Source organism: Urocitellus parryii, chromosome 8 (genome assembly GCF_045843805.1).
Source record: "Urocitellus parryii isolate mUroPar1 chromosome 8, mUroPar1.hap1, whole genome shotgun sequence".
NCBI classification, from domain to species: domain Eukaryota; kingdom Metazoa; phylum Chordata; class Mammalia; order Rodentia; family Sciuridae; genus Urocitellus; species Urocitellus parryii.
In genome coordinates, this window is record NC_135538.1 from 140,976,469 (window position 1) to 141,113,200 (window position 136,732).

Here is a 136,732-nt window from a genome sequence, read left to right on the forward strand (position 1 = left end):
TGCGTGCGGCCCGGGTTCGATTCTCAGCACCACATACAAACAAAGATGTTGTGTCTGCCAATAACTAAAAAATAAAATATTAAAATTCTCTCTCTCTCTTTCTCTCTCTTCCTCTCTCACTCTCTCTTTAAAAAAAAAAAAAGAATATTTTGGACAGATCCTATTTGCCCTTTACTTGGGTTCCCTCAACACTAAAATTTTTCAAGGCAATATCATAACCAGGATACTGACTTGATACAATCCAGATACAAAATAATTGTTGCTATGTGAATCCTCTTTTCACACTTCAACAAACACAAAAACTTTCTTCCTCACCCTTAAACCCTGACAACTACAACTCATTTTTTTTCCATTTTTACTCCCCTGATATTTCAAGAGTGTTATGAAAGTGTAGTCATACATTATGCAACATTGTAGATGAGTTTTATTCACTCAGCATGAGGCTATGGGGATGCATCTAAGTTGCTACATATATCAATAAATTTTCCTCCATTAAAAAAAAAAGAGAGAGAGAGAGAAATACATTTAGAACCTGAGTTAAAATCATCTACTCATTCACCTCTTAGGTCTCTTCTGAAGAACAAGACCTCTTTCAGCAAACGTGGGTCTGGCAGCATTAACTCATTCTCCCAAGCTTCTTTTATGCCTCCGGAGGATTTGAATCAATTTGAGGGATCTTTTTAAGCAATGTATTTTGTGAGAGTCATGAAACTGGTGGACTCTTGAGGGCCCACACACCTTTACAAAGGTTATTCCCCTTGTCTCAGAAACCCACTGGCCCAACTCTAATTGCTGTCAGAACTACTGGTACCAATGAGCTACCAAGGATGTTATTTCTATTATTATTTATGTATGTGTGTGGGGGGGTGCATGCATGTGTGGTGCTGGGGACTGAACCCAGGACCTCACACACGAGGATTCTTCATCGACACTCCAGCGGTGTCCCCCAGTGCAAGCCATTATCAGAGATGCCAAATTCATTTGGAGCACATCAGTTGTCCTCTCCGAACATTTCTTTGGTTATTGCTGAGCCCTTCTGGGACACCCCCCAGAAGTCCCTTTCTTATCTTCTTGTCCCTTCTTTGTCACCGTCTGCTCTCAGTCTCTCTACTCTCCATGCACAACTGTCATCCCAGCAACTTGGGAGGCTGAGGCAGGAGGATTGCAAGTTTGAGACTAGCCTCAGCAATTTAACAGAGGCCCTAAGCAACTTAGTGAGACCCTGTCTCAAAATAAAATTCCAAAGGGCTGGGGATGTGGCTCAGTGGCAAGACACCCCTGGGTTCAATACTCAGTGCAAACAAGCAAACAAAGCTCTTCATTTAGAGGTCTTCTGATCTACTTTACTTTATTTTTTAATTTTTATTTATGTACTTATTCACTTTTGGTACAGGGGCACTTCCCCATGGAGAATATCCCTATAAACATTTTTAAATGTTTTTTAAATTCTGAGATAGTGTCTTCCTAAATTGAAAAGCTGGTCTTGAACTTGTGATTCTCCTGCCTCAGGCTCCTGAGTCGATGCTTTAGAGGCCTGTATCCCAGCACTTAGCTTAGTAGGTATGTTAGATGAGTAAAGTTTTGCTGTCTGTATGGGGTTGTAGGTGCTCATTTTATCCACAGAGCTGCAGATCTTGGGCCACAATGGAATAGAAATAGGCCTGTCTAACTAGCTGTGATATGATTTGCCTGCAAAAGTGCCCCAAGTCACCACAGGGTTTCATTTCTGAGCCACTACCAATGGTTTCCAGCCTATTCAGGAAGAAAAATAGGACTCTCTATGGCAGAGGCTTCAGCATGCAAACCAGTGGCCTGCACATCACCAGGAGCCTGTTAGAAATACTGAATCTTGCCGGGCGCAGTGGCACACATCGGAATTCCAGCTACTCCGGAGGCTGAGGCTGGAAGATAGCAAGTTCGAGGTCAGCCTTGGCGATAATAGCAAGACCTTGTCTCAAAATAAAAAAATAAAAAGGGCTGAGAATGTAGCTTAGTGATAAAGCACCCCTGAGTTCCATCTTCAGTACCAAAAATAAGAAAGGAAAAGGGGAAAAAATAAAGATTTACAGAATCTCCAACTCTGCCCCAATCTACTAAATCAGGATCGGCCAAGTTAACCTCATCTTCAAAGGATTTTTATGCACTAAATATTGATCTCTTAATCTGTGTGTGACCATTAACGATCATTAATCATTAGTGATCCTGTGTACAGTTTCAGGGCAGGACATCTGTGTGCCTGCCTGCCTGCCATCTCGACTATTCTACTCTCTGAGCTCCAAATCTCTCTCCTTGAACTCTGTGTTCCTCTTCCATTTCCATTTGGGAAACAGCTACAAGGTTTAAGATTTAGCCAGGTGGCCCTCCCAGTCTATGGGCCAAGATGTCCCTTCCAGGATAGAAGCTCTGTGTCTTCCCACGAGATGACTTATCCTCCTCCCTCTCCCCCTTCTCCCCCTCCTCTTCCTCCTCGGTCTCCTCCTCCTTCTGCTTCGACAACCTAAAATCTTACCACTTTGGCCATTTTACATGTTCAGTTCCGTGGTATTAAGTACATTCATGTCGTGTGATTGTCACCACTGTCTGTCTCTAGCTCCTACATCACCTGTCCTTCAGCTAGAATGTGACATAAAGGGATATACCTAGAAACACTACATCTACACAAAGGTTCCTTTTTTTTTTTTTTTGACAACTTTTGACACCTCTGCAGAAATCTCTAAGGGGAATATGAAGCACAGCCAACAACCATGCTCAAGAGATATTTCCAGAAGGATTCCCTCTATGCGTGAGCTCTCCTCAGAGTCAACAATTGCTTGAAAACCAAGAGCAAGTCTGTCTCTCGGGAAATGTGCCGTAATCAAACTCCGGAGATCAGAGCTCCATTTGCATACACAATGAGAACTACAGATGCCTCCTGGTCAGGACCCTGCTCTCTGAAACCATGCCCAGGGGAAAGGAAATGTCATCAGCCAGCTTTTTGACAAGATTGGAAACAGAACAAGAGGCATCATTGGATTTGAATATTTGATGTCGGAGCCCAGCCCTCCATCTCTACACAATAAGCCAAGTCCAAGGTCAACAGTTCTCAGGTGGACACAGCACAGAGCATGCAGCAGGGCCAGTGGCTCTTCCTGCACATTTACCTAATGTGCTTGAGTCTTCAGCACGTGTGGTTGGTCCCTGTACATCTCGCATTTGCTGCAAAATCTTCTGCGCTGCGGAAATCCTCACTGCAGTGTGTTTTTATCCTTTGGATATGAGGTGTCCCCCCAAAGCCTCATGTGTCGGTGTAGGAATGTTTAGAGAGGAAATTGATTAGATGACCAGAGCTGTCACTTCATCAGGGGATCCATCCATTGGGTAGATTTTAGATCAACAACAAAATTCACAGATGGGGTGACTGCAACAACAGAAGTTGGAGCTGGGAGTCCAGGCTCAGTGTGCCACAGAGCAGGGCTCTGGTGAAGACCCTTCCTCACTTGTGGACCACCACGTTCTCACTGATTGAGACATGGCCTGTTCCCTGTGCACATGCACCTGGTGTCTCTCCCTCTTCATATAAGGACACCCATCCTGTGGGATGGTGGCCATGCCCTTATGATCTCATTTAACTCTGGTTCCTTCTTTAAAGACCCTGTCTTCCAAATGCAGTCACATTCAGAGCTCCTGAGGTGAGGACTTCAGTATAGGAATTGGTGGGGATCAGTATTTAGAGTCTTGGGATGATGAAGCTAAGATGGGGACAGGGGATGCACGTTGCCCAAGGTCACAATCAAAACAGACTGGATTTGAAGCCATATCTGCTCTCGACACCCATGCTCTTAGCCACCATCCATCCCACATTGCCAGAGGAGTCAGAGCAGAGGGCAGGAATGTGGGAATGTGGGGGCACCATTTTCTGTACCTGTGTCCCTCACACCCTAAGTCTGTGATTCAGGAAGGATGCTCTCCCCGTACCTGCTGACCGGCTAACGGCAGACGCAGGGCGTTGATGGCTGTTAACCTGTGGACAGGGGTCAGGATGAGAGGCGATAGATCCCAAGTGTCCCAGGGTTGATTTTAACCTCACAGCATTCCTCAAAATGGTCCTGAGATTATCAGGAGAGTAGGACATTTGTGTAAGTCAGTGTTTTCCACTCAAATCTTTCTGGGTTCAATAGCCCAACACTTGATTATTTGAGTGATTAATTGATTGATTGGAACTTCACAACCCTTTGGGACCCTACGGCTTTGAGTTCTTTTAAGGGCCTTCTGTCCATATCCTTAAGATATAAGATAGAAGAACTTCATGAAATACTTCAGAGACCACTTGACAGTACAGGGCCAAGGATGACTCCCTAATTTCTCATCACCCACCTACAAGAGTTGACCAGAGGTGGACCGTGTGGAACAGAGACACCCCGTTTACTGTGCATTATTTTACCTGATATTCAGAACCACTCCACAGGGGAGGAGCTAGCCGCATCCGGCAAGCCGCGAAGGTCCTTTGGGAGGGATGCCCTCCTCAGGCCAGGAGGAGACAACAGCCTTCATCATGGGATGATAATCGGGGCTGGAATAAACCTGAACATAGGCTCACTAGAGTAGCCCTTCCCTTCCCCTCGCTCCTCTACCTTCCATTTCTCTACCTTCTAGAAGCCAAGTGAAGTTTTCAAAGGTTTTTCCACTAATTTAGGGAATCTCACACCTGTGCCACTGTGGAAGTCAGAGCCCCTGATGGGGGTGTCTCAGGCACCGTGGTCCCTGGGCTGAGGTCCTTTGGGACATTCACAGTGGTCGGGTGGAATCTTCCCGCATGGTCAATGAACCACACAGGGCTCTGTGCCTGGGTAGACCCAGGCTCCGAGCAGACATGTCACGCTGTGATTTGGGGTGAGGGAGAAGGAGAGAGCTCTTCTATCATCCCTTGACTTTCATGGGGGCTGTTTGGCTGTGTCTAGGAACTCAACACAAAGCTGGTTAACAAGAGAAAAGAAAATTTTTATTCATCTTACACATACACGGGGATCCTCACACCACAGTGAAGTCCAAAGCACGGAACAAAGCAGCATGCTGTTGTACTCTGCAAACAATGACAATCCTGTGAAGGGATGACACATAAGTGGATCTCGGGACCAGGGTAGTAGATTCCAGGAGCGTCTTGAAGAGATAAATGGAAGGTAGAGGAGCGAGGGGAAGGGAAGGGCTACTCTAGTGAGCCTGTGTTCAGGCTTATTCCAGCCCCAATTACTAGTTTCCCATGATGAAGGCTGTTGTCTCATCCTGGCTCGAGGAGGACATCTCTCCCAAAGGACCTGGGTGGCTTGCTGCAGCAGGAAGACAGGCCACACAGCCTTCCTGCAGTTACAGTTCCCGGGGGACTTGGGCTTGAAGTAATCATTATACCAGTTCAGCATGTTAACTCCTTCCGGGGTCAGTTATCTCAGCTCACATACCTCACTTTCCTTAGTTGTCAAAAAAGATGCTAAGGGGCTGTGGTTGTGGCTCAGTGGCAGAGCGCTTGCCTAGCATGTGTGAAGCACTGGGTTCAATCCTCAGCACCCCATAAAAATAAAATAAAATAAAGGTATTATGTCCATCTACAACTAAAAATAAAATTTAAAAAAAGATAATAATACCCCCTTCATGGAACTGTGGTGAAGACATGTCTAAGATGGTTTACTTACCAGTACACACCCATCTCCTCTGGACTGGTGTCCCTACTGCCATTTAATCATTTTTAGATACTTTTGTAATGAATGAGGAATCATATAAATGACTAAGAACAAGACTAACAGTGAGGAAAAAGGGGGAAAAATTAAATGTAGAGTTCTAAAATTCAAATGGACAATTTATCAACTTTATCTATTGGCTTTACATCACTGGGATTCTTTGGGATTGAATGAAAAACCAAAACCATGATTCATCAAAGCAGAGAGACAAGGCTGCCGTCTCGATCTCAGGTTCCTCCAGCCTGGGAGAGCTAATCCCACGGAGCAGCTCCAGTCAGCCAACTGAACAGGTTCGTGGCATCCGCGTGGATCGTTAAGTGTCATGAGCCATGTCATTAACGCAGACCAAACATGTTTGTGTCTTTCCACAGTGTCATCAATTTATGGAATGACAATAAATTCACAGGCTCTGCCACTTGCAGCCGTGACAGTTCACCGAGTACCTGTGGATCACCTGGTCATCATAAGCCAGGCTATCACAGGTTCTTTATTCTGCAATTTCTAATATCTATAATACTCAAGTCACATATCACACTTCACATAATTTATGTGGGAGTGGGGGCAATTTTCCTGGGAAAGGCTAATAACAAGTAACCAGAAGACAGTATCAGGGCCTGTAGTGATGGGGTTGCTTCATTTGGAGGTGTGGTCACCGTTTGATAAACTCGTGGGCCTGATTTTTTTCAATATAAGTTTGATACAACCATGCACCCTTGTGCTTCTGATTAATTCAAAGAGTTTTTAGCCCAATTTTTATTATTTTTATTAGCACAATTAATTTATCCATTTGTGCCTTGTGCTTGTGCCAGGTAGATGGTAGTTGTTGGCTTGTACAAATAAGGCATAGAGTCATTTCACCTCATCACTGAAACTCAGAATGGAATAGCTTATGGCAAACGATTGTTTTACAAAATGGAGTCACTCAGGTTTAGACCTGGCATGAAAACTGCTGTTCTGTACACACAGTAACTCAGATCAGGGCACAGCCCGATGATCCAAGACCTTGGTTTCCTTCCAATGTGTGGATGGAGGTGAACCCTTCTGCTATCTGAGAACTCTGAAGAGAAGTGAAAAGAAGGTTCACTTTTTTTCTTTCTTTCTTTTTTCTTTTTTTTTTTTTTGGTACCAGGGATTAAACCCAAGGGTGCTTAACCACTGAGCCTCATCCCTAGCCCATTTTTTTTTTTTGGTGTGTGTGTGTGTGTGTTTTATTTAAAGACAGGGCCTTGCTAAGTTGCTGAGGCTGGCTTTGAACCCACAGTCCTCCTGCCTCAGCCTCCTGAGCTTCTGGGATTACAGGCAAAAGTCCACTCTTAAATCTGAAGAGACACCTATGTCAGCGCCCAGATATCAACAATCATTTCTTTGGAGTACAAATAAAATTGCTGGGCAGGGTAGGCTCGAGTTTGAACTTGCCCCAAGTTAAACCCTGCCTAGAGAAAAATGTGGCTGTTTACATTTCTCGTTCTTAAAATGACCGACAGTCCATCTTCCGCCTCCTAGGTCTGGCAGCTGCCGCAGAAACTTGCTGGAATCAAAATCAGGATTTGAGAACATCTCACGAAAACTTGCTGAAGGTTCCCAGGCCATTTCTCCATGACCATCACTTGTGAAAACGTCTATCTGAACATAAATATGAAGTCAAAAAGAAGCCGCAGGAAAGCAAATGAACTGGCCTGGCTCTGGATTGAACCCGACTCCTCTGGTTCTGAGTCCCTAAGAACTGGAAGGATTTGGAGCTGCTTTGCCAATTTTTTGACTTCCTGAAAGTCAAGTTGGAAGAAATGTGCAGCCAGAAGGCACAGCCCATTTCTGCAAGGAGGTAGCAACCAGGTTTCACGTTATCCTGGCAGCCAGATGATTTCTGATAAAAAGCCACAGTGGAGATGTGGCAGCTGTCAATCACGGTGGGTGATTGGTCTTTTGGTTTTGGTTTTGCGGAGGTTTTAAAAAAGATAAGTCTGGCTCTTTGCGTGAAAACCTTAGTGATGGGACAGAAAAAGGTAAATAGAGTCAAAGGCTCACAATTCATCATTGTTCCTCCTGGGAGCATCTTAATGATCATTAAGGTCTCTTGCTGCAGCAGCAGTCACCAGTTTTTGAAAGCATGTGGTCCTGGCATCCAATGACCTGGCAGGGCCTCACTTCTGTCTTTCTCTTGGCAGTTTTGGAATCTGGCCGCACCTTGCAAAAGCAGCACGAGGCTAAGGTCCTGTGCGTTCCCTGTCTGAGCTTGTCATTGCAGTTTGTACCCAAGGCTGTGTCCTGGCGCAGATAGGCAGCTGTTCTCCGAGATCATCTCCACTTCCCAGGCGGAGAAAGCCGGAAACATCTGAAATAATTAGTTTATGTTAGGATGTGAGCCTGGTAGGAGAGATGGGGAGTTCTGGAAGATTCTGAGGCTGCACTAGTGAGTCAGGGGGTACGGTGGGTGCCTGTAAGGTCGGTCTGTCTGCCTGTCTATCTGTCTATCTATCTATTATTATTGCTGTAACAAATACTGGAGAAAAAAATCAAGTTAATGGAGGAAAGGCTTCTTTGGGTTCCATCTCAGTCCCTGGTAGACTGGGCTCTGCTCTTTGGGTTGCGGTGGTCGTGAATGTGTGATGAAGCAAAGCTGCTTATGTCATGGGAGCCCAGAGAGAAAACCTGGATCCCAACACCTCTTCAAGGATGTAGCTGCTGTGACCTTACTTCCTCCCACAGGGCCCCACATCCTAAAAGTGCCACCATCTCCCAGCAGCCCTGCAGGCTGGCAACCAAGCCTTCAACACGTAGCCTTGGGGGACATTTAAGATCCAAACCACAACACTGTCTGCCTGCCTGTCTGTCTGTCATCTAGGCCCCTCTAGTTCACACGGTTCAGTGAAAGAACCAGAATTCTATATTTCTCACCAGACCAGCAACTCAATAAGCAGATTTATTTTTGCTCTTTATCTCCAACTTTTTGTAATGTCTCCAAATCAAATTATGCAAGACCAGCACAATTAAAGCCCACTTACCTTTCTTCTCCGTATGAAGTTAATTTTCTACTGAGAGCTATCAATGCTTAAGCTTCTCTAACTTAAGCCTAAGCTCATCCATCTCTCTGGATTCAGGGTTTGTGTCGGTGACCTGACAACAGGGTCAGAGGCTCCCTCAGGGGAACCTGGGGGGTCTGGACCAGGTGCACCTGCAGTGCCCCTAAATGTCTCTTACTGGGGCCACAACAGGAAGGTTCTGCTTTTGCCTGAATAAAGTGGCTAATTAGATTTTTAAAAAAATAAATTTGATGTTGGGATGATGTTTTACGTGTATAGGGCTAGTACAGAGTTCCCGTGTATCCATCACACGATTTTAGTTTCCCCTAATTTTTTCTCATATGGCACCTGTGGTACATTTGTCAAAACCAGGAAGTGAATGAATCCATTACTACTAACCCATGGCTCCATACTGCCTTTAGGTGTCCTTAGTCTCTTCTGGTCTATGACACCTTCTATTTTGACTCCTTGCCAATTTTGAGAATACTGGCCAGGTACTTTCTAGAACAGTCCTCAAACTGGGTTCAGCTGAAGTATTTTCTCATGATTACACTGCAGTTCTGAGTTTTGGAGAAAGGAGGCCACAGAGGCGAGACTCCTTCCCGTCACACTGAATCTGGGTGTGGGGATGTCCACAGGAAGTCCTTGAGATCCAAGCACAGTCCCGTGGTCAAGTTCATGTTTGCTAAGTTTCTCCACCAGGGCGGTTACATTTTTTTTTTTTTCTCTTTCTTTGCTCCATTATTTGAAAGTGAGTCACCAAGTCAACCTGCCCTCAGGAAAAAGGGGATTAGCCTCTTCGCCCAGCATAGAAGTGTTAGGAGTTGTCCTGCTCTGCTTTACCCTGTTCGTCACTTGCTCTTCCTCCGTGTGACTTGTCAATCTTTTTCCCTCTGACTTAGAAGTTAAATGGTGTTCTAGGCACTGGGGATGCAGGACAGAGAGAAACGGGACACAGACTAGGGGACCAGACATGGAGGCTGGCAAAATGAGATTCAAACCCGGCTTGGGCATAAAAGCACAGTGGGACTAATGTGGCTTTAAGCTGTTTTATCTAAAAAGTTGGAATAGTAAAAGCTTCCTCTTAAGTAACCATGAGAAGTTAAGTTGCATATGAATGCAGAAGTGCTGCATGCAATGTTTGGTATGCAGTAGGTTCTCAATAAATGTTAACTGTCTTTGTTCAAGAAGAAAATGATGGCACAGAGCTACCAAGAGCATGGATCCTGGCACCAAACTGCCTGCTTTTAAGATCTTCTTCTCATGCTCCAAAGCTGTGTGACCTAGGCAAGTTACTTCACCTCTCAGTACCTCAGCCTTTTCTTAGGTAAATGGGGCTAATAACGGCATCCCTCTCATGAGGTTGCTATGAATATAATTTGTGGTATGTAAAGGGCACAGACAGTGCCTGGAACACAGTATGTTACAAGTGTTTGCAAATATTCTTTATCCTTCAACACAATTGTGTTTTAGGCAATAAAGCATGCATTGATTTAATATTTAACCATCTTACATAATTCAATAGATTAAAATTCAATCTTTCCATGCACTAGAATTCAATAGACTAGGAATCCATTGAGTAGTTTAGTATTTAACCATTTTATAGAGTTCAAAACATGTAGAGATTAACACCAATTTGATATTTTTTCTTTCTTTCAGATCCTACTCCCTGGCATTATCAAGATACCAGACGTAATAAACTGCACCTAAGTATACAATATATGAGTTTTAGAATATTATTATGTTTCAGGGCTGGGGTTGTGGCTCAGTGGTAGAGTGCTCGCCCAGTATGCATGAGGCACTGTGTTCAATCCTCAGCACTACATAAATGTCCACCTAAAACTAACTAAATAAATATTTTTTAAAAGAATATTATTATGTTTCTATTCATAGAGAAACTACAACCACAGTAAAACACTGTGCATGTGCAAAGAGTGTATATTCTGATGTGATTGGGAAACATGTTCTTTCAAGGTCAAATAGGTCAAGTCTTCTATGGCCTTCCATCGGTCCAGTTTTGACTTTGCTGTATTAGTGACAGGTCTCCTTCTGAGGACCGGCCTGCTGTGCTTTTCTGCTGACTGGCAGAACACAGTGACTGCCTGTCCCATCTGAGCTTTGGGATTCTTCTCTCTGATCCCTCACGTCTTCTTTCTCAGGCATGGGGTCGTTCTCCTACCCCTATTTCCTGACCAGAACTCAGCTAAGGACAAGAAGGACCCTCTGCTGTGTTCTGTGCTCCTGCTCTCTGTTGTCTGTACTGGGAACCACAGGGGTCTTGACCTCCTCCCATTTCCGGATCTGCCTGCTCCACTTGGCAGCCAGCCACCTCTACCTGGGCATCCTCACCACCCTGAGACGAGGACTCGCCACCCAGTAAGTACAGGGCAGGTGGAGAGTTCACGCCATTCGCTTCTCCTCTTTGGGGATGTCTTGGGCCCTGTGATGTCCTGGGTTTGAAACCTTGGAAATAGTAACTTTGAAGTATAAACTTGTCCTAGCTACTACTGAATTGCTATCTAATTGAGCTGTTGTTTTTGTTTAATAATTTGTTTGAATTCTCAGTGATAATTAACGCTACGATGTTCCTTAATTCTGAACCTAAACATTCCAGTGATGTGAAAGGAGAAGGATACTACTGTAGTTTCAGCCTAATTTGTCCTCTTTTTTTGGGGGGGGGGTGAGAGGTACCAGGGATTGAGCCCAGGGGTGCTCAACCACTGAGCCACATCTCAGCACTTTTTATATTTTATTTTGAGACAGGATCTCACTGAGTTGCTTAGGGACTTGCTAAATTACTGAGGCTAGTTTTGGACTGGTGATCTTCCCGCCTCAGCCTCCTGAGCTGTGAGGATTACAATTGTGCACCATTGTGCCCCGCAATCTGTCCCTTTTGAAACACACGTTGAAATTTAATTCTCCATTGTGAGATGATATTAAGAGATGGAACCAAGTAGGACCTTTCAGAGGTAATTAGGGCTCTGCTCTTAGAATGGATTAATCCATTCATGCAGGTAATGAATTAATGAGTTAGTGGGTTATCTTGAGTGTAGATTGGCTATAAACTTCAGTTTGGCTGGGTCTCTTGCCCACACCCTGTCTCTCACCACGACATACCCTGTGCTGCCTTGGAACTCTGCCAACAAGAAGGACATCTCTATGTGCAGCTCCTTGACCTTGAACCAGGACCATGAGCCAAAACAAACATGCTTTCTTTTTCTTTTTCTCTTTTTTTTTGCAGGGAGAGGGGCTGAACTCAGGAGCATTCAACCACTGAGCCACATCCCCAGCCCTATTTTGTATTTGATTTAGAGACAGGGTCTCACTGAGTTGCTTAGCACCTCACTTTTGCTGAGGCTGGCTTTGAACTCAACATACTCCTGTCTCAGCCTCTCAAGCCTCTGGGATTACAAGCATGTGCCACCACACCTGGCCAAACCCGCTTTCTTTATAACTGACCCAGTATTGTGCTATTAGCTACAGAAAACAGACTAGGATAGCTACCAAGAATTGTCACCTCTGTAGAACTCCATGCTGTGGGGGACAATTTCTCTCCAAAGAATGTGGGAGCTGTTATCAGAGCAGATCCAGAGCTGCAGATGTTTCCTCCAGGAGATTCTGTAAATGACTTAGAATCTCCTTCAAGGACAGGGGCCTTTCTACTTACCTGAATTGTTTGAGTTCAGCCACTTCTGATTACTCACTTCACCTTCCAGGTATGGACCAACTACTAACTCTAAATTTCTCCTCTAGAAAGTAAAATTCTCTAACATTTGGGCCCCATATCGCTTCTTCTGCATTGTAGTTGAATTTGATAGAGCAGAGATCTTTCTCTTCTAACCAAAGACCATCCTTTGCTGTCCTACCTAGACCACTTTTTACAGAGAACGGGTTCTTTCCACAGTTCTCACGCCACATGACCTAAAACTGTGCCTTCTGCCCTCCTGCAGCCTTTCCAGCATCCCAGTCACAGCTGTTGGGGCTTAAGAAGAATGTCTGACCCACATCAGGCTGATCTGGAACATTCCTATGAGCTCCTCTTTAAGTCAGAGTTGTCTTTGTGCTTTAGCTGGTTGGCTGGGGACGCTGAGCTGGAGCTGTGTAGGCTTGCTGGGGGGTGCCGATGGTCTGGGGCAGTCAGGAGACCAGGTGTGAGTGAGCGGAGAAGACGGTCTGTCTGTCCTGCTGAGGGGGAGCCCAGGAGACAGGGAGAGAGAATGGCGGTCCATGAACCCAGCTATACTTCTTGAGCTACTTCCCAGGATGGTGTGACCCATTCCACTTGGGAATGAATGTGACTCCTAACACCCTCCCAATGGAGCTGGGAGCTGGCTTGGACCCCAGGAATCCTTTATCCTTGGCCTTGCTCTTGCTCATAAAGTACCCTGCATAGGTGAATCCTCTTTCTGCTTTACTCACTACTGCATCGGGCTCTCCTCCCATCCTCTCTTCTGAGGCCCAAATGCACCATTACCAGACTCTTTTTATTACTCTTAGGGCATCTATCTATCTATTTATTTATACCAGTGATGGAACCCAGGGGTGCTTAACCACTGAGCCCCATCCCCCGTCCTTTTTATATTTTATTTTGAGACAGAGTCTCACTACGTTGCCTAGAGTCTTGCTAAGTTGCTGAGGCTGGCTTTGAACTCACGATCCTCCTGCCTCAGCCTCCCAAGCCACTGGGATTACAGGCGTGCGCCACCACAGCCAGCCTGTATTTCCGTTTTCTAATTGCAATAGAAGCTTGATCCTGGAGACCCAAATTTGACAGGGCTCGTTGTTGCCTGTTTTTTTTCCCTGTCTCCCCACCTAGACCCCATTATCTGCCTTGCACTTCTATTCACACAGCTGTGTTTTAACAGCATCTTCTCTCTGTCGAAAACTTCTTGGTATTTCAAAGACTACTTCTCATCATAACAAATTCAAAGGATACAGAAGCGTATACATTAAAATTCAACCTTTTTCCAAAATTAATGGGTGGCTCCTTGGTCTAGCTGGAATGCCTGACTTTTTAAAAAGTGTATTTTTTGGTTCCTGTGAAGGGAAAGGAGGGCCGTGTGTGTGCATAGAACACGTGTGTACCTGGGTGCATAGAGCGCATGTGCAAGCCTGCACACACCTACGTGCACTTGTACGTTTTTGCCCCTGACTGGCCTCTACTGTGAGCATGCTCTGGCATGAGAGGAGAGGCTGGCCTCTAACATTTTTTTTTTTTTAATCCTGACTCCTCAGGAGGCTGAGGCAGGACTGTGGCTCAGTGGTTATGAGCCCTTGGTTCAATTCCTGGTACCAAGAAAAAAAAAAGTGGTGGCAGTCTCTGCAAGAGGTGGGAATTAAGGACAGGGCAGAGGGAGGGACTGGATGGATGTAGTTGTCTCTGCCCCATGACCAGGCTTCCGGAGTTCTAGAAGGATATGCTGTACCCAAGAAAGGCAGGATTTTAGTTTCTTCCTGACTCATCTCTTAATTTCGTTAAACCAAATCAAATTTTCCTGGACAAAGAAAATAACTTAATAAACATATCAAATACTCTTTTTGTTTTCATTAATGTTGTTTCTCAAGAGATTTCCGATCTCCTACCATAGTTTAGAAACATGGCACTTTCTCAGGATGCCTGAATCTAGCATCCTGTGATATCCCCGGAGCATTCTTGACATTTCTGGATTTCGATGTTTTGGCCTTCAAAATGAGACTGAGCCAAACATCTTCCCCATTTATAAAGGTAAGCATGCTCAGGGATAGAATGAAAATAACACAAAGAATTCCTAGTGCTACAACTCAGAGATACCACTATTAGCCTTCTGATGTGCACCTCCGTGTGTGTGTGTGTGTGTGTGTGTGTGTGTGTGTGTGAAGACACATCTCTCTCTGCCCTGTATCTCAAGCACTTAACACATTTCTAGTTCAGTACCAGGTAATGGGGAAAATATTAATAAGTAAAACTAAATATTCTTACATGGATAAATATTTAAAAATTGGGTCACTATAGGTCTATTTGGGGGAGGGGGTTGAACACCCGGGAGCATTTTACTAGTGAGCTACATCCCTAGTCCTTTTATTTATTTATATATTTTCTGAGACAGTTTCACTAAACTGCTGAGGGACTTGCTAAGTTACTGAGGCTGGCCTCAAACTTGTGATCCTCCTGACTCAGCCTCCCAAATCGCTGGGATTACAGATGTGTGCCACTGCACCTGGATACTATAGGTCTATTCTTAACTAAGCATTAGTCTAGGTTAGTCTTCTTTGAAGACTTTCACAATTATTATAGGAGATCAGAGTCCTATTTACTCCATCTGAGCTGCCCAGTGTCCATCCAGTAATGAACTAATGCCAAAAGTCAACAATTTCAGAAGCCTTTCTTTCTTTCCCAAACTAGCTGAGAATAAATGGGTCATCTAGGGGGTCATAGGATAAGAGCAAGAAGGAAAATTTAAAACAAAGAAGAGAGCCCTTACTGGTGGTAGGGATTGCTTCAGATGATAACTGTTTCACAGGTCTTTTCTACCTTGACATCTGCTTCAAAGGTAGTTTGACAAACTTGTGTTGAGCAACATGGCAAACTTTCAGAACACATACTGCATTCCTGAGCGATTTCTATGCTTCAAACGTTGTTAAAATATTCTTGGTAAAAGGAACACTGCTGCTTACTGTATTGATTATAAAATATTTTATTTATTACAAAATAAAAACTGAAACTAAAAATACCTCACACCTTCCAAAAAGGATGAGATGACTCGGACTGTTACCAAACTGTGACCATTGACAGGTGTAGTGGCACATGCCTGTGGTCTCATCTGCTGTGGAGGCTGAGGCAGGAGGATCACAAGGTCAAGGCCAGCCTCAGAAACTTAGTAAGATCCTGTCTAAAAAGAAAAAGAAAAAGAGTCTGGGTATAGCTTAGTAGTAGAGCACTTGCCTAGCCTGGGTAAGGGCCTGGCTTCAATCCCCAGGAACACACACACACACACACACACACAAATTATACACATTAAAATGTATACTACATTCCATTTATTGAAATGTCCAGAATGGGCAAGTCTATAGAATCATAAGATAGGTTAATGGTTACCTGGGACCAGAAGTTTGAGGTCAGGGACTGCTGATGACTAAATGGTTTTGGGCGGGGGAATAATAAAATATTATGGAATTAGATAGTGGCCATGATTGTACGACCTTGTGAATACACTAAAAGGCACTGATTGGACATTTCAGGTGAGTGAATCATATGGTATATGAGTTAAATCTCAATATAGTTGTTACAAAAAAATTTCAGAATAACTATGGCTTGTATTTGTAATGATTTCACATTTTCAGAGTACTTTCCTTTTGTTACATAAGTTCTATCTCATTATAACCTTAAAAAGTACACAGAGCAAGTTTATGTAGTTCTCCTTCACCGTTAGTGAAATTGAGAACCAGAGAGATTTGGTAATTTGGCTGACATCACACAGCTCTTTAGAGGCGGAGCCAGATTTACAATAAAAATATACAGTTCCTCTCCAGTGAACTGAAGCGCACTGTCCAACGTCACATCAATGAGTCATCATTAATCTCATGTCTTTTGGGCTGGGGCTGCAGCTCAGTGGTAGAGCACCTGCCTTGCACATATGAGGCACTGGGTTTGATCCTCAGCATCACATAAAAATAAATAAAGATATTGTGTCCAACTACAACTAAAAACATTTTTTGATCACATGTCTTTTATATGTTATTAGTGTTAAATAATAAAATGCCTGCTAAGCGCTAGGAAACGTTGTTTACCAGACATTATACAAATCTTATAGACTACATTTTGTTGGTTTTATTTCACTGCTTTTGGAAGCTAGCATATGGATCTAGGTTGCCCCAGGGGACATTTGACAAAACCTGGGGATATTTTTTGCTGTCAACACCTATGGGGAGGGGCAGGAAATGAAGCTCAGTTGGTACAGTGTTTGCCTGCTTGCACAGGGCCCTGCACCACACCAAGGGAAAAAAAAAAAAAAAAAAAAAACATGGGCAGAGACCAAGGATATTATAAACCACCCACAAAGAATGATCTGGTCTAAAATGCCAATAGTGCCAAGGCTGCTTTCATTGATAATGACATCATCTCTATGAAAATTCTGTATAGATCCAAACTGCAACATTTACCATTTTGCAAGTAGATGTTTCTAGTGTGACAACCATTCCTGGCAGAGTTAGCCAGTACCAGACCCTCATCTCAGGTTCACCGGATGGATCAGTACCTGTGGAAGATTCTTTAGCAAACGTTCTGCCAAGCCAATGAGCCCCTCACAAAAACACAAATACTGCATGATTTCACTGACGTGAGCTATCCAAATCAATCAGACACATAGAAACAAAAAGGCAGAAGATGATCTAGAAGATGACTAGGGTGGGGAAATGGGAATTGTTCTTTGATGGGTGTAGAATTTCAGTTATGCAACGATGAGAAAGTTCTAGAAACCTGTTGCACACTATACATACAGTTATACACTATATACTACCGTACAATGAAATGGGGTCACAGTGGTAAATTTTAGGTTGTATGTTTTTCAACACAATGTTTTTTTTTTTTTTTTTAAAGTCTTAGCACATCTTCAACCTGAGTGACTAGGAGTAGAATCTGAAGTTTCCATCTTCTAAACCCCAGTATTAGGGGTTAGAAAAGGATTCCTTGTTGGATTTTCCAGGGGCAGTCAGGGGACCTGATCAAAAGCTACTCTGACATTGTAGCTGTTACGGTTGGGGGTCCAGTTGGGGTCCAGCTCCTTTGTGTCCCAAACAAAGAATTGAGCAAGACATGCAGAAGTCACAAAGTACAGGTTTATGGAAGGTGAAGGTGAAAGTTGTCTTAAGATAGATTGGACTGAGCCAAGAGAGAGGCTCAAGGTCCCATGTCTGGAAATTCCTGTCTTACGGGCTGAGCTGGGAGACATTCTCCTCCCTGTATGGATCTGATTGAAGACCTGATCTCATTTGCTCCCAGTGGTTATTTTAGAATACCAAACCTGTGGTGGGAGTTATCTTGGACAATTTAAGTCTTCAGTAGATGGAGTTGTTTTGACAATGGGACTTCTTAAACAGGGAAAGGATGACTCAGCCCCCTGTCTTGTCCTCCAAGAGCATTTTTCTTGTACTCAGCCTCCGCCATCTTGGTGTCCCTGAACTCCTACCCAACACGCTAATTTAACTGAAATGCAAGAATATGTTCAACACTGGAGACTGGGCTGGGGGTGACAGGGGAGGGAAGGGGAGTGGAAATCTGCAAAGCAAATCCAGGCTAGAGACACCAAGTCAGTGCTTGGAAACAGGCCAGTGTCTTGGGCTAACTCTGGGATTTATAACAATTTATTTACAGAAGATAAATAAAGAGTTAGAGGTCACTCATAAAATGTAAATGTTATTAGAACTCGGTGTCCTTCAAAGGAGGTTTGTGTATACTTGTTGGCTTTGCTCACAAAGTTTTCAAAATCTTTTTTTTTTTGTTTAACTTTGGAGATATTTGCCTTTTTCCTGATAAGGTTGGCCTGCATGGAGTATTATCACTCTGTGTCTCAAAGTGCAAATATTTCGCAGCCTCTTTGAAAAGTACAAATAATACCTTGGGCTCAGATTGGTATCTGAGGGTTGAAACTACATATAAGAACAAATCGCCCGAAGTTAATTAACCCATGGTTTAATTTGTCCTTCAATTGAATATTGAGTTGGACCCAGACGATGTGTTTTCAGAAGTTTTTTTTTTTCCACGGGACAGAAGGAAGGAAACATTTTGAGAAGTAGCTTATTGCATCGGACCAACAGTGACCACTGGCCACGCTCAGGAGTTACTTTCCTTCTCTCAAGGTCTTAAAAAAAAAAAGTGATAATTTAAAATTTGGCTTTAGTGAAATTACATGAAGGTCATTAAAATGAAACTATTTCATTTTTATTTGATCATGCCCAGGACATTGGGGGACCTTTGATTTTTAAGGCTTGTCTTAATTCTAAAAATAACCTGAGCCCATCTGGTAGGCCCCCACCAGCCCCCACACCCCTGCCTGTTAACCCCATCTCAACTTTTTAGAACCTCTGTTAAGAGTCATCAGTTGATAACAGCTTGATGAAGAGTATAGAAGCCATCACTTCTTTGAAACCTCTTAAGTGTCATTGTGCATACCTTGGTTGGCTGGGGAGCTGAGAACCTGGGGCAGGCAGGTCTTTTAGTGCCCCTCAAAAGTCACATTAAGCTGTTCCCCGTGGCACATGCCTGTAATATCTGCTGCTCAGGAGGCTGAGGCAGGAGGATCACAACTGCAAAGCCAGCCTCAGCAACTTAGCAAGGCTCTAAGCAACTTAGCAAGACCTTGACTCAAACTATAAAAAGGGCTGGGGATGAAGCACCTCTGGGTTCAACCCCTGGTACCAAAAAAAAAAAATAAAGGTCACATTGCACCAATCCTCCTTATGTTTTTGAAGACACATTCTTTTCTTCAAGCTGCTCACAGTCTGATGAGGAATGAAGTGCTGTGATGCATTAAAAAATTCTCCCTTCTTATCCAGGGTTTCAGCCCCTTAAAGGAAAGGAAGGCCACGCCGAGCTTCCCCCTATGGGGCCACTAGGTGACAGCACCACACCTTCTCCAAGCTCGAAGTCAGGCAGATGGCAGAGCACAGGATGGCCAATTCTCCAGCCATACACCTAGACCCTAAAAGTGACCCTGCGTCGGAAACAGGAAGATCTAGCATTTGAGAGCTTTTACCATGGGTCCAAGTGCACTGCAAGTATGTTCCACTTAATAACTCCTGGATCTGCAGGATGATTCTGCTAGTTTTATCTTTATTTTATAAAACACGGAAAGGTACAGTAATTGCCCAAGGACCTCATGGTAGGGAAGTGCTCTACCACGGTGCCACCACCCAGCCCCACACACGCCTCTCCTTGAAGCCCATGCTCTATGCTCTATCAAATGCAGCACCATTCTATCATTCCCAGGGAAACCTGGAAAACAAAGCAAGGAGTCAAACAGTACCAAGCCTCCAACCGACATCTCCATGTCATGAAAACATGGGATCCACTGGGCATCAGGAAATAGAGGCAGGCTCAGGGAGCCTTTTCTGATAAAGGTCAGATGATGAATATTTTAGGCTTCGCTGGTCACCTGATCTCTGAAGCTGTAAGTCTCTGTTGCAAAAACTCAGCTCGGACACTGTCATGTGGAAGCAGCCACAGACAGTGAGCTAACTAATGAGCATGGCCTGGTTCTAATAAAATAGTTACACACCCTGAAAGGTGAATTTCGTATTCTTTTCACATGTCACAAAATATTTTTATTCTTGGGATTCTTTGCCAGCCACCAGACAATGCAAAGTCATTTTTCATTTGCAGGCTACATAAAGACACATGGGGAGCCCGACTGGACATCCCTGCCCCCATCCCCAGCTGTAGTTTGCTGAACTATGCTACAGAGGAAAAGAAGAATGACGAGTGCCTACCATAAGTGAGATGCTAAAAATACAATGATTGGTGGAGAGCAAGAGGGCTCCTTGTGTTAATGGAAGAAGGAACAGATCTGTCATCATGGAAAGGTGGAAGGGCTCCCAACCCAGACTTGGGAGGGTCACCAGGGAAGCCATGTCACACCAGGACGTGAAAGATAAAAAAAAAAAAAAAAAAAAAAAAAAAAAAAAAAGATCTCATCAAGAAAAGGGAGAGGGAGGGAATATTCCAGGTAGAAGTTCTGTGAGATCAGAGAGGTTAAACTTGAGTCATCAGCATATCTCAGGCAAGTTGGCGTATCTTTGAGCTTCAATGTCCTTGCATGCAAAGTGAGTATAAAGTTGCTCCTGATCTCAAAGGTCGTCAATCAGAATTGGAGGAGGCGTGATAGCATATCAGCTGTGGTTCATTTCCAGTCTTCCTGGTTTGGGAAGGGAATGAGTTAGTACGGATAATCTGCAGGTTCCCTCCAGCCTGGACATGCTACCGATCGATCCTTGATCTTGATTTTTCAGGTGAAGAGAGCCTGCTAGGGAGCGCTGCTGGGAGCCCATCAGTGGCAATGGTCACCTGCCTCAGGACAACGGTGACTGCCTGAAACTGAAGAATGACCTCGGTGACTGGGATGGTGGCCCTCTCCAGGGGCAAAGGACAGCAGGGTCGGCACACATTCCACCCTAAGTCCCTGTGGAAAGCCCACCTTGGTGGCAGCGGTGTCCTCTCTGATGTGAAGGTGACCTAGACGCAAGAGCCCAAAGGTGCTCGGTTGTCGGTTGGTTAGTCAGTTGGTCCCAGGGGCCCATGTTCTCAGATTTACCCATTTCCTTCAAATTCAGGGAAAAGCTACGGACTGAGAGTTGATCCCCTTCTCCTAAATGAGTAGTCCCATTTCTCTTCCTGCTGAAAATCCCAAGTCAGAGCCAATTCCCCACAGCCTGGGCAGTGACCTGCAGACCAACCTCAGCCACAGTTGGATGAGTAACAGAACAAGGAACAGGACTTGGAAGGCTGTTGGGTGTGTCACGGGGTTTATCACGGCTCTGTCAGTAATTTCTTATTCCTCTCAACCAGGAATGTCGTCCCACAAAAATAGACTGCAAGTAAGGGAAATCTCAAGTGCTTCCGTCCTTGCTGAATTTGGTGACGTGTGACAGGAAAAAGATTTTTTTCTTGGGTGAAAATATACCAGTGACATCATTGAGAAATACCAGTTGCCAGCACTATTTGATCCCAAACCACTACACAATGGAACCCCCATCCAAAGACAAGGCCCAGTTCCTTTTGGTGCCTGCCATGGTGGTTCACAAAGACTCTGACACATTTGAAAAGACTCTTCAGGGTGATTTCTGCTCCTCAAAATGTCTTCTGGGTCCTCATGGATGACAAGTCCCCAGCTGTCTTCAGAGACGCAGTGGGAAAGCTACTGAGCTGTTCCCAAATGCCTTTATGGCTTCTAAGCAGTCGTCTGTGGTTTTTGGTGGGATTTCCAGGCTCCAGGCGGATCTCAACTGCATGAAGGACCTGGTGGCCTCAAGGTGCCCTGGAAGTCTGTCCTCAACACCTGTGGCCAGATTTCCCCCTGAAAACCAACAAAGGAAATAGTTCAGTATCTGAAAGGTTTAAAAGGAAGAGCATCACCCCAGGGTGCTGCCTCCTCCCCATATCATCAGAAGAACCCGGAGCAGCGGTACCCTTTGTTTTCCTTCATGCTGTGAACTTGGAGGAGAAAAACCCCTCTCCCACGTGACGTGACCGTTTTCTTTGGCACCACCTATGTGGCCCTTACAAGGGAATTTGCTCATTTTGTTCTTAAAGACCAGAGGCCCATTGATTTACTCGAGTGGTCAAGGGGGACATCTATTCTCCTGCTGAACATTTCTGGGTGACACTAAACCGGATTCCAAGTATGTGAAATTTGAATTTTCTTCTTGATAAATTTAGCATCTTTTGGCAGGGTGGGGTGGAGGGGCTGCAGGCGTGTGTGTGTTTTGCACAATGAAAATACCTTTGACAGCATTATGTGTGTTCACTGTAATTCCAGATTTTATGCACACCCTGGAGATTTCAATGAAGTAATATAAAATAAATTCTACTTTTCACATATCCCTAAATATGCTGTTTGCTTAGAGAACATGCTGATTAAATTTCTCCTAATATTGTATGTGCCATATCTTTGATATGACACCCCAAAGTGTTTTCTTTCTTTTTGCGGGTAGGGAAGAACAGGGAAGCCTGGGGATCAAACCCAGGGCCTCATGCATGCTAGGCAAGTATTTCCACCACTGCGTCACAGCCCCAGAAGCAACAATAGTGTGTTGTTTAGGAGATCAGCATCTTTGGTGTGGAGTATTCCTTATGGTCTCATTTTGTGTGAATTTGAGTTATTCGAAATTATTTGAAAAATTCGAGATCTAAAAATGTCCACAAAAATTTATAAGAATAATGGAAATAAGGCAAATCTCTCTAAATTTAAAAAAAATGTAAATGCCATCAAGAATTCAAGCCAGGAGCAGTGGTGGACACCTGTAATCCCAGCAGCACAGGAGGCTGAGGCAAGAGGAGCAAGAGTTCAAAGTCAGCCTCAGCAAAACAGGTGCTAAGCAACTCAGTGAAACCCCATCTCTAAATAAAATACAAAATAGGGCTGGGGATGTGGCTCAGTGGTCGAGTGCCCCTGAGTTCAATCCCTGATACTCCCCCCAACCCCCCCAAAAAAGAATTTCAAGAATTCAGGGCTGGAGATGTAGGTCAGTAGCAGTACTTGCCTGGTAGAAGGCCCTGGGTCCTTACACACACACACACACACACACACACACACACACACACACACACACAAAAGTGTCCAAAGCTTCCAAACTGTCAGCCAAGTGAATGGTCTGCTAGGTGGGCTATGGCCACATGGTCACCTCACTTTGCTTGGTAAATGGAAACCCTCTGAGTCCAAGCTGACAAGAATATTTAAGGCCTGGGGTAAATATTTAAGGCCTTCATACAAAATTTGAAAACCCTGTAGGAACTATTGGTGGACATAAATTTTTAAGTTAGTTTTTCTTAGTATAAAATTCAATCTTGTTGCAGGAAATGTGGAAAGAGAGAAAGACCTAAACAATAAAGTAAAACCTGCACATTATGCAAACTGAGAAGTGATGGCTGTTAACATGTTTGCATTATCTCACATCCTCCTTTCATTGCCTGATGTAGTTTGGTTACACTGTAGATGAGGTAACTTTATGGCCTGTTACTTTCACTGAGCAAGGTATCATAATAAGTTCCCTACATGACTGAAAAATACAAAACGCCTGCATTCTTGTTCTTGGTATGGATGTATCAGCATTTGCTGACCAGCGATTGAAGATTCCTTCCTGGTTCTGCACTGGCTACAATGCTATTGTAGTCAAGGCTAAATAACATCCAAAATAAACATCTTTTCACATAAAGGTTTCCTACACTTTCATGTTATTTCCTTTGAATCAAAACCTCCGGATGGAACGATACAAACATTTTAAGTTCTTTATACATAGGACCCAACTGCTTTCTAAAATATGTTCTAATTTTCCATAGTCCAACAGCGTACCAAATGTTCATGTCTGCTAACATCAGGTTTTCTTTTTAAGAGCTGCTTGAACTAAACAGAGAAGTAACTACACTCGTGTTTTCATGTATAATTTATTGAGGGCGAATACTTTTTTAAGTGCGTATTAGCCCATTTTTGCTATTTTTTTCTTTTTCTTTTTCTCTTTTTTTTGTTTTTGTTTTTGTTTTTGTGAATTGCCAGATTCCTGCATGGTGGGCATGGGATTGAAATGTTCTATTTTGACTGATAGAGCAAAGCAGTCCGGTCAGCTACTGGAAGAAAGCACCGGGGTATGGAGAGAAAAGAATGGTCTAGAAAAGAATGCCAAAAGTTGGGAAGAACTGAAGTCATTTAAGTGAGTGTGACAAAATTATGAGATAATTAGGTAATTGCCAAGGGAAAACCAGCTTCTGCTTGGCTGATTTAACTGGCTGTTTGCATGGGCTCAACCCTGAATCTTCTCAATGGCTTCCCTCCCCTCTCCAGCTCCAACTCCAAACTCTGGGTTTGTGAAACGCTGATATATACAACCATGGATATTAGATGATTTTATTCCTTAGTTAGTAAGAGGTCTAGAATAATACGAAGCTTTTTATTTACCTCTCCAACAAAATTCCTAGAGTATGGTCTATTTTTCATACTTTTGTGAAAGGCACAGAATGCCAAGCCATAAAGAAATTTCGAGGCTTGCTAATGGGGAAGTTGAATTGTCTGTGCTTAACAAACGCAATGCAGTATAAAGATTGTTTTTCTTTCCTTCTTTTCTTGTTTTCTTTTCTTTTCTTTTCTCTCTCTGTCTCTCTGTCTCTCTGTCTCTCTCTCTGTCTCTGTGTGTGTGTGTGTGTGTGTGTGTGTGTGTATTGTCAACTTGATTTGATTAAGTGATGCCTAAGATTGAATGGTTTCTGGGCATGTCTATGAGGGTGTTTCTAGAAATGATTCACTTGTGGGACAACAAACGAAGGGGGAGACCCACCCTAAATATGGGCAGCACAGTCCAATAGGTTGGGGTCCTGGGTAGAACAAGGAGGTGGAAGGAAGAGGCAGCCACAGAAGCAAACTCAATTCTTCTTGAGCGGGTGCTGGGATTGCTGCTGTGATCTCCCGAGGACGTCAGACTCCAGCTCCTTCACTGTCCCAAAGCAGACAGGAGACTCTGCTGGGAGTTTCCAGGCCTTTGGTCCTGAACTGGGGTTGCATCCTTGGTCCCTCCTGTTCTGAGGCTCAAGCATCTTGGACTGAGCAGCTACTTGTACCTCCAACTCTGCAACCTGTAGACAGCCACTGGAGACTATCCAGCTTCTGGTTGTCTGAGCCAGTCTTATCAATCCCCTGTTTATAATCATACCTCCATATATATGCTGTTGGTTCTGTTCTTTTGGAAAACTCTGACTAATACAGAGTGCAATTCCTTGCAACAGGTTTATCTAAAAACCAACTCCTATTTTGTTTTTTGACAGATGGCTAAGAATAAGCAAGTTTTTTTATTTCTATTATACTACTATGGTTGTTTAAGAAAATAATTTGTGACTATTTTAGAAAATATGGAAAATTTAAAAAAGAATTATAGAAGAAAATAATTTATCATAATCTCAACATTCCTCTGTTAAGACAATTGAGTCTCTTTCAGTATTTCAAGTGAATTGCTGATTTGCAGCTGGAAACATTGGCGCACACCTGAAATCCCAGCTGCTCAGGAGACTGAGGAAGAAGATTACAAGTTCAAGATCAGCCTAAGCAATTGAGTGATACTGTTTCCCCAAAAAATATGATTTAATAAGGTCTAAGAATATAGTGATAGAGTGCTTGTCTAGCATGTGCAAGGCGCTGCGTTCAGTCCTTAATAGATAGAAGATGGGGTAGAGGGAGGAGAGAGAGAGAGAACTGATTTTGCTATACCTTTGGTTTATATTGGCCCTGGACTGTCTGCAAAAATATTTTATCCCATTGAATTTCATTAGCTGCTTCAAACTCCAGCCTTTCTGGGGAAAGTGAGTGACATGGATCAATTCACAATTGCATATAGCTTTTTGTTCCCTAAATTCAGGACCGGTTTCATCCCTAGAAGGGCAGGTAAAAAGCCTGTTTGCCTTGCTTAGGGAGAAACCAAGGTTTAGAAAGAGGAAGCAACTTGCTCAAGGTGTATATATAATTTGCAGTACTGACATGAAAACCTGCCTCCCAACTCCTAGCCCAGGGCATTTTCTACTCAATTCTGCTGCCACCTTGGGATTTTTCCCTTCCCCAGGGGGGAAGCATTTGAGTGAAACACACTAATGAGTCACTCTGGATCTCAATCCAGATGCAATAGGATTTCCTGTTAGGAACTAAATTTATGGGCAGAACCTTAAGTGTGAGGGATCTATAAAGCAGAACTTTTGGATTCCCTTTCTGGAAAAGACATCCTCTGAGCAGGTAAATGTTTAGTCCCAAGAAAAGAGAATAATTCTCCTGAGCCCTATTTTGGAGGGTCCCAAAGGAGCTACAGGCACTCCCAGGCCAATAATCTCCCCGAGCAGTTTCTTCCTGTCCTATTTCTGAGGCTGCCCTCAAAACCCTCCAGGATTCTGTAGGGAAGGTTCTGTAGGGTGTTGGAGGAATCTGACTCTGAGCAGGTTCCCCAGGACAGAGACTATTTTGGACTCAGGGCAGATCTTTGAAGGCAAAAAGACCTTTGCCCTTCCACATTCCAGCTTGTATTGTTCTACTTATAAACATTGAGTTTCAACAGACTTCGCCTTAAAGAGGCCTAGATTGTTCCTGTGAAAATGCTTCTGGGCAATTTTATCCTCCTGGGAACCAGAGAGCTCTGTGGGAGACCAACTTACTGGAAAGCTACTTAGAGGGAGGAAATGGAGTCTTCCTCGGGTCACCTGGGTTTAATCCTGTTAAGATCCAATTGGCTACACTTAAGTTTCATATTCCCCAAACCTAGCACAGTGCCTGGCACGAAGTGAGTACTCAGAAAAAAAAAAAAAAAAGGTGAAAGAATAAATGAATCACTTGGTTGCGACAGGGACATTCTGTTTCTAAAAGTTCTTAAAGAAGAGCATGTGTGAAAGCCAAAAGCAGATCAAAGTGGTGGGACTCGCTGTCCAACAAGGAGCGCAACCTGCTCTTGGTGGCCTACAAGAACGTGGTCGGGGGCTGCAGGTCTGCCTGGAGGGTCATCTCAAGCAGAAGACTGACACGTCCGACAAGAAGTTGCAGCTGATTAAGGACTATCGGGAGAAAGTGGAGTCGAGCTGAGGTCCATCTGCACCACGGTCCTGGAATTGTTGGATAAGTATTTAATAGGCAATGCAACTAATCGCAACTAATCCAGAGATTAGTTGCATCTATCTGAAAATGAAAGGAGGTTACTTCTGGTACCTTGCTGAAGTTGCATGTAGGAGCTTACCAAGAGGCATTTGATAGAAGCAAGAAAGAGATGCAACCCACACATCCAATCCGCCTGGGGCTGGCTCTTAACTTTTCTGTATTTTACTATGAGATCCTTAATCACCCAGAGCTTGCCTGCACACTGGCTAAAACAGCTTTTGATGAGGCCATTGCAGGACTTGATGCACTGCATGAAGATGCACACAAGGACAGCACCCTCATCATGCAGTTGCTTAGAGACAACTTAACATTATGGATGTCAGACGGTGCAGGAGAAGAATGTGATGCAGCAGAAGGGGCTGAAAACTAAATGCAAACAGGGTGTCATCCTTCTTCCCTCAAGAAACCTTTTTACACATCTCCATTCCTTATTCCACTTGGATTTCCTATAGCAAAGAAACCCATTCATGCTTATGGAATCAACTGTTTATATTCTTTTCACACTGCAGCTTTGGGAAAACTCCATTCCTTGATTTGTGTTTGTCTTGGCCTTCCTGGTGTGCAGTTACTGCTGTAGAAAAGTATTAATGGCTTCATTTCATATAAACATAAGAAATTCCAAACACTTAGTAGAGGACTAAAAATGTATCTGGTGTTTAAGTAATCTGAACCAGTTCTACCAGTGACTGTGTTTTGTATTACTGTGAAGATAAGAAAATGTAGTTCATTGCAATTTAAAGAGTGTTCTACATGACTTCTTACTTTCTACATTCCCTTCTTTATTCTTCTTTCAGGGTTTCCTTTCACTAAGCAACTTTTCTTTCTTTTTTTTTTTTTTTTTAAGAGAGAGTGAGAGAGAGAGAGAGAGAGAGAGAATTTTAATATTTATTTTTTAGTTATTGGTGGACACAACATCTTTGTTGGTATGTGGTGCTGAGGATCGAACCCGGGCCGCACGCATGCCAGGCGAGCGTGCTACCGCTTGAGCCACATCCCCAGCCCTAAGCAACTTTTCTATACTCTTACTGTATTCTTTTTTAGTGGGAATCCAGAAGTATTAGATGGAATGGGAGAGCACTTGATATTTCCTGGCTTGCGGGGGCGGGGGGGGGTGTGTCAGAAATTGAAATGCCTCCTATATCCCATGTTGTGGAGGTCATGTCCATCTGTGATCACAAGGAGTTTTCTTATTCACTCATCATTTGCTGCTGTTTAAGGTGACAACTTCCCTTCCCAATACAAATTCACGTACACCTCCTGCCTTTGTAGTTCTGGTATTCAGTTTACTATGTAATAGAAGTAGCATGTTGCTGCCAGAATACAAGCATTGCTTTTGGCAAATTAAAAGTGCATGTCATTTCTTAATACACTAGAAAGGGGAAATAAAAGTACACAAGTCCAAGTCCAAAACTTTAGTACTTTTCCATGCAGACTTGTGCACATGTGAGAGGGTATCCAGTTTGTCGAGGGATTGTTCTTTAGAGAGTTGGACCACAATTGTGTGTTGCTAATCATTGACTGTAGTCCCAAAATAGCCTTGTGAAAATATTATGCCCTATGTAACAGCAGAGTAACATAAAATAAAATTACATTTTATAAAAAAAAAAAGAAGAGCATGTGTATATGTTGCTTTATGATGTGATGTGCCTGTGATTTTTTCATCTATTTTGTTAAGTCATTAGTCCCCATATTTATCTTAGTTATGCTCATCTCTAACTTACTGGGTTATGTTATATTTCTTGGTTCTCTTCAGGCAAAGGAAAATGTTTCTAGAATCTAATAAGATGTTGGTACTGTTTGGACTTTAAAATGTACTTTACTTAATTAGTCACCAAAATATTCCAGTGAATGAGGTATGAACTTCATTTGGTAATAGGAAAAACCTAAAATGAAGCCTTGGACCATGTAGAAAAGTAGTTGAGTAGTATTGCAAGTCTATGGAAATCCATTCTTCTGATATTAAAGACAGATCCACTATGTAAATTCAGGTTTTATCAGAATTAAGCTTTTTTTTTTTTTTCCTTTCCTTATTTTTTGCCTGGGACCTTTGGACAATTATCACTTATAAGGAAGATCTCTCCCCCTGCTGACTCATGGGCCAGATTGCAGACAAGAGTCGGTTCCTTGTAGACTGTGGCCTTGAGGAAGAAATGGGGAGACTGCAATCCCAGGGCCTGGGGACCCTACAGCAGGAGGATTCATGTTTTTGTACTCGGTTCTGATGGAACCATGTACTGTGATTGGAAGAAGGGGGCTACACTCTTTCTTAATGATATTGCTAATGGTCAGAAGCTCACCATCCTCCCTGGAGGAGAAAGCTACCTGTCTCTGTGCTCTTTTACTCCTGTAACTTCACAATCACGTTAAGGAGTTTCTGGGATGTAAAAAGAAAGAAGGAAGCCGGGACACGGTGGTGTATACCTGTAAACCCAGCAACTTGGGAGGCTGAGGCAGGAGTATCACAAGTTTGAGGTCAGTCTCAGCAATTTAGCAAGGCCTTAAGCAAAATCTTGTCTTAAAATAAGATAAGAAAGGCTGGGGATGTAGCTCAGTGGGGGGAAAAAGGAGGGAGGGAGAAAGACAGAGAAAGAAAGAAAAGAGAAAGAAGGAAAGAACAGAAATCTATTATAAAGGGAGGGAATCAACTTTGCACTGGGGTTGGGCCCTTGTTCTCCCTATAATACCCAACCTGTAAAATATACTCAAATCAAACTTGAGGATGACTTTCTGCAGAGAAAAATCTACACTGTGTTTCTTTGGCTTAGACACTTCCCTTTGCACTTGGTATTAAAAGCCTTGGTGGCCAGGTACCTTTTTATGTGCAAACACAGCTGTGGAGAGCCTTGGAGACGGGACTCTAACTAGCCCTGCAGTTCCCTTAGTCTTTCAGCTTCTGACCTCAACCTCAGGTTGCCTCAGAGATATTTAATTGAGCTTGAAAAGACCAGCTTTCTCATCCACTTCCTTATTAACCGGCTTCCGGACTGTTTTCAGTTAAGCTATTGCAACCTCCACACCTTTTCCTTCCCCATGGCTTCTCTCAGGGTCTGAAATTAGCTGTGACATCACTGAGCTTAGTGTTGTAAGTTTATTACCTCCAGAATCTTCTCAACACCTCCAGGAGACTGATTTTTGTCTTGACTTCAGAGTTGCAAAACTAAGACTCTGGGGTTGCAGATGTAGCTCGGTAGAGCACTTGCCTGGCATGCAGAAGGCCCTGGCTTTCTAAAGGAGAAAAAAAAAAAACCCTCAGATGCCAAGATATGGATGACCAGCTACCGAGGAGGCCAAAATTGGGTGCTGGAGGTTTTCAATTAACTGTAGAGTCCTCACCTGTCTGTGAGACCCATGGGGATGGTTTCCTTAAATGCAGCCGAAAGGAAACCAAGAGGTATGGGTCAGATGGATCTTCAAAGGCTCCAAGTCTCTCAAGAGTTCTCTTGGTTATCCCAGAGACTTTCTGACACATAACCCAGGGATTTTTTTTTTTTTAAACTGGGATTGAGCCCAGGGGTGCTTAATCACTGAGCCACATCCCCAGCCCTTTATGTATTTTATTTAGACTCAGGGTCTCACTGAGTTGCTCAGGGCCTTGCTAAATTGCTGAGGCCTGGCTCTGAATTCTCAAATTTCAGCCTCAGCTTCCCCAGAGATCTTTTTAACCATGCTACCTGGCTATTTTAAACCCTGTACCCTCAGGCCATGTTCTGTGGTTGAAAAGAAACATCCATGAGGGTAAATCGGGGTACTGAATTTCACATTCATCCATATGTAAGTAGAAAAAGAGGAGAGAGAGAGAGAGAAGAGTAGGAAAACAACTGGGGGTCATGAAAAAAATCAAAATATCAACACTCTTGAGATTTAAAAAAGCAATTTAATCCAAGCTGTCCTCTGTTTGGGATGTCACCAGATCTTCCCAGTCACTGAGAAAGTTTCCATTAGCTTCTTTGGCTTCTAACTTGGGCACAAAGATGGTGTCATGATAAAATGAACATGTGAAAACTACTTTGGGCATCTTTCGGCTCATGAATAAGTATAAGAAGTAGGGTGCAATGAAGCTCTTTTCTAAAAACATCGATTGACATTATCTTAGTTATCTTAGTGCAAGAAAAATTGGTTTACATTCTAGAATGAGAACTTATGAGCATGCCTTCTTGGAGATATAACCAATTGCAGACTTACCTCTGGGATATAAATGCATACCCTGCAGGTTGATCCTGGTTCCCATTTTCTTTTTTTTTTTTAACTTTTTTTTTAATTTTAATATTTATTTTTTAGTTTTTGGCGGATACAACATCTTTTTTTTTTTTTTTTTGTATGTGGTCCTGAGGATTGAACCCAGCCCGCACGCATGTCACGCGCTACCGCTTGAGCCACATCCCCAGCCCGGTTCCCATTTTCTTTAAACTCTACATCTTATCTGATCACTGCCTCCAACTTGGAATTTAAGGAATTAATTTTGATCTAATATTCAAATCAAGATGAGCCATCTCTCTTCTTTTTGGTCCTTCACTGCCATCCCCTCCTGTCATTTTACCCAAATGCAAGAACATAGAGTCCAGAATTTAGAAGGATAGTAGTGGTAGATTACAAAAGGGCATCAGGAAAGAAGGAGGGTCAGGAGAACCAGCCTCTCCCATGCGACGGGCAAGAGAAAGAACATCAGAGAGCACCAAGCTGACAAAAAAGAAAACAGGTTCACACGTGTGCTTTTGAAAAGATCTAGCATTGTCAAAGATGCTATTTTAAATAAATGTAAATGTTTCTAAAGCTGGAAGTCAGAGGACCCTTGCAGTTTTTCAGGGGAGGTACAAGAATCTACTGCAGCAAAGCATGAAATCCAAGCATCCATAGGTCTAAATTCAAGAAGCCTGCGGTATCTGGAGAGCTAGAACTGGGCCAAGAACAAGATGACAGCCAAAATAAACAAAGGGAGAGCTGATGTCATTGTCTGGATAAATTAGGAGAAAGACTAAAAATGACTTGACTCGTTCAGACAGGCATAATTAGGCACTGACATCTTCATTTAAGCATCCCGACAGCCAAATGCATTTGATGTGGACAGTGCCTACCTACAGGGATATTAAAAATTAAATACAAATTAGATAATTTTAGCCATTTCCAAAAAGAAATGGCTTTTGTGTGGAAGAAGTGATTCATTCTAAAGGATTTTTGACCGAAGGAGAGAAATTCAGGTTGATTGAATCCTGTTTGGACTGTGTAGACAAGATTGTGAACCGCTGAATCATGCTGTAGAATGTGACTCCTAAAACAGCTGAAGACTGAGTTCTGGAGAATTCTCCCTGCATCCTTTCTTGGCATCATTTCCTGCGCTCCTGATGCATGTGAAATACACTTGGCAACTGTCTCATTAATGCGTTAGCTTTCATCTGGGAGTGAAGAAATAAACAATCATTCAACTCTTAGGTTCAAAAGTAATCGTTGTGAAGACAATGTCTAATGAAGGCCCAACAGGTCTAGGGACAATGTTAGGCTATAATCTCAGATTTTAAAAGCAGCTTATAAACTTGCATCTCCTTCTATGTTGTAGGTGCGTGTCAGAATTAAACTCAGGGCCTTGCACATGCTAAACAAGTGCTCTACCCAGCCACCCCCCCACACACACACCCTGCTATTCTTCTTCCTTTTTTTTTTTTTTTTTCTCTCTTTCTAGTGTTGGTGACTGAACAAACACAGGGGCACTTCAGCACTGACCTCTATCTCCAGGCTTCCTTTTTTGAGACAGGGTTACATTAAGTTGCCCAAGCTGGCCTTGAACTTGTCATGTTCCTGCCTCAACCTCTTGAATCACTGGGATTCCAGGCTTGCACCTCTATGCCTGGTCCCTGTGTTCTATGGTGCTGGGAATTGAACCCAGGGCTTTGTGCATGCGAGGCAAGCACTCTGACAACTGAGCTCTATCCCCAGGACCCGCTGTGTTCTTAATAAAATCAAAATGTGTTGTCTATGGCAAGGGGTAAGTGAAAGTACAGGATGTGAAAACATTTGCAAACTATAATTTTATATTATCTTCCTAATTAAGAAGAAGAATTAGAAAAAAATAGGTACATTGTGACTCATTTCTTAGAAATTATTATCAGGAGTCTTACCCTAATGTGATCAAGGAAATGGAGAAATGAAAACTTGAGGATAAAAATCGATAAATATTTGATGGTTTACTCTGTACAACAACGCTAGGAGCTAGGAACAGATGAGGAATACTCTTATTCACAGCTGGCTACCAACTAATACAGAACTCCTCAGTGGATCCTAAATGTGCAGTCTGATTGTCATGGGCTCACAGAGGAAGGTGCAAGGGAGGGGCAAGATGATTTCAAAGGCAGAAGCAGTCATTGTGTCATTTTCTTGAAGTAGAAGTGTGGAGCAGGCTGTGTGTGTGTGTGTATGTGTGCGCGCTCGCGTGTGTGTGTCGAATGACTGTGTGTAAATGGGTTTCTTGCCAGCTCTTATACTATTATGCCTCTTTCCCAGCCTCATCTGTTTTCCGACACTGTGAGGAACTCTTTTTGTATGTTATCTGTGTTTATTCTCATGATCGATCTAGAGTGGTAAAAATATCCTTATCTTTTATATGTAAGGAAATGCTTTTTAAAGTGTTTATAAATCTGAGTCGGGTGTGGTGTCACAGCCCTGAAATTCTAGTGACTCAGAAGGCTGAGACAGCAAGAATCACAAGTTCAAGGTCGGTTTCAGCAACTTAGTGAAGCCTTGTCTCAAAATTTAAAAAGAAAAAAAAATTTTAAAAAAAGAGCTATAAGTGTAACTCAGTGGTAAAAGCGCTCTTGGGTTTAATCCCCAGTACCAATAAATAAATAAATAAATAAATAAATAAATAAATAAAGGGCTTATAAATCTAAACCTGAGAGCCTCTCTTCTTAAGTTCTGGAAAGTATAGGAGTCTACCTCTCTCCTACTTCTCCCAGCATCAGGCTGTTCTGCATTCTACTGAGGCAACGGTGAATTGAACTTCCCATTTGCCTAACTTTAACCTCTGTGCAATTTTGCTAGTACTTTACTTTTGGTATTTTTATGTTTGAGACAAATTAGCCTTTATTCAACAGAATGCCCCCAGTCACTTTGGGTGGTAAGCGAGATGTGAGGTCATCTTGCAAGTTAATATATCTTTTTAAGGACCTTTCCTAGTGGGAGAGAAAACTAAACCCTGGAAAGAATTTGCCTCCACAGCCCCATCATATGTATGCTTTACAGCCTACCCAGCCAGGTGGATGGGTGGGAGGGGGCATGCGTGGAAAAAAGAAGGGGTTAAGCAATTTATTTTCAAGCACGGTTGTTTTTTATTGACAGAATCTCTCTCCAGGCGGTGTTCACATGCTCCCAACTGTGGCTTTTAACTTGGCAGTGCTGTTTAAGCAAACAAACCCAGTCAGTTGAATGCAATGATTAACAGGAAGCTGGGGAGCTGACACAGTTACCAGCCTTGGGCTAGGACAAGAAGCGGGTCTGAAGTCCTAGAGCGATGACTTGCAGAACAGCCACCTCACCCATGAGTGAGCTCACTGTGGGAACAGGTACTCTCAACTGGCCACAGCAGCTCCGGGGCAGGGGGCGGAGGTTTGGGAGGAGGGTTTTGCAGAGGAAGGGACCGGCAGGCAAGGCAGATGCAAAACAGCTACTTCAGAAATGTGTCAAAGAAAAGTGAAAACGCGACAGAGCTGTAAATGAAGAGAGAAGGAAGAGGGAAAAAGAAGAAGAAGAAAGCAAGAAAGAAAAGAAAAAGAACGGCTGGCTGCTGATGAGAAGTGTGTCTACCAGGAGGATGAGGTTGGAGCCCGCAGCAGATGTGAGTTAACTGGATCGAGGCTCTGATCTCATTTTCCAAAGACGTTTTGCTCATTTCCTGCTTCTGAACGATGGGCTCTTGGAAGTACTCTCTCTTTAGTGTGTCTCTTATCACTGCTCTGGTTTTTGTATGTGTTTACAACAATAAGTTATGGGAGAACATGCACTTTCTGAAGGCTGCCCCCATCAACAACTCGCTGCTGGCTGAAGTCTGTCTCCAGATGTTGAAGGAGGAGGTGTTTTACCCAGTAGAGAATGTATTGAAAACTACCTTCCGAGAATCTACCTGCTACGAGTACAGAGTTCAGAGTCATTATATAACAGAAACACTCTCTCAGGAAGAAGCTGACTTCCCTCTGGCGTTCACCCTGACCATCCACAAAGACTTTGACACTTTTGAGAGGCTCTTCAGGGCCATTTACATGCCCCAAAACGTCTACTGTGTGCACGTGGACCAGAAGGCAACAGTTGCATTTAAGGATGCGGTGAAACAATTACTGAGCTGCTTCCCAAATGCTTTTCTGGCTTCTAAGATGGAACCTGTGGTCTATGGTGGGATTTCCAGGCTCCAGGCGGATATCAACTGCATGAAGGACCTGGTGGCCTCGGCCGTGCCCTGGAAGTATGTCCTCAACACCTGTGGGCAAGATTTTCCCCTGAAAACCAACAAGGAAATAATTCAGTATCTGAAAGGATTTATAGGGAAGAACCTTACCCCAGGGGTGCTGCCGCCAGCTCACGCAATTGGACGGACTAAGTATGTCCACCAAGAATTACTGAACAGCAAAAACTCCTACGTGCACAAAACAGGGAAATTAAAATCTCCTCCTCCTCACAATATGACCATCTACTTTGGCACTGCCTATGTGGCCCTCACAAGGGAATTTGCTAACTTTGTTCTCCAAGACCAGCAAGCACTGGACTTGCTCTCCTGGTCCAGGGACACCTACAGTCCTGATGAACATTTCTGGGTGACTCTCAATAGGATTCCTGGTATGTATGTCTTTTTGGTTGTGGTTTAAGAGACAGGGGTCTTCTTCTGTTGCCCAGGTTAGACTTGAACTCCTGATGATCCTCCCATCTCAGCTTCCTGGGTAGCTGGGACTATAGGCACATGCCACCACACATAATTCCTTTTTTAAAAAAAAAAATAAATATGTCAGTACTGAATAAGCTGCTTAAGAGATGGTAAAAGAATTGACATTCACACTTCTTCACAGTTTCAAATGTTAATTTTTAAAATGGGGAATATTTATTTATTTGTCAATGATATTTTAAAATTAATTCTAGTTTATATTCAGAAATTATAATTATATGCACTGATGGCGTCTGTGATATTTTGATAAGTGTATACAATGTGGAATGATTGAATCAAGCCTATTAACATATCCATCACCTGCCTTACCTATCATATTTTATGGTGCCATGTTTAAGGTTTGGTCTCTTAGTTATTTGAAATATATAGTACATTATCATTGATTATAATCACCCTGCTGTGCAATATTTCTCAAAACTATTCCTCTTGTCTATCTGAAATTTCATAGCTTTGATCAACTACCCTTCATTCTCTCCTGTACTCCATTCTAACCGCTGTCAGTGAGTTCAACATCTTTAGATTCCACACTTCAACTCTATTTGGCAGCTGAGAAACAGAAGCATAGATTAGCAAAGCCAAGTTGAAAAAATTGACTGTCTGATTAGATTCTGCTGATATACCAAGCTGCGTCACTGGGCCCAGAGACCCATAGGCTCACCTATACACTTAGCCTACATACAGGGAGCAAGACATACAACTTTTAAATTTTTTATTTGCAAGTTCTTTCCTGGAATTGAATCAGAAAATTAGAGCACCTTAAGGATTTCTGGACCAACACCTTCATTTTACAAGAAAAAGGATTTCAGTGTGGTTGGACCATATACTCAAATATAAACACCAAAAGCATCTATTATAAGCCAGCTCTCCTTAAGTCTGATGTTCTTTTAAAGCTGACTTTCGCTGGGCTCAGTGGCACACACCTGTAATCCCAGTGGCTTTGGGAGGCCGAGGTAGGAAGATTGCAAGTTCAAAGCCAGCCTCAGCAACTTAAAGAGGCCCTAAGCAACTTAGTGAGACTCTGTCTCAAAATAAAAGCTAAAAAGGGTTGAGGATGTGGCTCAGTGATGAAGAAACCCTGGGTTTAATCCCTGATAGCAAAATTAAATAAACAAAATAAGGGTGACTTTCAATTGGGTCTCTGTTGTTGCTAAGTCAAGTCCACCTTTTCCTTTGTCTAATCTCCAAGTCATTTGATAACCTTAAGTTGTTTGCAGTGAACCTCTCAGTTGAACTAGTCCAGCTGAAAAAAAAAAAATTAAAAATTCTCAGACTCAAGGAGAAAAGTCAGTGGAATCAATGTGAGGATCAAGTTTATGGTTTCTTTTCATTGGTGGTTGCTTATAATGATCGGCTGTATTAAAGCTTTTAGACACATCGAAGGCCAGGTCCACTCCCCAGAGGGTCTAGTGTAACTTCCAGGTGATTCTCAGGTCCAGCCTCTGCGGAGGCATGTTTGAGATGTTAGCACACAACTTCCTAGACTTAGAAGGCTTTGAAAATCTGCTCTTCTAGAGCAGGAAGGAGTCATGGAATGAAAAAGGGAAGCTCAGGCAGTCTCGAGGAGAGACAGGCCCCTACAGCTGTGCAGGAAGAACAGTAGTCTGCGAAATACGGAAGGTGAAAGCCCTACTTCTCTCTTACGTATGACTTAACCCATGATGTAGACCATCCAGGCCTGTCACCAGACCGTAGGCGAGCTGCTGACAAAGCAGTCTCCCAAGAAGGTTAAAAGGCCAAACCCCATTTTTGGGGGGAAAGGATCCAGACAAATAAAAAAGATATTTAATCTAAAGAAAAAGACTTAAGAGACATTTATTTGTTTTGTAGGATTGGGGATTCAATGCCCTAGGGGTACTCTACCACTGAACTACATCCCCAGTCTTTTATTTTTATTTTTTATTTGGAGATGGTCTTGCTATGTGGCCCAGGCTGGTCTTGCACTCGTGATCCTTCTGCCTTGGCCTCCCAAGCCCCTGGGATTACAGGTTTGCACCACCAGGCCTGGCTTAAAGTGTCTTAACAAAAGATATCTCATGAAAGAAAAGTAGGACCAAGTCTGTCATTGTGGAAGATGAATCTAGGGTTACGGGGTGAGAGACAGAAGAACCCAAGGAGCTTCAAGGGCAGTGAGCAAAACCAAGGATGCAGAGGTCAGGGAGATGCTGCCAAGGGAGTCCCGAGTGCTGAAAAGAAGTCCCCTTAGTCTCTTCCCACCCTGAAAGTCCACAATTGTAATCATTGATGGAGACAAAAGTTCACCTGGCCGCTCAGCATGATTTATGGATTGCAACTAGATTTTCACATTTCTGGTAAGCAGCAACACCAGCAAAACCATAGAAAACAAATCCACTGACTCATGCATTCCAAAAACTTTCATATATATATATATTTGAAAGACCTTTATTTTATGTATTTATATGCAGTGCTAAGAAAGGAACCCAGTGCCTCACACATACTAGGCAAGTGCTCTACCACTGAGCCACACCCACAGCCATTTCTTTCTTTCTTAATGAGGTGCTGGGGATACCCCAGGCCTTGCACACCCTGGGCAAGTGCTCCACCTCTAGGCCCTTGTTATTTGCAACCCTTGCCTGGGCTGCAGAGCTTCTGCTGGCTAATGGGTCCCCTCCCCTGTGGCTCCTACCTGCTCCTCCTCCCCTTGCCTCTGCTTGATTCTATGCTGCCCTATTGTCAGCAGCCTTACTCAGACATTCCCAGGGAGTCTTGCTTTGGGTCACATAGTCACTGTGCTGTGGCAAGATCCCGCTGTCATGAGACACCACCTCAGAGCCTGATGTCAGCCTCTCTGCGGACAGCTGCCCTTCCCCTAATCCCCAAGTTGTTCGGTTAACAGTGGCTGGTGTGGAAAGGTCATGTGGTTTAATAAAAATTAAATATGATCGCTTGCACATAATATGTCCCTTAAGAGGTGGCTGGTCCGCTGGTGGATTCCCAGAAGATAAGACTCTGTGTGAGGCCTACTCAGGCTCTAAAGATGTTGCCAGGGAGCTTCAGCAGCCCCTGCCGTCCCTTCTCCCCAGCCCTCCTGCCATCTCTCTTATCCCTGCTGGTGCCCACCTCATTCCTCCCCCTCTCTGTGGCAAGGTGATGTTTTTCTTTTAGTTTATTTTCTGACTCTGTCGTGGATGATGTACAATCAGGAGGAGGAACCACGTGTAGGCCGAGGTTCAGGTTCAGCCACCTCCTGCCTTCCTTCCTAGCTATCCATCAGCTGGGTTGGAGAGTTCAGCCTGTGACGGGAATCAGATGTGCTTCGTTGGTCTCAGATTGGAGGATTTCAATGATTGAACGAGTGATTTAAGTAGGACCCCATGGGAGTTTATTTCAAATTCATTTAAAAATGCAAATGAATGAAAAAAAAAAGAGCCTTTCGTAAGATAAGGTTTGGTTAGAGACGGGAGGAAGAAGAAATGTCAAGGTGCTTGAAAGGGAAGGAAAAGAGGAAGGAGCAAAGTTGGGGACGACAAGTCTGGACAACAGAGCCTGGGCTTCCATCTGCTTTTGTGCACCAGCCCTGCCGGGGCAGGCATCCCCCCACCCTGGCCCTTGATGTGGGAGGTTGGTTGCATCTCCGTCTGTGGTAGGCTTCACAGTGGCCCGATTCTTTGTCACTCCTTCAGATTGGCATATCCCTTTAGCCCCTCCCTAGGAATGGGGCATGGAATGCCGAGGTGCAAGGAGCTGCGATCTGAGAGATGTGACTGTGGGAGCCAGGAAAAGTGGATGCAAACCAAGGAGGTCTCTGGAATGCCACGCAAGGTCCTGTGGTGTGCCCGGGCTCTTGGGTCCAGAGGGAACTGGCATTTCCCAAACCAATCAGGCTTATAGGGCTCTTGAGATCACTGCTTCTCTAGACCGACCTGGAAGGGAGAAAAGTTGGAGAGAGAAGTTTTACCATTGGCTTGGTTTGAACCATCTCTATTTTATATCCCTTGGGATAGGGCTCAGCGAGTGCTTAAGGAGCCAGTCTCTTAGGAAGGTGATAAATGGACCCGGAGACTCCTGCCTTTTATGGTAGGTTATCAAGGAGAACAGTGGCGTTGGTTTTGTAGTTTCTTTAGAAGAAGTCTGGGAAGGGGGTCAACGCGTGAGTGATCTTTGCTGTCTTTGTCTCCTCTCCTTCAGTGGTCACTGGGCTTCTCCTCGGATCTTCTGTGGCTCATTTCCTATCCTTACTTACTTTTCCTCCTTCCCTAGATAAGTTATACCATTCCTGGTTCTTTTCTCTCAAGAGGACACTTTGTACTTCTGTTACCTTGACGGTAAACCCTGACAGGATTCGGTATACAGAAATTCAGGTGCTGTGGTATATGCCTGTAATCCCAGCTCGGGAGACGGAGGCAAGAGGATCTCAAGTTCAAAGCCAGTAGCAACTTAGTGAGTCCCTAAGCAACTCGGTGAGACCCTGTCTCAAAATGAAATGTACAAAAGGGCTGGGTGTGTGGTTCAGTGGTTGGAGACCCTCGGTTCAATCCCCTGCACCAAAAAAAAAAAAGAAAAGAAAAGAAAGAAAACAATTCAGTCTGTTTCCTAAATCAGATATTTCACTCATAGTTGATTTATATGCACTTTACACATCCATATATATTAGCATGAAAAATGGGTTGAGTAATAGTAATGGTATCTGTCAACACTTTGCTTTGTTAATTTGTTAATTATACCATCTTCTAGGACAGCCAGAGACAGGAACCTGTTTCAATATCCCACTGTCCCTCTGAGCAGCAATTCTTTTTTAGAAAACCCCAAGCAGAATTTCTTCTTATGATCTGTCTCAATTTTATACTGATGAAGCTAAAAGTGTATTAAAGAGAAAAACGAAAGATTTGGGTCCAACTGAATTAGAACCATTGGGTGGAATGCATTGTCATTGGGTGGAATGCATCTTAGATTTGAGTGGACTCTCGAGTGTGCTGGACAAATATCTCCAGGTCAGCTCCTTCTGTGGAGTCACAGAGGAGCTCACTAGTGGGATTTGGAAACCAATAGACCTGAGCTAGGAGCCTGGATCCACCATCAGAGTCTGTTTAGCTTTGGACAAGATGCCAAATGTCTCTGACTGAGCCTGATACCTCTTCTAGATCCCAGGGATAAAATGTCTCTTTGTAGGACTGATGGAAGGATTAGAGAATTGTACCTGGCACCTTGTAGGAATGCATCTGATACTAAAAGAAAGTGGGAACAAACAGATTAACTTCTTGGATGTTGATTCTTGAGGTTTTATTTTAGCATTACTATTTTAAAGCTTTAATGTATAGCAGGTATAATTTTTGTTTGAGAAATCGAGTATGTGGCCCCGGGGTGATGGCACATGCCTGTAATCCCAGGGACTTGGGAGGCTGAAAGAGGAGGATGGCAAGTTTGAGGTCAGTATCAACAACTTAATGAGACCCTGTCTCAAAATAGAAGATAAAAAAGGGCTGGGGATGTGGCTCAGTGATAGAGCATCCCTGGGTTCAATCCCCAGTAGTACCACCACCATGAAGAAGGAGGAGGAGAAGGAGAAGAAGAAGAAGGAAGGAAATGAGGGGGGAGGAGAGGGAAAGGATAGGAGGAAAGAAGGAAGAGAAGAAGTCGGGTATGTGGCTGCAGGTGTTAATGTCCCTTCTTGTATCTAACTCTGGGTGCCTCTCTGGACCCTCTACTCCTTGTACCTAGTCCTGCTTCCCAACAGATGTGAGAATGTGAAATGAGCTGTTGGAGCCAGAACCTAGACTTTGGCCTAATGTTCTCATTCAGTGGGGTTCAAACATCATGTGGAGCCAGGAACAAATGAATAAGAGGGAGAAGAGTATGGTCATCCTTCTGTAGCCACAGGTTCTGCACCCAATGATTCACCCAAGCTCAGATAGAAAATATTCTGGAAAAAAAATATCATCCGATGACAGCCCCGTGTGACCGTGATCTCAGCGGCTCCAGAGGCTGAGATGGGAGGAACTCATGTTCAAAGCCAGCCTCAGCAACAGCGAGGTTCTAAGCAACTCAGTGAGACCCTGTCTCTAAATAAAATAAAAAATAGGGCTGGGGATGCAGCTCAGTAGTCAAGTGCCCCTGAATTCAATCCCTGGTACCAAAAAAAAAAAAAAAAAATCATCTGTAACAGAACCTTTGCAGACTTTTTTTCCTTGTTGTTTACACTGTACCAGGTATTATACGTCATCTAGAGATGCTTTAAAGTATACAGGAGGATTGCACAGGGCCCATGCGAACACTATGCATCTGCAGACTTCCGTCTCCATGGGAGGTTCTGGAGGCCATCATCCAAGGGATAACTGTACTATGGGGCTTGTCTCAGAACATGTTTTCTACGAATAGAAAATTCCCCTGTTTTGCAGAAAGTTTATTTTAGGAATTTTTAACTCTGGCTCAGCTTTTAAGCAGTTCCCAGGCCAGGAATTCTAACCCTCCCGTGTCCCCACCCTGCGCTGTCTATTCCAAAGGGCAGACACCCTTTGCCACTTAGGCCCAAACCCATTGGAAAGCGCCCTGGGGGAGCGTGGTTGGGCTGTGGGAGTCATTAGACCTGGGGCTGCTGAGGGCAGCGTAAATTACCCTCTTGCTGCATCTTGAGGACTGAAGTGTGTGTTTTAGTTCAGGTCTAGGAAAGTGAAATCAGGCCTTAAGGGAATCTGTCAGAGCCATTTTGACCTTGAGAGGCTTTTATTTAAAATGTCCAAAAAATGTAGTTAAAATTGTTTATCTGGCTCTGACTTGAATTCCCTGTACAACTGCTGTTCCCCAAATAGACCTTTTTGCTTTTATGCCAGCTTTTCTTCTAGGCCCTTCTTTGCCTGGAAAATTAGAGTTATCTTTTTTTTTTTTTTTTTTTTGGTGCTGGGAATGGAAGGGCCTGGCACATGCTAAACATGGAGTCCTACTGCTGAGCTACACCCCAGCCCCCTGGTTCCTTTGTGAGCCCAGCCCAGCCCAGTTGCCCTGTGCCTAGGATCCTCTGTCTCCTGGGTAGCTCCAGGCAGTGCGTGTGTGGCTCCCTGCCTGCACCAGGTACTTCTTCTTTTCACTTTACCTGGAGCTTCTGGTCACTTCTCCATAAGGCTTGTGGTTTAAGCATCTGCAGAGCTACGAAGGGGAGGGAGCTTCATACCTTTATGAACCTCCTTGGACACAGCGCCCGACTGATTTTCACGTTGCTAAAATAAACACAGTGTTGCTTCCATATAACTGGTCTTCTGCTACCGAGTCACTGAGAACTCGTAATAAATAGGGCTGAGGGTGCAGGTCAGGGGTAGTGCGCTTGTCTGGCCTTCGTGAGGCCCTGGGTTTGATACCCAGCACCACCAAACAACAAAAACTTGGCGTGGTTTTTGAGCCTCTGTTTTACTAGAAAGCCTTTCTAGAAGGCATGGAAGTGGCCATCACCACATCACAAATCTTTTCAGTGACGGGGGACTAAGGGAATTCAGCCCCCACTCAAGTTAACAGCTTTATTGAGGTAGGATTTACATTTCACAAAGTTTATGGAGGTATAGTTTACATATCGTAAAGTCACTCATTTTACAAGTGAAAAGATCAGTGATTTTTTTTTTTAGTAGATTTAGAGTCTTGCAACCATGACCTCAATCTAATTCGGAGCATTTTTGTCACCATAAAAACAAACAAACAAAAAAATTTACACCTGTTTTCTATTTCCCATTCCACACCCAGCCCTACCTTTCTGGCTGTGTGGATTTGCTTTTTTCTGGACATTTCATTCTTTTCTTCTTTTTTCCTTTTATTTCCAGTACTGGGGGTTGAACCCATGGCCTCTCACATTTGAGGCAAGCTTTCTTCCCCTGAGCTATAACTCGAGCCCTTTTTGTATTTTTAATTTTGAGACAGGGTCTTCTAAGTTATTGAGGCTAGCCTCAAATATAGCCATCCTCTTGCCTCAGCCTCCCAAGTAGCTAGGATTACAGGTGCCCACCACTGCCTCCAGCATTTCTGGAAATCTTTGTATAAATAGAGTCATACAATAGTGATCTGTGGTGCCTAGTCCCTTTCAGTTACCATCAGGATTTTTGAGGTCCATGCCTCTTGCTGTATGAACAGTTCCTCACATCTCCATGCCGATGAATCTCGTTCCAACCTACGGCTACACCACACTTGCTTATTCATTCATTTGCTGATGGACATTTGGGTTGTTTCTCCTCTGGGGCCATGATGAACAGTGCTACTAGGTGCGCTCCTGAATGACTCTTTGTGGAGGCACATGTCTTCATTTCTTCTTGGTTAGAGACCCGAGGTAAAATTGCTGGTCCAAATGAAAAGTCTCTGCTTGGGCTGAGGCTGTGACTCAGTGATAGAGCGCTTGCCTAGCATGTGTGAGGCACTGGGTTCAATTCTCAGCTCCACATATAAATTAATAAATAAATAAATAGAGGTCCATCAACAACTAAAAATTTTTTAAAAAAAGTCTCTGCTTACCATTTTGAGGAACTGACAGGCTGATTTCTGAGAGATCACAATGTTTCACAAGCAGCAGTTTGTGGGAGTTTCTGTTCCTCTGCGTCTTATCAACACTTGCTTTCAGCTTTTCCATTTTAGCCATTCTAGTGGGTGTGAAACAGTACCTTCTAGTAGTTTCCATTTGCACGCCCCTAATGAATAGCAATGCTGAACATCTTTCCATGGGCATATTGGCCTTTGGTGTATCTGAGAAGAGAACGTCAGTGCCTTTTGGACATTTCTTTGAGCCTAGGTACTGTTGCAATCCCTATTTCACAGATGAGGAAACCGAGGCATGGAGAGTTTGTATTACTTGCCCCAAGCCAATTGTTTATTCATGTCAGAATGATTGCCTTTGTGGTGAAGATGGGATCCACTAAGAGGTGAAATCGTCAAGCCAGCCGGCACGGCACATGTCTGTAATCTTGGTTACTCAGGAGACAGAGGCAGGAGGCTTGTGAGTTCCAGGCCAGAGCAGACAACAGAGCTAGACCCCAGGTCAGAAGAGGGAGAGAGATGAGATGGTCCAACGCTGAATTAAAGATTGAGGACATGCTGCATGGGCACAAGCTGAATTCAAGTTGCTACCCCCTGGATCCTTTAACCAGGAGCTAAGATTCATTTCATAAAAATAAAGAAAGCCGTCTGTTTGATTCTATCCTGTGCAGTTACTGTGATCAGAGCCCTTTCTGAAGTTGCACGGGAATCCAGTGGCCCTGCCTCTCTCTTCCTAACTGCAGCCGGCTCTCTTTTCCTTCCAGCTCATTAGCCGTGAGCTGATGGAATGTCCTAGAGTCCTAGATTGTGATTTTTGTGGACTTTGCTTCTTGGTTCCTTTTGTTTCCCGGGGTTTGCCCCTCGGCTGGAGTCTTCATTTTAGAATGCGCTCCTGGGTCTATGCTGTCTACACGCGACCACCTAGAAACTGAAGAAGAGGTGGTTTAGATCCACCTTCAGGCATCTCTCTTGATTTCTGCTGTTTAAATCCTACTCAGGAGCTGGGGTGGAGCTCAATGGTGGAGCACTTATCTTGCTTGCATGAGGCCTGGTTCCATTCCCCCAGGACCACACACACCAAAAAAAGAAAAAGAAAGGAAAACAAGAAAACTTGTATTCTTGTGTTACTGAGCTTGTCAAATTTAGGACAGTGTCCGACAGGATTCCACAGCCATTTGTTTTTACCTCAGATATTCATAAATGTGTCTCTTCCTAGTTTTCTCCTTATTAGGAATGAAGTCAACTTCAAATTCCTATAACCATTGCAATTCTAACTTCCTTCCAGCCTTGGTGGAAAAAAAAAAAAGTCATAACCATGCTTATTTCACCCTTGTAGAATTTTCCATTCAAATACGGAGCCGGCGGAGCTGTTTTTAGCTGCACTTGTGATTCCAGGGAGCTCAGTCCCATTCTGTGAGACTCCAGCATCTTCAGTCTCTGGAATCAGACAAAAGCCGGGTGGGTGGTGGCTCAGGCACAAGTTTCCCCTTGCTTTCAGAGTAACCAAAGGAAGGTTAAGACAGAAGGTCAAAGGAAATCAAGGAAAAGGCAGAGTTAGGAATGAAACCCCAATTGCAATGATAGGTCAGGCTTCTCTCTTGATTTCTGCTGTTTAAATCCTACTCAGGAGCTGGGGTGGAGCTCAATGGTGGAGCACTTATCTTGCATGCATGAGTGGGGATCTGAAGACAGAAACCTGAAGTATTTGCAGGTTGTAGGGCCCAGCATGGCCTGAGGCAGGGGCAGCTGTACATTGATTGCAGTGTCTTTCCGGTGTGCAAGGAATATTTTTAGCTTATTCCTTTCCTCTTTCCAGAATGGAAGCTTCTTTCCTTGCTCTACTCCATGTTCTATTGCTGAGCTCCCCAGCCCATGTTCTGCAGGCTGATGTGCTGGGCACGAGTTACAGATCAGCCACACACGGACCCCTGCAGCACAGAAGGTGGGCAAAGCCCCAGGCAGTGTGAGCCCCTTGACCAGACACTTCTGGGTGAGGGCAGTGCTGTCCTTTTCTTTCATTGTTGTTGTTTTTAAACAGGTACTAGACAAGTAATTGTTTTCAGTATGTGTCACCGTCTGAAAATCATTAAAAGGTACTTCCTTAATAATCCACCCCATATTAAAAACTAGATCTCAAGCTGGGCTCCGTGGTGCACGCCTGTAATCCCAGCGGCTTGGGAGGCTGAGACAAGAGGATTGTGAGTTCAAAGCCAGCCTCAGCAATTTAGCAAGGCACAAGCAACACAGTGAGGCCCTGTCTCTAACTAAAAATACAAAATAGGGCTGGGGATGTGGCTCAGTGGTTGAGTGCCCTGAGTTCGATCCACAGTAAACCCCCCTGCAAACCACCCCCCCACAAAAAAGTAAAAACTAGATTTAAAAATCTCAGAGAGGCAAAGTTTCTATTGGCTCATAAAAAGGAGGAAGAGCTGAATCTATAACAGAGCATAGATCTTTATGTTAAATCATATTTTAAGAAGTGTCCTGGGCTAGGGTTGTGGCTCAGTGGTAGAGCGTTTGCCTGGCATGTGTGAGTCACTGGGTTCGATCCTTAGCACCACATATAAATAAAATAAAGGTATTGTGTCCACCTACAACTAAAAATAAATGTTAAAATAAATAAGTGTTCCATGTTATTTTCACAAAACAGAGCAATTTCTACATCTAAAAAGCTCTAACAGTAACATTGTTCTGTTGATACCATGATTTTTTTTTTTCTGGTACTGGGAATTAACTTCAGGGGCACTCAGTCTCTGAACTACACCCCCCAGTCCTTTTATTTATTTATTTTTAAAATTTTGGTATAAAGTCTCACTAAGTTGCTGAGGCTGGCCTCAAACTTGAAATCTTCCAACCTTACCTCCCTGAGTCACTGGGATAAAATGCATATAGCACTTGCACCTGCTAGAACAAAAAGAAAATTTTTTTTCAAGAAAAGAACAGAAAAACTAACATCGAAGCTTTATTTAATTAAATCATTGGACCTCCATAGAAGACTTCTGAGGGAGGTTGTTATTATCACCTTCCACTTGCAGATGAGGAGACTGCAATTTCAGAAGGTAAAATTTCTTACTTTGGGTTTGTTTAAACCTTAATGCCTGCTCATTCTAACCCTACATATGGCCTTTCAGAAGTTCCTGTAGCTCAATCGGCTCATTAACACTACTCTTTGAATACCTGGAAAATATTTGAAGATCTTGTGTTTTCAATTTTTTTCATTTCAAACTATTTCAAAAGAAGTAAACTTACAAGAATCTTAATGAGACATGCGTATTGCTGCGTGGGTATTACTTTGGTGCCCCTTCAAGGGCCAGAACTAGAGAAAATATATAGTCATCCCTCGATTTCCTTGGGGGATGGATTCCAAGACCTGCCTCCGTTACCAAAATCTGTGGCTGCTCAAGTGCGTTATATAAAATGGCTTAATATTTGCATATAACCTGTATATATCTTGTATGTTAAAAAAGAGAGAAAAAACCCCACAAATTTATTACTTGCACAGGAATATCACAAGAATGAAAAGTGAGTACCCCATAATCCCGAGACTCTTACACATTGATATACTCTCTTCCTAGGGGACAGGGAAGTGGGAGACATAGAATATTTCAGAGGAAGAATAAATAAATTTAAGAATGATGAATGGGCTTAAAGGACAGATAACAGTTGGGACAAAGTTCATATGGGTGCCACCAACTCTAGTTATCTTTCCTGTAAATTAATCTTCCCTGTTTGATGACATTATAGAGGAGACTCGTGTTAACTGCAGTCCTTAGGGAAGAAGTTCCTTTTGTCACAGAAGGGAACTTCAGACCAAACCCCTCGGGCTTCAGCAGAAATGGGGTGGGGAGATATTGACTCCTCTTATATATGTTAAATCATCTTCAGATTTATAGCACTTAATTCGATGTAAATGCTATTAAATAGTTGTTAATATGGTATCCCTTAGGGAATAATGACAAGAAATAGAAGTCTGTGCACGTTTAGTCCAGATGGATTTTTTTTTTCTGTATATTTCCCATCCAAGGTTGGTGGAGTCCGTGGCCGTGGAACCTACAGACACAGAAGGCCAATGGTCTATGCGTGTGTCCCCAGAATGTTGGTATATACGCCCGACACCATGCTGTGTACACACCAGCATGCATTCTCAAACACTCCATCTTGAGTTTTCTCATGCCCACCCACGCACATGCACAGACATCTCTGGGTTTTAATTTTTGAAGTATATATTTAAACCCACCAGAACACACTGACATCTCCAGTTCTAACACGACAGCAGGAAGTTTATTCTTCCCTGTAATCCCATTTCCTGTAATCCCATTTCCTGGGGAGGCTAAGGCAGGCAGATCTCAAGTTCAAGGCCAGCCTTAGCAATTTATCCAAATCCTGTCTCGAAAAGAAAAGGGGAAAAATAAAAATAAAAAAATCCGGGATGTAGCTCAGTGGTACAGGACTTGCCTAGTGTGCCCAAGATCCTGGCTTCAATCCCTAGCACCACACACACACACACACACACACACACACACACACACACAAGGCGGGGGGCACTTAGGGCTGGGGTGTGTAACTCAGTGGTAAAGCACTTGCCTAGCACACATGAGGCCCTGAGTTTGGTCCTCAGTATGACCAAAAAAAAATGCAGCGGAGGCAGGGATGCTTAATAAAGAAACTGTTTTTGAAGGTGTGGGCAGAGTAGAGAGAAATTATAAGGGATCTTGCAATATCCAGGGCAGTCATAGTGAAACTGCCACCAGGTTTGAAAGTAGGGATGGGGCGGAAACCATCCTGTGGACAGAACCCCTGGGGAACTGTGACTTTCAGCCTTTGGTGGAGGGATGCAGCTATCTCCATATGACTAACAAGAAAGGAGAGCCTGGCAGGGCAGCTGGGCTGCGTTGACAGGCAGAGGGGGCGTGTCATTGGGGACTAGGGAGCACCAGCAATAAAGAGGGTGTGTCCAGGCTGGCTTCTGGAGAGATACAGAAGCTGCTTACAAACTTCTTGGAGGGAAAGGAAAGGAAAGCCTGGAGCATTTCTGTTAGGTGCAGGGTCCATGATGATCCTGATGGGTGGACAGTGAGAGAAGGGAGGGGCCAGCTGGAAAGGGAGTGCCTGTGCCTTATTGGAAGCAAGGCATTCCCGGGCCTCCCCAAAGGGGTACAGGATGGTAGAGGGACAGGACAGAGCCAGAGCTGGAGCAAAGCTGCTCACGTTCAAGTCCAAGGCAGGCCCTTCCTAGCTGTGTGAGCCAGGCAAAGACCAGAGACTGAGCTTCCTCTTTAGAAAGTGGGGGGTTGTCACAGCCCAGGATGCCAGCTGTTGCCACTAATGCTTCCGGGTGGGTTCCCGGTTCTGCCACCCATTCTGCTCCTCAGTGCAGCCCCCTCCCCCTATAGAGTCCAAGTGCCTTAAAGGGCCAGCACCTAATTCAACGTTCATACTCAGAGCCAGCTTTTTGAATTGAGTTTCAGCTTCCTGTTTTCAGTGGCCCTGTTTCTGCTAGACACTGCTCACTGGTAGGAAGGAGAGATGGTTATGTTGTGGCTGACAGGGGCTGGTTTCAGAGGAACCAGGGTAGTAGGACACCTTGAGCAGTCAAAGGGACCCTGGAATGTGGCACTGCAGAGTGCAGGGCCATAAGTGACATCAATAAATGTTAGCTATGCAAAAGGGGCTTCTGATCCCCACTCACCTTGGAAACCCTCTTGGAGCCAGTCTCAGTGGTGCACGCCTGTAATCCCAGCAGCTCAGGAGGCTGAGGCAGGAGGATCAGGAGTTCAGTCAAGGCCAGGCTCAGCAATAGCAAGGTGCTAAGCAACTCAGTGAGAAACCCTGTCTCTAAATAAAATTCAAAATAGGGCTGGGGATATGGCTCAGTGGTTGAGTGCCCCTGAGTTTAATCCCCAGTACTCATCCCCTCCCTCAAAAAAAAAAAAAAAAAAAAAAGAAAAGAAAGAAAGAAAGAAAGAAAGAAAGAAAGAAAGAAAACCCTCTTGGAGTAGTTTTTTCTGGGAGAAGAGATGATGCATTCACTCATCCATCATTTTTTGAGTAAAATATTGTATAACACAGAAAGGTTCATGCACAATAGATGTTCAGCACATCCATGTAACGGCATTCCCGTTAACACTCTAATCTTTAACAGCATAAGTTACTTGTACCTGTTTTTGTCCTTTTTATATGAGTAGAAATACACACCATGTACTCTTTTTTTTCTGACTCTTTGGTTAATATTAAGTTTGTGAGATTTATCTTTTTCTGTCGTATCTCATTCATTCATTCTTATTACTGTGTAGAGAGGAAGTTGAATGTCTGGAGATATTTTTGGTTGTCACAGCTGGTTTGGGGAGGAAGCAGAGGGTGCTACTGGCCTTTTGTGGGTAGAGGCTGGGGATGCCCCAAATTTCCTACCATGCATTAATGCATAGGATAGGCCCTCACAACAAGGATTTTTTTTTTTTTTTTAACCCAGGGATGCTTTTCCACTGAATCACACCTTCAGCCCCTTTTATTTTTTATTTTGAGACAGGGTCTCATTAAGTTGCTTAGGGCCTCACTAAGTTGCTGAGACTAGCTTTGAACAGGAGCACACCACCATGCCTTGCTCAAACAAGGGTGAACAAACCTGATATATAATTAACTGTTAATGGACATTTGGGCCAATAATGAATATGACTGCAGTGAATATGGAAGTACATTTCCTTTGATAGATATATATGTATATCCATTTCTGTTAAGCCAATGCCTGGGGATGGACTTGCTGAGCCATAATTACAGATACACTCAATTTGGCTAAATCGTGTCAGTTTTTCAAAGTTGTACCAATTCCTACTTCCCCAGCCGTGTCTGAGCTGGTTGCTCTGCAACTTCATCAATACTTTCTGTCTCTCCCTCTTTCTCAGTCCTATGCCTACATGTTTCTATAGCCCAGGCTTAGGAAAGACTAGCTAGTCAATTCAGCAGTGTTGTCGTTATGTTATCCTGTCCCATAGTTTGTGAAAGATGGATTATGCACAGGTGTGGCTGCTGTGTACAGTCACTAGAGATGGCATTTGAGGAAAAATAAACTAGGATTCCTCTCATTTAAATAACAGCACCAGCGCTTTTCTCTATACCCATTTGATCCCATTCTTCCCAGTGCAGTTGGGCCAACACATCCATGATCTGAATCCATCGATTCAACCAACCTTAGATCGAAAGTACCTCTCCCCTCAAATATGTACTAAACATGTACAGACTTTGTTCTTCTCACTAGTCCCTAAATAATACAGTATAACAGATATTTGAGTAGCATTTATACTGTATCAACTATCATAAGTCATCTAGAGATGATTTAAAGCACACAGGAAGATGTGCATAGGTTATGCACATATGATACAGCATTTTGTAGAAAGGACTGGAGCATCCAGGAATTTAGTATCCTGGTAGGTTAGGGGGTGGTACCTGGAACCAATCCCTGTGACTACTGAAGGACAATTCTACCACATATTTGTTTTCCATAGCAAATTGTGCTCTAGGAATTTGAGTTCATGTTTTTAATTACTTGCAAATTGTACTGTGCTGTTTTCCCCAAAACATTGCTTTTTAAATTTTATTTTTTTTTCCCTTTGGTATTTTGCTTAGTTGTACAAAAGTAGATCAATTGGGACCATGGTAGAGGGGGAATCAAGGACTTTTGGTCTCTGGTCCACTGATTCTCAAGCTTTACTCCAGGGATCCACAGAATCAGCATTATCTAGGACCAAAATGTCAATCAGCAAGCTGACCTGAAACCTACTGAATTCTTGGGGTGAGACTTTGCAGTTTTTATTTTAATATCCCTTCCAGACAGGAGATATTACGCTAAAGTTTGAAACTACTAATGTGGATTATCCTCACCCCAAGCTACAGACATGCCCAATTAGACAGAATTCGTATAGAAACAAATGTTTTGGAAACACAATTAATGAGTCATTTACCCTCTCAAGGTTAAACAATTAATTTCCACAAATGAGTTCAGTGAGAAGTTTCATCTTAAGATGTGATTTGATCTGATAGTGACTTATTTTTGGTAACATTTTTTATTTTTCTAAACCCCTAAAAGTCAGGATCTTTTTATTTCTAGTTGTTAAATGCATGCTAGCAGAAGCCTGCTGCCTGCCTGTGTGTGCTTTTAACATTTGCCTATTTGAATACTTTGTGTTCTGTGTTTTGCAAGTGTTTGCTTAAACTCATTCAGTATCCAGGTTTCCACCATATCTTGGCTGCATCTAAAGCTGGTGCAGATCATTCCAGCTCATAGTGTAATGACATGGTCTATGGTGATCCACTGGACTTGCCACTTGGGTTTTTAAAACACTGTGTGTTGACCAGCCTGGGCACAGTAGCCTGTAATCCCAGTAACTCAGGAGGTGAGGCAGGAGGATTGAAAGTTCAAGGCCAGCCTCAGCAACTTAATAAGACCCTGTGCCAAAATAAAAAAGCCTTTTTGGGGGGATGTTGCTTGGTGGTAAAGCACCCAGAGTTCAATCCCTAGTACTGCAAATAAATAAATAAGATAATAAAACAAAATGAAATACAGCATGTTAAGCATCCCCCCCCCCCCCGTGAGATAATTTAAAGCAATGCTTAGGGTTCTGCAATCTAGATAACAACTTCTTCTGTTGCTAATTAGATGAAAGATATAGAAAGTAAAATGATTGGGCCCCAGGAGGAGGATTTTCCCCAGTGAACCCTCTTGGAGGACACCTCAGTTATGGGAGACTTGTTGTTTAATTAAAGAGGTGCTTTGGAAATGACTTCTTTCTTCTTCTAAAGAGCACCATAATCTTTACCATTAAAAAAATAATAAAATAAAAGCAGTATTTGCCAACCATTTTTCTGTCTACCTGGAATGAAATTTCTTAATTGGCTGTCCAAAGTGAATGGGACCACCACCAATATCCTTGACTTTCCCACCTCTGACTTAGTTCAAAGGAAAAGACAGGTTCCTGTGTGTTATAATTACAAATCCCTGAGTCATTTGATCTGCTTCAATAACAAGTAAACCAAAGCCCTTCCACAGAAAAGCCATCAACACGCCCAAGAATCAACAAGACCTCCCTCATCTCATGTAGCTAGCTAGCCTTTGTTGCCAATTGAACTCAGCCCCTCCACAAATCCAAGCCAAACCTTTTTGCTGTGCCCTATTTGCTATAAATTTAACTTTACTGATCTAGTGTTTTTGCTCAAACCTGGGTCCTCTCAAGTTCTTTCCTAAGTAAAGAACAGTAGGAGACTGGGAATGGAAAAAGAAGCCCCAGGACAATTATAGCAACATAATGAAGTGTGTGTTGGTATTAAGCAGAGACTGGTGCAGAAGGCCTGTGTGTCCGTAAATCTTTCAACAGTTGTCTTTTGTGTGATTCTCTAGCAACAAGATTATGTACAAGATTGTTGTTTGTTTATTTTTATTTTTTAACCTAACAACTAGAAGTCTTTTTTTGTCTTTGTGTGATTCTCTAGCAACAAGATTAAGTACAAGATTGTTGTTTGTTTATTTTTATTTTTTAACCTAACAACGAAGTCTTTTTTGCCTCTTAGCTAATTAGCTTAGTGGCAAGCAGCAACTCTCAGGTTGTGTGCGTGAGACTTGGTTTCTCTAGGTCTCACAGGGCTACCTCCTGCTCCTTGCTGCGGGAAAGCCAAGAGGCTAGAGCACACGGGCAATCCTACCCTTCCTTCCTCCTTTGATTATTTTTCTTATTCACTGAGATTCCAAGTCCTCCCTCATTTCAAATAATGGATACCCTGTTTATGTTGGAGTTGTGTTCTACATATTTTCATAACTGGGAAAAAGTCTTAAATAACGAACAGAATATAAAAACTTCTGAATGTTAAAAAAAAAAAAAAAAAAAAAGGCTTTCTTATGGCCCCAGAGCAGGGTAAATGTGTCTAGCCTGATTAATTGGCTGGTTCAGGCATAATTGCTTCCAAAGTGAGGAACAGGCTTGGTTGCTAGGCCTGCAAGCACCAACTTTGTCCTTGGCTGCAGTAAAAGGCAGGTAGGGAAAGCTGAGCCATCCGGTCTCAGTAGCACAAAAGCTCTGAGTGTTCTTTCTGCATAAGAAGGTTGTGCAGCCTATCAAGAAGGAAAGAGAACAGGTAGCAGACATTCTTTAATACACAAGTAGTTTTTAAAAAAATTCTCCTGTAGTGGTTTTTAGTACTGTGTAGTGCCACATCCCAGGGCCCCTTTGATGGCTCATGGTGTCACTACCCTGGTTCCTGTGACACCAGCCACTGCCAGCCACAACATAACCACCTAAGGCTGGGGGAATTTGGCCCAAGCATAGGCAGGATTGCTGAGGGGAGAAAACGGCTATATTTTTTCATACATAAAGAATGCCATTTGAAGTACTGGTTTGAATCCTGAAGTATTATGGAAGTTCCTATTTTGGCCAGGGTCTGTACTTTTTTTATATGCATAGTGACCTTATTAATTGTCTACTCTTAAAGCCTGTATAAATCTGAACCCCTATGTTACCGACTAGTTGGAAATAGTAATATAAACAGAGTTATGTAATTAAGTTATGTAGTATCTCTATGCTGAATGTTTTGTCAAGCTGTAAGAGTTTTAATATTTATTCTAAGCCACAGGCTTTGCCAAACAAGATAATGAGATTACTCACTCTTGCTTAGAAATAGCAGATGTAATAACCTAATATTTAAAAGCATTATTTGGAAAAAGAGAAGTTTGAGATTGAATTTTCCTTTATCGGGAACGTTAGGTAATTTTTTTTTTTTTTTTTTTTTTGCTCTACTCTACAAGACATTAAAAATTAAACGGATCTACTTTTCCCACATAATGGCTATATTTTCTTTTTCTAACTGGCCTAAAAATCCAGAGGTGGGTTATAAATCGTTTATTTGTGGTGGGTGTAAGGAGAAAAAAAAATGTATAGACTGGAAAATATAAAACATATACAATGAACAAAGAATGAAAACTAGAGTCATAGGCATCTAGGCTGATTCCATAACTTGACTATTGTGAATATTGCTGCAATGAACATGGGTATGCAGGTGAATACTGCATAGAAAGAAAAGAAAACTGCAGTGAGTTCAGGATATAGTATATCATTCAGCTTGAGTCTGGGGTGCCTTGAATCATGGGCAGTAGCAATGGTTTTCTTACCCCCAGGAGTGAAAGCCGGAAATCAGTAGGTGGTCCTACCAATGCCATCAACTGCGGGGTGGAGACTTTTCAAATGGAAGAAGCAGATGTACATTCAAGGACATTCTTTGGGGGAGGGGGTAGAGGACCCAGTTTCCAATATGAGTTAATGCTGTGGGCTTAGAGGTTCTGAGTCAAGTTCAGACTAGTCAGGAACATGGGAAAAGCGGTCAGTAATTTGTTGTTTTAAAAGTCGTTTATTTGAAGAGGATATTAAATAAGATGCATTCATCTAACTTTCATGACAACGCAAGTCATGGGAAAGTGTGAAACCCCCAAGATCCCTTACTCCTTAGCCAAAACACAACTGACCTATGGGAAAAGACATGCATTTCCTACCTTCAGTGAAAAACACTCTAGACTATAGACGCTTCTCTGCGCATCCTGGGTGCGTAAAACCTGACTGCCCTGTGATCCCCTGTGTGAACGACTTTGGTGGCCAGGAGTCAGGTTCCTGTCTGCGAAGCCTTCCGGTCTCATCCACATCAGGGGATGTAGCTCAGGATTTGTTCATCTGACCCCGAGTTGCACAGCAAACACCAGGGGGGGCGGATGCTAGAAGCCAGAGGAGAGGGGCTGCCTCCGGGTCGCGGGCGCAGCTGCCCCGGGACAGGCTCTCCTCCCCCCGGGAAGCTCTTGTTTTGGAAAAGAGCGGGGCGGGGCCGGCGGTGGAGCGTGGGTTGGAGGAGGTTCCCTTTTATTTCGGGTTTTGACACTTGAGTCGTGTTTCGTAAAAGAGCGTTCAGGGGAGCGGAGGCTCCGTGGTGCCCCGCGGGCTGCGCAGGAACCGCCGCGAGGACCGGGCTGCGCGTCTGGGCCCTGAGTAAGAGGGGGCGAGCCCGGCAGCCCGCGGGATGAGCTGCAGGAAGCTGTCGCCTGCCCGAGCTCGTCGCCACTGGTAAGGACGAGAGGGGGGTCGTGGGGAGAAACTCGGGCCATGCAAGAAAAGAGATCCGAGAAACTCAATCCCGGAGGTGGCGGGGGAGAGTGGCCAGAGTTTCGGCAGAACCGGCAGCAGACGCCAACAGCGAGGCAGAGGGAGGAGGAAAAGGCTGGGCTTAGGCAACCTGCTACTGGGGTTGAGACAAAGGAGGTTTGAAAGAGGCGGGATCGGTTTCTAATATCAGCTCCCGGGGGGGGGGGGGGGGGGGGAGACCCAGCACCTGGATGGAACAGAGTTAATCCTCAGCGTGTCCTTCCCGGCAGGAATGACTGGACTATGTGCCACCATAAGAACTCGGGGGGACAAGTAAGTCTGGGAAAGGAGTCACAGATTCTGGCTGCACGGTGACATCTCTCCCCCTCTTTGAGGTATGCCTCCATCCCTGCGGTACCTCTTTATCGTTTCTGTCTCTACCGTGGTCGTTTTTATCGTGTTCTATGTGTTCAGTTTTGGGGGAGAGCAAAGCTACCAGAAGCTGAATAGCTCAGACACTTTGATGCTGACCCAAGTTTGCACGTCCTTTATTAATGGGAAAACTCCGTTCCTGTGGAGAAACAAACTGACCATCTACGCGAAGTCTTCTTGCAAGGAGTATCTGACCCAGAGCCACTACATCACGACCCCTTTATCTCAAGAAGAAGTTGAATTTCCCCTGGCCTATATAATGGTCATCCATCACAATTTTGACACCTTCGCCAGGCTCTTCAGGTCTCTCTTCATGCCCCAAAACATCTACTGCGTTCACGTGGATGAAAAGGCAACCGTTGAATTTAAAGATGCGGTGGAACAATTACTGAGCTGCTTCCCAAATGCTTTTCTGGCTTCTAAGATGGAACCCGTGGTCTATGGTGGGATTTCCAGACTCCAGGCCGATGTGAACTGTATCAAAGATCTGTCAACCTCCCAGGTCCCCTGGAAGTACGTCCTCAACACCTGCGGGCAAGATTTCCCCCTGAAAACCAACAAGGAAATAGTTCAGTATCTGAAAGGATTTAAAGGGAAGAACATTACCCCAGGGGTGCTGCCCCCAGCTCATGCTGTGGGTCGGACCAAGTATGTCCACCGAGAACATCTGGGCAAAGAGCTTTCCTACGTGATTAGAACGACAGCACTGAAACCACCCCCTCCCCACAATCTCACCATTTACTTTGGCTCTGCCTATGTTGCTCTATCAAGAGAATTTGCCAACTTTGTTCTCCACGACCCAAGGGCTGTTGATTTGCTCCAGTGGTCCAAAGACACTTTCAGTCCTGATGAACATTACTGGGTGACGCTCAATAGGATCCCAGGTATGTGCGATTCTGTATTTCACATAGAGGAGATGTACAGGCCGTCCTCTTTATCCACAGGTTCACATCTCTGGATTCAACCAATGTTGCAAGGAAAATAATCAGAAAAAAAAAATGTGTCTCTACTGAACATGTACAGACTTTTTCTTATGATTCCCTAAATGATATGGTATAACAACACTTTGCATGGCATTTACATTGTATAGGTATTTAAGACATGTAGAGATGATTTAGATTACATGGGAGGATGTGCATAGGTTACATGCAAATACTCCGCCATTTTGTAGAAGGGACTTGAGCATTGAAGGGGGTTCTGGAGCCCGTCCCCTGGGCTACTGAGGTCTGACTGTATTTAAGAGGGATTTTGAAGAGTCTTCCATGTTTTATTAGGAAACACAAAATGAAAAAAAAAAATTGAAATATACAGTTCTTGCCTTCATCCTTTCTAAATGCAGAGTGATATTCTTTATGAGCTCATTCCAGTATTCTTGCACAACCAAATAATACCCTTCTGTGGTGTCACTTTTCAGTTTATCATTGTTCTTTGGCACACAACACTTGTTAAGTCTTTACCACAATAGATATTTCTGTACTCAGTCCACCTGTGCTCTTTCTTCACTCCTAAGGTGTCAGATTTGCTTTTAGCTCCAGATCTTTGCCTTGGCCATCCCCCTACCTATCCTTAGAGCTCTAAGGATAGGCAGGGGGGTAAGAGCTCTCTAGCCTCCTTCTCACCTGCCGGATCTCAGCTCTCAGAGGACAGCAGCTCAGAGCACTAGGACATCATTTTCCCTCCAAAGAGTCTGTCACCATCTATAACGATCGTATTTACTTTTTTGCATGGATTTGGTATTGGCCTCTTCTGCATGAGTTCCATGAAGTCCAGGTCATTTTCTCTTTTGTTAAATTCTATAATCTGAATGCTCAGAACACTTAGTAAATGCTCCATAAATATATATTAGATGAATGAATCAATGAGCAAGTGCATGAATGAATGAATGAATGAATGTCAAGTGTGAGGCTTTACTACTACACCTCAGCTGAGATCTGTTAAACTCATTGAGAAAAGAAATATCTGGACCCGTGTACCATATTACATTTATGTGTTTATTTAATAAAAAAGACATTTAAATTCAGATAAATAATGAGAGCCCAGGAAAAACTCCTTTCTTTCTTATCAAAGCATTTCTACCTTTACTTGTTGATCCAACGGATTGTTTTTTTAAACATATAAAACCCCATAGAATTCCTTTGTAAAGAAGCAGCGTGCTTTGGACTCAATGAAAAATACCAAATGGATCTCTAATGAACTAGACAGCATTATTATAGCAAGAGAAAAGCAATCATTGTTCAGGTTGTTGGGGGGCTGCCAAGTTGGAAATGCTGGTAAGTACTCTCGGGCTGCAGGGCAGAGCCTGTTGGGTGATAAACACGCCCACATTCTGTGGAAAATGCCTCATGTTTGGTCTCTGAATCCCAGGGTGACTAGTCTGGTGAACCATCTAGCTCCTGTGTCTTTTCCCCTGACTTTCCTTCCCCTCTGGCTACATCTTTTCACCTGAGTGGTTGTTTCCATTAATGTCAGATGATTTGGGAACATTAAGTACTTACAGGCCCATTTTCATATTTAAATATTTATTCTCTTTCTACTTCTACTATTCCATTAAAATTCATAGGGTAGGTTTTGGTCCTAGCCACAGGCTGCCTTAGGTACTGTACTGAGGTAAAGGCATTATGTGACTCAGCAAAAGGAGAAACATAATGCCTTGTTATCTTTTTTTTAAGAAAAAATATCAATTTTGGTTCGTGGTAAATGTCTGTGATTACTTTGCCTGAGGGTGGTTGATTTTATCCATGTCAAATCTGTGTAAGCAAATCAAGGACAAAAGATCTCCCTGTGAGAATTGAAGTGTGGTGTGGTGGAGCCACCTGTAATTCCAGGTGTTTGGAGGCTGAGACAGGAAGATCACCTGTGCTTAGGAGTTTGGGGACAGCCTGAGCAACATACCAAGATTCCCATCTCTCTCTTTTTTTTTCCTTTGCGGGGGGGGGGGGGGGGGGGGAAGAAGGTAGAAGCTCTATTTATTTGTTCATTCATTTGTTTATTTTTGGTACTGGAAATTGAATCCAGGGGTGCTTAACCACTGAGCCACATCCCCAGCCCTTCTTTATATTTTATTTGGAGACAGGATCTTGCTAGTTGCTCAGAGCCTTGCTAAGAGACTGAGGCTGGCTTTGAACTCATAATCCTCCTGCGCCAGCCTCTTGTGCATTAGGATTACAGGCATGAGCTATCACACTTGGCAAGATCCCATCTTTAAATAAATAAATAAATAAATAAATAAATAACTTGGTTGAGGAGAAAAATGCCTTTGGCTATCCGTTTGTAGTATGGGGCGCTGGCTTCTGCCCTCTCACAGCAATAGCGTGACACCATGTAAATCACTGGCACTCAACAGAACCTCACATCCCCAGCTTCAAACTAAGGGGCTCACGTAGGAAAATCTTGTCTTCATTTGCACCTTTCTTTGCAAATGACACAATGCCCAGAACCCCATGAAGACAGCATGTACAGTGCAGGGAATCTGTAGAAAGAGCGTCAACATCAGTGACCCTGGGGTCCACACTGACCGTGAACTTGGCTGTGGCATCCTGTTTCCCTTGCAGGAGTCGGAGGAGAGGGTGCCTCTAGAGAGCATCTCCCCAGAGAGGAAGCCGAGCTCGGCCCCTGCCAGTGAGCTGTCCACTCTGATTTATCTGTAAGAGATACATTTCAGGATGATGTGACATTTCCTGGAGCTTTTGCCTCCTTCCTTTCTTTGATTCTTGGCAACATCTCGCTTCAGGGCAAAAGGACATACTGCTTGCAGATGGGCCTTCCCAAATTACCTGTGAGTGGTGGCCACGTTTGTAATCCCAGCAAGTTCAAAGCCAGCCTAAGCAGTTTAAGTAATTTAGTGAGGTCCTGAGCAATTTAGCAGGACTAGGGCTAGGGATGTGGCTCAGTGGCCAAGTGCCCCTGAGTTCAATCCCTGGTACCAAAAAAAAAAACAAAAACAAACAAACAAAAAAAAAAAACCAAATTACAAGTGAATTGAAGGGAACAGATCACCAAATGATTTCTCCATCTTCAAAAGCCAGGTAAAACCTATTCAGGTACTCAGGTAACTTCAGCATTGGATGTGGTGTAAGATTTGGGGTATGCATCTAGTTCCTTATTCCCAGACTGCCTTTAATCACGTTAGCTCTTCTATTTTCAGTGTTTTAAGAGGAAAAGTTTTAAGAGGAAAAGTTCTGCAAATACAGTATCGGCATGTTATTTTTGCAAATGTGCAAATACAAATAGAGCTGTTGGTTTCTTCCCTCAAAATTATGTTACTTCTGTCTCCTAAACACCCTCAATTAAATTGTGTATGATGGAAAGACCCTGCCTGGGCACATCAAGTTTCCCAAAACATTCCAAGAAGATGAGTAGTAGCCTAGAATCAGATGGCGACAGAAGACAAAGCGGAAATGGTTTAAAACTAGAGGGAAGTTTCAAACTACCTGAACTATGATTCAAAATACCTGTGCATTGATGGAGAATGTTAGTGCATTTAGCTTGTATACCTAGAAAATTTACAAAATATCATAAAAATTACCAAATTTGTGTAGAAATGTTATTCATTGTATCAATATAGTATGTTAAGGAGATTCATGAATTTGATATTTTGGCTTCAAACATCATTTTGTCAAAAATAAACACAACTTTGCCATAAAACAAAACAAGACTGGAGAGACTGGGTAGAAGGGTGCTCGATGCCCACATAGCGTCAGCTGGTTTTCTCTCTTGACTTTCTGGTATGTTACCTTTCTAGGGAGAGAATAACTTATTTCCTGATTTTCCATACTTCATTAGAAATGGTACCAGGGGCTGAGGATATAGCTCCGTGGGTGAGGGGTGGTCTAGCATGTGGGAAGCCTGGATTCCATCCCCACCATGGGATGGATGAGGAGGAAGGAAAAAAAAAAAAGAATAAGATAAGAAATGGTACCAGGCCAGAAGGAGACCCTTGGGGGTCCCAGCCTCAAGCCCCTCTTCAGGGGCTCTGACCAGCATACTTGCCTGATCTATTCTAGGGCTCATGAAAAGACATTTGTTGGGAGGGGATCCTCTCCCATCTGGCCACATGATCCAAGGAAGGCCAACGGGATCCCAGATCTCTCCAACACTGCAGAGCATCCGGCTCAGATGGCAGTAGCTCATGCTCACTTCTGGGGCACCTGTGTTCTCTCAGATCTTTGTCATTATTGTTACGTATTTCCTTAAGAAGAGTCCATTTTCTCTATCCAATCTGGTTATTCTTCTGGCATTTTTCACTTGCCTACCTGCCCCAAGGTAGAGCTCCAGAGGGCTTGTAGTTTCTGTTTGGTTTGGTTTTGCAGCACGTGGGGTGGAACCCAGGGCCTTGTGCGTGCTAGGCAATTGCTCGACCAGTCTCCTTGGAGTGTTTGCTTTGAATCTTATGAAATTGTTCAGCATCTGTGGACTGATCTAGTTTTTTTTTTAATATTTATTTATTTTTCGTTGTAGTTGGACACAATATCTTTATTTTATTTATTTATTTTTATGTGGTGCTGAGGATCAAACCCAGGGCCTTGCACTTGCTGGTCTAGTTTTTTTTACAATCCAGTCCCATAGCTCAGTTATCTTTTCCTCCCACTTCAGGGCAGGGCAGGCCCTAGGAGGCAAGGCTGCTACGACCTGCTATGGTTTCCACTCCTTTTCTTCCTTCAACTGCATTGTCTGGTCTTTTGAATCTTTGCTCCTGGATGACTCCAACTTTTCTCATGCCTGGATGTTTTTCTTCCATAGGAATGTTTTCATTTGTCTCTCTTCCTTTTTCCACTTTGTATACATTTTTTTTTCCCCAAAGCCCCTTTGTCAAAGAAATCATCTCAACCTCTCAAGGGGATCACATGACCACATTTCCTCATTTTTAAATTCTAAAAATAGTGTGTTTCTTACTTTGATTTATTTTGCTTTTTTTAGTTGTGACTTGTATTTATATGTGCACATTCTTTGAGTGAAGGTCACGACTTTTTAGGTTGCCTGTGTCAGAAAAGTCAAAGGAGCTTAAACAAACACCAGAACTCAGAGGACCACGTAGTTGAGATGCCCACAGGGCCTCCAGTCCAGCTGCATCCAGGACTCTTTTTCTTCTCCTTCCTTTTCTTTTTCCTTCTTGGGGTGCTGGAAAGTCCACTCAGGGTCTGGTGCATGTTAGGCAAACGCTCCAGTACGGAGCTATACCCCCAGTTGCTGTTTTTTCTTTTGGGGATGGGGTCTCATCATGTTTCCCAAGCTGATCTAGAATTCCTGGACTCCAGTGATCCTCAGCTTCCTGAGTCACTGGTAATACAGGCATGTGCCACCATGCTTGGCTTAGGACTCTTTCTTAACAAGTCATCTCTCTATGGAATGGACCACTATCCCAATTTGCCCAATCTGAGCTGGGCATTCATGGCTTGGAACTTGCATGAAGAGAACCGGCAAAGTCCCAGGCAAACAGGATGAGTTAGTTGGTCTCCCTATTTCTCTGCCTCTTTCCGGGTTGGCCTCCTTTGGCAGCTTGATCCCCAGGTGGTATCAGAGATTGACAGAAGTAGCTCCAGCTTTGCTTGGTTTTGACATCTGGCATTCCTGGGGAAAAGGAAGACTTTTCCTGATATTTCTAGCACCAGCTAAGAGGAGACCTTAGATTGGTCCTGCTTGGTCCAGATTCTTATCCTGCAACTAACCCCAGGGGCTGATGAATGCTGACCTGTCTTTCTTGGGTCACTTGTCCACCTGGAGCTCAAGGCTAGGGGCGAGGTCTGGTGGGCCATGACTCTCTGCAGACAAAAGCCTACTGCAGAATCTTCCTTACCCTGTACTGGGGGTGTCATTAGTGACATCTCCACGTGACATTAGGACAGATGAGATATGCATGGCTTTAACCACTTGAGCAATTTTAACTTGAAAAATACCAATTACATTTACTTTTGTGGGAAAGGCGGGTGATCTCAAAACCCACACTCTTTTCTTGTACAAAAACACTTTAAAATAATGTTACTTCATTGTATTCAGACCAATCCTTAAAAAAAAAAAAAAAAAAAACTTATAAAAGGGAGACTATTGTTTCCATTGTACAAAACAGAAATTTTAAGACTAAAATCCATAACTCACCCTGAGATAAAAACTGTATATACTTAGTAAGAAATCAGAATAAACAGAAAAATCCAGGGGAGGAAAGGTAACATTTATATACTTACTTTAAATCGATCCTAATTTTGCCCATTTTTCATTCGATTGTTTCAATAACTGCAAATCTACAGATGAAACTTAGCAAATTCAAGTTTTCTGAAGTTTGTGTTTTGATTCTATCGTTGGACCCACCCAAGAATTTTCCCTTTCTTCCTGATAGCTCATTTTCCCAGAAATTTTAGCTACTTCTTATCAGCATAGATACAGGATAGGAGGGGAGATGTTTATGGATATCTACCTATGGGGCTAGATTATCTCAGTTGAATCTTCACAAGAATCCTGCCTGCTAGGTACTGAAGTCTGCAAAGGTGGAGAAGGGCTTGGAGGGGTTGAGTGATGTGCTCTGCGCCCACAGCAGGAATCATTGCGCAGTGCAGCGGGTACTCCGCTGTTCACAGCTGAACTCGTGTGCGCAGGAATTCAACACAGTGTGCTCAGACTTGCAGGCTGGGTTCCTCCTGGGCATCTGTCATCCCTCCTCCCTGCTCATATGGCTTTCCCTGGAGTGTAGGTGTTTGGGGCTCAGATTCCAGGGTCAGAGGGAACCAGGTTGGAATCCTAGCCAAGCCATCATCATCCCCGTGACCTGACATTTGCAAAGCTTAATGATAGAGAGGGGATAGATACAGCGCCCTGAGCGGTGGCTCTTACCTGTAATCCCAGTGGCTTGGAGGCTGAAGCAGGAGGATCAGGAGTTCAAAGCCAGCCTCAGTAAAAGCAAGGCGCTAAGCAACTCAGTGAATACCTAAATAAAATACAAAATAGGGCTGGGCATGCGGCTCAGTAGTTGAGTACCCTTGAGTTCAATCCCAGGTACAGCCCCCTCCCCCCCAAAAAAAAAGATGGATACAACATGCACAGTAAAGCATGACCCTGGAGACAACACGATTTTGACCCTGACCCTGCCTTATACATGCAGTGTGACTTTGCTTAAATTACCTAAATTTGGTGTCCCAGTTTCCTCATCTGTAAAAATGGAGAAAATAATAATTACCAAATTTGTGAGGCTTAAATCAATTATACCCGAGCCTGGAACATATGTTAATGTTATTATGTTACTATTAGTAGGAACAGTAGTACAGTTTGAATATCCCTCATCCTCATCCCTCGCTCTTGGAACCAGAAGTGTTTTAAATTTTGGACTTTTAAAAGCTTTTGGAATATTTGCATATATCTTTGAGATATCTTAGGGTTGGGACCCAAGTCTAAACACAAAAACTCATTTATATTTCATGTCCACCTTATATACAGAGCATGAAGGTAATTTCATTTAATGTTTTAAATAACTTTGTGCATGAAAAATGTTTCATGTGGTGTGGAATTTTCCATTTGTGGCGCTGCATCAGTCCTCAAAAAAATTTCAGATTTTGGAGCATTTCGGATTTCAAATTTTTGTATTAAGGATGTTCAACCTGTAGTACATTTTCATTTATGAAATGCATATTCATTGAACAGATGTTTGTACTAGGTACTGTGCTAGGTACTGTAATATTGTAGCAAATAAAGACAAATAAGGGTTCTCCCTCATGGAGTATATACTCTAGAAAGGGGGGAGACAGACAGGTAAGCAAGATCATTAGGATTAGGATAAGTGCTATGAAGGAATTATACCTGTTGGTACAGGAAGGAAACTTCTTTAGATGAGGTGGGTCAAAGAAGGCTTCTTGGCAGAGGCAGTATAAGAGTTGCATCCTCAAAATGAGAGTGAGCCAGCCACACATTTGGGAATGAGGCTGCAGGTGGAGAATAGGGATTACAAAGGTCCTGGGGTGAGCAAGGCAGTGGAGCTGTGGCCAGGTGAACAAGGGCAAGAGCTGGTCAGGAGGAAGGTGGGCAGCGTATGAACCGAGAAGGCCTGGAATGACAAACCTGCTAGCATCCTCATGGAGTTATTGGCAGATGAAGCTGGACAATGGGCGTGAGTGCTTAGCTTAGTACCTGGTATACAAACTCAGTAACCTGGATCCAGCCATTGGCCATCTTCCTGTCCTGATGCTGTCATCCACCCCTCTTCTGTCTCCTGCAGTAGTATAATTTCTTCTAACCAGTTTTCCTGACTCCATTCCCAGCCTGCTTTGATCCATCCTCCACAGTGATAGAACTACCTGTATAAAATGCACCTCTGGTCATGTGGTCATTTCTCTCTCGTTCTTAGAAACTCTGTGAATCAGTGACCACAGTGTAGCATCTTAGCCCTTCATTGGGCACAGAAAGCTCATCTGGCCCCAGGGCCCTTCCAGTGCCTTCTCTAGCTATGTCCCCCAGCACATGCCACACTCCAACTCTCCCAGACAACGGACAGGTCCCACTCTGCCCCTTCCAGCCTCACTGCAGTGACGCATGCCAGTCCCTTGCCAGGATGCTCTGGGGTGCTCTTCCTCCCTTGACCTGCATCTGCTTTTAAAATTCAGCTGAAGAGTCACAGTCTCTATAAAACCTTTCCTAATCCTCACCCCTCCAGGCTCCTGTACCACACTGTGTTGTTATTACTTGTGATGCAAGTTCCTCATGACCCTCTAGACAAAGCTTCAAGGGCAGCAATGGCACATGCTCATTTTTGCTCTCCTTAACTATAGCACAACCCTGGCCCATAAGCAGTGCTCATGTGAATCTAACCATACAAACTCAATGGTACATGCATACTCACACACACACACACACACACACACACACACACACACACTTTTATGTAAGTTCAAATGGTATCAGTCATCTCTGCCTGGACTCCTTTCCATCCTAAGAGTCTGGGGTTCAGAGTGAGACAAGGATTTTGCTTATCTTCATGCGGACCCTCGATTCCCGTAACTCCTCAGCTCTGGCCAGCTTGCTCCTCTGGTGTTCATGAGAAAAAACAACCATCTGGATCCAGATGAAAGGGAAAATTCGCCATGTTGGAATTATGGAGACACTGCATGTCGATGTTAGCATGACACATTCCCAAGGGATTTTTCCAGAGGAGAAATTTTTTTTTTCTTTTTTGTGGTTACTGTGGACTGAATCCAGGACCCTGAATATACTAGGCAAGCATCTACCACTGAGCTACACATCCAGCTGTTTTTATTTTTTTTGTTTGTAAAAGTTTCCTAGGCTGGGCTTGAACTTGAGGACCTCCTATCTCAGCCTCCGGAAGAACTGGTGGAGGGCAATTTTGAGCATTGTTTTCCCCTAATGCATTCACTTTGCAATCCATGTAGGATGAGCAGTAACTCTTAAATATTTGCTGAATTTATGGAACAGCTAGTACTTAACAAAGCCAGGGCACAAAATCTTATCATCTTACGTCTGATGCAGTGTTCTCTCCCCTGTCCACAATGCAATACATAGAATCACTGTTTCCTAAAAGTTGTTTTTCTTTCTTTTTCCTTTCTTCTTTCTTGATGGTTCTTGTTTCTGTTGTTTTGTTTTAGTTCTGAGGATTGAACTAAGCTATGTCATCTCCAGCCCCTCTCAGGTTTTGAGACAGGGTCTCACTAAATTGCTTGGGGCCTCACTAAATTGCCAAGACTGGCCTCAAACTCACAATCCTCCTGCCTCAGCCTCCCGAGCCTCTGGGATCACAGGCATGGGCTGCTGCCATCACCTTCTCACCACCTTTTCTGAACTGATGAGTCAGAGCCCTGCATCCTCTCCCAAGCCCCCTGGCTCACTCCCGTAGCCTCTGGACCTGTCTTCCCAAGCTCCACACACACCAGCGCAGGCTCCGCCTTCCCTCTGCCTCCTCCCCAGGAGCCCACCTCTCCAATCCCCACCACTTGGCCCACTCCCCCGCCTCCAGGCCTAATCAAATCAGCGCATTCCGCACATTCTGCACCTCCCCAGCTCCACCTTTCCTGCTCTCCTCTTCATCTCCAGCCCCTGGAATCTCTCAAGCCCATTGTTACTGGATTCATCCCAGCTGGGCCTCTCTGGCCCAAGTCTGGGCCTCCAAACATTCTCGCACTCTGATCACAGTTTAGCTCTGAGAATGACATTTGTCAATCCCACAGGTTTCGGCACCGTAACTGAATTGTTCCATTTAAGCACGTCAACATGGTGTGTCGGATGGCAGCACCCCTGAGGGAGATCCCCTCCAGGTCACCTCGGGCGTTGTCAACTCCCACTGTGGCCTTTCCTGGAAGGAACACTCTAGAAAAACCTCCCTGCGTCCCACTCCTGCCCTGGGTACTTGCCTTCTTGAAGGGTTCTGCGCTGCTCTTCTCCACCATTTCCATTTAGACTGGTGGCCTCAGTATGTCTGCATTCAATGGCTTGTCACTTAGGAAACGTGTGCTGATATTTTCTCCTCAGTTTTACACCTTTTTCAAGATTGTTGTCATTCTTTTATGCCATTCTCTAATCTTTGCGTTAAAATGGTGAACATGGATGTCATATTTCTTACTGGACTTATAATCTCTTCATGATCTTTTGTATTTTTTTTTTGGCAGCCCAGTTCAGTAAATATTAAATATTTACTGTCAGCTCATGAGCTGACAGTAAATATTTAATATTTACTGAACTGAGTCAAAAGAAAAAAAATTTTTTTTTTCTCTTTTTTTATGTTGCTGGGAATTGAACCCTGGGCCCGGTACCTGGTTGGTAAGTGCTCTGTCACTGAGCTCAATGGCAACCCCAGGAAACAATTCTTGTATTTTTATTTATTTACTTATTTTTTGTGGTGCTGAGGATGGAACCCAGGGCCTCACTGTGAGCGACATCCCTAACCCACCAGGAAATAATTTTCAATATGCCGGTGCCACTTGGCATTGCTGCCCAATCAATCACAAATCATCATTACCACCTACTGCAGACCCTAGTTGATGAGGCCAAATCCTAAGAAGTAGACTTCAAACAGCATCTTCCAGCTGTGCTCTATCTTTCCTGAACATTGGGCATTTCCTGAACCTTCACTGTTTCTGAGGACAGCAATGGGGAAAATCTTTCCCATTCAGTTTTTCTAAAGCATCTTCTTGATTTTCTTTTCTTTTCTTTCTTTCTTTCTTTTTGTTTGTTTTTAAGTAGATATGGGGGATTTAATTTAGGAGTGCTTAAACAATGAGTCACATCCCCAGCCCTTTTTATTTTGAGACAGGTTCTTGCTAACTTGCTAAGGCTGTCCTCAAATTTGCAATCCTCCTGCCTCAGCCTCTTGAGTGGCTGGGATTGCAGGTATTTGGTACTATACCTGGCCTACTCATCTCAGAAGCTTCTCATTGCTGAGCCTAGATTGGGGCAGCACCTGCCCAAGCCCAATTGTTTCAACCTGAGGCCCACCAACTTGGTGCTTACCAATTGGTGCCTTATTCTACAGCAAAGAGGCAAAAAATGAGTCCAATTGCAGAGGCTGCTGCTTCAAAGACCACTTATGGGTTTTCAGAAGGCTGCTTCTTTTGATGGAATTAATCCATCATTTAACAAAGGCATTAATCTTGCTATGATTTTGGGTATTGTTGTTGTTTCCTGAGATTTATAGTGAACAATTGTTGGCCTTAGAAAGTTAAACCCAAAGGGTGGGGGATGTGGCTTTGTGGTAGAGCGCTTGCCTAGCATCCCCAGATTCTCTTAAAAAAAAAAAAAAGTTATATTCAAAGCAAAAGTGTGTTCATTGCTTTCCTAACAAAGCCTTTCTTCAGGTGGTTTCCTCTAAGCCAAATCTATCACTCGTCTTTCTTTCACCGCAGGCCTGCACAGCACGTGGCTGGCATTCATTTCTTAATAATGCTTTTGGACAAAGTCAAGATTGACAGATTTCCCCACTTACCTTGTGTCCTCTTTACGGCCAGGTTTCCAGGAAATGGATGGAAGGTCTTGCCCTGGAACTCTAAACTTCTCGCAGAGTCATGGCCTATCATCTTTCTCCTTCTCCAGATTGAAAAAATCAGACTGAACTGAAAATACCAGAGAGTAAAACTTGGATCTCTCCTGAGTAAGCTGGAGACCCTCGGGTCATCCTGAGGATTCAGCTTCGTGCCCTGATGGGTCAGTCCCCTCTTCTGGCCATTTCTTGTTTCCTCTCTTTAGCTAGCTCCTTCCTGAGCCCCAATCCTCATTTCACTTCCCCTTCATTGAGATGCTGTCATTCTGTCCTGGGTCACAGTCTGAACTCTCTGGGGATCTAGGAAGGAAGGCATTCGGCCTTGGACTCCTGATCTCGGGTGCTCCATGGGAACAGTGCCTTCCGGGAGACCCTGCTGTCCTCGCTAGGTGTGGGGTCATCTCCCCGAGAGAAGGAACACCTCCCTGTCTGGTGTCTCCTCTCCATCCTCCACTCCACCGCCCAGGTTTCTTGATTTTTCTCTGGTTTGTTATCCTTACCACTTTTTGGACTTACCCTGGCAATCACTCAACCTGAACCAAGCCCAATGATAACTTTCCCATAAAACAGTCCTCTCTTTATGCTGAATCTGGAATAACCGCAGAATTTAGAGTCAAAAGGGAACGTGGAGATCATCCCATCCCAAACCTAAAATTCTACAAATTTAGAAATTGCAAGTCAGAGTGGTCAAATATCTGGTTGATTGTCCTGCTCCATAAAATGAATTTGTAGTCCAATTACTTGTTTATGATAAATCATACAGAAAGATCACCCCCAATATAGGGGGTGTGGAAGGGAGGAGACTTTGGATACCAATAACACTGTAGTAATTATTATCTCTAAATTCTTACATTAATATTTAGGTTGTTACTAAAATCCTGTAATATCTACTGGGGGGCATGTGTAGTTAGTAAGACTTAAGTGCATTCATTTGGGTTCACTATGACATTATCGCATGACGGGTTAATCACTTTGTACCCAGGCCTTAGTGGTTTGCTAAAATATGAAGAAGGATCATGTAGGGTTTTGAACACACAACAGACCTAGTGATGATTCCCATCTTGCACACAGTGATTTGAGCGTTTCTTTCTCTTTTTTCACGGATCAATTACTGACTGTTCTGTATTCAGTGACTCCTTTCAGTAAGGACTGTCAACCTGGGAGTGAGTGGGACCAGTGGTATGTGAGGTGACCAGTTCTTCCTGGTTTGCCGAGGACTTAACAAGTCTTAGCACTGAAAACCAACGTGTCCTGAGCAGACCACAGTACTTGTTCACTGCAAGCTTTACCCACCCCATTCCTGCTCACCTTCCTACTCCCAGGCAAGTCACAATCCAGAATTAGTGCTCTAGATATTTATGGTCCCTGGGACGACTCTGATGGGTTACTGGAAAACATGTTACTGGAAACCCCTTAGTTGCGTGGGATTCAACACACGCAAAAGAAGGGACCGACCACACAATTCCAGCCACGAGGGTCCAAGCAAAGCAGACCAAAACCGGGCCTGCTCTGTGTGTAACAATTTTCCAATTGCTTTTGTGGTCAGAGTATAGAATTTATAAATTTTATCTTCACCTGTCCATTTTTTTTTTAAAATGCCAGGGCAGGTAACTATAAAATTGGAATCTAAAAATCACTTCAACTAGTGGGAGAATCAAATACAAATATTATCTTCCGTGAGGTATGAACACAGGATGTATCTTGCAGGAAGTTATGTCCCAGTGTTAATTTCTAGGAAAGTACAAGAAACGCCTGACTTTTTGGGATTTCTCCAAGCGCTCTGCCCTAACAAACTGTCTAAACTCTAGCAAAGGACAGGCTCTGTGGGAACGCAGCTGGCTTGCAGAGAGGATTGGATAAACTGAAAAGGAGTCAAGAATTTAATAAGGCTATTAAAAGTAGAAGTTGGAGGAAAACACTGCCTATCTCTATTTTAGGATTGTTTTGTTTCCATTTATTTGAGAACGTCCAGAAGCTGAGGACCATGAGATCTTCTAGATACAGATCTCTGCCAGGCAGCAGCGATGTAGTAAAATACTGTTCTTGCCTAGCACGCACCAGGCCCTGGGTTCGACCTCCAGCACTGTAAATAAGTAGTCAAATAAAGTACTGTCTCTGGAGCTGGGAGTGTAGCTCAGAGGTAAGGCCCATGCTTAGCATGGGTTTGACCCCCAGCATCACAAAAAAAGACAAAAGAAACAAAAAAGCTTATAAAGCTGGGGCATTTGGAGGTAGTTGGTATGAAAAGAAAAAAACAGAATAATATCCAGATCTGGACAGATAATTTCATCATGAATTTGCAGCCCATTTTCTCAGAGGAGACAATTGCAGTCAGAGAAAAGCTGCTATGAAAAACATAGTCACCCATGCTGTTCCTTGTCATCGAGCATAAGATTTTAGGTTATGGATTTGTGATGTTTTCATGGTGCTGAGGACTGAACCCAGGGGTGCTCTTGCACTGAGCTACATCCTCAACACTTTTTATATTTTATCTTGAGACAAGAGTCTCAAGATAAATTGTCTAGGCTGGCCTCCAACTTGCAATCCTGCCTCAGCCTCCCAAGATGTGGGGATTACAGGTGTACACCACCACAACCCGCTTGGAGGTCTTGGCCACCACTTCTTTGTCTCCACCTCCAGCTCTCTAAAAAAGTAGCCATGTTGGATGTAATTTTGAAAAAACAGGCTCAAGAGACTACAATTAGGAATGAAGGGAAGTTTCCCTGTGTTGGGGTCAGGACAGAGCGCAGAAAAAAAACTTTGCCTTTGATAAGGCAGAGTCTTGAAGTCTTGAGGTCTTGAGGTCTTGAGGGCTTCTGCCTGGCAGAATGACCCCCTCACACACTGCTCTTGTGCTGAGGCTCAGGGTGTCCATTACTTGCCCAAGCTCTTTGTACACCCAGCACTCTGTCTTGTGACCCAGGCTGCATTTGTAAAAGGGTACGATGGGGGCATGGGATGATCGACACTATTATTTGCCACTGTCTCAATTTCCTCATCAGGAAAGACACAGAAATTAATAAGTGATTGCACCAACACTGAAGTTGCAAAATTTAGGCCTGGAGGAGTATGATTGAAATCTAAGAGGACCTAACTATCGCCTCTAGGCTAAATCTGCCCTTGAGCTAACAGTAATTTTATTAATGTTTTCAAGTGGTCAAAATCAATATAAAAATAAACCCACTTGATGACCAGAAAGGGTATATTGAATTCAAACTTCAGCATCCATAAAATGAAGTTTAATTAGGACACAGGCATAGATTGTTAGGGCCACGTCCATGCTACTCTAGTCAAGTTAAGCAGCTGGGCCGCACCCTGAAATCACTTATTAGCTGGCTCTTTCCGGGAAAAGTCCTGACATTTGATTCAGAAGCAAGTGACGAACAGATTTGCCTGGAATTTTTTGAGCAAAGGTTTTGTCATAAATGTGAGTTTTCTAGATAAGAAAACCTACCCTTTTGTGCACAAAATGATTAATCTTTTAAAAATGGGGAGATCTGGGGATATGGCTCAGCGGTAGAGTGCTTGCCTAGCATGAGGCCCTAGGTTCAATTTCCCAGCACCGCAAAGGGGGTTTTCTGAATAAACACATTTCAGAAATACCTTTTTCAATTAGAATATGTAGAATAAATATGTATCTATTAGTGTTTATATTTTTAATTTCACTTTTTTTTTTTGACCTGGGGATTGAGCTCAGGGGGTGCTTAACCACTGAGCCACATCCCCAGCCTTTTTTTTGTTGTTGTTGTTTTGAGACAGGGTCTCGCCTAAATTGCTGAAGCTGGCTTTGAACTTGCAGTCTTCCTGCCTTGGCCTCCTGAGCCGCTGGGATTACAGGTGTGCACCACCACGCCTGGCCTCTAGTTCACTTTTTGTTCTTTGGTTATTTTCAAAGAAAGTCTAAGGGTTGATCTAGTCTTTTGTTTGTATCAATTTTCATAGTCTTGAGGTCCTTTGGCAGACATTAATATGTGCCGCAGTCTATCTGGGCACAAAATAACGGAGCCACCACAAAGCCTTGTAGGTTCAAATAGCAACTCTTTATTCCCAAACTCTCACCAGCACTCTACACACACTTCCCGGGAATACACTCCCTCCACCGGGCTGCGGGCACCAATTCTCCTGGAACCCCTCGAGAACTCAATGGGAACTCCAAAGTAGCAGGTGCCAGAGGCAGCAGGATCCGCCCTAATCCCAGCAGGATCCACCCTAATCTGGGAGCCTCCCTATTCCTAGAGGATCCGCCCTAATCCCGGAGCAGGGTCACCTTCCAACCATTCCCTCTAGCAAAATGCCAGGCGTCATTCTGCCATTCGACTACACTGTGTCTCTCAGCAAATATGATCTTTATAAATATTTGAGCTATTGATCTTGGAATGTGAAAAAAATGGGCCTGAGCTCTCTCAGTGCTGGTCATGGCGAGTGCCAGTGACCTCACGCAGCTGTACTTTTGGCCTTAAACCTGTTTCATTGTCAGACCATCACCTGTTGCTGACAACTGTATCCTGACCTGCCACCTCCCCATCCCTCTTCTGATTCATGACTTCTCTTCTGTTTAGCTGTGAGAACATTTGTTACGATTGGGTCTAGAGGGAGAGCTAATAGGTTAGGCCTCAAGAGGGACGGAAACCACCAGCATGGAGCTTGGATGCTTCAACCAAGGATGGTAATGCAATCCTTGTGTGTGCGCATGCGCACACATAAATGCCCATGATTTTAACATTTGCTAATTACTGATAACATTTTAGAAGTTTGGGCGTTTTTCTGATAAAATTCAGACTTTTTCACTTCTCTCTCTTTTAAAAAAAATTTAATTGGTTTTATTTTTTTGTTCACTTCTCTTAAAACATCGGAAGATCTGTTCAGCACCGGGTGCCTGATGCAGTGGGGCATCAGTTGCTGGTGTGGAGAGGAAGTCACATGCTCCGGGGGCATTGGAGCACAGGCTGTTCCTCACAGTCCTTCCCTCCTCACGTCCACACCTTGGCCAGGCATTAGCTGCTTCATCTTTCAGTCCTCAAGCCCTGCTTCTCCACCCTCCACCAGTTCTGCTTTCACTGTATCTTCCCCACCCGAGCGCATGGGAGAATATATATCGGGCCAGCGATGTGCAATCGTTATTTGGGTTGCTTGGACACTTGTTTGTTTGCTTCTTTACTTTCTGTGACTTGCTCATGACCTGAAGGTTTTAGGTTGCCAGACTGACACAGCCAGAGCCTATCCTGGCAGGATGGTGCAGTCTGGATGGAGTCGAGAGCACTCATCAAAAAGCATTAACTCCACACACCTGTCATTCCAGTGACTCTGGAGGCTGAGGCAGGAGGATCACAAGTTCCAGGTTGGCCTCAGTAACTTAGTGAGGCCCTAAGAGACTTAGGGAGACCATGTCTCCAAATAAAACATAAAAGGGGCTGGGGATGTGGCTCAGTGGTTGAGCATCCCTGGGTTCAATCGCCTGTGTGTGTGTGTGTGTGTGTGTATTGCCTTTCTGAACTTCCACAAATGAGTGACAATACAAATTATTTTTTCTTTACTTGCCTAGCTAGAGGAAGGCAGTAGTTAAGGTGTCATATTACACAGTAGGGCCTCCGTAGTCTTAAACAATTAGTTATGCTTTTCAGAATAACTAGGGGAGAAGAATTTGAGGATTCCTAAGATTACCTGTCAATTTAAATAAATAACTGCTTTGATTCAACAGCCAATCATCACCCAGGGTTCAATCCCAAGCCCCCTCCTCTGTTCACCCAGTTAGGGGGAATGAAAAAGCTCAGGTAAGGGTAATAAGAACTAAGTCATTGTGCAGGATAAGGGATCCCACTGGGGTTCGGGGGGAAGGCCCCCCGGAGAACCCAGCTTTTTGTTTTACTGTTTGGGCTGGGCCAATTATGTGCTACTAGCTGTAGTCCTTGGGGCTATTCTTTGGCTTATGACCATAAACGTTATCTTGGGGCCCAGAGAGGCTGGGTACAAAATGCCCACTTGTTGACAGTTTTTAATGTGTTACATGCCAACTAGAGTGAACCAGAAAAAAGGTCCAGGTTTGGAAGTTAATAGCTCAGTGTTCCCAATTATTTACTGGAAGAAGATGCCTGTTCTGTTACCAGAGAGACCAGGCAAAACAAACCTGCTCGTGCCAGCCGATAAACAGACATTATGTGCTCATCTCAGCGTGTTCATCTCAAGTAGCGTAAATAAGCCAGGGCGGGCTATAGACATGTTTCCTGGGGGGTTCATTTTCGTTTTGCGCGTTGGGAGCGGGTGTTGAATACTGCTATGTGGAACTGTAAGTCCTGTTGCAATTACCCACTTGCAGTCTGCTTTAACTAACTCGCGATGAAAGATCTCATAAGTTCATTTTGCCTTGGTGTCCAGAGCGCTCCTTGTTTTAGGATCAGGGCTGGGGCAAAGAGAAGGAGAAAAACAAGAAGAGAATTGCAGAGGAAGAAGCCGTTGGCCTCCTTTCCTACCTCCAAGCTTCCCTCTCCTGTTCTCCACAGTCCTGTCAAGGATATATTTTGCAGAAAAGGATGTGGCTGTAGAGCAAATGAAGGGAGTGAAGGCAACAGAATGGGCTATTTTATTGTCCCTCTCCTACAGCTTCATTCCCTGTGTGTTAGGAGCGCAGTGATAGAGAAGGGAAAGAGTGGTATTTAACCTCTGGGAATAAATCAACCCACTTAAAAGCCTTAAGGTGGGTGCTTCTCTTTTTCATTACTCAGAACAGAAATCAAAATACTAGGTCATTAGCAGTGTCCAAGATGTTGAATATTTTTTCAAAAGAGAAGCAACAGCAATAATCATAGCCACGCCATACTGAACATACATCAAGGGCTCAAATTCTTGCTAAACCATGACCAAGAGTTGTCTCATTTAATCTTCCTACCGACCATGTGAACTAGGAGCCACAGTTATTTACCATTTCACAGATGGAAGGCCCAGTGCCTAGAAAGGTTAAGTAACTTTACTCCCATCACGGCAACCAGCTGGGATTTAGCCAGGCAGACTGACTTCCACATCAGAACAAGGGAGCTGCAGAGGGAAGACGCCGTTTTCGATCCAGCTGAATGACTTTGGGAAGAATATTATTTTTAATCGGCCTCTGTTTCCTCATCTGGATAGTAAAGGCTTTGTGTTTGGTGATCCCAAGGCTCCCTGCCAACTCTTCAGCAGTTCTCCAAATCAGTATCTATTCTGCGTTCCCTGTTGTCATGGATTAATAAAGGTTAACTGGAGGATATTCAAGGGCTGGGAGGGACAGGGATATTGCTGCATTATGCACCCAATGTTTTCCTAATAGGGGCAGCTGCTCTGGTGGCCACAGGGGGCCCACTCAGGTGGAACAGCTGGGTAACTTCTGGAGTTGGGAACAGGATCCATTTTTTAACACATTTCCTGTGGCTGCCTCAGTTCATCTTTTAGTTGGACTCATCGTCTCTTTCCCTCTAGAAGTGTCCTTAGCACCAGCCTCCATCCCAGATGCACTCCAGGTTTGCTGTAGGCTCCCTTCCAACCAACACCTTGCACAGGTGAGCTTTGAGATGCCCTGTGCAATGTGACCAGACCTGCTCTTCCTGGTTCCCCCGAAAGACAGTGACTGATACTTCCAGGAATTTTGCAGCCGCCGGAAGCAGTTGGTCTTTCTTCAGAGTACGAGAAGTGGGAGAGGAGGGTGAGACTTTGAGTTCTATGAAGTGACTTCAGATCCGATGATGACGTGGGGTTTTTAAAGAGACCCAGGAGGTCGTCCCTCACACAGGGTATACAAGATCACATCAGCAGCTCAAGTCATCGGAAGCTCTGTGTGAAATGGGAACCCACGTGTGCTCTCTGGGAACAGTGGCTATCGCATTTCCCTCCACCAAACAAACTAAGGTGTGTTTAGTTCATTGTATGCCATCCAGATCCCCCTCTAAAGTGAAAAGTCACTCTCATCCCTGCCCCCACGGGTGTCATTCTTAGGGTGTCATTCTTAGTTCCGCAGCTGATAGTCTGCACATGCCTGCGTTTGCTGTGTCACACATCAGAATGTGTCTGTTTTAATCCAGCAGACCTCAACGTCCCCTCCCCCCATGGCAGATAATCTCTTTAGACTTGTCACAAGGGTATCTTTCTTATCTTTGTGTGCCCAGAGGCAGAGATAACCCTGAAATGAAAAGAGGTAGCAGAGAAACGAGAGAGAAAAAAAAAAAAAAAAAAAACCCAAGGAGCAGATGTGCTAAGTGCTGTGGTTTCCCAGGGCTGCTAGCTGGTTGTGGGGCTCACCAGAAAAAAGAAGACAGTCACTTATTCTAGAAGGGAGATCGGAACTGAATTGACGGCCTAGAAGTAGGGGAGGCAGTGGGAGTGATGCAAGAGAAACCCGTCTTTCCATTCCAGAATGTAATTTGCTAAGAGCCACCACTTGCATTTCATATGCAAATGAGGAGGCTTCCCGGAGGCTGGGCTGGGTTGGGCTGAGCAGCAGGGATTCGGTACTGCGCGGGGCTGCCGACCGGAGCCGGTGGGGAAGGCATCAAATCTTCAGCCAGCCCCAAAGAGGATGGACGAGACACTGAAGCCAACGACAGAGGAGGACTAAAGGACCGGAGGAAAGCACGCCAGCCCTCCCGGGGAAGCTGTCGAAATTCAAGATTGCAAGAGAAGTCATTTCAGCCTGTCACACTTGTGGTTTTGGGGACGAGGATCAATTTCTCAATCTCTGAAGAGAGATTCCTTTCCTGGGGAAGTGAAAATAATGAACTTTTGGAGGCATTACTTTTTGGCTATCAGCGGGCTCAGTGTGGTTTCTTTGGTGATATTTTACCATAGCCAGGCGAGCCTACCCAAAAATTGGCGAAAGGGTTCCAGCAAAAGGTCTTTGGGGATTGACGCCTGCAATCTCACCTTAGAAAAGAAGGCCACCTTTCTGCGGGAAAAGACACTGCCGTCATCTTTGGGAAGACTTTCTTGCAACGACTATGTGACCCAGAGTCACTACATCACAAGCCCCCTGTCGGGAGAAGAAGCTGCGTTCCCTTTGGCATTTGTCATGGTAATTCATAAGGACTTTGATACTTTCGAAAGGCTCTTCAGGGCCATCTATATGCCCCAAAATGTCTACTGTGTTCATGTGGATGAAAAATCCTCAAATGAGTTTAAAAAATCAGTGTGGCAGTTACTGAGCTGCTTCCCAAACGCTTTTCTGGCTTCTAAGATGGAACCCGTGGTCTATGGCGGGATTTCCAGGCTCCTGGCGGATATCAACTGCCTGAAAGACCTGGAGGCCTCTGAGGTCCCCTGGAAGTACGTCCTCAACACCTGCGGGCAAGATTTCCCCCTGAAAACCAACAGGGAAATAATTCAGTATCTGAAAGGATTTAAAGGGAAGAACATAACCCCAGGGGTGCTGCCCCCAGCTCATGCTGTGGGTCGGACCAAGTATGTCCACCGAGAGTACATCAGCAAAGAAGGTTCTTTTGTAAAAAATACGAACATTTTGAAAACCTCACCTCCACATCAAATGACCATCTACTTTGGCACTGCCTATGTGGCTCTTTCCAGGGAGTTTGTCAGTTTTGTTCTCCATGACCCCAGGGCTGTTGATTTGCTGCAGTGGTCCAAAGACACTTACAGCCCTGATGAACATTATTGGGTGACCCTCAATAGGATCCCAGGTAGGTGCCAATATCCATTCCCCTGTCTTTTTATGGATAGCCTGAGTTTGCTAGCATTTGGTTGCTTCAGGGAACTGATTCATTTGAAATTCTTTAGGGATAAAAAAAAAAAAAACCTTACATACTTAGGAAATGATTCATTGGGTTGCTTTTGGTGACAGTTTTGTGCTGGCTCTGTGGTCTTATAAATATGTGATATACAATGATCTAAGAAATCCCTACAGTAACTCTGGCAAAACTTCCTTTGGTTGTGTATGACATAGCTGCAACTCTGAGCTCAGTATTTTGAATGAATACTTTTCACGGCAAGCACAGCTACAACATAATGGGACTGATTTTTAAAGAACCATTCCAAAAATAGGTGACATTTCCGTCAGAGGCATGGTAGGCCCTGTCATGGACACAGTTATCCATCTCATTGATGCACAAGTTCTTGGAGCTGTTGTGGGTGAGGGCTGTTTTTAGAATCTTGGAAACCTCTTTAGATGTTCACAAATTATCACTCTGGCTTAAATGTCTCTGATAGGAGATCCAAACAAGAACCCAAGTCTTGAGTCATCTCTGTTCAACAAATCTAGCCTGCTATTCTATGGCCTGGGGGAGTGGTTAATGCTGAACTGGAGTTGATTCAAGGAGCATTCTCCATTTTTTTAGACCCTAGATTTCTATTACGAATTCCAGTTTGCAGCCTCATGCTTTTATACACTGTGAAGGCTTTTGGATTGTTTTTTTATTAGGAAAGAGGTCCAAGGTATGCTGGGCAGCTGAAGGCAGAAGATAGATACAGACTCCCTCTTTGATTCAGAACTGGGCTTCTTTTCAAAACCCATTTCCCACAGGTAGCCTGTGGCCTGCAGTGCCTCTTTTTGTGAATGTCCCAGTAAACTTGTTCCACATATTTGCCAGCAGGGTTGTAGTCATCAGTCCCATGTGAGGGTGACCCTTTGCCTGCCATTCGTGAGACAAGTCGTGTGTGTGTGCTGGCTTTATCTCTCTGAATGGTGTTTGTAGCTACCTTCATATCTGAAAGTAGACTCAAAGCAGCAAGACACTTTTAGGTCCGAGATAACTCAACATTCCTAAACCACAGAGATAGACACAGAAAGGGACCGAAAGTGGACAGACAAGGTGACTGGGATATAGGTTGAGATAGGCTATCCTGTGAGAGTTTTATTTTCAGAGATACTAACCTGTCAGGTCACAAAGATTTGTAGAGGGGGAGGGACTGACCCTTTATCCTAGCACAGTGAGTTCTAACACAGTATTTACAAATACCTAGTTTAAACATGTATGCATCCTGTACATGGCACCTAATACAGTATTTGTTGGTACAGTTCGTGCCAGATGTTATATTCTGCCTCTAATTGCTGTTCGCCGTTGCAGATAATGAGGCTTCGAAGGATTTTTTTTTTTTTTTTAAGTACCAGGGATTGAACCCACACTCAACCACTGAGCCTCATCCTCAGCCCTATTTTGTATTTTCTTTGTAGACAGGGTCTCCAGAGTTGCTTAGTGCCTTGCAAAATTGCCAAGGCTGGTTTTGAACTCCCCATCCTCCTGTCTCAGCCTCCTGAGCCACTGGGATTACAGGCATGCGCTACCATGCCTGGCCAGATAGAAATATTTTGCTTATGCTGTTCACATAGCTCATCCAAGGCTAAGCTGGTTCAGATCCTGGATTTGATTGACCTGAAATTCTAGTTGGTTTTCTTGCAGCAGGAAAAGAAGAACAATCCTTTGTTCTTTCCTTTATTTTATTTTATTTTTTTAATTTATTTATTTATTTTAGTTCTCGGCAGACACAACATCTCTGTACGTGGTGCTGAGGATCGAACCTGGGCCGCACGCATGCCAGGCGAGCGCGCTACTGCTTGAGCCACATCCCCAGCTCCTGTTCTTTCCTTTATATCCTAAATAAATTCTCTGCAGAATCACAGAGAGGAGAAAAGTTGATTGGGAAAAATAAGGAAGGGTGTGGCAGTAAGCTGTGCATGGCCATTTGAGCTGACACAAGGCTAGCAGGGACTGTGTGTCCATGTGTGTGACGTGTGTATGTGTGTGTGCATGTTGAAGACAGTGGGCGTGTGAGGCCTGTCAGGTCCACTATGCTAACCAGAGTCACAGGTGTCCTTTCCAGAATTGACATCCCCACCCCCTAATGGCTTCCATTTATGGGTTTCTTTTCTGCCTGCTCTAGAACAGGCTTTGGTCTGGCTCTTCCTTCTCTGAGCCGTGGATATGGTAAGTGTTCTTTAATTAGTGTTCTCAGAGAGGCTGGAGAGCGGGAAGCGGCCAGCTGAGATGCTGAACCCCATCAATGTTATAACAAAGAACACGAGGTGTCCAAACAGGTTCTTCTGTCCTCTCCCTTCTCTCCTGTCCTCCGCCATCTTGGGATCTGCCTGACTCCATTGCCTGCCATGCCTTCTCACCAGACTCTCAGGATCAAGTGAGATCCCTCATCAAGAAGCAAAAGCAAAATTGTCCTATTCTCTCACGAATTCTTTTCTTTTCCTTCTCCCTCTTGTCTTCCTCTCTTCCTCCTTTCCCTCCCTCTCTCCATACCTGAGATGGAACCTAGGGCCTGGCATGGGCCAGAGAGGCACTGTACCCCTGAGCTACATCCCCAGCCCTAGGTTGGCTTAAAAAAAAAAAAAAAGATTCAAAAACAAACAAACAAAAAAACCCAGAGGGGTTGGGGATGTAGGTTGGTGGTGGATCACATGCTTAGCACAAGGCCCAGGAACAATCCTAGCACCCCAAAAAATAACTAAATAAAATAGTAAAGATATTAAAAACTTCAAAATTCAACAGGCACTCCATCAAAGGTTACATTTATGAACAATAGCAGTAATTAAAACATTGTAGAAAACATGTATCAGTGAATTTTTTACACGTTCACTACAATAATACTCAGGAAAAGAAAAATGGTCCTTCTTTTAGGGATCATGCTGTTTGCAAGATGTGTACTTGACTTAAATGGATCGTATGTAGGCATTTAGGATGCTATTTTTAACTCAAAAGCTCAACTTTTAAAAACATTTTGAAGCATTTGAAAATCTAGGTCCAAGGAATTATTTCTAAGACACAGTTTCCAGGAAACCTTCACTCTCCAGTATCCAAAAATGATGAATGTCCTCTCAGCCTGGTGACACCTCTGTGAATCCCTGCTTGAAGCTCTGTGATAGCTTCTCCTTATCTGGAGAGTCATTACCACGCCCTGTGGCCTGACCTCCAGGACCTGAGCCCCAGCGTTATCTCTGCTCTCCTGGCTTCCAGATGATGACTCACTTTATGTTCCAGTAAATACTTGGCCCTGCACACGTCTGCAATTTGCATTTTTTTCCCCCTGTTTCTATAGTTTACTGGCACCTTTTCATCCAGTTGTATGTTATGAGGTCCCAGTTATACCAGAGACATGCGAATACTGTAGGAAGGAAAAGCCACAATAGAGAGTGGAGGGGCTGGGGATGTGGCTCAAGCGGTAGCGCGCTTACCTGGTATGAGGCCCGGGTTCCATCCTCAGCACCACATACAAACAAAGATGTTGTGTTCGCCAAAAAATAAAAAATAAATATTAAAATTCTTTCTCTCTCTCTTTAAAAAAAAAATAGAGAGTGGAGATTTGGAAGGGGAAAAGAGCCCTCTGGAGATGGGCAGTGTTCCAGGGACATTTCTGTCTTTATAGATTTGGCTTCCTCTGACTGTCGTGACTCCTAGAAGAGAATATTCTCGTGCATAGTGGGAGTCTGCATGGAAACCAAGGCTCTCCAATCTCTCCTATCCTAAGTGACCTTTTACACTGCAGAGTAATCTTCCCAACCTATCTGATTATTTCATACTCCACTGCCCTTCCCTTGTCTAGTAAATGAACTAAACACTCCTCCCTGGGCCTTTCCCCATGGATGGAAAAGCCCATGACCTTCCTGACCTTCCGCTATCTCTCCCTGTCCTCACATACACTGACCTCTTTAGCTGTAGCCCAGGTTTCTGCCCTTCGTCATGCAATTAAGTCTTCACCAAGACTTAATTTTTACCCTTCTTACAGGGATGTTGACCATATTTTACAGATCAGCACAAAGGTCATCTCCCTCATAAAAAACTTTTTTTTCCCCATTTTTGAATATGAATTAAACTTCTTATAGCTCTTACATTAAACTTGAAATTCTTACCATCTTTCATTTAAGATATTGAACTATCAATGTATTCACACTTGAAAGCTCATCAAAATTCATTGTAATCATTGCCTCCATGGGACACAATATTGGGCATCACGTAATGAGAATTTAAGGAAAGAGACACTTTTTTGATCCCTTCTGGGCAGTATTGAGGGAGAGAAAGAAACAGAGGAGCATATTGAGTCTGATAAAATAAGCATGGAGATTACAATGTGAAATTGAGTTTTCAAGTAAATATCTAGGGTCATTCTGGGTTTTTTTAAATTTGTTCTTTTTAGATATATATGACAGTAGAGTGCATCTTGACATCTTATACATACGCAGAGTATAACTTATTCTAATTAGGATTCCATTCTTGTGGTTGTACTTGATGTGGAGCTACATTGGTCCTGTATTCATGTATGAACATAGGAGAGTCATGCCCAATTCATTCTATTATCTTTCCCATTCCACCCCCCGCATCTTCCCCCAATCCCCCCTGTCCCAATCCACCACCCCCTCACTAGCATCTGCATATCAGAGAGAACATTTGGTTTTTTGGGATGGCTTATTTCACTTAGCACGATCGTCTCCAGTTCCATCCATTTACCAGCACAATTTGCAATTTTCTTATGGCTTTTAATGATGCCCTCTCATGAAGGATGCCCTTCCCACCATCCCTATCCAACCCCTCTTTGTACTTTATGACCTGTGTTGGGTAGCATCTCACCTGGAAGCCACCTCTGATGACTTCCATCACAGACAGCTGTGCCGCAGTCTTGGCTGGGCACAAGATCACGAGCCACTCACACTTTGTAGATTCAAACAGTAATTCTTTATTCCCGAACTCACACCGACTGTCTACATACACATTCTGGGGAAATTCAAGTTCTCCTGCACAATTCACGTCCCAAATACTTTCTCAATTCCACAAGAACTCAACGGGAACTCAGGCAGCAGGAACGCCCTATTCCCAGCAGCAATAACCTTAAACCTGGAACTTCCCTAAAACCAGATTGTCTTAAACCGGGAACACCTTAAACTTGTCTTAAACCGGGAACACCCTATACCCAAAGAGCGGGATACTTCCTCAAACCTGCAGGATACACCTTAAACCTGGATCCACCCTCGTCCTTGAGCAGGGTCACCTTTCTCAAACACACATGCAAGGTCACAGCGGATTTCCAAGGCAAGTCCATTTAACATGGGGTATGCTGGCAAGGAAATTTCGATGTGTCATTCCTACTCGGCAGTGGCCCTCAGCACAGCTGATTCTCCAATGCTGGTTGTCTGATACCAAAGCCCTGTTGACGGCGCAGAAACAAGATTACCTGTTAAGGAAGCATCTCCTCTTCCCTACCCCTTCAGTATCTGAGTGCTTGAAAGGCAGCCAATGTGACATCCCCCTAAATTTTCCCCACTACTTGCATCACTGGGCATCTTCCCGATTTGAGGATGTGCAGAGTGCTAGATGGTTGTGGATTGGGTCTGGAGAGGGATAGGAATGTGCTAAATCAATAGTTGTATAAGAGGATGGGAGCCAGGCACGGTGGTGCATGCTTGTAATCCCAGCAGCTCAGGAGGCTGAGATGGCAGAATCACAATTTCAAAGCCAGCCTCAGCAAGGTGAGGCGCTAAACAACTCAACTGTCTCTAAATAAAATACAAAATAGGGCTGGGGATGTGGCTTAGTGGTCGAGTTGTTATGCTCGAATTCGGGACCCCCAAAAGACCACCAAAGACCAAGATCTACGTAAGCAGCAAAGAGATGTTTATTGCGAGCTAGCTTGGTCCTCCGCGCACACACACAGCAACTGGTGACGCTGAGAGGCCCTGAGCCCAGGGTTTGCAGCAGTTTTATACTTTCTTTGGAGAAGGCAGGGACTTCACATACGTCACAGCATCTTTTAGGAAATCATCAGACACCACGGGAAAATCATAAAACAACTCTAGAACATGATTAGCACATTCACTGGCGGGAACAAGTTGGGTAGAGGTGATTGGTTACTGCAAGAAGGGAATTCATTTGAACTGATTGGTTTAAGCCATGAGGGGTGTTCGTGCTGAACTACATGGTTTCCCAACACCATAAACTACTGGGAGGGTCATCTGGCATCCCAGGTATTTCCCTGTCTCATGCTGATTGGTGGCTGCTAGGGGGTTGCTATGGGTCCCCACCTAGCCTGACTGAGTCAGGGACACCTGGTGCAGCAGATCTCTCCTGTTATTTGTAGATAAACAACTTGTCAGGGTGGGAATGTGCCTAGGAGTGCTCTGTGGGTCTTTCCAAGGACAAAGGTCATGTCCCTTCCTTGGACAGGCTTTGCTCTGAGGTAGAGGCTGGTTTTTCAGAGTAATCCTGAGTTCAATTCCTGATACCAAAAATAACAAGATGGGAGGAACATGGAAGAGTATCCTATACCCTGGGTGGGTGATAATTTCAATAGTGAAGAGTACTATCAGTAGGTAAAATATAGCTTGAAGATGTAATTCCACCAGAGCCAGGCCAACAAATGATATCAGTCAATAAGGGGGAGACCTGGTGTAATTGACATGGAAGAGAGGCTCTCCTTAAATAATCTGGTTCCCAGGCAGTGAACTTGAGCCTATCATGCATTTGGCAAGACAGCACTGGCAAGACAGCACTGGCAGGCAGCAGGTATAGATACCTCCAGTGAGTTTCTGTCTTACCTGTACCTGGTTTGAGTTTTTCCCACTTGACATCATTCACCCCTCCTGTTAGTACCATATCAGGGGTTACCCAGGGTTTATGGAGTGAGCTACTTTGAGCTTATTTGATGGAATGGAGGATGTTCTGTATTTGCAGACTTAGAAAACTAGAGTATCGGATATGAAAGATTAAGGGAAAACAATAATGGGAAGAAACCAAACCAGGTGTTGCTCTCCACAAATGCAAACACTGAGCTATTTAGAAGGTATGCGTTCTGTACAGAAAGGTTACCTGGGCTTTACACTGGGCGGGGCTGGATCAGTCCCAATCTTTTTCAAAGTATGCATTGTGTTCTCAGTACATCAGCCCAAATTTAGAATTCAGTTTCTAGAACCACAAACAACGCATTCGCAAACACAGATGGACAGATAGAACTGTGCCTTAATCAGCGTCATCAGAATACTCAGGTCTACCATGGTGATTATTTTTTCATGGCCAGAGGACCACCCACAGTGGCATCTGTTTTGTCAATGTAGGAGATCGATTCTGGTTGAAGGAGAAATTCCACAAATGGATTTCTATCCATTGAACAGAGTTTTTTTTGTTGTTGTTGTTTTTTTTTAATGCTATCATATTTAAACAGCCACATGATACTGTGTGTAATAAATGTGAATGTCCTTTTCAAAATATTGTATTAGTGATGTGAACCTGTTGGGCTTGTTCGATCTCTTTGGTAAAGGGCTCTAGGCTCTTTCGGGCTGGTGATTCAGGTAGGATTACGGGGGAAGATTTATAGCTACGGTGTACCTTGGCTCCAGAGTACCTAGGCTGATGAGTCTACAGCATAAGAGGCCCAGCTCCTGGTAGAGAGACCTTAGACAGATGACAGGGTATTTTCATAACTAAATTGTGCTATAGCTTAGCCATTTATAGACTCATTTACAATGGTTCCAGCCATTGGCTCCATTGGAAATTTGAGATCAGCTCCCCCATTATAAAACCCCAATCATTTCCCCCAATCCTTCAGATGAAAATAATTAGGAAATTATTTACTACTCCTTATTACCATTTAATTCCTACTCACTAGAAGGACTTTTTACTAGAAAAAAAAATGGATTAAAGTATATATGAATATTTAATTAAGTATAAATACAATCATGATTGGCAAATGTCCACTAAACTGAATATAACATGAATTTAATCTCAGCTAAGACGATTGATGTAGATACTATTTTAGAACTGGCAAGACCATTTTCCAACTCAATCAACTGGCCCATAATTAAATACCTACCGATTATATTTAATCAAATCTTTTCTAAAAATAGCACTCTTTTTTTTAAACAAAAACATATAATTGCATTTCAATGACTCTTTAAAACAACAAAATATTAATTGTATGTCAAAGCCACATATAATTGGTATATGTGTAGATCAATGCACATAACAAATGATAAATATATACTGAATAACTAAATTATCTCTGTAACATAAAGATTTCTACCTTCTTTGTACATTTTCTTCCATTCTTTGAGTTCACAAGATATTATGAAGAGGGCTTTGGAGTAAAAAAAAAAAAAAAAAAAAACATGGCTTAAGCCTTTTCTTCCAATATTTTGGAGGAACTAGGTGATTCCAGACTTGGTTTATGCTGATCCTGTTTTCTCCTTAGTTCCCGGAGAAGTCATGAGTAGGAGTAAGATAATGCTTTCCGTGTGGGGGGGTCCCCGGAGCTGAGCATGCGCAGTCCCCTGCAGGCTCTGTTAGGCACAGATGGGCCAGCCTCACCTCACAGCTTCTGACACAGCAGGTCTGGGGCAGTCCAGAATCTGTATTTCTGTACAGCTCCTCAGGTGACACTTCTTGACTAAGGACCACACTTTGAGAACTGATGACATAGACCCATCATCTTTCACAGACACTGGCACATTTAGGTTTGCAGCAAAGGTTGTTTCTCTCCATTTTCAACCAGAAATTTTCTTTGAGAAAAAAAGCAGCCACCAGTTAAAAAAAAAAAAAAAGCTTTATGGTGTTGATTGCTGATGGCAGGCTGGATATAAAGGGTGTCAAATGACTGATACCTAGGGAGAACTAAGGAAATGCCAAGGACTTTGGAATGAGTGAAAGCTGACAATGAATTTGAGCTCTATCTCTGTTAACTCATGACCTTGTGTAAACCAGACTTCAGACTCTCACTTGTACATTCACAATAATGATGGCTACATAGTTGGGTTGTTTTGAGAATTAAATGAAAAAACTAGGTATAGAGTGAGAGGTTCAGAGTTTAGGCACTAATTAATACAAATATTTAATAAGAAAACCTAAATCTGATCTAGTTTTCCTACATGACTGAGATCTGCCAGATGTGGAATAAATCAGTTGAAATCCCTTTTCACTGCCAAAGGATGTCTACGTCCTGACTCACCTACCCCTGTGAAACTAGGTATAGATATTAGCCAAAGAGGGATAGTAGGAAATGCAGGAAAATGTGAAATTCAACATGTTCAGGTGGATACCTATTCTGGATCATTCTGATTCTCCTTAAGTGTTATTGGTGTCATCTTTGTAGACTACTGAAAAGCTTGACTTCAAGTCCTCAAAAACCTTGAATGAGCCCTTAAAATAGCACTACGAAGTGCACTTTATCTATTAGAAGAGGGTTTCCTTAAAGACACAAAAGACATCAGTGGTACCATCACATACCTCTTTTTGAGATTGCTGCACATGAAAGGAGCAGGAATTGGGTTTAACTGGTTGCTTTATTTTCTTAAATCCTGCCAAATTTCTGAAAGGACTTAACGTGTCTGTTTAGAACATAATATAATTTTTTTGAAAAGGAAATCAACAGAGCCAACCCTTGAAAGAAACAAGACAGTTTTTTTTTTTTTCTTTCTCACAATCATTCTATAGAGGTCTTTGCCAGCTCAGCCACATCCTTCCCACTTTGGGTGTTCAACTTCCTCAATGTTAAAATTAATTTTACTAAAGTCCTAACCGCTTACACAGGGATAATTTTAAAACTCTATTGTAAGAAGGTATAAACGCACAAGGAATGGTACAGAGAATAGTGCACCAATTCTCTCTTGTCCATCAGCCTAATTTGGGGAACATCGACATGTAGCACAAACTCAAAAAAACTTAAAATTGATGCCAAATCTTGGACTTGACTGTGTAATTCTCAGAAACAAGAAGCTTTCTCTTTTTCAAAGAAAATGGAAAATTCCAGTATTGCAGACTAAGTCTTTCGACAAATCCCATAATAGCAACTGGGCACTTGCCTGGCTTGAGCCAAATCTTAATGTTCTAGATCCATCTCTCTGGTGCATTCAGTCTTCTTGTGAATATTTTAATATTTGTGATTTAATCTGAGAGGCACTGGTTATCAAAATCCATTACTCAGTAATGGTTTTTCTGATCTTGCAGGGCAATTGGAGGAAAGAATATGGATTCCCGAGTAGGAAAAGTCTGTTTTCAATTCCAGCCAAACCTCAGTTAGTTTCTATTTTAAGACACAAGAGAAAGTTTGGAAGGTGTGCTAAAAAATTTGAAAAAAAAAAAATTAGCTTGTGCACTTCTTATTTTTATTTATCATCATTATTATTACTTTGCAGTGCTGGGGATGGAACCCAGGCCCCTGCACATGGTAGGCAAGTGCTCTAGCACTCATCTGCACCCTCAGTCCAAATCTGACCTTTGAAATACTTCATAATGCACAACTAAGAAGGATAGAATATTAAATAAATATTAACCCATGTGAATGTTTTATTTCCCTTTTATCATAAATACTTCAAACTCCAGCCACTTTATTGTATAAGAAGGACTAGTGACTTAGGTACCCATGTTATAAAACTATTTTTTGATTCCAGACTTTTGCTAGTTGTTTGACCTTGGACCTATCACTTAACCTCTCGGGGCCCTGGTATCCTGTATAAAATGAAGAAATTGGGCTAGGTGATCTCAAAAGAGTTGCCTATGTTGTTTTATATATATATTTTAGATGTATGTACTCTTATTTTATTTATTTATTTATTTTATGTGGTGCTGAGGATTGAACCCAGTGCCTCACACATGCTAGGCAAGTGCTCTTCCACTGAGCCCCAGCCCAGTCTCTTCTATATTGTTTTGTTTTATCTTTGGAGCTCCTAGCCGAGGAAGCCGAAGTTTTAGAGACAGTCTCCTGCTGTGAGATCTTCCACTCATTTATAAAATGGGGACACACTGATTTCATAAGATTGTCGTCAGAGTCACAAGACAAAGGGAGTCTGGCTTCCAGTTCAGTCACTGTTCATTCTGTTACCCTCTCCCTTCCTCCCTACCCCGTGGTCATAAATGTCATGACTCTCCTACTGTCACCAGTAGGATTAGTGGAATAATGGCCTCTGAGCAATGAATTTCTCTCCTGTGCGTTTTTGGGTGTCAGCCACCACCACTGCTGTGACTTAGGCTGGCCCACAGGCAACATGAAGAGATTTTTTCTGTGCTCTAAACTCTTGATGAAGTGAGGAAATTGGCTACTGATGAGGACATTGGCTACAATGTCCCCACCTCTCTTGTTGTGTTTTTAATGTAGCACAATACCTCTCATTTCTGGAGGGAAGGGGAGAGACAGAGTAGAGTGTGTGAGTGTGTGAGAAAGTGTGTGTGTGTGTACTTGCACACCCATGAGTGTTAATCAGAACCAAGACTAGAGTAGTGATTTAGTGGGGAGAGGGGCTGCAGCCCAGCAAATTATGTAATCTCCCCGACTCTCAGTCTCTATTTGTAAATTGGGAATGATAATAGTTCCTGCCGTTGCATGCAAATTATACGGATTAATGCACCTCAAGAGTTTAGGATGCGCCTGGTGCCTTTATGTATCTATGACTATTAGCTGTTTTCCTTCCACCCAGTTGCTTCCATTAAGGACATGTGATGAGGCAACAGGAGCTGGAAAAAGCAATCCCTCCAACTCAGAGGCTTCTGAGATGACTACAGAGGGTCTGGGAGATTTTCTAGGACTCAGATTAAATCATTTTGAACCCCTCCTTCCCTCGGCTCCCTGTACCACGGGGTCTCCTCCTGCACAGGGAAACACAAAAGAAAGGAGAATATGGTGTTGGTGAGTGGGATCCTGGGTGCCACAGACAGCATGTGCAGGGGCATCCAGTCATTGCCTCAGTACTAGGAAACAGACACCAGCAACCGTCCCAGGTCAGGGGTGACGTCTTGGTGCTGGGGAAAGGGATTTCAACAATCTCCAGACAACCTGAATCTCCTCTCTGCCCCAGCAAAAAACCCTGCAGTGTTCTCTCCACCAGAATGAGTGAGGGGCACCTGAACCAGGTTAAACAGGGCACCACGGTGAGGGGCATCTCGCCTATCACTCTATTAGCTTCCAGGCAGGAGTCCCACCCCACAGGAGCCAGGAAAGGAAAGAGGGACCTTCAGAGTACCAGGGCTCCATGTGGAATTGAGAATTTGGAATGGAAAGGGCTGATCTCCTCCATCCAAGGGTGGGGACTTGAATCGTGGATTTTTTTCTAGGTTATGACCTTGAACAAGTCCCTTCAACTCCTGAAATTTAGTTTTCTCAGCCAAGGAATGCTTACACACACACACACACACACACACACACACACACACACACATCTCATGGCAGGAGTGGGGGAGGGCAGAGGGAAATAGCACATATTGTGAGAAATAGAACAACTCCGTAATATTCCATCACATGACTTGTAACTCTCTAACTCTAAAGCCGGGTACCACCACCCGGCACTAAGGAAGTGCCCATTCCGTGTGACTGTGGTAATGATTCTTATTTAAGTGGATTTGAGTAGAGGATATGGAAGGAGTGGGAACTCAGAGTGGTTCATCCCAGAGTAACAAAATGATTTTGGGGAGTGGGGAATTCATGCTGAAGTTGGAAGGGATGATCTCATGGTTTAAGATGAAGGAAACTAATAAGCACAGGGAGATGAAATGATTTTTCACGTTGCATGATTTTTTTTCCCACAGTTTTTATTGGTGCATTTTTACACACTTGTACATGCACACAATATGACGGTGGCATTTGGCCAGTATCCTTCTCCTGTCCTTCCCCCGTCCCAGTCCCTCTCCTCTAGTGTACTGATCTCCCTTTGAATTCCGTGAAATCCCCACACCTTGCTTTCCCTCTTCCTCTCTGCCTTCCCCTTAGCTGAGAAATCATATGACCCTTGGCTTTCCCAGTTTGGCTTATTTCTCTTAACATAATGTTCTCAAGTTTCTTCTGAGAAACTTCATGTCACATGATTTAGCAGCTGAACTGAGTCAAAAGATAGGATTTCTACATCTTAATACAATACTCCTTCTATATTAACACTTCTCATAATTTCTCTCTGAGATGCCCCGGACAGTGGAGCAAAGGGCAGCAAGAAGAGCTGTGTAGCGTTAACTAATATTAACAGACAGGCATAAACGACGGGCTTCCATACACATGGTTAGAGCTCATTTAAAAAAACATTTAGTTATCAGTGAAACTTCATTTTTTTAATTTATATGTATGCAGTGCTGAGCTGAACTCAGTGCCTCAGACATGCTAGGCAAGCAGGCCCTCTACCACTGAGCCACAACCCTAGCCCTAGAACTCATTTTAAAAAGGTAGTCTTAATGTTTCTAAAATGAACAATTCTAAAGGTATAAATATGACCTAGATTTAAAGTAGATAAGTCTAATCAGTCCCCTTGCTATGAAGGAGATCCCTTTCACTCTTCTTAGCTATTGAACTTGAAGCAGTTTTCTTTTTCATTTTTACGTTTCTATGAAATACAGTTCACTCTTTCTGTGTTTTGCTAATTGCGTCCACCTCCACAATCAAGGACAGTCCCACCGGTCCCAAGGACCCCCCCCCCATCTCGTAGGCAGCCCCTATCCCCACTCCCTACTCTGCCCTTTTCTTCACCCTGAGCAACCCCGACCTACTCCCATCCCTATAGTTTTTCCTTTTCCAGAAGGCAAAAAGAAGGGAATCATAGAATATGGAGCCATTGGGGTCTGAAAGCAGTTTCTTTGGTCTGTTTGGTTTCTTGTTTGTTTGTTTGTTTTGTTTTTTTTGGTTGTTTTTATTATTATTATCATTTTTTTTTTTTGGCAGTACTAAAGATTGAACCCAGGGATGCTCTACCACTGAGCTACATCCCCAGTTCTTTTTAAATTTTATTTTAAAATTTGACTTTATTTGGGGTCTTGCTAAGTTGTCAAGGCTATCCTCAAACTTACAATCCTCCTGCCTCAGCCTCCCAAGTCACTGGAGTTATAGTGGTATGCCACCTGCACCTGGCCTGGCAAAGCACCTTTTTAATCTGTCTTTTGAAAATAAGAAAAACATTCTGTATGTTCCAAGGTGAATATGGTGGTTGCCTATAGCTCCTCTGGCAGCTTTAATAACTGTTCAATATTGGTTCCTTTTGGCCCACTCCCCCTCCCCATATGTTTTTTATGTTTCAGTAAATATTAGAGTCAGATGGACCTATAAAAGGATGGGGGCTGTAACCCAGTGGTAGAGAACTTGCTTAGCATCCATGGGGCCCTGGGTTCTGGGTTTCGTCCTCAACACCACACACACAAAAAATCTAAGTTTATTTTGGTAATATCATTCACTTGGCATCATAAACTAAAGCTCAATGCAGCACTTAATTAGGACTTTGTTAAATGTCACATACTTTTTATTTTGCATAATTTGATCATCATCAAAGCTGTGTTCTACTCTTATTCCAGAGACATGTGACAGACCCTCAGAACTTCCCTCACGGGTCCTTTCAGTGGATTAGATCAAGGCAGAGTCCCGTCCTGAGCACATGACAACACCCCACTGTGGTTTCTTATCAAAGTTCATGCAGAAGAGCTCTCTGTCTAGATTTGTAGGTGGCTCAAGGGTTTTCTTCTCCCCTGTCAGTTTAACATCTTAGTGGTTGGTGTGGATCTGAAGAAGTCCATAATTCAGAATTTCTAAAATATTGAAATAACTACAGCCCAAATGAAAATACCAACATTCAAGTACTTAAAAATAAAAATAAAACCCTCAATACCTAAAAGCAAAGTGGCCTAAAGTGGCCCCTGACAGAGAACCGTACAAAAGCAAGGAACCAAGGGGCTGACTGAAGGCCTGTGGTTTTGTTGTTGTTGTTGTTGTTGTTGTTGGTTGGTTGGTTTGGTCCTGTGTTTTATTTTACAAATTTATAAAAATGTTGCATTCCTGTCTACCCTATCACGTTGTGACCCCCTGCCCCCAACACACACACACACTGGGACTTGAACTCAGGGGCATTCTACCACCAAGCCACATCCCCAGTCCTCTTCATTTTTTTAATTTCGAGAGATGGTCTCGTTAAATTGCGGAGTCTGGCCCCAAACTTGCGATCCTCCTGCCTCAACCTCCCAAGTCGCTGAGATTATAGCCTCAGCATACCTGGCACATTCTTGAACTTTGATTGGAATAAGTTACGTAGAGAAAAACCATACATGTCAGAACTGAACACATCACTGAATTTTCAAACTGCTTGTTGTCTGTATGGCCAGCACCAGAAATCATGTTCCCATGACTCATGGAATCCCTGAGGTTCCCTTGAAGTTACTTCCCAGAGTAATAACTATTCCTGACCCAGAAATGAGATGTCTGTTTTTATATCACTGTATAACTTCCAACCAAGGCCCGATGCCTTTCATCCCAGGGTTCAAGTTAATTGGATGTTTCAAGAAGTGCTAGACCTAGATTTCCCGGATTTCTGCATATTCCATAGAAATGGGCATGGGAGAGTCAGGAGATGCGCCCACACATCTCTTTATTTGGGGTCTTGCTAAGTTGTCAAGGCTATCCTCAAACTTACAATCCTCCCCATTTCTTCTGGTTTTTTAAGTTTATTTGGGTGTTTCTCCCATTTGCAGAAGACTGTACACAGAACTGCTCTGCTATTCTGTATTAAAGATTAGACGTGTGATAGATAGGGACTGACTTCTAGAATTAGCAACCCCAGGACAGTCTGCAACAAGTGGAATTTATCGCTGACCTTGAGCAACCTTTGGCCTGCCTAGGGTTTGCAAGTAGGGCTTAAATTTGGACATCAGTCCTAAGTGAGCATGATTTCTTATTTGGCTGCTTTTATGTGGAATCGGAGGGGAGGTTTTAAAAGCGCAGAATAAATTCTTGATTTGCAGCCAGCCCGGTGCAGCCTGGTCCCTTGTTCTAAAGGTGAAGACAGCATTGTGCAAGATGTCTAATGAAGTCATTAAGGAACATTTCCTAGCCAACAAATACCACAGCACACCGTGTTCTGTGATCTTAAGGACCTGCCACCAGGGGGGATCCGCTCTGTTGTGCTTTTATTTGACACAGTCGTGTAAAACCTGGGAAATGCCATTGAAATGTGAAATACCTAATTCAAGCTGTCAACAAATGCACCTAAATAAGTAGATTGCAGGAAAAAAGTTACCACTTGGTGTCTCTAAGTGTCACAAATAACAGAATCTCTGAAGTTTGTGGAATCCAGTAAAACTTAAGTCCTAATTTAAAAATTGTTTTATTCTAATTTGTTATATACGACAACAGAATGTATTACAATTCATAGTACACATATAGAGCACATTTTTTCATATTTCTGGTTGTATACAAAGTATGTTCACACCATTCGTGTCTTCTACATGTACCTAGGGTAATGATGTCCATCTCATTCCACCATCTTTTTTACACCTCTTGTCCCCTCCCTTCCCCTCCCTCTCCTTTGCCCTATCTAGAGTTCCTCTATTCCTCCCATGCTCCCCCTCCCAACCCCACCATGAATCGGCCTTCCTTATAGCAGAGAAAACATTCGGCATTTGTTTTTTTGGGATTGGCTAACTCAACTTAGCATTTGAGCTAGCAAACCCATCAAAGCAATAACTGTGCATATAAGTGATATCTGAACTCATTTGATTTAAGGAAGCCGAACATGCTTATCTCAGTGGTAAAAGTGACTTGTGAAAGGTTATTTATAGTCTATGTTCAGTGTAGTTAGTCAGCTATTGAATAGTTATGCTGCTGTCTTAAAGTGATAGGGAAGTGTTTATTTTTGTAAAAAGATGTTTTCTAAGATAAAAGGTTTTTTTTTTCCTGTCTTATTTTTTTTTCCTTTTAATTACCATTGAAAGAAAAATTAGTGTTATTCGCAGTTCACCTGGAGCTCAGAGGCCTAGCTAGTGCTTCATGCAGGGCCACCTGGCAGAGCCCTAGGGTCAGCCTGAATGCACAGAGTGGGGAGGGGAAGACATTTGTCACACACTTAAAAAACATAGCATTTCCTTAATGTTAATGGTCGTTACTTGCAGGTGTGAGATTTTGCAGTGTGTGCAGATTATTTTACTCTGATGTTTCTTTTTGTACTTTTATGTATTCTTTGAATTCGTTCTTATAAGAGGGTCCTATTTGGGCTGAGGTTGTGGCTCAGTGGTAGAGCACCTGCCTAGCATGTGTGAGGCACTGGGTTCAATCCTCAGCACCACATAAAAATAAATTAATTAAAATAAAGGTATTGTGTTTTTAAAAAAAAGAGGGTCCTATTTTTCACAAATAATAGAATAATAGCTTTAAGAGGAAAAAAGTAAAGTGTCACAAAGTAAGTGAGTTAAGAGTGTAACACTAGCTACTGTGGGCGAGTTGGAAAATAAACGGCTGCTTCTTTGAACTTTGCTTTTAAATTTTTTGAAACTTAAAAATAGAGAAAGTGGCTATTATTTGGTGAAAAAAATAAACTCTTCTTACTGATGACACATGACACATGACACATGGCGATTGAGATTACTTAGGTAATACGACAAAGTATTGGTCCTATGAAGAGATGTTCAGTAAAAGATTTCTATGAAGAATCAATGTTCTCAGACCTGGTTATATATTACCATCATGTAGGGCATAACAATAAGTAAATAAATAACAATGCCCAGGTCCCATGCCTGACCCAGGCACTCAGATTACCTGGGAGAAGGGCTCAGGCTCTCATGATTTTGAAAAGTCTATAAGTGATTCTAAGGTGCATCCAGAGTAAAGAAACAGCCATAGGCATACTTTGAGGTTTGTTCTTTTGGTACTAGGGACAGAACCCAGCAGCACTCTATCATTGAGGTGCATCCTCAACCCTTTTATTTTTTATTTTGAGATAGGGTTTCTCTGAGTTGCTTAGGACATCACTAAGTTGCTGAGGCTAGCCTTGAATTTGTGATCCTCCTGCATCGGCCTCTTGAGTTGCTAGAATTACAGACTTGCGCCACAGTGTCCATCACTGCCATAGAGATGAAAACCAGAGTTAGGAAAACTGAAGGATAGAAGTTGTTAACTTGACCTGTTCATTTCCTACCTCTTGCAGCTGATACCTACTGTTGAAAAACTCAGCTAAGGCCAGGCATGGTGGCACATGCCTATAATCCCAGCAGTTCTGAATGCTGAAGCAGGAGTTCAAAGCCAGCTCAGCAACCCCAAGCAACTTAGAGAGACTCTGTCTCTAAAAACTAAAAATAAAAAAGGGCTGGGGATATGGCTCAGTGGTTAAACACCTCCAAAGTTTAATCCCCTGTACCCCTCCACAAAAAAAAAAAAAAAAAAAAAAAAAAAAACTCAGCTAAGATTTTTTTTGTAGGAGAAAAAGGACTTCTTGAGTTTCGTGGCTTGAAAAAAGTTTTTCATGATTCTCTGAGTTCTTCTAATCAAGGACATCTTGATTGGGGCCAAGTGGTCCTGGATGCAGAGTCTCAGCAGTGTGGCCTGACCTCCCTGCGCCATCTGTTCTTCTCCAGTAGATTCACCTGGGCTGAGTCACTTGGTGGCCTCAAGGAGAAGGCAAAAAGCACATTTTTTTTTTTTTGAGTCTCTGCTTATGTCAAACAAAGTCACATGGCCCAGGCCAGACTTAAGACGTGAAGAAACAGTCTTATTTTCCATATAAAAGCTTATTTTTCCACATCTTTACCAGTTTTATAATCAGCTGTCCTTGCTTAGCAGCATATGGCCTCATGGTCCCCCCATGCACTAAGAACCCCTTACCATCGTTTTGACAGCAATATGCCACCATCAGTGTGCCCTGTAATGTATTTAGCGAAGCCCTAACTTCTGAGCAGCTTAGAGCTCTTATTGGTGATCAATTGTTTCACAGACCGAGCATCCCTAATGGGAACATCTGAGATCCAAAATGTTCCCAAATCAGAAACTTTTGGAGGATTCACATGATGCTACAAGTATAAAATTCCACACAACCTCCTGTGACAGGTCACAATAGAAACACAGGCATAAATGAAATATATTTCATTCAGCTACCCTCTGGCTATGTGTATAAGATGTATACACATAAATGAATTTCACATTTAGACTTTGGGTATATCCTTGAGATATCTCAATACACACACACACACACACACACACACACACACCCCACATTACAAAATCCAGGAAGAGCTGAATCAGTTGGGTCACACACAAACTGGGTGAGGGGTTGGCATAATTCATGGTGAGAAATACTCCTTTGGCACTTCCCATGTACCAACCACCATAAAGTGTATTACACATTTCACAGCAAATCCATGGGGTACATGTGCTGTTTTACCTTAATTTGCACGTAGGAAAACTGAGGAATGGAGAGTTTACCCTGACACCAGTCTCGAAGTTAGTCATTGACAGAGTAGGTGCTTGAATTCAGATAGGCTAATGTCTGAATTTCTTTTCATAAATTCATATTATACTGTCTCTTAAGTAATAATTTACAGATAACTTTCTTAGGACAAATTCCAAAAGTTTAAACTGCTGAGTCCAAAGAGATGCACATTTTAAGGAGTTTTGATATAGAATATCATGTTATTCCTCAAAATTGCACCAGTACACACTAAAAAAAGAGAAGTGGTTATCTTTGGGTTTTGACATTAGTAACTTCAATCCTAACGCAGTTGACCTTGTTTTCTGATATTGGACATTTGCATAAGCCAAGGTACAGAGAGCTTCAGGAAGATGGAGACCCATTCAGGAATTCCCAGATGAGTGGCAGGAGGGCTGGGTGTGTGTGGACAGTGATGAAAGATGAGGTGGGCAGTGTGGGAAGACAAGGCCTGGAACCCAGGGTTGCAAACCTCATACCTACAGGGCCAGGCAGAGTGCAATTGAGTGAAACATGGTGTGGACCAGGGAGGCGAGAAATTTCCTGACTGCCCATAACTCCAGTAATTGTCATCAAGGGACTCTGGGAGTCTAGACTTCCATGGGAAACTTTTTTTTAGCATTGATTCAATTTGACACCCCCCCTCACTGTAGGAGTCAAACCAAAGAGACCCACCAACCAGCTTTGATTAGGAGCTGCCAGCCTGCAAGACTGTAAAGCCCTTGCATACCATGGTCAGCCTGTTGGTGTCTTCCTGGACTGAATTGATCCATAGAGTCAAAGTTATGCACCCAGCCCAGGCTGCAGGTCTGCAGAGCTGGAAGGGGTTAGCTGGATTAGTGACTATCAGACAGCTCTGTGGTAACATTTGGAGGGAGGAGAAAAGTGTTAAGCTGGGTGCCAGGGAAGCAAAACCAGAAATTGTTAAATGAGTAATGGGATGAGGAGTGGAAATTCTATTGAGAGGTGGTTTGGGCACCTGCAGGAGAGGTCTAGGACCATGGCAAGATCTTGCTTTCATTTGTGGGAGAATGAGAGATTGATAGGTATCCCAAGCTTGCTTCATGAATCAGATGCAGGGCAGACCATGCAAAGCAACCCACACTCCAAAATAGGAGAATGACAGGATCAACCCTGTCTGTAGAAAGAGCCAGCTGGCGATACTGTCAACAAGGTGGGTAGACTGTAGGCAGAGACCGGCGTGCAGGCAATTAAAATCGCCATGGTGAGAGTTGTCAAGTACCTGTGCCAGGAACAGCAGGGCACCTGTATTGCACAAAATTTCAACAGTCATAGCTAGAAGGGATTAATTAGTAAATCTGGGGTAATCATGAGAGTGAAAGATTTGGAAAGATGCTTTGGTTTAGCAGAGGAAAGAAGGCTAACTTGTCAGGCTAGAAGTCTGAGATTGGGTAAACCAAAAGCCTTTGCCACCTGGGAAAATTTTTTCCTAATTGAAGGAGCATTTGACAAATGCTAAAGGTGATAAACCTATAGTGATAGGCAGGCAGAGGGCCAAGGTCAAGGTCAGCGCTTAGGTCAGGTAATGAAATCCAAACTGCTCTGTGCCAAGGAGTGCCCATGTTTCCAAAGGTTCCACTAACCTTTTGTGTTTCAATCCAGAAGACTGACCAAGAAAGTCTTGAGAGAAGGTGTTTGGGCTGCTACTAAAAATATTGATAAATGCAAACAGCTCCATGGTAGAGCACTTGCCTAGCATAATTTTCCCCTTTTAGATATCCTAAGTTGCAAACTCCAGGAATATATCATGCATGGCTTTACCTATAGGAAGCATGCAAAAAAGCATTTGGATAAGAAAGTTATCTTGAAATGAAATCAACAAGTTAGACCAGGGATGTAGCTTAAGCAGTAGAGCACCTCCTTCATGCAATTCCTAGGTTATATCCCCAGCACGGGGTGGGGGGGGTGGGCGGGATCAACAAGTTATTAAGCACCTCCATGTTCCTGAGTAATTTGCATATATTCTCTAGGCTCTAGAGTACATGTACAAAGGGGAACACATTAGAAATTTACTAAAATTGCTCCAATTCTAAAATTCTGGGGTTTTCTTCCTTTTTCAACTTCACCTTTTCCTTTTCCAACTAAGGGAACATCAATTTTTTGGCAGTTATCAAAGATACAGGCAGAGATGTCATATTAAGGACGCTAGGCCTCCATCTGGAAACTACAAGACTCAAGAAAACATCACATTAAACAGGACAAGACCTCAGGGTTAAAAATCCTAAGTGATTCATGAAATGGTAATAGATGAAAAATATGCATCTTTTTATTTCTAAAAATAATCCTAATTAGTAATTAGAAAAACCGGCTATAAGTTATTTGACACTACATTTTCCTGTTATTAATGCTCAAGGTTTTTATTGATAAAGATAATCAGCCATGAACATTTAGTATGTTTTTTCTTTTGTTGAATCAGCCTTTGGAACATTCACAAACACAATTACTAAGTCAATGAAACAAATATGGCTCAGATGTTTGTCAAAAACAAATTTTTTATGAAAACATAAAAGCAAAACAGTGTTTAAGAAAGTTCTATAAATATAGGGAAAAATTGGCATTTCCTACGCTTGCATTTCATATGCAAGTATTTGTGTGTGGTGTCTTAATAGTATACAACTTAATATATATATTTTTTTAACTTTAGATCACTTATTCTTAACTAGAAGTTACCTTGCCCCTCAGGGTATGTTTGGCAACATATGCAGAGATTTTTGATTGACACACTGGGGTTAAAGGTCTTCTGCTAGTTAGAGGCCAGGGATGCTGCTAAATGTCTTAGACCATATAGGACATCCCCCACAACAAAGAATTACTTGTCCTAACTGTCAATATTGCCAAGGCTGAGAAATCTGCTTTAGACACAAACCCAGTATATATATATATATATATATATATATATATATATATATATATATATATATATATCTTCCACTGATATATGATTTATTACAAAACCGGTTTCTTCCACAGAGACATGGTCTTCCATGATTCTAATAGGGAGATTGTTTTCAACCATTTACTGAGCAGTTCATTGCTAAGCATAATACATGTATTATCTTATTTAATAGAGTCAGTTCTCCATATCTGTTGGTTCTGCACCTGCAAATTCAGCCAAATGCAGATCAAAAATATTGGAAAAAATGTCATCTAGACTGAACACTTTTTTTCTTGTCATTATTCCCTAAACAGAACATGACAGCTACTGACACAGCATTTACGTTCCATTAGATATTACAAATCATCTGAAGATGATTTAAAGGATCCTGACAGAGCACAAAGTTTATATGCAAATTCTCCACCTTTTTATATAAGGGACTTGAGCAGCCTTAGATTTTGGTAACCAAAGAGGTGAAAGATGAGGGTCCTGGAGCTGACCACTCAAGAATACAAGGGATAATTAAAAATGATTACACCATGTCTTCAAGGAGTTCAGTAGTTGTTCAAAGTCATACAACTGCTAAGAGCAAAGACAGATTGGAAATCCTGTCTATCTGACTTCAGGGCCAGTGCTGTTAGTTATGTATAATAATGTCAGAGTTAACAGCTTTATTTCTGCATTTCAAAAATGATTTCCTTGGGCTGGGGGTATAGCTCAGTTGGTAGAGTGCTTATCTTGCGTGCATAAGGCCCTGGGTTCAATCCCCAGCACCACAGAGAAAAAAAAAAAAATTATTTCCTTGCCGGGCACGATGGTGCACACCTGTAATCCCAGCAGCTTGGGAGGCTGAGGCAGGAGGATCATGAGTTCAAAAGCCAATTTCAGCAACTTAACGAAACCCTGTCTCAAAATAAAAAATAAAAAAGGCTGAGGATGTAGCTCAGTGGTTAAGTGCCCCTGGGTTCAATCCCCAGTAACCCCCCACTGCCAAAAAATAATTATTTTCTTATCTTTTTTGAAGATGTTAGTATAAAGGACCAAAGGGAATGGCAATTATAGTGGTTTTTCCTATATATTACTAATATGTTACTGATTTTCCAGGATTGTCCCAATTTCCGGCATCACCATTAAACGGTGAGAAACTCCTTTTGATACAGTCTCCTCAGCGCTGACTATTCAGCATTTAATAACAAAATTTCCTTGTTTATTTAATAAGTGCAAAAGTACATCTCTGGCCAGAAATCATAAGCATTTGCTGGAACTGGACACCACACACACACAGATCTCCCCAGATGAGGACCAAACCACCTGAGAACACTGAGGAGCCCGGTCAATGTAAATAAAGCTTGCATTTCAAAGAATCATTTTCATTTATTTAACAAATACAGTTATTTGACCAATAAAGGCTGAACCTCAAGAAAAACATTCCTGGTTACTCTACAAACTTCATCTCAAATGTTCTGTTTTCATATGCCTATGAAGAGCAAATGAGAGAATTGAATTTTGTAGCTTGAAATATTTTCTCTGATAATATTGAGTGTCTTCTTTTTGCCCCATCCTAGAAATGACAAAGAAATAATAGGCCTTTCTTGGGGAAACTTCTGAGTCAAGGGTACACCCCTCAACACACCCCATAATGGCCCTCTTAGGCTCCTGACAAACAAGGGTAATAGTAGTCGTAATGGTAACAATAATAATAGAATCAGATCCAGAATTTTTCAAGTAGTAATTTTGTCATTACAATAGACAGAAATCACTTTGGTAGTTTGTGAACCAGTATTTTAAAAAATGAAAGGAGACTAGACACAAAATAAATAAGCACATTGCATGTCATTATCCTAAGTATTCTCTTGTGAAACTTCTGTTTGTTTTGTGTGTGTGTGTGTGTGTGTGTAGGAGAGACAGATGATGTAATTTTTCCCTGCTGTGGGTTGCAGAAAAAAAAAAAAAAAACAACACTGATCTAATCCTATCTGCTTCATCAGAGAGGTGGGTCTCAGAGATGCTAAAAGATGCCCCAGGATACCTCAGCTGGTTAATTGTAAACTAGGATGAGAACAGAATTCCTTAATCTTGAGGCCAGTGTCTATGCCATCAGGGGGTTTGGCCTGTCAGTCTTGGAGGAAAAAAAAAGGAAGCCCAGTTGGGTTTAGCAGAGCCTATTAGGGAGTAGAGGGAGTAACTAGATGTTGGCACAAAGGATAGAATTGGAGCTTTGAGAGTCTCCATGTATCTTTTAACCCACACCAAATTAAATTGCTTAACCAAAGAGTGGGCATATTGTATTTGGGCTATTCAATGTTTGACTTGCCATTATCGCCTCAAAGTAATAACCAAATGATGTCTATAAAACATTCAAATTGAGCTGTCACCAGAAATCTTTATTTACTATTTATTTCCATCCTGTGCTGCTGGGGATCAAGCCCAAGGCCAGGTGCACGCCAGGAGAGTGCTTTACCACTGGGCTAGCAGGACAGATGTGGAGAGTGGATGATTAATGACCCCCTAGGCCACTGCTTTGGGGCAGACTGAAATGAGTTGGCCCTTGCTGGGAAGGTAGAAGAAGTACTTTACAAACATTAAGAAGTAGAACTTGACCATACCCTAAGTTACGGTGGCCTTTAGGGAAACCCAGGCAGAAACCAGGTCTGCTGGATCCACACACAAGCTAAGTTGTTCTCACCTCTGGGTTGATGGGGCAGCCCTTGCATTGGGAGTGGGCACTCCTTCGTTCCTGGTGGCCAAGTGCTCTGTGCCATCAAAGGCTCGAGGAGGACTGGCTTTCCTCAGACCACGTCTTTTCTCAATGATAGATGGACATAATAGGTGTCTTCCAGAAAGTGACTTTAAAGGTCTATTAAGAGTAAGGAATAGGGTGTAGCTCAGTGGAAGAGCACTTGCCTAGCACGGGCAAGGCCTGGGCTCCATCCCCAGCACTGCAAAAACATTTTTTAAAAATGTATATATTCCCAGAATTGAGTCCACGTTAGTTAAATTAACCAAAGGTTATAAAGGTAGCAGATTGGATCATAAGAGCAGATTTGGGGTGAGATAGGAAAGCCAGTAAGAGACCAACTTAGAAACTTGAGAGCCGAAGAAAGGATTTCTTTCTTTTTTTTTTTTTTTTTTTTTAAAGAGAGAGAGAGAGAGAATTTTTTTTTTAATATTTATTTTTTAGTATTTGGCAGACACAGCATCTTTGTATGTGGTGCTGAGGATCGAACCCGGGCTGCACGCATGCCAGGCGAGCTCGCTACCACTTGAGCCACATCCCCAGCCCCGAAAAAAGGATTTCAAGAAGAGAAAATAAGTCAAGTGCTGTCGTTCCTCAAGTCACGCGGTGTCCTCTTTACTGTCACTTGTGGTTTCTTATGCTAGGTCATGCCCAGAATCCTCTGGGGATCTTGTAAAGATGCTGGTTCTGGCGCCCAAGATTCTGCATCAGCCTTAGGTGACACCTGTGCTCCCCAGTCTAAACATCACACAGCAAAGGGCTCTGCACTTCCTGCCATCCCCGCCCCTCCCCCCTCCCCTTCCACTTTAATAAATGCAATATTTTTTATACACAAATGTGGATAATATTTAAACATAGACATTTCTGAGCAACTGAAGCTTGGGATTTCATTAACAGGAAGTTAATAGGTGTGTATGTTTGTTTGAAAGGCAGTGGATCATTAATTATACATGTCACAATCTTATCTCTTGAATAATGGCATGTGTTTCAGGGCGATCCCGTTTGGGAGGATCAATATTAATGAGAATGAAAGAGGAAGGAAAAATGCCTTTTCAAAAATGTAGCCAAAGGTTAAGAGACATTTTGTCTTGGGAATGTTTTATTCACACATTTCTGATGCTGTTATTCAAACTAAATAGACTGGTAAACATTGCTCATGTCCTAGTCTTGTTGACGTAAGTAAAATAAACCAAATTCTTTCTTTGCTTATCAGACTCCTGTCCTCAACCTCCAACTCAACCAAGGCAAATTTTAATTTAAAATTTTTTTTTTAGTGTAATTAAAAAACAGGGAAGCTTCTCTCTGGATAGGCAAGCACTAAAATAATATTTGAAGTATTAAAATGCAAGTTAAAGCAATAGGAAGGAATGTTACCTAATAAAGTGTTTTTATTGAATACTTCAATGCTTTTCTTAAATACTTTCAAGTTGGGGGAAAAAAAAAACCCGTCCTATATAGAGAATTATCATTAAGGATCCATGCTATTTATGAGGAGGACTCCGGCAAAATTTGGTTTTAGTTGGGTACAATTCTGGATTTAGGTCATCCTATGATTATCATGTGACCACAGGGCAAAAGAACAGAGCTGTTTTTCCTCTGAAAATGCACGTGTTTTTATTAATGTTTTTTAAAGAGGAAAAGTTATTCGAAATGCCTAACTCCATTAAATTTCTTTTGGAGTATTTTTTTTTGTCCAGTTAATTTTCTTATTAAACAATATGCTTTGTCTTCAGTAAATTTTTTTTTTCTCATTAGCATGTGAACTAGCTTTCTATTTGCTACTCCAACAACAATTTACCACCAACTTGGCAGTTTCAACAACATAGAGTTCTGAGGTCAGTAGTCTGATCTCTGTGGACTGAGTCACGGCGTGGGCTGGGTCTCGGTTGGCTGTGGGTACCATCTGCTTCCTTGCTTTTCCAGTTCCTAGAAGCAGCCTACACTCCTGGTGGCCCCTTCCCCACCCTCAGTCCACACATTAGTCCCGCCCACCCACAGGGCACCATTCTCACCAACTCTTCTGCCTGTACCAGTGCTGCCAACCCTTGCCAGGACATCAGACCCACCCAGAAAATTCAGGACGGTCCCCCAGGGACAAGATCAGCTCCTTAGCAATCCTCCTTCCCCTTTGCCATGCAACAGAACATATTCTCAAGGTTCCAGGGGTTCAGATGTGGACATTTTTGTCTGTATGTCGGAGTTTGGGGGGAATGAGGACATTATTCTGCCTATCCTAGAATGTCTTATTGATATTTAAGAAGCATCTTCTAAGAGAGGGATTGTTGCAATTTGGGGACTGATATTCAAAAAGTGCCATTACATCAAAATTATGTTCTGAGATGGATGTGGTGGCACACATCTGCAATCGCAGCAGCTCGGGAGGCTGAGGCAGGAGGTGGCTCAGCGGTTAAGTGCCCTTGGGTTCAATCCCCAGTACACACACACACAAAAAAAATATGTTCTGATCATATCACTCTCAGGTGGAAAATATTGCTGCTCTTATGAGGCAGGGTGTTCCTCTTTGGATTGCATTCATATTGATTTCTAAATACAGTTCTCCTTTTCCAGTAATTACTTTTGTATTATTATCTTTGGGCATAAATTCTCTATATGGTGTAATGAACCCTTTAATCTGTAACCTATCTAAAATGTATGGACATGAAGAGGAGTATTCAAGATGGCTTAACCTTGTACTTCTCAAATTGGTAAATCCTGCTCCCCCATAGGACAAGTGACAATGTCTACAGACATTTTTTTTTTTTCTTTTATGGTCACAATTGTGAGGAGAGTATGGGATGCTGCCAAGTGCCTTACATGCACAGGATAGCCCTACCCCACCAAGGATGATTCAGCCCAAAGTGTCCATGGTACAGAGGTGGAGCGACCCTGGCTCAGAAAGATGGAAACCTGAGACACTTCACCTCTTTTAGTTTTTTAAGCTCTTCACATTTCAAAGACTTAGTTATTAGGCTAATATCTAATATCTAATGAGTGAGTTGATAATGGTATGTTGATTAGAATTGGAGTTGTTCATTAATGGAATTAGATATAATACTAATTAGACAAGGGGTCAGCAACTAAGTTTGATCAAAAGATCAACTAGAAGTTAACAAGGCAGGTGGATCGGTGCACCTCAGTCCATGGGAAACGTGAAAGGTAATACACTGTAAGAGAATAAGCACTGTCTGGATGTTTATGGATGAAATCGACACCCTGGTCTCCTGCTTCTCATCTCTGTTCTTCTCTATCCACACTGCAGGGGTCCCTGGTTCTATGCCAAACGCCTCGTGGACCGGTAACCTCAGAGCTGTGAAGTGGATTGACATGGAAGATAAACACGGAGGCTGCCACGGTGAGGCATCTGTCCCCTGCTTTGGGCCACAGTGCTTGTTGCTGTTGACACGAGGCAGCTAAGAGCACAAGAGAGAGCTAGCTGCCGGAACGGGGCATGAGTCACAGTCTCTTGAAAATCAGTTGAAATATCTCACAGACATTCCCCAGCTCCCAAACACCTGCGGAGAGGGACAAGTAGTTTCCAAATGATAGCAATGCTGGCTTCTTTAGAAAGTGAGCAAGTTCCAGCCCCTTATTGCTTGCTCCTCTTGCTGTTCCTTTGGGAGTGCAGATTTTTAGGAGAAGTGAGGTCATGTTCTCATCAAAGGCGAGCTGCACCCCCATCCCTCAATCATCCTCTCTCCCACCTGGCTTGGAGAGCTCACAGGGGCAGGTGACACTAAAGAGAGAGGGTTCCCCTTCAAATGGAAAAGGACTAGAAACCCTATGTCGTTTTCACGTCTATAGAATCTTATGGAGAAGGATTTTTATCCATCCTGGGGTTCACTCCATTCAGAATAATGCCTGGCACCTGGTGGGCAGGTGTCTGCTGCAGCTGTCATGCCTAAGGAGCACAGAGTGGGAGGTGGAAGCAGCAGAAGTTAATTTTCTCAAAGTTCTGGAGGCTGGAAATCCAACAGCTAGGTGTCAGCAGGGTTGGTCCTTTCAGAGGCTCCTCCTTTGCCATGTAAATGAGCATCTTCTTATGTGCTCACGTGTTCTTTTCACTGTGTGTGCCTGGGTCCTAATGTCTTAAAAGAACCCCATCAGATTAGATAAGGCCCTACCCTCATGACCTCATTCTAACTTAATTGCCTCTTGAAAGATCCTGTTTCCACTCTGAGGTGCTGGGCGGCAGGGTTCAACACAAGAATTGGAAAGAGCACGGAATTCAGCCCTTTCACACCGTGCAATAAATATTTCTTTGGCAAGTGAGTGATCAAGGGAATGAATGAGAACATGGAGGTCAGCCTTTTCTCCCTGGGGTGACCAGGCTTTGTGTCCACTCTTCCATTCAGTCTGGGCTCCCTTCATCAGTCCATCTTATCTACACCTGTTACAGGTGAAAACCTTCAGTTACTACATTACACCCAACCTCTTTCTCGACAGTCCCCCTCTGCTGTGAACAGCTAGCTCCTCGTGTCCTTATATAGGCATTTCCATCTATTCGAAGGCATATTCACATCTTTCCCTTCATCAGCCCATGTGTTCCCCAGAGGGTAGAAGGCTTCATCTGCCTGCATTATCATGGCCTGTTCTCCCCGTTGGAAGGAAGAAGATGGGGAGGAGGTCATTTTGCTCTTTGATATCCTGAGTTTTCTTTAGAAAACTGACCTCAAGCCCCAGTCAGTTTCCCAATATTTGCAACATGTAATCTTCTCCAGATCTGGAAACCACTGTCTCTCTCCCTCCCTCCTGGACCCCTGCAGGCCCCCTCTGTCTGTTTCCCCAGCTGTTACACAAGAGGACTTCACCGTCCACGCCAGATGATGTAGAAGGCATCATCGCCTTCCAGCTCTAGCCTTCCCTGGCCACCACAGAAGCCCCCATCCCATAAGTAGAGTCACCTGCAGCCTCCTTGCCATTACTGGTGTCCAGGGCCTATCAAAGTAGAGAAGGTGTAACCTAGTTGGGCTTACATTTTTGTAGGGATTCTTACTGATCACATGACAGAGGGGACCTTAAGAGTTGGCCTGTTATGGTTTGGATATGAGATGCTCCCCAAAAGCTCCTGTATCGATGCAGGAGTTTTTTGAGGTGAAATGGTGGTGAGAGCTGTAACCTAATCAGTCTGTCTTAGCTTAACAAGGCCAACAGAGGGAGATGTAGGCAGGTGGGTTGTGGCTAGAAGAGCTGGGTCACTGGGGACATGCTCTGGAAAGGCTGTCCTTCCCCACAGCCTTTCCCCAACCCCTGCTTTCTTGCTAAAAAGAGATGAGCAGCTTCCCAACTCCACACCCTTCCCCCGTGATGTACTGCCTCACCTTGGGCACAGAGCAATGGAGTCTGTGGTTATGGACTGAGACCCCTGAAACCATGAGCCCCAAATAAACTTTCCCTCTTCCAAGTTGTTCTTGCCGGGTATTTTGGTCACAGCAATGCAAACCCGACTAAAATATGGCCCTAGCCAGGAACCTACCTTAATGTTCAGGTCTGGGTAGCACAGTTCCCTCTCAGACAAATCTTTGATTCTTCTTCTTTTGGTACCCATTATGCCAAAGAACGTCGGAAACCTTTTATGGTTACAGGCATAATAATTGTCCTCCAAACCACTATATATAGAGAAAAAAAAGGGCAGAATCCAAAGGAGGTAGAACATTGCATGTAATGTAGTGACTCAGTATTATAATCCTTTTCTCCTTGTCCATCTAATTTATGTTAACTTGGTTTCTAATATATCCTGCAAAATGCTGCAGATTTCATCTTGTATAGTCAGTTTTATCATGTGTTTCTTCTGTTCAAAAATCTTCAAGGATTGTTCATGTTTATGGGATAAGAGGGCAAACCCTTTCTTCTACATCACTGGGCCAACATGTGTTCCATTATGTGCCAAGGAGAACCTCTGGAAATAGCTCCAACTTCCTACCATTCTTGTCTCTAACCCATTCCCGGCAGAATTTCATATTCTAACAGAAAACTCCCACCTCTACAATTTTTCCAGAGGCCTTTCCTTCAGTCTGTCCCAAGCCACCCTCTACCCTCGATGCTGCCCAGTTCTCCCCATCCACCCTTCTCCATGCTTTCATTCCACAACTACTAATTTAATGTCTGAGATTTGCTGGGCACTCTTCCAGATGCAGAGGATGTAGAAGTGAGCTTAATGCTATGAAGTCCGGGCTCTTCCGGAGGTTACAGTGTAGTCTGGGATGCAAGTCAATAAGCAAAATATCATTTTCCTTCTTGGCACTGATACATATGTATCAGTTGGTGACAAGTGCCAAAGAAAACAAATCAGGTGTTTTAGTCAGCTTTTTTGCCACTGTGGCTAAAAGACCTGACCAGCACAATTGTAGAGGAGGAAAATTTATTTGGGGGCTCACAGCTTCAGAGATCTCAGTCCATAGACAATAGGTTCCATTCCTTGGGGTTCAAGGTGAGGTAGGACATCATGGTGGAAGAGTGTGGCAGAGGGAAGCAGCTCACAGATGATCAGAAAGTAGAGAGAGAGAGAGAGAGAGCTCTACTTGCCAATACAACTACATACATACCCCAAAGCCATGCCTCCAATACCCACCTCCTCCAGCCACATCTCACCTGCCTTCTTACCACTCAGTTAATTCCATCAGATGATCGATTCACTCATTGGGTTAAGGCTCTCATAACCCAATAATTTCTTCTCTAAACCTTCTTGCATTGTCTCACACGTGAGCTTTTAGGGGACACCTCACATCTAAACCATAACATCAGGGAAGAAGGAATGGCGGTCTCGGGAGGCCTCATTGAGAAGGTGGCTTTGAAGCAGGGTCCTGAGGGTGCCCTGGAGGGAGCCCTAAGGATATCTGGTGAAGGGTGGATGGGAGGAAGAGGAAGTGGAGATTCTCAGAGAGCCCACCTGTGTGCTTGGGACTGGCAAGGAAGCCGGTGTGGTCCAAGTGAATGAGCAGAGATCAGAGTGGGGAGATCTGAGTCAACAAGGCCAAGTGTGGCCAGAGTCTGAGTCTGAAATGCCATTGTCAGGGTCTCGAGTAGGGGAGACGAGTTCCACGTGTATTTTAAAGCAACCTCACTGGCTGTGGGATGAGACGTACTAACAGGGCGAGGGTGTAAGTCAGATAGGAAGATGGCGGAGGCCCAGGGTGCTGGCCATGGGGCTGGTGAGGAGTGGTCAGATTCTCCTAATATTTTAAGGTTGAGTGTGTACAATTGCTGATAGATGGGGTGTGGGACATGAGAGAGAGTGGAAGAACCCCACTCTCACCCCTTCCCTGGGATTCTGAATGACTGTGGACTCCGGTGGGGAAGACTTAAAGAGGAGGTTAGTAGAGAGGAGATTAAGAAGTCCAGCACTAGATAACACAGTAGTGCACACCTATAATCCCAGCGACTCTGGAGGTTGAGGCAGGAGGATTGCAAGTTCAAGGCCAGAATGACAGCTTGTGAGACGCTGTCTCAAAATTTTTAAAAAAAGGATGGGGCTGTGGCTCAGTGGGAGAGCACTTTCCTAGCATGCACGAAGCCCTGGGTGTCATCGCCAGTACCTTAAAAAAAAAAGAAAAAGAAGTTCAGCGCTGACATTCCATTCTGAGGCTTATTACCCATCTAAGGAGAAGTGTGAAAGCTAGGCCAGAGCCTCAGACCCAGGGAAGAGATTTAGCCAACATAACCTCTAACGGCCTCTGCCATCTTCCAGAACTTCTCACCCACAACTCTCATTCTCCAACATATCGCATACCTCGGGACACTTACCATGCCATTTCCTTGTGCTATTTAATTCTCATCTTTGTCAAATGCATAATTGTAGCTCTTGACCTCCTAAGGGGAGCTTAAGCCCCTCCTAGGCTGGGACTATCCCGTCACACTTCTTTGTACCTCCTAACACTTGAGGCAGTGTTACCTCCTTGGCAGTCCATTCTACCTTCCCGCCCTTGACTTTTGAGAACAAGCATGTTTTGACTGTGTTTTCTGTTCTGTCCTTTGCAGGCCACTACGTACATGGCATTTGTATCTATGGCAACGGAGACTTAAAGTGGCTGATGGATTCGCAAAGCCTGTTTGCTAACAAGTTTGAGCTCCATAAGTATCCTCTTACCGTGGAATGCCTAGAACTGAGGCTTCGAGAAAGAACCCTCAATCAGAGTGAAACCGCCATCCAGCCCAGCTGGTATTTTTGATCAGCAGCTCACGTCTGCAGGGAAATTGCAGTTGGACAGAAGAGCCCTTCTTTGCAAGAGATGGTTGCAGGACCACAGTCATGGCTTCAGGACCTGGCCACATAATTATACTTAAAATATCCACTGGACACTGTGAAACACACTGACAGGATGGCTGGGCAGAGTGATCCCAGCACTTTGGCCGGTTTGGCAGATTCTTGTTGCTCACCTCTGGGTTGGACTATTCCTATGATCAATGAGAAATTTAAATACCTTCGGATCTTTGCACCAGATACTCATAATATAAATATATTCTAATAGAGAGTAGGATGGTAGATAATCCTATTTAGGACAAAAAAAAAAAAGAATTCAGTTTCTTTAAAAAAAAAAAAAAAGGAATCCTCTATAATATCTTAATGGTCTTTACTCTGTGCTTAAGAATTTCCACACTAACATTTCCAGTTTGCCCATGTCTGAAGTTCTGTATGTAGTGTAAAGCCATTAAGGAGACAGAGGATGTGCTTTAAGATAGGAGTCTCTGCTTCAGGGAATGGACCTTGCGGGCACATAATGTTTCTCCATCTTATGCCAGAACATTCTTTGATCTTTCTTGCATGTTTTTTTCACTGAGAACCCTGAAAAGTCCTCACAAGAATGAAGGCATTCCTAGAGGTGCTATTACATGAGTCTTGTCTCAAGTTGGAAACCCCTCGGAATGAATGACTTCTTCTGTGACTCCCTTCCCCCTAAATTATCCTACTTGCAAAACAGACACCAGATTCTGCAAGGCTTTTAACTACACTGTGCTATTCTCTGAGCAGCTGTACACTGCTCGGTGTTGATGGGAGTGCCTTGATTTTTAAAGGCTTTTAATTGTGGGTGACTGGAGTGTCATTTATTCCTCACCCATTCATTCAGCCTGCATTCAGGGAATAGTTCTTGAGCATTTATGATCCTCTAGACCCATGCTGAGACAAGAAGAAAATGAAGATGGAAGGTTTTTAAAACCTTGGGAATAACGTTAATAAGGAAAAGCCTGGTCTGGAGAAGCTTACAAAGTGTTGTATTGAACACATCCCTAGGCGTAGTTAACTAGTGTGGAATCAGGCCAAGGAAATCAGTAATTACAAAATGAGGGTTAAATTAGAGATCATTTGAAAGAGAGGAGGAGGATACAGAATCTGAAGCGAGTAGCGTTCTAGGCATTCTGCTGGCTCCTCAACATGTCTTCTTTCATCTACCCTCATGGGAGTCTCATGAGGGCAGCATGAGCCACCCCCATTTTGCAGATGAAGTAACTGAGGCTTGGGTTAATCAGCATTAGTAAGCACACTCTTTGTCTGAAAATTGGGATTCTCTTACCGGTCTTCATTTCCTGAGCTGGCATATTGAGAGAAGATGAAATAAAATGAAATAAAGCCATATTTATTATACCAGAGAAGGTAGATTTTTAAGCATGGTCTCAGTGTTAATATTGAGAAAAAGTTCTGGCACCTCAGAAAGATGTGAAGTCTACTCTAGTATTCCTCTAACCCACTGAATTCCTAAATATTTATTTATTCTAATGAAAACAATGACTACAACAGATGAGAGATTTAATTAACACAATTTTATTTTTTTCTATAATTGTTCCTATTGAATGTCAATCATATTTAAAGGGAATGACTATGATAAAACTTTCTTTTTCCTGCTACTGAAAAAAAAAAAAAGGAACTGTATTGGGCAGTAAAGGGTCGAAGGGTAGGAAACACATCCAGGGTCAAGAGTGAAGTCTAAAAATGGTCTCTTTTCAACTTATTAGTTAAGTGAAACACCTGAGAAGAAGAACTGTTTTACACTGGATCTTACTCATATAGAATGAGATGATTTTCTGGAATAGAAGATGTTTACACGTCCCTTGCTGGTCATCTCTCCTATAGCTTCAGTAATCTTGGAAGGGTGGAGTGGAGTGTTCGAGCTAGTAGATTTCTGCTAGCCCATCGAGAAGCCCTGAAACTACTGTAGCCATGTTTGGTTTTGATAATGTTCTGTGTTTTTTCTTGGAAATAAATTAATATATTGTTTTACACCTTTGGGGGGATATTGTGTATGTTTATTTGGTGGTTGCTTGAAATCTGATAAGGACATGGCTTTAGTCAGCTTTCTCGCTGCTGTGACTAAAGGACCCAACCAGAACAACTGTAAAGCAGGAAGGTTTATTTGAGGGCTCAGAGTTTTAGAGGTCTTCGTCCATAGAAGGCTGGCTCCAATCCTCAGGGCTGGAGTGAGGCTGTACATCATGGCAGGAGAGTTCAGCAAAGGGAAGCAGCTCACCTGGTGATCAGAATGCAGAGAGAGAGAGAGTCCACTGGCCAGATACAAATATATACTCCTAAGCCACACCCCAATTCCCACCTCCTCCAGCCACACTCTACCATTGTAGTTACCAAGACTCTCACAACCCCAATCATTTCTCCTCTGAACCTTCTTGCACTGTTTTACATGTGAGCTCTTGGAGGACACCATGTCTAAACCACAACAAGCATATTTAAAAAGGCGATCATCTTAGACAAAAAAAAATAAAAAAGGAAGGAAGGAAAAACAATACATTCATACATGCAAAGCTGTCTAAAAGTTTCGATCTCCTGAGAAATAATTAAACTTTCCCTTTGCAGGGTGTTGAGAGAGTAATTGGAAATGATAGAGGAGAAAGCAAAATGGAAGATCAACTTTATTTAAATTAGGCACAATTATTTAAAAATTTGAGGCAAGAATAAGTTATCATTTGCTTGCCCTGTGAATTCATTTTTTTTAACTCAAGATATAATTTAGGAAAAAGGTTTGTGCTAATGTTATCCTATTTGCTTATCAAATGCTAAAGTTTTTTGAGCAGCACTTCAGCTGTAAGTTTGCTAAATAAATATCACTTCTGATGGACGCATGGAAAATAACCTCGGGAAGGCATCCTACATACTATTGTTTAAGTGAAAAATATCTTAAAGCTAAAATAAAAAAACATCTCAGACCACAAAGTAATGAGAATAGATGCTCATAAATTGAAACTAATATAAAATATAGAATATAAGTGAAATAATATGGAATAATATAGAATAAAAAGTGAACTATCCTCCCTAGGGGTAATCACTCTGATGTATGTTAGGTACAGCTTTTGCAAACTGCAGTGACATACACACTAAATACGCATGCATTTCCAACAGTGCTGTCCAATAAGAATGTCTATGGTGACAAAATTTCTTTATATCTGCTTTCCAGTAGGGTAGTCAGCGTGCACAGGAGCTACTGAGCACTTGAAGTGTGCCAGTATTTCTCCATATGGCAGAGAAATGTTATTTTTAACCTTATTTAGCTTTACTTGATTTAAACAGACACATGTGATTCATGGCTTCTGCATTACACAGTACATTCCTGAAGGTAGACAGCACTTATGTGAATGTGTTTACAGAAAATGGAAAAACACACATACTTTTTTCAAAATAAGTTGATTATATGGGTACATAATAGAAATTATATCCTTTCCCGACCTACTAGTTTAGACCTTTTAAAAATAAACTATTTAGCTTAGAATGAATTTAGAAAATGAAAGTACAGAGTTCCCATGTACCCCATATTCTGTCCCCCCATTATTAACATATTACGTTAGCGTGGTACACTTGTCAAAGTGAAGGAGCCAGTGTCGATACAACATCATCCAACTTTATACTTCAGATTCCCTTACTTTTTATTTCATGCTCTTCTCCTATCCCAGATCCCACCCAGCATAACACACTAGATTTAGTCATCCTTCTTCAACAGGCTCCTCTTGGCTGTGACTGTTTCTTAAACTTTCCTTGTTCTTGATGACCTTGACCATTTTGAGAGTACTCCCCAAACTCATGAGCCGAAACTTAGTCACCAATGTGATGGTGTTGGCAGGTGGGACCATTAAGAGGTGATAGAGACTGGTGTCCTTATGAGCAAGTCCCTCACCCCTTCACCATGAGAGCAAGAGGGTGCCATCTATGAACCATGAAGTGGTCTCACCAGATGTCAACCTGGCCGGCATGTTCTCTGCCTATAGAAGAACTGTGAGAGATAAATTTCTGGTATTTAGAAGCCACCCAAGTTTGGGGTATTTTTGTTACAGCAGCCCAAACAGACTGACTTTCAAAAAGGGAAATTCTATACATCTCTATTTCAGACTATGGAAATGATTGAGAAGGATAAAAGAGAAGAGCTTCCATAGTCATATCACTAAGAGAGGGGTGAGAGATGTGAGGGCTGTCTGGCTGTGACATCTGTCACCCCAGGGATCACCAGTGTTGATTTTGGCTGATTTGGCTGGATAGGTAGTTGTCCCCTTCCTCCCTAAAGGCTCTGTGTGCATGCCTCCTGAATCTGCACTCACCATAAAAATGGATGTTCTTCTGTCAAGCCTGAATGAATAGCTGTGGTCCCCTGCTAGAACCTCCAAGGAAGCTCACGAGAAAGTGGTGAAGAAGAAAATAGCAGGTGTTCAGAGGTTAAATGTGACCTGTGGTCTCATAGATCAGTGGTTATAAACCCTGGATTCAGATTTATTTCTTATTGAGTAGATGTAATGGCTCACTGCAAGGGAGGAGAAAAAGTGCTGATTACCGCCACTTCTACACACTTAAACTCTGGTGCTCAAACGCCTTTCGGGACATACCTCTGAGCAGGTGAGGTAAGGTAAGGCCATGATCAGCATTCACACCATGGCTTTACAGATAACCCTGCAGAAAGCATTTAAATTAGACTTGCCAGTGTTGTTTATCAAAGATAACCCAACAGAAGAGGAATAGTTTAAAGAATAACCACAGGAACAACACAAGATTCTTTAGGGGTAACAGCTACAGAAAGCAACAGAATGACTTAAATATGCAATAGAGAAATATTTGAAAAGTAGGAAATTAACTAAAACACCGATATTACAGTGATTGCCATGCATGGAAATTTTCCTACCCTGATATGTGATAGAGAAGCATTTTTAAAGGATGGTGAAAATGAGGAAATGTCTTTTTAAAACTTCTACAAATAAAAATAAGAATAAAGACACACTGCTGTGTTTGCAAAGGATTTTTTGAACAGAAGATTCCATTCCATCTTTTGCATATTTAACTGTGCCGGGGTCAAGTTCTAGGTTTATAGTATGTATTAAGGCTGACTGGAGTCCCTCCCACGGTAACAGTTGATACTTATTATGCACATGACAAAGGGGTCAGGTTTTGCTCATCATTATTTTATGACTGAAAGCTTTCTTAGGAATATTTGACTCCCACCTATATTAAGCTCTGTGTTTATTTTTGATCACTTGTGTTAAGGCGAGATTGCAATAAATCACTGAGTCGATCTTAAAGCAGGAGATGGAATCTTTATTCACCAGTTGGCAGTCTGGATCCACCAGCTGGTGGGCCAAGGGGCAGGCTGCAAGTCTACACCCTTCAACCTCCTCCCAGGGTTTGAGTACACCTTTTATCGTCCAAACCCATATTAAAGCATAAGTGTCTGTTGCTATGATTCAATACCATAAACAAATGTCATGAGATCAAAAATCATAAGAGAAAAGGGATTGGGCCAAAATGTCCCTAGTTGAGTACAAGTTAGATAATGATTACTAAGGACAATCAATCTCTGACAGGGTACATAGTCCAAGAAAAATGGGAACCAAAGAGAGAACACTTTTACATTGTATAAGAATTGCCATTGGGTGTTGCCAAACATGCTCTGCTAAGCAATTGCTGATGGGTACAGAGGCAGGGCTTTCCATGGGAGAAGCATTTCTTACATGACGTGGAGTCTCAGGGCAAAATGGAGTGTGTTTGGTCATTGCCCATATAGCCTGACCCATAACACTTGCAATTATGTAAGCACTTTCTACTTGCCGGGCACTAAGCTAATTGTTGAAAATCAGCAGATTTGTCTTCACAGAACTTATTAAAAAATGCTTCTTTGTAAATTTTCAAGAACACTTTGTATTTTATTTTCTAACAAAAGAATGTGAAGGATTATGACTGGTTCCACATCCGGTTCCATATCTGAAGCAAGTCAAATGTGATGTCTCCTAGTCACCATTAACTTAAAAAAAAAAAAAAAAAAAGATTGGCAGGTTCTTTATATTCTAGTTGGAGTGAGAAAAAAAATTACAAAATATTCCAATGAAGATACTTTTAGACAGTGTTTAAACGCTTTGGAGAAAAGAAAGCAGCGTGTGGCGACACAGGAGGATAGACGCAGCGGGTGGGGGCTTCAGAGGAGGCTGTCAGGGTAGGCGGGTCTGCAGGTGAGACATTGAGATTGCAGTTTTGTCATCTGCAAATGATCACATAGACGGTGGCTGGACATCAGGACTTGCCTTCACCAATGTGCTTTTTGACCTTGGTAAAAATTCAGCCTGTCAAGGGCTCCTTGGAGAAAAAACTGGTTGGGGAGCTTGGGCAGGGCAGATATGAGATGGGCCTGGAACATCCTGTTGCACAGGAAAGAGGGAAGTGCTGAAAAAGTGATGCTCATTGACAAGCGATACATTCCTTTGCATTTAAAGGATCAGGCATCACCATAAGGGGCTCCTAGTGGCTCAACCTAGGACAATTTGAGCACCAACATAAATAATGAGGCCAGGCGTGGTGGCACACACCTGTAATCCCAGTGGCTCGGGAGGCTGAGGCAGGAGGATCACGAGTTCAAAAGCCAGATTCAGCAATGGTGCGCACTAAGCAATTCAGTGAGACTCTGTCTCCAAATAAAATACAAAATAGGGCTGGGGATCTGACTCAGTGGTTGAGTGTCCCAGGGTCAATTCCCTTTATAAATAAATAAATACCGCAACAGATTGCAATCCAATGACCAAAATAAGAATCCATGGGCGAATATATGTGTGTGTGTGTGTGTGTGTGTGTGTGTGTACACACATATACATATATATGGACACACACATGCACAGACATATTGTTAAATAAAAATTTTAAGAGGATATTGACTTGAACCAAGCGCCAACAGACCAAATATATAACACAAAATCAGCCTAATTAAATCAACCATGATTCTCTAACCCAAGGGTCAGCAAAATTTTTCTGTGTAGGGCCAGAAGGTAAATATTGAAGGCTTTGTGGGTCACATGATTTCTGTTACAATTACTCATCTTTCCTTTTAGAACCAAAGACAGAGAGTAAACATGGCTGCTGTCTTGGGGTTTTACTTTGCAGTACCGTGGATTGAACCTATAGAGTGCAATCTGTATATAGGTCCCTGGCCCTTTTTATTTTTTTCTTGAGACAAGGTCTCACTAAATTGCCCAGGCTGGCCTTGAACTTGCAATTGTCCTACCTCAGCCTCCCAAGTAGCTGGGATTACAGGCCACTATGCTCAGTACGGCTGTGTTCTACCAAAACTTTATCCATCACCCATGGCTGGAGACTGTAGGTCCCTGTTCTAAATGTTTCTTCGTCCCTAATATAAGTCGAAGCCTGAACGGGGTGGAAAGCCTCATCATAGATGTGATTTAGCAGCTATGAGAAAGTGATGGCTGTCACTTTCACCCACTCACCACCCCCAGCCAAGTGAGAGGGCCAAGGGTACCTTGAAAAGCTGAAAGCATTTGCACAAGGACTGGCCCCTGCTCCTATGGTTAGATCTTTGCTCAAGGAGTGAATTTATGGCTGAGCACCTCATCCAGGTGAGCAGGGCAGAGAGAGGTGGCAAAGCAGGGGAAGAGAATCAGCCACTGTTTGGTGTGACAATGACACGGGAGATCGCCTCTGGCTCCGAGGAACACAACAGAAGGAAACAGGACTTGATTCATCCTGCCCTAATTTTGCCCAAGAGGGCTTGCAGCCTGGCCAGAGGACTACCCACATGCGTGGAAGAGTGTGAGCCAGGTGAAGATATGCAGACCTCAAGCAGCTGCCACGGGAGGAGAGAAGGCAAGGGGTGCACCAGGGAGGTCCCATGCTCAGAGTGAGGGAGGCTGAGCCGAAAGAAGGAACTGAGACTGCATCCCGCCACCCAGCACTTCCCCCCACCCAGGAACCTGGTCAGTGGCAGGAGAAGGAAGCATTACATTGGCAGGAGACTAGAGCTTTATAGGGGATGCAAAGATGATGTCTTGGCAATTGTGGAGTCTCCTCGAGGCGCTATTAGGAAATCTGCCATAGAGAAGATTTAAAATGACACCTTTGAGGGATCAAGATTTCTGGGGGTCAAGACTTGGTGTTTAAACTCAGGTTGAAACTTGTAAAAGGCAGTACTCACGTGTAGCAATAGCTCCCCCATCCAAAGCCCATTTACAGAACATTTTGGGCCACATGTGCCAGAGTCAAGAAATTCCATCTGTGCATGCTCACGTGTGTGTGTGTGTGTGTGTGTGTGTGTGCGCGCGCGCCCGCGCGCACATGCACTTGGTATAGGACACAGGGCCTGGCTCTTAGAAATAACTCACAATTTTTGTTGTTGTCATTGATATTATAAAAGGATCAAGAGACAGGAAAAGAAAAGGCTATAGATGGAAGGATAAATAGCATGAGCCAAATTTCTAAAAAGTATGATAAAATAATATAATTCCTTATGTGATTCCGAGGGTCGTCGAAAACCATTTTTATCTTTAGTGTATAGCTTATTGGAGAAGGCAGAGAAAACATACTACTTTTTAGAAAAATTGACAACAATTTAAAAAAGAGAGTTGGTTTGTAAAGACATGCATTTTGACCATCTAGAAAATTTATATGAGGATATACACACCTACCTGTGAAGGCATAGTTTCAGAAGTATTGATAATCAAAATCATTAACACATATGGGTAGTAGAACATGTTGCAATTTAGTCCTCAATTCTCTGTAATCTATAGTTTACAGGGAGATTCTGTCTTTACAAACTCCCCAGGTGGTTGTGGGGAGATGTTGCCACCTGAGTTTGCCAGGGATCCTTCAAAAGTAAATAAAGGTGGGGAATGAGTCACCCTATTCAATTAATCACTAGAAGAATCTGCAGAGTGCCTAGATGTGTCAGGACCGGGCTGAGCACTTTAGATAAAAACCACCAAGACCAAGCCCCACCTAATAGAGTACTCCAACCTGAAAGGAGAGATTTCTGGAAGGAAACTCCCCCCAAAAGGGTTGAAAATGACAAGTCTGATGGGAAATTGCTGGAGTGTATCCAGAGAGGCAGACTCAGGGAGACCTAGCCAAACAGGAGGGGTATGCGTAACCAGACACAGCTATGACATATAGGAACAGAAAATGAGCCTCATCCTCTCCCCAGTTAGAGTCAGATGAGACAGAAAGGGGAGCGTGTGGCCCTGAGTGACCTTGGTCACAGTAACCCCAAATGAGATCAGAACGTAGCCATCCAGTTGGAAGTATCACGAAACACCGTTCCATCAGCAGTGGCCTGCAACCAAAATGCAGGAGAGAAATAGGTAGACTGAATCTGGAGAAGTGAGTGCAGCGGATAGAGTGGCCCAGTCTAGAGACTTCCAGAGAGGTGAAGTGTTTTAGAAACTTAAAAAAAAAAAAAAAAAAAAAAAACAAAGGATGACATCACTCTGTCCCCATCCCAAGGTATCAAAAATGAAGTTGTGGAGATGGTCACCTTTATATCGTTATGGCTCAAATGATAATCATAGTCACAATGTTGTACAAATATTGTAGATTGTAGGTCCCTGCTCAAAATGTCTCTTCTGCTAAATAGCAACCAAACAGCAGGCAGTCCAAAGGCCGGTGTAGGCATGGAAAGGAATATGTCTCCCTACGACAAGCCCGTGTGATAGCTGTAGACGGACAGGAAGGCAGGACAAATGTTGTCAAGTGCTTCAGCCACAGTGTTTGGGATAGATCCTGGCTCTTCCTATTGGGCATCACTATTTCTTCGTCGGGAGGGGCAATCTTTGGCACATGTAATACCCATCAGTGAAGATTTCAGTGGGTTCAAACAGCTCTTCCAAGGTATTGACATTCCTCAAAATATCTACTCTAGGCACAAAGATGGTGGCCACGCTAGAGTTTGAAACTGCGCTGAGGGAATTAGTGAACTGCTTCTCAAACGCCTTGATATCCTTGGAATCTGAGTCTATGACTCGTGGGGGCGCATTCAAAATCCAGGAAGAACTGGACAACACGAGAGATCTTCTAGAGTCAGGCGTTCAGCGGAGGTTTGTCATGAACACTCCTAGTCAGGATGCCTCCTGAGAACCCACAGGGAGACAGTGTGGAACTTGAAAACATTGAAAGGAAAAAACACCAATCCTCATCCAGTGTCTGTTTGGAAATCTGGAAAAAAGGATAGAAAAATGCTCATAGAACCGGAACCTACTTCTTGTATCCTAAAGAAACCTAGAAAGAAGAGCCTGCCACCATATCAACTCAAGATGGAATTTGGTTGTCCCTACCAGGAAATGTGTCCACTGAGCTCTTTTTAATAAGATAGCCATGAGTCACTCCAGTGGTCCCAGGAAACCTACAGTCCAGATGAACACTTAGGGATTACACTTAAGAAGATTCCAGGCAAGTGTGATTTCCTTTTTCATTCCCTTTTTGCTTGTTAGTTTTTATTTTTAAATCAAGATGACATGTAATGATGACTTTGAAATCAAGTATTATTAAAAGAGTTCTTAAAATAAAGTTATAACCTTGCTCTCTCCACATGCAGTGTCAGTTAACAAAGGCCCTATTGTCTTTTAGCTGTTTCTCCCATTGATGAATTCCATCTGAGCAATATGCTCATTCTGCCTCTCTTCGTATATGAAATTTGAATGTGAAAAAGCAATATTCTGGTTGGGCACAGTGGAACACTCCTGTAAATGCCAGCTGCTTAGGAGGCTGAGGAAGGAGGATTGTTGGAGCCCAGGAATTTGAGGCCAGCCTGGGAAGCACAGTGAGACCCTTTCTCAAATAATAAATAAATAAGCAGTAATGTCCTGTTAAGAATTAAATTTTTAATCCTGTACCCACAACTCACAAACTTCACTCCTTTTAATACCACGGTTTTAAGTTAATCATTAACATTTACATTATCATTAACTACAATAAATGGCCAGCAAGCACTCTTCTGATTACTTTTACTTTCCCCAAACATTTTGCCTGTTTCTGAGGTTAACGATTGCCTCATTGTTTTGTTTTGGGTTATTGTTGTTGTTGTTGTTGTTGTTATTATTATTATTTGCTTTAGAGATTAAACTCTGGCCCTAATGCAAGCTGAGGGCATGCTTTACCACTGAGCCCCAGCCCCAGTTACTTAATTTCATATACCTTTATCACTAAATTTTTTGAAATGCTCAAACTAATCTGTGAAATAGCTATTTTTCAAATGTTCAACTCTCTCAGCTGCTTTTCCTCTCCCGGTCTAGACATTGTCCCTGTCAGCCTGTTGTCTGTTCTGACCTGGGAACTCTCCTCCTCTTTACTGTGCTGACTTTTATAATATCCCACAGGATCAACAGAATCTCTCCTTTAAATCTACCTTTCATCTATTTATTCTTTGTCTTTCTTTTTCAGGACTGGGGGTTGAACCCAGGGCACAAGCATGCTAGAGAAGTTCTCTCCACGGAGCTACATCCCCAGCTCTTTTTATTTTATTCTGACAGGGTCTTTCTAGTCTGGAACTTGCAATTCTCTTGCCTTAGCCTTTCAAGCACTGGATCACTGGGCCCCACTATTTTCTATTTTTTTTTAAGTTGGAACACTCACTTTATTGTTGACTGAAATTTATTGGTGCTTAAGGTGCTGAAAAACTAGGGAGGTGAATCATTATTAGTTCTCTCTTTATCATTGTTTTCACTGGTTGATAGGTTTTTTTGTGTTTTTGTTGTTGTTGTTGTTTTGTTTTGTTTTTTGGTACCAGGGATTGAAATCCAAGGGTACTTTACCACTGAGCCACATCCCCAACCCTTTCTTGTTAGCACGTGTCAGACCCCTGGCTAATCACATGAAGATTTTATATTACCTCTTGCCATCTTTCCCAAGTCATTGATGATAGCTTTATTTAAAAGGTACCAGGCATGTAAGTATAGCAGGAGACCCAGCTCCTTAGTCTGTTGTATTCATATATAAAAAATGTTTGGAAGGCTGATCAAGGCATTTCATTAATTAAGCCTTAAAACCATTGAAACCAAACCTAGGCCAAGGTTCCTGCTTGACACGTGTTCCTCAAATGATATTATCTCTTTCAACATATATAAAGCTAAGAAAGGCATATTGAAGGGAAAGAGTATCACTTAAGACAGTTTACCAGCTCTTCAATATGACAGAGAAAAGCAAAGTTCTCTCAGTAGGAAATAGGGTCTCCTCTTCATACTCTGCCAAAATATACCCTCCTGGCCAAAAAATGCAGATGTCCTCTCCTGGTTCTCCCACCCCCTGATTTCTATTTTTTAAAAATACATGGAGAGACAGGCTCAGAGGCTCCTGTCTATAATCCTAGTGACTCAGGAAGCTGAGGTAAGAAGACTGCAAGTTCAAGGTCAGCCTGGGCAGCTTAGCAAGATCTTGTCTTAAAATAAAAAAACAGGGTTGCAGATGTAGCTCAGAGTTAAAACCCTACCCCTGGGTTAAAACTCTAAAATAATAATAATAAATGTATAAATAAAATACATATAGAAATATTTAAGAGTTAAAATATTGTGATGTCACACATTTGCTTCAAAATAATCTGAAGGTGGCTAGGGAGGTGAATCATTATTAGTTCTCTCTTTATCATTGTTTTCACTGGTTGATAGGTTTTTGTGTTTTGTTTTGTTTTTTTGTACCAGGGATTGAAACCCAAGGATACTTTACCCCTGAGCCACATCCCCAATCCTTTCTTAAATAATTTATTTGGAGACAGTGTTTAGCTGATTTGCTTAGGTAGGGCCTTACTAAGTTGATGAAGTTGTCTTTGAACTCATGATCCTCTTGCCTCCACCTCCTGAACCTCTGAGATTACAGGTGTGTGCACCACCAGTTTGACAAGTATTTGAGGGTGAATTATTGTTCTAATTTTTATGTCTGAAATTTTCTTTTTTTTAAAAATATTTTTTAGTTGTTGATGACCTTTATTTTATTTATTTGTATGTGGTGCTGAGAATCGAACCCAGTGCCTCACACATGCAAGGCAAGTGCTCTACTACTGAGCCACGACCCCAGCCCCAAAAGTGCTATTCTCTTTACGTTTATCTCCCTCCACTATATTTTTAACTGGAATACTTCACAGAAAATGCTATCTATTGTTTTATTTCACCCCTGTAACACTCCACTGTACACTTCAAAAGAAAAAAATAGGACATTTCTTACCAGACATAATGCCATTGTCACCTGGATGAAATTAATATTCTTTTAATATAAATGAATACTCAATTCAAATTTCTCTAATTGTCTAAAAGAACAGGTGGTTTGTCAAAATAAGGATCGGAATATGTTTCATATTTGTTCATAAATGTTTCTTAAATCTCCTCGAGATTTCTGGTCTTCTAGAACAGATCTTTTATCTTGTAGAACATCCCACATTTCAGATTTGACTGATTTGCTTTCTTGTTTGTTTTTTAATTTGTTTCTCTATCATTTCCTGCAGACGTGAAATGTGATGAAAAAGCTTGATCCGTTAGGGTTCAGTTGGCCTGGAGGGCAGGGGACTTTCTGGGAGGCGCTGAGGGTACAGGGGATCATAATGCACCATGAAGGTGCACAGGAAGACGGGCTGTCTCACTTTTAGGTATGTTATGATCAATACCTAGTGACCTAACAGACAGAGGACACTTCTTTTAACTGCCTGTTGAAACACCCCTGAGAGAATCTACCCACTCCCAGACTGCTCGACTTCCTGTACCTCCTCGTCTTTGTTCTAGGCAGAACTTTTGAAGCATCCTTCAATTCTTCTTCTCCATTGACTCCCACCCTCCCATTAGTTTCTAAACTGGGAGCAAATCTTGAATTAGAACCTTTCCCTCTATTCACACCACACTTCCCTAGCCAGAGAAGGTTCCATTTGGGAGATATTTGAATAGGCTTAAAATAAAGAGAATTGTCCAAAGACAGAGGTTCATTTCTCTGACTTTCCTGGGCTGAAGACACTAAGTCTCATTCAATGCCCTAAATTCTTTATACATGGTTACATTAAATATTTATTCCTGAATAAACTTATTCCCTTGCAGGCCACAGTAAATATTTAAATAATACTACTAATAAATAGTATTTTTCCCAGAACTTCTTTATTAGTGTATTAAGTTACATTTAAATATTTTAACATATTAAATTTAGTTTTGTGCTAGTAATCTTATTTATAAGAAAAAAGTTTTACAATTCCATACTTCACGGAGTCAAGTGATAATGCTCACTAGGCCTTCGAGTCATGTTTGTGGTGACAGCAAGGGCCACTTGACTCCCACAGAATTCACGTTCATGTTCAGAGAGCAATCAGTTACTTAGCATCAGCTGGATGTATACAAAAGAGTTGTTTTAGGGGACCATTGCTAGATTAAAGGGACCTGAGATGATTGCTTGGATCCCTGTAAAAACTTCAGTATTCACATGGATTCAATTCTCAGGATGGGCCAGGTGTTTTATATGGATCATCTCCATTTATCACAACAGTTCCATGACCTGAAGCCTATTGTGATTTTTCCTCTGAGAGATGCAGACCTGTCACTATCTAACACATAGTGGAGTGAATACTCCAAGCAGGTTATCTGACTTGCAGCAGTTATTTTTGGCCCCATCTCATGATGGCACAGTAAAATTTTCCATTTTGAAGATAACTTGACATTTCTAAAGTAAGGATGTATCATGCTGAAGGAAACTCTTACAATCATCTGCCAAATCTGCCCATCGCCCCAAGAGAACAACAAACAATTCAACCCAACCACTTCATTTCCTGTACCTTGCCCGACTGCTCTTGTTTTACACATTTTAGCTCCCTGGGATTTTTCCTGTGACATCCATCTCTTCCTGATTTCGTTTTCCTTGTCAAGCCTGTGAAGGGGAGAAAATACAATTTCTATTGTCAACACTTACGAACTCGTGGCTGGGACAGCATCCTGTGAACAATCCTGTGGACAGATTAACCAAGATGGAAAAAAGAACTAGTGATTTTTATCACCCACGCCGTGTACATCACATGAGAGAAAACCCTCTCAAAGCAATCTCGTTTCAGTTACTATGCTCCAAATGTCCTTGGATATTCTTTGTTCTTACACTTGCAAATTGATACTAGGATCATTGAGAAAAGTCAACAATCTTCTTCCATGGAGAGCATCCAAGAACCACCAGGAGAATGAGAACTAGAAACTCTAACTTGGATGAAACAAAAGGCATTGAACTTTTAAACCCCAAAGTATGCAAAAAGGCTTCCAGAACAGCAAAGACCAAACCATGGTGCCTGTGGGAAGAAACAGGATCGGGATAGTATTTCTATAAATATCAGAAAGAGTTAGGAAAATAGATTTCTCCAAGGTGAGGCAGCATTCCCAGAGGCATAACAAGTTCCCCCATTTTTGACATGGGTGAGATCTGGGTGCCTGGCTGGGTCTAAGAATGTCCACGGACCTGGTTTGAATCTGAGACAGAAGAAAAGGGCCTGATTCTCTCCAAAAGGTACTTTTTCGTGTTCTTTCTCCCATCTTTGACATCCATGGCTGCCCAGATGCCTCGTAGCCACTCAGAGACGTTTGCTTTGGCTGCAGTGGCTTCAGTCACGGATGCATCCCGATGACTTCATCTCTCTGAAGCTGCTTTGGGTGTCCCACTTGAGTACACAAGGAGCCCCTGCCCTCCCCGTGCCTAAACAGAGGGTCTGCAGTGACCCTATGTAAACAGACTTTCCTCTTATCCTCATTGGTTCAGTCCCCAGCCCTATTTTGTATTTTATTTTATTTTTTTTAGAGACAGGGTCTCACTGAGTTGCTTAGTGCCTCACTTTTGCTGAGGCTGGTTTTGAACTCACCATCCTCCTGCCTCCGCCCACCGGGCTGCTAGGATCATAGGTGTGCGCCACCACATCCGGCTTCAGAAGTATTTTAAAGTCAATAATAAAAATGCCCATCATCTTAGACTCAACATTAAAATTACATTGTAGCCAGTTCCGTAAAAAAAAAAAAAAAATGAAATCATAGGAATCAGAAAGATCTTTTCTGTCACGTGTAGAAATTAAGGCTCCAGGGAAAGATAGACCATATTTATCCAATCTTTCTCTCTACTTTTAGGGGAATTTTCTTCATAATTGCCAAAAAGCTTCAAAGCAATCCTCCAATAACTACTTAGACTTAACTATGAGTTTTCCTTATTTCTCTGCTTGTTATTTTCTTCTATATTTAATTTATCTCTTTCTTAAATTAATATTTTTATCTACTTGGAGCATGTCTTCAAATGATTACTTAATAAATGTTCTGAAAGCAGTGAAAACTATTTATATTCTTCCATTCATTTTCATTCTTAAGGGATAGGTTAGCTGGGTAGATAAATCGGAAATTAAGATAGTTTCCCTTGGGTGGCACATGCCTGTCATCCCAGCATCTGGGGAGGCTGAGGCAGGAGATTCTGAAGTCAAAGCCAGCCTCAGCAACTTAGTGAGGCCCTAAGCAATTTAGCAAGACCCTGTCTCAAAATAAAATATAAAAACATAAAAAGGGGTAGGAATGTGGCTCAGTGCTTAAGCACCCCTGGGTCCAATCATAAGTACGGGGGCGGGGGAGGATAATTTCCCTTGGAACTTTGCTTTGATCACATCTAGTATCAAGTGTCACTAATAAGAAATTTGTTACCACTGAGCTTTTTCTACTTTCTAGGCAATCAGTTCTTATCTTTGGAAACTTACAGTTTTCTCTTTGACTTTGAAGAATGAAATTTCATGAAGTATCCAATGTATGAGTTGTTTTTTTGTTTTGTTTTAATTAGTTACATATGACAGTACAATGACCTTGACATATCATACATTTGAATCAGATGGGATATAATATCTCATTTTTCTGAGTATACAGGTTGAAGGAATCATGAGTTTTTAAAAAATTTATTCTGCTTGGCATTCAATGGGCACTTTCAATTAAAAGGTTCAATTTTTCTTCAAGTCTTGATAATGATTTTCTAAATACCTTTGATAGATCTTCTGTGTCATTCACATTTGAGGTCCTGGGATCTCACCATCTGGAAAGGAACTCTCCAAGCCATGATTGCAGAGACCACAGCAATGGTCAGCTCTAGGCATGTTTCTGTCCTATATAGACCACATTCTTATCTTTTAGAACTTTCCAACCCTTATATGGGTTTTCCCCTATGTGGGTGGCAGCTAGTGGCAGTATTAAGTTCCGGGGCCCTCCACATGGCCTTGAGTTTCAGCAACAACATCCAGTTAACAACTTTGGTGGCAACAACTACAGCATCACAACCTATATCAAAGCTTCAAGGACAAGTTACAAGGTCCTTCTGCCTGAAAGCAGCATTTTCTGCTCATCAGAATGTGGAAATTCAGTAGGGACCATCTGCACCTCAACCATGAAGACAGATCCCCACCCCTCAGTCCACGAAGCCACCCTACGTGAAGACTGAACAAAGCATACTAAAATGTTCTCATATTCCAGGGTGTGTATTAATTTCATGTGGCTATTGTAACAAATTACTCAAACAACACAAATTTATCATTTTACAATTGTAGAGGTCAGAAGTCTGACCTGGGTCTCACTGGGCTACAGTCAAGGCATTGGCAGGACTGTGTTTCTAATTAGAGGATCTAGGAAGTATCAGCTTCCTTGCCATTTCTAGCTTTCTGGGGTCTGCTGCATACTTGGTTGTTGTTTTTCTGTATTTTTTTTTATTGGTGCCTTATAATCATATACAAAAATGGGACCTGCTGTTCTATATTTGTACAAGCAAACAATATAACAGTGTTAACTTGGTCAATTTTATCCCCCAGGGTCTCCCCTCTCCCTCCCCACCTCCATCCCTATGGTCCCTTCTCTCCACTTCACTGTCTCCCTTCAATTTTCATGAGATTCCCCTCCCCCACCCCCCATCCTCCCCCGCTTTTTCTACCTTCTGCATATAAGAGAAAAGATGCAACTCTTGACTTTCTGAGTCTGGCTTATTTCACTTAGCATGATGTTCTCCAGTTTGATTCTATTTACCAGCAAAAGGCATGATTTTATTTTTCTTTGTGGCTGACACCATTGTGTGTGTGTGTGTGTGTATCACATTTTCTTTATTCATTCATTCATTAATGCATACCTCATTGGTTCCATAACTTGGCTATTGTGAACTGTGCACTATAAACATGGGTACACACATACTGCTAGAGTGTGCTGACTTTAATTCTTTAGAAGATGAAGCATGGTATAGCTAGGTCATGTGTTGGCTCCATTCCTAGTCTTTTGAGGGACCTCCATATTGATTTCCATAGCATTTGTTCTAATTTACAATGTCACCAAGAACGTAAAAGTTTTCCTTTTCTCCCCACCCTCTCCAGCATTTACTCTTATTTGTATTCTTAATGGCTGCCATCCTAACTGGATAAAATCTCAGGGTGGTTTTTATTTGCATTCCTCCAACTGCTAACTATGTTGAATTTTTTTTCATGTTTGTTGGTCACCCATATTTCTTCTTTGAATAATGTTTGTTTAGTTCCTTTGTCCATTTATTATCTGGGTTATTAGTTTTGGGGGAGTGTTAAGTTTTTTTATTTTTTTGAGTTCTTTATATATTCTGAATATTAGTTTTCTGTTAGAAGAGTAGTTAGCAAAGATTTTCTCCTATTGTGTAGATTCTCTCTTCACAGTCTTAAATGTTTCCTTTGCTGTGCAGAAGTTTTTAATTTCATGCCATGCCATTTATTAATTATTGGTATTATTTCCAGAATTCTAGGAGTTCTATTGAGGAAGGTGTTTCCTCTGACTGTATGTTGGAGGGTTGACCCTGTGTTTTCCTCCACCTGTTACAAAGTTTCTGGTATAATTTCTAAGTCTTTGATCCATTTAGAGTTGATCTTTGTGCCAGGTGTGAGATATATGCACTTAGTTTTATTCTTCTACATATGAATAACCAGTTTTCCCAGCACTAATTGTTAAAAAGGATGTCATTCCCCCCAACATATGGTTCTGGTGCCTTTTTCAGGGATCAGATGACTATATCTTGCCGCAACCCGGCTGTGCACAGAAGCACGAGCCACCGCAACCCGGCTGGGCACAAAAACACCAACCGTTCAAGCGGGGAACAAAGCTTTATTTTAAAAAAGCCGCCAGCGTCCCGTGTGCGTCCTGCTAGCAAGCCGGTGGACCCACGTGTGTCACCGGAACTGGGCGCCCGGACCTCCCCCGGAAGTTCCCTCCTACTATCCTTCCCCAACCAATGGGAACTCTCCCATTACATGAGTGACATGAGTAACCTGAGTCCCTTAACAGGCCGAGGTGAACAGCAGGAGTCCAATTACCATATGAATGTAAAGCTTAACATAATCATCTCAATGGCTAGCTGGCAGTCACCTAAACCAAAGGTACCATGTATCAATACTTTTGCTGTGGCTCCTAGCAATATCTGTGTGGGTTTGTTTCTGTCTTCTAGTCTGTTCCATTGGTCTATGTGTCTGTTTTTATGCCAGTTCGTGTACTATTGCTCAGTAGTATAATCAGGAATTAGGCATTGTGATGTCTTCCAGTGTTGGTTTTTGGCTTAGAATTGCTTTGGCTATACTGGGTTTTTCTTCTGCTTTTAAAAACAAATATGATTAGACTGGGTCCCTTTCTCTGATTATTACCAAATTCTTGAACAAAATGTGGGAAAAGTAGATTCTGAAATTTATATGTGTTACTATAAATGAATCATTTCTTTTCTGTATGACTGTATACATAGACTATGGGTTGTACCAAGAATCACTGAATGAACATTCATGCAGGATAGAGCCAAAAGCCTTATTAATCTGCAAGAGAGGTTTAACCAAACCCTCTGAATTTTGAAAGCCGTGTGAAAATCAGTCTAACTCATTAGTAGAAGAATTGGCCATCAGAAAGAAATGAGTTGGTGGGACTGGTTTCCAAGATGGCATGTGTCCTCCCCTCCCAGGTGACCAGTTGGCACTGTGGTGTCTTTGTGACTTGAGAACTGATGCCTAAGAGCTCTGTTGCTTAGGGCTCAGGGCCGCTTATAAAAGAGTTCCTGCAAACGGACTGCAACACTCAGAGGCTGTTTTGTCTTTAAAACTGCTGTATTCTTGGCAGCAGTATTCATAATCACCCAAAGTTGGAAGCAACCTAAGTGTCCAGCAGACAACTGGATAAGCCAAATGGGATATATGATATATATATATATATATATATATATATATATATATATATATCCAATGGAATTTGGACACATGCTTACAACATGGATAAACCTCAAAAACATCATGTTATGTGAAATAAAATATGTCAGATATAAAAGGTCACATACTGTATGATTTTATTTGCATGACATGTCCAGAATAGCAAAATCCATGGAGAAAGAAAGAAAATGGTGGCTGCCAGGGCCTGGGGGGAGTGGGGGAATGAGAACTTAGTATTTAATGGATACAGAGTTTCCAACTGGGAAGATGAAGAGTTCTGGAGCTGGATGGAGATGATGACTACAGAACACATGGGAGTACTTCATACCACTGAAATGTATATTTTAAAATGATTAAATGGTTAATTTTTTATTACATGGCTCTTACCATCATAAAAAATTTAAATAACAAGCTGGGCATGGTGGTGTATACCTATAATTCCAGCAGCTTGGTAGGGTGAGACAGGAGGATCACAAGTTCAAAGCCAGCCTCAGCAACGGTGAGGTGCTAAGCAACTCAGTGAGACCCTGAATCTAAATAAAATACAAAAATGGGCTTGGGATGTGACTCAGTGGTCAAGTGGATGTGACTCAGTGGTCAGGTGCCCCTGAGTTCAATCCCCAGTACCAAAAATAAATAAATAAATAAAATAACGTAACATAACTAATGCAAAGTGTTCTGCTCCAGGACTTACAACTGAGCAGCCACAGCCTCCATTACCCTGCCTGGACCTTACCTTTATTACATGGGCAGGTACTTTGCCCTGCAGTGCCTATCTCTACCTCTCCCCATAGTCAAATCTCAAAGTTTACCCTACAGTAATAGCAATAAATTCTTAAAGTTGCCTATCTCTTCTCTTCCAGTTGCAAACCCCTCCCTGTTAAGGGTCTTGGAATCTCCAAGCACTTACAGTTTCCTGGATAGGATATGACATTTGTTGACACGGGTAAACTTAGGAGCAATCCACTACAACATGCAAATATTGGAACATCTATGGGCACCCAAATTGACTTTTCTTGTCAGTAGTAAAATGAACTTAATGTAGAGCTCAAAAGAAAAGTCTATGCTGCAAAAATAAATGTGAACTCCTCCAATAGAATGCAGACTAGACCGGAGTGGGCATGGATGGAATCATCCAGAGAGATGAGTGTGTGGCATTGCACTGAGTTAACTAAAGGAGCAAAAATGGAGGAAATATCACCAAGTGTTTCTTTCTTTCTTTTTTTTTTAAATTAGTGTTGATTGACCTTTATTTCATTTATTTGTTTACATGCAGTGCTGAGAATTGAACCCAGTGCCTCACACATACTAGGCAAGCGCTGTAACACTGAGCCACAACCCCAGCCCCACCAAGTGTTTCTAACCTCCCACTTGGAATGGCCAAATTAAGGATTCATTTTAATCAGGATACTTTGTGTTTCAGGGAGGGAAGTTGAACCAACAAAGAAACTATATTGGAGATTCATGATTTCCCAAAGAATGGAGGTGAGGGAAAATGAAAAGCTAAAGAACAAACCACATGACTCCCACATGCTAGCATTACTATCTGCTTCTCTCTGAAAGTCAATTTTATGCCGTAACAGCAACAATGGACACATCTTCCCCAGCTTCACCACCAGAGAAGAGCTGAGCTCTTCAATTCCACTTCAAAAGCTTCCAAGGGTAAACCAATCAGTTCAGTTTAGGTCCCATGATCACCCCACTACTATCATCTGAATATTTGTGTTCAAAAATTCATAAATTGAAACCCTAACTCCATAGGTAATATTCAGAGCATGAATCTTTGGGAAGTGATTATGTCAAGCATGTAGAGTCTTTGTGAATGGGATTCGAGCCCTTACCACTACAAGAGGACTCACTGAGAAGGCTCCATCTATGATGAAGTGGGCACTCAACCGACACTGAATCTTCTGGTGGGTTGATCTCGGACTCCCCAGCCTTCAGAACTGAGAGTAATACGTTTCTGATGTTTATAAGCCACCCACTTTAGCGTATGTTTGTTACTGCAGCCCAAACAGACTGATACCTACCAATCTAGGAGCCGATGTGGTTGGTTTCAGCTGGATTGGAGCATACCACCTTCCTAGACCCATCATCAACTATGACCAGAGAGGAAGGGGCAGTCAAGATGGCCTCCAGAATCGCCAGATTTGTGTGAAAAAAAATCATTTCCTAGAAAAGCAATAAGAAGCCCAAGCAGATAAAATCAAGTGTCCACTCTGCAATATGTAGATACTTGAGGCAGAAACCTACCATTGGAAGTACAGTGAGTCAAGGAAATAGATACCCTAGCCACTCTCCCTCTAGGTGCCTGTCTTTGTCTTTAAAACAGATCCCATCTTGATAATGATAGGATTACTCCTGGCTTAGGGCATCTGCTGCTGACATTCAAATTGTAGTTCATTCAGGGGAAACTGAGGCATATCATTAGGTCTCAAATCATCATAAAACAAACAGAATTCCCACCGGGAGAGGGGAATGATGTGGATGGTCAGTCCTCAGCATAACCCCATTCTTCTTTCATTACAAGTAAGAGCTTAATCTTTCTCATCTCCATCTCCCCAAAGGTTATTCAACCAGATGCAAGAGTTTGTTGATGACTGGTCCACACAATCCGACTTCATCAGAGCCTGGGGACCCTATTCTATTGGTTCAGTGATTTTCTCTTTCTTAATATAGCAAAACATCAGCACCAGAAATCAACCCATTTTTCCAGGCAGAGGTTATTGATCATGTTGAATCTAAGGTTGACTTTTGTTTTCTTATCTCTCTGCTCATACACAGAAACATCTGTTGGTCCTGGATCATCATCCACATGGAGGAGAGATTCGTGAACAGAACAATAGCATCCATAGTTGATAACCTATAACCCACATGCTCCACAAAACAGGCCAAATGGGAGTTTATCACCATCAATTAGGTGATTCCCTGTTAATTTTCAGCAGAAGGACTTAAGCAGGTGGCTCCAGGGAGGGCCTTAACAATCAGTAGCTGATAATATTGTGGTTAGTCAGAGATCTCTCCTCTCATTATCTGCTCTAAGCCCTGATAGTTGTAAACAATGTTAACATGTGTGAGCATCTGTGCTTTTGTTAACATCTCTGTTTTCAAGAACCAGGGGGCACCTGGCCCTTTTTACAGCTGAAATTCGTTTCAGTGGGCCGTAATCTTGCTTCTTGTACTCAGTTTACAACCGTCTGGTTGCTGTCATGAAAGGGAGCTTCTCTGTTCACATTAGATATTTTTGTCCTCATCATTGCTAATGCAGAAAATTCTTTAAAAAAAAAACATGGCTCATCAGCAACTGGACATATCAAGCCATTTGAGCTTTCTTGGCTTCACAATCCAACATCTCTAAGTTATCTCTAATCCCTATCTCCTAAGTTACTCTGATCCCACTTGGTAAAGGAGGGAAGAAAGAATAACTTCATGCTTAAGCTGGATGTTTATCACTTCATAGGAGCAATAGAAGCAGAAGGTTATCAGAAGTGATGTGAACTTCTCCAGAAACAGAACAGGAACCCTTTAACTTATGAGTTTGAGCCAGGCATGGTGGCACACACCTGTAATCACAGCAACTTGGGAGGTTGAGGCAGGAGGACTCCAAGTTCAAGGCTAGCCTTAGCAACTTAGCAAGGCCCTGTCTCAAAAG

At 42.8% G+C, this 136,732-nt stretch overlaps 1 protein-coding gene and 2 pseudogenes across 2 annotated transcripts; all 3 read left to right on the top strand.

The window, feature by feature from the left end:
- Positions 1 to 21,440: 21,440 nt before the first annotated feature.
- On the top strand, positions 21,441 to 22,107 carry LOC113179859 (N-acetyllactosaminide beta-1,6-N-acetylglucosaminyl-transferase pseudogene; annotated as a pseudogene).
- A 1,305-nt stretch (positions 22,108 to 23,412) lies between these two features.
- Positions 23,413 to 27,543, top strand: LOC113179860 (14-3-3 protein theta pseudogene; annotated as a pseudogene).
- Positions 27,544 to 34,655: 7,112 nt separating this feature from the next.
- Positions 34,656 to 114,841, top strand: LOC113179889 (N-acetyllactosaminide beta-1,6-N-acetylglucosaminyl-transferase). 2 transcript variants are annotated; one of them, XM_026384647.2, is made up of 3 exons: positions 34,656 to 35,904; positions 107,958 to 108,050; positions 112,673 to 114,841. In XM_026384647.2, the coding sequence occupies exons 1-3, from the start codon at positions 34,983 to 34,985 to the stop codon at positions 112,861 to 112,863; spliced, it is 1,206 nt and encodes a 401-aa protein (XP_026240432.1). In that variant the 5' UTR covers positions 34,656 to 34,982; the 3' UTR covers positions 112,864 to 114,841. The 2 variants fall into 2 exon arrangements, with proteins under 2 accessions (XP_026240432.1, XP_026240434.1); XM_026384649.2 differs by lacking the exon at positions 34,656 to 35,904 and adding an exon at positions 78,699 to 79,617.
- The last annotated feature ends 21,891 nt before the right edge of the window (positions 114,842 to 136,732 follow it).

What these genes read in the sequence shown, in the direction of transcription:
- LOC113179889 (XM_026384647.2), top strand. Translation starts at nt 34,983, where the DNA reads ATGGGCTCTTGGAAGTACTCTCTCTTTAGTGTGTCTCTTATCACTGCT. An exon ending in GACTCTCAATAGGATTCCTG is followed by an intron (nt 35,905 to 107,957) that starts GTATGTATGTCT and finishes TCCACACTGCAG; the next exon opens with GGGTCCCTGGTTCTATGCCA. An exon ending in TAAACACGGAGGCTGCCACG is followed by an intron (nt 108,051 to 112,672) that starts GTGAGGCATCTG and finishes TGTCCTTTGCAG; the next exon opens with GCCACTACGTACATGGCATT.